Below are 144,179 nucleotides of genomic sequence, written 5' to 3' on the forward strand. Positions count from 1 at the left end.
AAACTGAAGTTGAAAGCAGCAACACACCACCAACACATTGTGCCCAACATGTGCTGCAGTCTGTTGTTACATCCATCCAGCTTCCCACAAGCCCAAAATACAACCCCTTGCAAATGGCTAATGCTTTTTACAGGGATATATACTTATCAGTGGGGCATGGTGCTACCCTAGAATGAATGTTGTAAACACTTTTCACCTTTAAGCTCTGCACAGTTACTGCCTGCAGAGTCAAAACAGAGGGTGTACAGTCAGGCTTCCTGAGTGCCATCTGATTGTCAATGACCGTGTCAAATGAATAACATTGCAACCCATCAGTATGCACATATTTTAACTTAGTGCCACTGACCACAGTCCTTGAGAGTGGTGTATTTTTTCCAGCAGTGTACAGTTTTCTTTCTTGATTCTTGGACCAAGTGTTAGCAATTATTAGATTATGCTCCACGCAAAATTCTACCAGGCAGCTTTCCTTTTATTCCTTTACCCTAGTATACACTATAAGACAAAATAAAATAAAGACGCACCACTAAGGAATCATCCAAATGAGATGGAAATTGCTAGATGTCATATACATGCACAGATAAACAAATGATTACAATTTCTGAAAAATTCAATGATAAGAGAAAGAGCTTCACAAATTAAGGAAGTCAGTAATGATCCAGTCCACCTCTGGCCCCTATGCAAGCAGTTATTCAGCTTGACATGGATTGATAAGCATGTTGGATGTCGTCCTGAGGGATACTGTGTCACATTCTGCCCAACTGATGTGTTAGATTGTCAAAATCCTGAACGGGTTGGAGAGCCGTGCTGATAATACTCCAAATGTTCTCAGTTTGGGAGAGATCTTGGAACCTTAGTGATCAAGGCAAGGTTTGGCAAGCACGAAGACAAGAGGTAGAAACTCTCACCGTGTGCAGGCGGGCATTATCTTGCTGAAATGTAGCCAAGGATGGCTTGACGTGAAGGGCAACAAAATGAGGCATAGAATATTGTTGTAACATTCCGCTATTCTGAAAGGGTGCCTGTGGGTGAAAACCAAAGGGGTCCTGCTATGAAATGAAATGGCACTGCAGATCATCACTCCTAGTTGTCAGGCCATATGGTGGGTGACAGGTTAGGATCCCACTGCTGTCCAGGGCACCCCGAGACACGTCTTCGCTGGTCATCAGAGCTCAATTGAAAACGGGACTCATCACTGAAGACAGTTCTGCTCTTCTCAATGAAATTCCAGTCCATTTCATTTCCTAGCAAGACCCCTTTGGTTGTCTTCCGTGGCACCCTTACAGCATAGAGGTATGTCAATGATATTCTATGCCTCATTTTGTTGCCCTTCAGGGCAAACGATCCTGGGTTTATATTTCAGCACGATAATGCCTGTCCACTGACAGTGAGACTTTCTACTGCATGTCTTCGTGTTTGCCAAACTCTACCTTGGCTAATAAGGTTGCTGGACCTCTCTCTAATGGAGAGCATTTGGAGCATTATGGGCAGGTCCTTCCAACCAGCTCAGGGTTTTGACAATCTGACATGCCAGTTGCACAGAATTTAGCATGATGTCCCTCATGAGGACATCTAACAACTCTATCAATCAATCAAAGCCAAAAAACTGCTTCCCTACGGACCAGAAGTGGACCAATGCATTATTGACTTGCTTAATTTGGGAAGCTCTTTCTCTTGAATAAATCATTCAAATTTTCTGAAAACATTGTCATTTGTTTGTCTGTACATGTGCATCACATCTATCAATTTCTATCCCATTTCACTAATTCCTTAGTGGCGAGTCTTTCTGTTTTTGTATTAGAGTATATGTTCTGTTACTACTTTTCTTTCTCTGTCTTTTCCCGCTATCGAATTCCTGTGACCCACAACTACTAAATTTTCATCTCCCTTATAAATTTGAATAATTTCTTCTATCTTGATACATTCTTACAATCTGTTCATTATCTATGGTTCTAATAGGCTTATAAACTTGTACTTCTCTATTGGATGTTGGTTTCATGTCTGTCTTGGATACTATAATGTCTTCATTGCACTGTTCATGGTAGCTTACTCACATTCCTATTTCCTTATAGTTCCCACCTCAAGAAGCAAATGGGGGACTATCTTACATCTGGAATATTCCACCCAAGATGATGCCATCATCATTAAGTCATACAGTAGACCTACATGCCCTTGGGAAAAATTACGGCTGTAGTTTGACCCTGTAACTACTGAACAGGCTGCTGTCCCTCTACAGGAATCACAGGTTAGTCTCGCCTCTTAAAATGTACACCTCTGTTGTGGTTACACCTATGGTACCACTCTCTGCACCATTGAGGCATACAAGCCACACAAATGTCCATGGTTCATGCATATCCTACATGCATGGATTTGCAAATGATGAGCATTTCGACACAAAGTGAGTAGGAGTAACGCCATCTACATTCTGCACAAGGGAAGATTACACAACAGCTATCTTATTCATAAATCACATTCAAATGTTGACTGTTTGCAAGAAAATTGTGATATGACTCATGCAAGAAAGAGGAATGGCTACTAACATATTGGAATTTGACAGTAGCAGGATTGTGGCTCACTGAAACTTGTTTATCATTGCACAGCTTGCAATGGTTGATGTCCCGTGAATATGGAATCAGTGGGTTCAGGATGGCCATACTGAATGCTATGCACGATCTCTATGGTCCCACATGTCGAGCACCTGAGAGGACAGATGTACTGGTCACTTGGCTCTGCAGGATCATAAAGCCATGTCACATATCTTGCATCAGAAAATGGTTTTTTTTGCACCAAGGTAAGTATCCAAATGCACAGTGCAATAATGCTGGAGCACCACAGACAGACATTGTGGTGACCACTGTTGTTGTTGTCTTGGTACAGTTGAAGAAAGAGGAATGTTGGCACTGCTGTGCACATCAAAATTGCACCACACAGGAGTCACACCATATTGTCTTTTCAGATGTGTTCTGTTTCTGTGTACAGCATTAAAATGTATGTATCTGTGTACATCTCCAAGGAGACTGACTGCCATCATCATAACACCTGGCACAGTGGTATAGAGTGCCGTCAGCTACACAACACTATCAGCTCTGGTCTGCATTGTTAGTAATTTGGACAGCAGCTGTTACATTTCTGGTGTGTTAAAGCTGGTGGGTGTGCCCTAACTTGAGGTCTCTCTGATATTCCCTTTCAATAAGATAATGTGGGACTGTATGTTGTGCATGCTGTCCTGACCTACATTGATAGAGGGAGTTCAACTGCTGATCTAGCCAGCACATTCTCCAGGTCTCTCACTCAGTGAAAAAATAGTCACTGGTTGCTAAGACTGGCATACCTCCACTCACCAGTCACTATGACTAATTAACTCTGGCAAAGAGAGAAAACTGCATCAAATGACATATCCATATATGTCATTCAACCTTAGTTCAACTCTATGCCCAACATGGCTAGACTCGTTGTTCCTCAAGATGGCAGCTCTATGTATTAAAGCTCTTACACTGTTTAACCTCGAACAACTTACACACTTGTAATTCTTCAAGCTTTTCCGGCTATCTGTTGACATCTTGGATATTATCTGTTGACATCTTGGATATTCAGGAATCCAGCCGGATATTTGTCGTTCTCGCACGATATTTCAACAGCATGCCTAGCTGTCTCCTTCAGGTGCTACCTGAGACTGGTCCTTGGGTTGATCGAATCCAGTATTTATGCCTGGAAGGAGCTGGGCGTTCTGTCTTCGGTCCGCACCGAGTCGAGTGTTCCCTCTGTGGTCCGCGCCCACCAGATTTGGCTCCAATGGACCCCTCCAGTCGTGGATGTTCCGACTGCCGTCTGTGCCTGTTTCGGCCATCCCCAATGGTTGTGGACGTCATCTGAGGTGTGTCGGACCCGATCTAAGATGTTGGGTACTCTGTCTCATGACTGTTACTATGATTTCCACTTCTGTTTTGTGCTGGGTGCTCCATAATCGGTCCGCACCATGTCGTGTGTTCTATCTGTGGTCCATGCCTGCCAGACGCAGCTACATTGGCCCTCTCTGGTCGCCGGTGTTCTCTGAGCGCCGCCCGCACCTGGCCTAGCAGTCTTCTGAAGTCGAGTTCACAATCTGGGGTGTGTAAAATCTGGTCTCTAATGTCCGACACCTTGTCCCACGTCTGTTCTCTCAGTTTCCGCTTCTATTTCTTGTAGAATCCCGGAGTGTCCGGCGTTGAGTTTTTACAAGCTCAAGTGCTGGATTCCAGGCAGTGCTGATTTGGTATCCCGAGTCACAGTTGATTAGATTATCTGTGACCTTAATCTCAATGGCTTCTTCAATGACACTGTCCCAAAATCTTGAGGTCTGTGTCACAATCTTGGTGTCATTGTAATCCACTGAGTGATCAAGTTCCAGACAATGCTCTGCTATGGCTGATTTAGTTGCCTGTCTGAGTCTGGTGTGTCTCTGGTGTTCCTTACACCTGATATCCACAGTTCTGGTGGTCTAACCAACGTATGACATCCAACACTGGCATGGTATGCTGTAAATACCTGGCTTGCGTAGCCCCAGGTCATCTTTTACATTTCCCAGCATAGCCCCAATTTTGGTGGGTGAGCAAAATATGTTCTTGATGTCATATTTCTGGAGAATTCTGCTGATTTTGGCAGAGAGAGGCCCAGTGTATGGCAGGTATGCCATTTTCTTTGCCTCTTCTGGTTCTTCTTCTGGATCCTTTGGCTGATTGGCAGGTTGAAATGCCTTCTGGATATCTCTAGAGGAGTACCCATTCCTGCTGAACACTGATCGTAAGTGATCTATTTCTGTGGCCAAACTATCAGGATCTGACAGAGTTTGTGCTCTGTGGACCAGTGTTTTGAGCACTCCATTCTTCTGTGCCAGATGGTGGCAACTGCTGGCTTGTAGGTATAAGTCAGTGTGCATAGGTCTAAAAAAGCACTTGGGTTGATATGTGGCTGAAGAGAGTGCCTCCTCTTCAAAACTTTCCATAAATAGGTTGGCCACCACTGGTGATAGAGGGTTGCCCATTGCCACCCCTTCTGTTTGTTCATAAAATTGACCCCCATATAGGAAGTACATCAAGGTCAGTACATGCCTGAATAAGTCAAGGAAAACCCCCATCGAACTTCTCTCCAATAAGCTCAAGTGACTCCTTCAGTGGTGCCTGTGTGAAGAGAAACACCACATCGAAACTAACCATGATGTCTTTATGTGTGATGTGTTGCTGGCTCAGCCATTGCAGGAAATCCTCTGAGCTCCGGATGTGATGTGCACATTTACCCACATGTGGTGTCAACATCATATTCAGGTATTTCGCAGTAGGGTAGGTTGCTGCGCCAATATTGCTGACAATAGGTCGCAGAGGAACCCCATCCTTGTGAACCTTGGGGAGTCCATACAGTCTAGGTGGTGCTGGCACTTTGGGACACAGCTTCTTGATGACTTGTTCAGGCAGGCCTGTCTCCTTCAACAGAGCCCTGGTCTTTTTGTCCACTTTCTCTGTAGGGTCACTTCCTATTGACCTGTATGCAAGATCCTCCAGAAGTTGTTGCACCTTTCTCTCATATTCTGTTTTCTTTAGGATGACTGTAGAGTTCTCCTTGTCTGCGGGCATCACCACAATGCTGTCATCCTCCCGGAGTCACCTCAGTGCCACCCTTTCATCACCAGAAAACACAACTCTTGGGGATGGCCAAAACGGGCGTGGACGGCAGTCGGAACATCCGCGACTGGAGGGATCCATTGGAACCGAGTCTGGTGGGTGCAGACCACAAAGGGAACACTCGGCGTGGCACGGACCGAAGTTGTAGTAATAATAATAATAATAATAATAATAAGTGACTTTTGGGGGGGGGGGCGGAGGAGTAACTCCTCACTAAAAACCTGGGGCCATCTGGCTCCAGATAGTAGCACCCTGTGAGGGGCCCTGCCTGGGGTTACAGGGGAAATCTGGTCAATGGTCTCCAAGGTGGAAGAGGAGTATCAATTCCCAATGGCAGGGAGAATGGAAGAACCATTCAGAGAAACCATTTCAGTGTCTGCTCAGAGCGAAGAGCAAGCAGTTGACCCAGTATCTGTTCATCTGGTTGGTGTGGCTGCAAACAAAACTCTGGAAGTAACCACTCCAGTTCTATCTACCTAGTGAAAGATGAACTCATTAACCAAGTGCAGACATGAATTGTGAGCAGAATACTACCAATACCCTAGGTGATAACCAATCTTCCAGTGCTCACCTTACCATCACAACTGGACTATCGGATTCTGAGGAGTTTGGCTGACCAAGGAAACATGGAGTCTGAGACCTGGGGCAAACTTTATACTAAAGTGAAAACATATATAGAAACATTGAACATTAATACACTAATCAGATCAGGGAAACTGCATGCATTAAAAAAGATCCTGGATGAACAAAATAGCCTGATACTGGTAATTCAAGAGACCTGTATAACAGATGATAACACTATGGACTGCTCAAGAGCGAAACAGACGGGGAAATGAGCAAAGGAGCTTTGTTCGTGTGAATGGTCTTTGCAATCAACAAGAGGATCCTTTGGTCAGTAACAGATGTAAAACAAATAGACAACTGACTGACGATGAAGAGACTGAAATGTGACAACAAGTCTTACACGATAATTGACGAACTTGCACCAATAAACCAAGATAACATGAGAGACAAAAGAGGAGAGGATAAGTGCAATTAGGCTGAGAAATGAGATTCGGAGGATCAATAGGACAATACCAGAGGGACAGATTTATCAACAAGAATGGAAAGAGAGTAACTGAACTATGTTAACAACACAATATACACATCATGTTGATACATTTCAAAAAGAGCATAGAGGTTACCAGTCAAATCCTTAAGAGAATACCAAATCAACCATGTAGGTACACATAAGAGCTGCAGGTAAATCACAAACATACAAGTCAGAAGAGACTCCGATCATTATCTCACCAGAATCGAAATTAGGCTGACACCAAATAGAAAGACCCTGCTGACAAAGTTTGATATGACAAAATTAACATCAAGGTTCAAAGCTCAAAGGGAGGCAGAGATAGCCACGGCATGAGAAGAATTCAAAGAGAAGACAACCAGTAAAGTGAAAGAGAAAATTCCTCTAGCTAAAAGAAGATACATCCAAGGTTGAATGACAAGCCATAAAGCAATTACGAACACGAAAACAATGTACACCAAATGTAACAGCAACAAAACAGAAATTAATCTGGAAACGTATGTAGCAGCAAGAAAGTAACATAAGGAGAGTCAACAGAGAATATGAAATGGATCAGTTAAAAGGAATAGAAGAGGAGTCCCAAAATTACAACAAATTATAACACATGAGACTTCAAACATTTAAAACCAGAATCATTGGATATCAACCACAAAATCTGTTTCAGACAAAAAGGATGGAGAACTGACACTGGGAAAATATTTCAACTAACTATTGAATTGTGCTGAACCAACAGAGATTCCCAAGGGAAATGATAAATCAAAAGCACCAGATGAATTCAAGATCAAGAGAGAAATTAAGAAATTGGAAAACAGTAGAACAGCAGGAGAAGATGGCATCATAGCAGAACTGTTAAAGAAAGCTGGCCTCAGTACCATCAGTGAAACAACAAGTATCCTCCAAAATACACTCCTGGAAATTGAAATAAGAACACCGTGAATTCATTGTCCCAGGAAGGGGAAACTTTATTGACACATTCCTGGGGTCAGATACATCACATGATCACACTGACAGAACCACAGGCACATAGACACAGGCAACAGAGCATGCACAATGTCGGCACTAGTACAGTGTATATCCACCTTTCGCAGCAATGCAGGCTGCTGTTCTCCCATGGAGACGATCATAGAGATGCTGGATGTAGTCCTGTGGAACGGCTTGCCATGCCATTTCCACCTGGCGCCTCAGCTGGACCAGCGTTCGTGCTGGACGTGCAGACCGCGTGAGACGACGCTTCATCCAGTCCCAAACATGCTCAATGGGGGACAGATCCGGAGATCTTGCTGGCCAGGGTAGTTGACTTACACCTTCTAGAGCACGTTGGGTGGCACGGGATACATGTGGACGTGCATTGTCCTGTTGGAACAGCAAGTTCCCTTGCCGGTCTAGGAATGGTAGAACGATGGGTTCGATGACGGTTTGGATGTACCGTGCACTATTCAGTGTCCCCTCGACGATCACCAGTGGTGTACGGCCAGTGTAGGAGATCGCTCCCCACACCATGATGCCGGGTGTTGGCCGTGTGCCTCGGTCGTATGCAGTCCTGATTGTGGCGCTCACCTGCACGGCGCCAAACACGCATACGACCATCATTGGCACCAAGGCAGAAGCGACTTTCATCGCTGAAGACGACACGTCTCCATTCGTCCCTCCATTCACGCCAGTCGCGACACCACTGGAGGCGGGCTGCACGATGTTGGGGCGTGAGCGGAAGACGGCCTAACGGTGTGCGGGACCGTAGCCCAGCTTCATGGAGACGGTTGCGAATGGTCCGCGCCGATACCCCAGGAGCAACAGTGTCCTTAATTTGCTGGGAAGTGGCGGTGCGGTCCCCTACGGCACTGCGTAGGATCCTACGGTCTTGGCGTGCATCCGTGCATCGCTGCGGTCCGGTCCCAGGTCGATGGGCATGTGCACCTTCCGCCGACCACTGGCAACAACATCGATGTTCTGTGGAGACCTCACGCCCCACGTGTTGAGCAATTCGGCGGTACGTCCACCCGGCCTCCCGCATGCCCACTATACGCCCTCGCTCAAAGTCCGTCAACTGCACATACGGTTCACGTCCACGCTGTCGCGGCATGCTACCAGTGTTAAAGACTGCGATGGAGCTCCGTATGCCACGGCAAACTGGCTGACACTGACGGCGGCGGTGCACAAATGCTGCGCAGCTAGCGCCATTCGACGGCCAACACCGCGGTTCCTGGTGTGTCCGCTGTGCCGTGCGTGTGATCATTGCTTGTACAGCCCTCTCGCAGTGTCCGGAGCAAGTATGGTGGGTCTGACACACCGGTGTCAATGTGTTCTTTTTTCCATTTCCAGGAGTGTATATGCAAAACTGGAGTAATATCAGAAGACTGCACATCTTATACAAACTCTACGTATGAAATGGGATAGGGCCGATGTTAAAAATTACAGAGGGATATCTTTAACTGCCTGTTACATACTAAATTATGTCACAGTAACTGCTAGATAGGACACAGTTCCAATTGGAAAACAAGATAGAAGAATACCACCCAGGTTTCAAACCGGGAACATCCTGTCCTAAACAGATACTTAATTTAAAGACAGTCCTCAGATACCAAGCAATGAGAAGAGGAGAGACCACATGCACCTTTGTAGATTTAAAAAAGGAGTAAGGTTCTATAGATGGACTGTCACTGATCCAGGAACTAAGCGAGGTGCCTGAACAAGAAGACAGTGAACATTATCTGACAGACACTAACATACACCAAATGTAAAATTAAATTCATGGGATAGTTATCAGAGACTTTCGAGATTAGAACATGAGTGAGATAGTATAATGGTATTTTACCAACACAGTAGAGCATCGATTATCCGAAGTAATTGGGGGACATGGGTGTTCGGAAAACTGGTTCGTTCGAATAATCGAACTGTACATGTTTATTTGCCAAAAAGAAGTACTGTACAGTAAATTTGTTCATAAACACAGGCATCTCTTTTAGTATTACAAAGTAACATACAAAGACAACTTCAATAGGAATATATAGTATGTGGCACAGTTTATTAAACAAAAATATATACATATTACATACGCATTTTGCATGAACAATACACACAGTACACAAAATTAACATTTAAAAAAATCCTTTATTTTGGTCTGTCTAAGCAAGCCTACATGCTTATGAGCAGCTAAGTCACGTACGTTTTTCATTACAGATATCTGAAACTGGTCACTTTCATCTTGGGCTTCAAACCATCACAAGGCAGTATCTAAACAACTGAATGCCTCAGAAGCTGTTGGTATACTTTCATCTTCACTTTCTGGAGCACTGATTGACGAGATGCTGGCAGCGTCATCTTTATCAGTGACGTCGTTTACAATCTCGCTGTCCAGCATGATTTGGTGTCCTGGATCTGCATCATCGATATTCATGCATTCATGAATGTCTTCTTCATCACATTTGTGGCAATCTATTTCTTTTAGCATACCGAGAATTTTGGACATATCATTCTGTTCGTCACTTTCAATCATACCTTGCAAATTTTCTTCTGTGCCCAAAATTTTATTCCAGGCTTTCTTAAAATTCTCTTCCTTTACACTATTCCATGCTGCACTGATCATGTAGCATCTTTCAAGTCAATATTCTTATGATTTCTTAAGAGACTTTCTTCTCCATCCTCTTCTCTTTCTAACAATAACTTACACAACAATTCTTTCCTGTAATATCGTTTGAAAGTCTCAATAACACCTTCATCCATGGGCTGTAATAAGGAGGTTACGTTAGGTGGAAGAAATATTACCTTTATGAACTCATCTTTTTCGTTTAAAATATCACATGACGGATGAATTGGTGCATTGTCAAGGAGAAGTAGTGTTTTCTCCCTCTTCCCATTCTTTAGCTGATGAGCTTTTATAGAGGGTACGAAAACGTCCAGAAACCACTTCATAAAAGTCGTACTATCCATCCAGGCACTCTTTTGTGAGGTGTACACAACAGGCAAGGCTGACATATTAACGTGCTTGAAACAACACGGTTTTTTACTTTTACCAATGACGAACATAGGCAGTCGGTGACTTCCAGTAGCATTAGCACAAGCCAAAGCTATAATATGGTCCTTGCTTGTTTTAGGACCAGGTGCTGCTACTTCATGACGTGAAACAAGAGTTGTTCTCGGTAATGCTTTTCCAGTTAAGTCCAGTTTCGCCAGCATTGTAAACGTTTTCAAGAGCATAATCTTCTTCCCTTAATACGTCCCTTAGTTTGACTTTGAAAGAATCAGCTGCTGAAAAATCAGCCGACAGTTTTTCTCCCTGTAGTGTAAGCTCACAAATGCCGTGTCTTGACTTGAAGTGTTTTAGCCAGCCCGTGCTCACTTTAAAGTTCAAAGGCCCTCCAAGTTTTTCGTTGAACTGCATTGCCTTCTCAAACAGAATGGGACCCGAGATAGGTTCTCCTTCCGATCTCTTTTGTGTAAACCACTTGTAAACAGCATCATCTAGATCTGTGTTAGTGGCGAGCTTCATAGTTTTACAGCTTGTTGATCCATCAGTAGAATCAAGCATAGCTATAAAATTTGGTATGCTTGTTTTTTTTTTTTATATCCGTAATTGTCAACTTCCCCACCTGGTACTCATTGGATAAAGTGGTTGCAGATTCACCTTCTAATAACCTTTTAATAATCTCGTACTTGTCCCTCATAGAAAGGACAACACGTTTACGTTTAAGCATTTTGTATCGTCAAGTTCACTTCTTCACGCAGCAGCACACAAGTGGTCATAACACAGACCAGAAGGTGCTGTTTGCACCATGAGAAGCTCTTCTTGGGGGCACGCAATCCTTCAAACTGTGCGGAGTGGCACGCCTCAACTCTAAGCTGGCGCAGCTGTTGCTGTGAACAGCTTTGATACTGCCGCTACTTCTACTGCCAGTGCCAAGCCAACAGAAGTGTGCTGATTGTTGAAACACAGCGACTGGCGGATTGGCCGGTCAGCAGCGCCTTGTGAAGGCCCCATTAGAAGCGATGTCCTGCCAGCAGTGGACCAGTGCGGCGACTAATGTGGGAAACTTTGGTTGGGAGTGAGGGGGATGATGGACGGTAGGGTGGGAGAGTAACAGGTGCGAGTGAGTACACAGTTCGGTTAAGCAGTCGTTCGGTTGACCGACGTTCAGATAATCGACACTCTACTGTATTATTTAATGTACGATCAGACAGAGTTATCAGGAAATGAGAGAAAGAACAGAAGATACGGACTCTTCATAAATAAGTCTGGCTAGGAAGGAAAATGGCTGATAGTTTGCTGATGATCTGGTAATATGCCCTGTACCACAGCAACTGCAGTTAGTAAATAGCAGTCCTGAAAGAGAAGGTTGAAAAAGTCGGACTACAGAGTCCCTTTGAGGAAACACAATAGATGTCAAATCAAAAAAGATGTACCAGAAACATCATGACAAAGCATTGTAAGATCAAGAGAGTTCACAAATTCAAGTATCTTGCAGAGATCATGACACTCAGTTATGCAAGAAAGCACAAAGTACTCAACTGGAAAATGAACCAAGAAATGCAAGACAACAACAACTTGTCAGATGAAAGGAAGAAAATACTTGGTGAGAAGATGGAAAAAGTATAATAATAATAATAACAATAATAATAATAGGAATCGAATAGTATAGCAAATTGTTGTAATCGAAATAAATTTCTGTAGCTTGTATGACAAAAATAAAAGCTTCATTGCTCTATATTTCCTGTGTCCACTTCACAGCTGTAATCAAATTAGTAGTTTGACATAACACATTCGTATTTCAAGAGCTGACACAATGTGGAGCGATCAGCAGTCAGAATTAACTTCTTGGAGAATAATCTAGTAGCAGTTATTAATTACAACATAATGGTATGTTATGATCATGGACTGTTAGTAACATTATTATCATATAACATACCATAATTGATTATTCAGAATACTATAAAATATCACCCTCACCACAAAATGTAAACTGCAATATGAACATAAAGTATTACAGGTGAATACGACTACACAACTTGATACTGTTTAAAATACTCCCTCCTTCTCTGCATGCTCAGCAACAAAGTTTGCTCACTGGGCACAAAAACGCAGTGTGTGTCAATGGACTACATACAAAATTTTAAATTTTGTGAGAGAAGTGTGCTGGACAAATGTGGACAGACAAAAGTATTCAACAGAATTTGCTCAGCCAAACTAATATGTCATGGCACATTAAACAGTATCATCCAAATGCTGGTCTTATTCTGACAGTCTATTGAGATGAGTTATGTGGGTCTTTAATGTATTATTTGTTCTATGGCAATGAATGACACCCCAGGATTCAAAGTCAGATAGTTGAACCATCTTTATTTGCGTCCAGCCATTATATTCATGAACCGTAGCTTACTGTCAACAACCTACTTGCATCCACATCATTAATCCTGCAGAGGAAGGGGCTTTTGTCAGCACACCTGAGTGCACTGTTTGATGGTTGATACACTGATGTTGGGACACTGTAGAATCCATTAGCCATATTTCAACACCTGCCTTGCATACTACAATGTTGAACACATCATGGCAAAATCCATTTTTAAAAGCAGAACAGTCGAAGCACACAACTAGATTTTGTGGGTCAGCGGACATGCTTCTGCTCTGGCTTTCTCAGACTTGGCTGCAAAGCAAACATGCGGCCACCAAAGAGAGAGACTGTGATGAATATGGGCTTTACCATCTAACATTTGTTGAGGAAAATGACAATCATGACTGGCAAACTATTGTACTTTCCGAGGATTCAGTATCGCCCTCAGAAAACAATGGTCTGATAATTGTATCATGAAAATATCATAATCCCATCAACGTGACAACTATATACTGAGACAGTAATCTCTTTCCATTGGGATCAGTCTCCAGTGCACTTGTTCACAACAGGGTAAGGATGATTGACAGAACAGAATGAGATTACTCTTCTCAATTGACCTACTTCTGCACCAGCCCACAACTCCATCTAAACTGAATGGGCAGAAATGAAATGGACAAACTGGCCTAACCCTGCACTAAGAACCTGAGATAGCTTTTGGAACATAACCTGACAGACAGGGAGGAAAGGGGTAGAAAATAATATGTTTGCTGCCCACCTCAAAGACTTCTTTCCTCCTGCAATGCTTAACAGTTGTTGAGATTGAAAGCTTTTGGACAGATGTTATTTGAGTTCACAAATTCCTACTACTTGTAATTCCAACCTACCCATTTCTCTAACCTACCTGCTTAACCCATTAATCGGCCCAACATCTCATCATAACAGGAAACATTGCATCAGAAAAAGAGTAGATTGCGCAAAATGTTTGACAAACTTCCAGGGGTCATGTGAGGTCATCAAGATGTTGCATACCTAACACAACACATTACAAGGCATGGGGGATTTTTTGAAAACAAAGAAAGTTATTCCAAATGAAATTGATAGCAGATGGAAAAGTCGTGCATCAGTATCTCTTGCCAAATGTAACAGCCTTGGAGAATGGGATAGGTCAACCTGCAGTTACACAGCAGATAAATTTGACGTTTGCAACAGGCCCTATTGCTAGTTTGAATACCGTGGAGAAGAATGGATATTTGGAAGATGGAGGGTGACATACCAATACATTTTGGCTACAGATGACATGAACATATCATACACTCCAGTTGAGAACAGAGAAAGGTGTTCAATATGCATCATGCCAGAAAAAGTCAACCATAACAGCAACTACACACACACAGTCAAATGCTGACCTATGGAATGAGGCTTATTATTGTATACATGATGCATTTGTGCACAACACTGAATTCTCTTTAATTTCCCATACATTTTGTTGGCTAAAAATTTGTAGAATCTTTCAGAATTTCCTTATATGAGTACGATACTGACAAGAGGTAGGAATTTGATCTAAGATCTGCACATTACCAAAAAATGGCACTAAGGGTATGATATAGCTCCCATTCTTAAATAAAACTTTTTTGTAAGGGCTTTTCTGAGTTGCTTATGTATCTTTTTGAGAGGTCCTTGTATGTTAGATGTCTTCATGACTGCAACATTGAAAGCTGTGAAGACCACCAACAGTATCATCAACCCTTGCATGGTATCAGCTCTGGAAAAACATATTGTATGCCTGGGGTCATTTTTGACCCCAAAGTTATTCAAGCAACTTTATGGCGATAAAATTTGAAATATGTCCACAAAAGTAATTATAATTTATTGAGAAACATACACACGATGTTGATATTACAACCCCATAGTTTCTTAATATAATTAAGTAACATGTAAATTGTAATTATTCACTAGATTTGTTTGAAATATGAAAACATATTTTGTTTAGTTCCAAAAATTATTTTAACACAAAATATTCATAACCTGCACACTATGTAACAATACTATAATTAATTAATACTATGTGTAGTATCACTTACATGGAATTTTATTAGAAATACACTCCTACTTGCTCTCCGTGTCATATGATCAACAATCATTACACAACACACTTAACCTAGTGTGTTCTTTACAGACAAACTTGTGACACCCATCACATTGTTGATTCACTTTCTTGTCCTTTGACCTTGAGCATGAATCACATCATTTTCTTTTCAGATTTGGAACATCGGCTTCCTGGTTATTGTGTTGTTTTTCCTTTAGAAGATCCTTGAAGGCAAATGGGATACAGGAAGAAACCAATGAAAAAAATCAAAAGATGAGTAGAGCATTCTGAAAGGCTGGAAACATCTACGATAAATCATGCATATCATGTAATGTAAAACTGAGATGTTACAGCACTGCCATCAGGCCAGAAACTTTATGTGCATCAGAAACGGTCATGGATTGGAAAGGCGCACTAGAAACGAATGCGTTGTGTTCTGCACTGGGGCGACAGGATTTGTTGTTCAGTGTGAGGTTTGACTAATTCTTTTCCTAGTTCTGAGAGGAATTCTCTTCTTGCATTTCTACTTCTCATATCATGTAAAAATTTACAATACAGAACATAAGCAAGATACAAGCTACATCTAGTATATAAAAAAATTACAGCAATTGGCCACCTTTTTGTTCCTTGTTTCACTGAATAATGTCTAGCCATCTTATCAACTGTACCCACTCCTCACTTTTTTGAGTTGTAGAACATTATTATTTCAGGTGGCTCATGTCCACTTACATCAAATGTTTGGTGTAGAATAGGTGACAAAACGACTGACTTCTTTTGTGTAGTAACATACGAAGCTAAAACAGTATTCTGTCCATACCCAAAAGTGGTCAATAATGGGTGCCTCTGTTTTGACGGCAACATTTCTTTTGGTATCTCTTTATGGTTGGCCCGAAGATTTCCCACAAATGTCAATTTATTATGAGAAGTTCTTGTCCCAAATCAAAACCTGTAAAAAATTTGTCAGTATTAATGTTCCTACCACTTCCCTTCAGGTGATCAACTAAATCATGTACCACTCGTTTCTCTCGATTTATTTCCCTTCCTTCAGCAGATTTCCCCATATACACTTATGCATTTATGGCATAATTGTTCTCACAAACTACAGCAACCCACACTTTTATCCCATACTTTCCAGGTTTCTAAGGATTTCATTCATTATCATTGAATGGACACTGTCCCCTGAAAGTACACAGATGCAGGGACATAAGCAGGAATGCATGCATCAATGAACATTTCAGAACAGCCCTTATAGGTTCAGCTTTTGAACCAGAAGCAACTTTTGTTTCTTTCCTTGTAAGTTTATCATCAAACCAGAGGCACATCAAAATCTTGAAAAGAACACTGTGGCTGACCAATATTCACTCAAAGGCTTCCTACAAGCCTTGTGCAAGCCAGCTGTTATTAGTAGACCAAAGAATGCCTGCTGCTCCGTAGAATCAAGTTCAATCCAGGGTTCAAGAGTTGGGTGCAGAATTTTATTATATTCTGCACGATTATTGGTATGCATTACTATTACACTCTGCATGTGATTGGTGATAAAAAGTCTGAAACAATCTGCCCTTGTCTGTAATTGTGGTCGAAGGTGACATGGAATATGCGATTTCACGTAATACATGCCTTGAAACCTGCTTACACACATCAGGTGGTACTGTGTTGTGTGTTATCTGCCCACTTCTAGACACAAAAGCAGATGCACTTGTTACCTGAATACCATTATCATCATCTTCACAGTCACTCATACCCACTTCATCTCCGACCTGCATATCTTCCTCTATCATATCTCCACCAGCATCACTATCATCCTCGTTCCCAAAAATTCATTCATTATCACTTTCACTCTTCTGTAAATCTGCCAAAGCCTGCTGTTCAAGACTTTAGCTCCTTGCAAAACATACATCACCATCTATGATGAATAAACTATAACATCACACCTTCCTTCCAGAAAACTCAATTGCAAACTGTGAATGTGTTGTAACAATTTATGTAAATGTACTTTCTATTCATTGTTTACAACAATGTACAAATGAATGTCAGTTTATAGGGTGCATTGTTGCTAAGATTTATTTTCATACCAAAACTTATATATGACACTGCAAAACACATATTGCATACCTGGGGTATTTTCTGACCACACTGCAAAAATTTCAAATTTTTGTACCATAGACTGGGATGTAATCATAAATATTTTACCCAGTTATAAGTCTGTGAACAGCATATCTCGAGAATTAGTAATTTACACCCACATTAAAACTGTTTATTTGCAGTTAAACGAGCCTTGGGGTCTCAAAAGACCCCAGATATCATGTGAGGGTTAACATGATTAGTCCTCATCTTTGATCCAACCATCTGGACTGTAATAGGGGCTTCATGTGAAGGGCGTGGATAAAGTCTTCTTTATATAAGATTGTGTTCGTAGCTTTGTAAGTGACATTAAAAAAAAAGAGAGAGAGAGAGAGAGAGAGGGGGGGGGGGGGGGGGGGGAGAGAGAGAGAGAGAGAGAGAGAGAGAGAGAGAGAGAGAGAGAGAGAGAGAGAGAGAGGATGCAGCATTCAGTACAGAACAAAACTACATTTGAATAATTATTCTGAGTGCCTGAATTTCTGCACAAACATAAAAACCCATATTAAGTCACCTGGTCTGTATTTGATGGAGAATTGCAGTGGTCTGTGTTGTTATTCTGGTCATCTGAGATCCATATGTGGATCAGACATCTTGCTTAATCAGTTCTTGTGATAACCATTTGGTATAATCCTGAAGAATATAATTTTGCCCTCATAGCCTTAGAAGTATGACAAAGAGCTCAAAACCTGCAGTATCTTGCTTCCACGCATAGTGTGCCACTAGCAGGACAGGCATTATTGTATCACAGTCTCCCTGAGTCAACATCCTATTATAACATTTAGTAAGGCCATTTGAGTGGTAGGTAGTCGCCATTTAACCGGAAATTTTGTATTTTAGTTTTCTTCTGAAAGTAATTACAACCGAAAAACTTTTCCATAAAGATAAGCACACCTGATACTCAGTGTTTCAAAATGATTTCTTTCATTAGTAACAAAGGAACTTTTAAAATTCTGGATGTTGCTAGAGACTTTGTAATGACGTAACACACGAGACAATCAGTGTACACCATAAGTCATCAACTTCAACTAACATATTCACTAAAATAAAGGCAGGGCAATCTCTTTATTTCTATAGTAATAATTCTCAAAATATGAGAAGTCACCTTTTCAGCAGTTTATTCAATATGCAGCATATCTACACATATCCCATAAATGATAATGAGAACATGCAGTCCAGTTTTAGTATTTTTTTCAATGACAGTAATGATTCTAAGTCTGTATCAGGGTGTACATCAAAATATACAGTTAACAGGAAGATAAGAGACCAATCATTCAGAGGCATACCTATACATAACTTTATTGTATCAAAAGATATTTGAACTTTACACACAGAGACATTTCAAAAATTCTATGTTATCTTTCTTTCTTCCTTTTCGTGAAAGAAAAGTCCCCTGAGACTTTCCCAATGAGGTTCTTAAATAAGGTACATAAAAATCAGTACAGAGGAACAGACTGTTTTTTCTTCTTTACAAAATTCAAAATATCAATAGAATAATAAAACAATGTACTTGAGTGACCGGTACATAAGCTTCCATTTTCAGTGCAGTGTTCACATAGATGTCTATCAAGTAACAATATAACAACTTGTGCAAATACTATGGATGGGAAACAACGTATTATGAAAATGAGAGGGTGATTTTTTTTTTGCGTGTGTGTGTAAGGAGGTTTTATGCGAGAGAGAGAGAGAGAGAGAGAGAGAGAGAGAGAGAGAGAGAGAGAGAGAGAGAGAGAGGGGGGGGGGGGAGGTGGAAGGGAAGAGGTGGTGGTGGTGGTGGTGGTGGTGGTGGTGAAGGAGGAGGGGGAGGATGAGGAGAGAAAGGAAAATCATGAATTAGTGAATCTGTGACAATTACATTTTAGAGTAGATTTCTAGTAAGTTATTTCTTCTATCTTTGTCTCTCCTCTAAACAAAAATATTATTCAAAAGTTACATTAATTTTAAGTACATATATTGCCTTTTCACACATCGGAACCTACATATAATTTACAAAAGTAAGTACTTTGTGATTACATTAGCTCTGACAAAATGAGACAGTGATATATATCGAAACAAGAGCCTGTGAAATGTTTCATATGAATACAAAGTCCTTTCAAAAGCATTATCAGTCATTCACTGCATCATGCTCAGATTATCAAAAGGCAAACTATTTTCCCTGTGAAGACATGCTGTTACGCATTTTGAAAATTCATTTCAATACATTCATTTTTCATAATTAAATACATATCTCAGGGACCTGTGAACACAGCTGCCTGACTAAAGAAAATTGCCATCAACATATTCTTTGCAAATTTGAAAAAAAAAAAAAAAAAAAAAAGCATTTAAACTCTTGATACATATCCTGTAATATTTCCTATTCACATAGCTTATTTATGAACTTTTTGTCTTGGTTTTTTAAATTTTATCTGTAGTTTCATTTTCCATGAATACATGTTCAACTTATGAATGGGAGCTAATTAATGTACACAGATGATGTGTAGTGGTAGAGTGTGTAACATATCTTTTGTTTGTTGTGCATTTTACACAGTTTACCATTTCATATGCAGGGTGATGAATATAGTGCTGTAATGCTTGTTCATATTGACAATGAAACTTTTTGGAAAAATACCCAAAAAATGTGCTAAAGTTAAATGATGAGGTGTCTAGAATTTGTCAACTGTGGTGTAAACATTGCTAAGTGGGGCTCTCATGCCAGGCTCCACTGTCATATCTAGCCCTTTAACTGTTCCCACATATGCTGTTCTATTCAAGTATGTACACACATTTGAAATAGTTTTGGTCAACCCCTCCAGACAGGCTAGAAGTTAGAATGTAGCTCCACTTACAACAACTGAGGCTGATATTGTATCTATGTAAAATAAATTAAGATCAAGAGGAAATATGTTTCATCTTAGCAGTGTAGGCTTGTCTTCTATCTGCATATTATGGCAGAGCCTAACATAACAGACCCCCCTTGTGTTTATAGTGCAACAGCCAATCACAGCTATCTTGTCTTTCAATTTTAGCACATTTCTGGTATATTTTAGTCAAAGGTTTCAACACCAATGAGAGTTTAATTGTCGTACTTTCAAAAATTTTCAAATGTTGTTAAAAGAAGCACACCATAACATGTTTCAATATCTCTTTTCATAGTACCTCTGTGTACTGTCATCTTCTGAAAACCTCATTTCTGTACCTTGAAAAGGTCACGAAATAAAAGTGTTGTTACATCATCCTACATGGCTCACCCCCCCCCCCCCCCCCCTTTTTTTTAAAGTGTGACATCCATTTGTTTTGATTTAAACTGAGTATATTAGTTCATGATCAAAATAAAATATGATGCTTATCATGCCAGTAATAAGATGAAATTATAGAATACAGTACAGAATTGAAAATTATGTTTGCTTCCTCCAGAAAATAAATGTTCTGGACAGCCAACCAAAAGAACAAGATCACTTTCATTTTTTGAGGTAGATTGATTAGTTTGTATGCTGTTTTAATTAAAATGACTTTCACAAGTTTGTTACATTTCAAATGAATAAAGGGAATATAAGTCAGAAATTTAAATCTACTGTAAGCTTTAAAACAGTCCAAACATTTTGGACTTTTGTAAAACTGGGTACCAAGGGCTACGAGGCTGAAATACAAACTATGACAGGGTACAAAGTATAAGAAAACATGGAAAGAAAATAATTATCATTTAATAAGATGGAAATTAATATTTAAATGTCTTCAGCAAACACTGCCACTATAATTACTGATGGCAAATAGCTGACTGGCAATGATGTACAGTAATGTTCAGTGGGTAATTTATCCTCAGTATTACCCAGAATGAACACTTGTTTATGCTAATGATATGTTTTAAAAAAAACTTTTGTACATCATGGACTGGAATGCACTAAAAGGCTGAATCATTTGAAAATTTCAAATTACAATTATTAACTACTCTGAGTGTTCCATACCTTTGTTGAATTAATGATTTTTCCTTCATTGGGGACCACAGTCAAGTAGAACTTCTTGAAAGAAATTTCTTCCGTCTGAGTGTCAATTTGCATTAATTCATTTCACACAATCATGATTTCGGGTTTATAGCCATTCCCAGGTGCAATTTGAAATATCAAAAACTGTCCAACCTGTCTAAATGATATGCCATCATCAAAGAAACACTTATCTGGTCTTATAAAACAGTCATCACATTAAAGGACATGAGTACCATACATATACTGTGTGTCTTTGATATGTATTCATATCCTTTAATATAATGATCAGTTTAAGACCAGATAAATGTTATTTTGACACTGACATGTCATTTACGAAGGTCAGATATTTTTGTGATTTCAAATTGCACTTGAGAATAGCTACAAAGCCGAAATCATGATTGTATGACATAAATGAATACAAACTTACAGTCAATGGCGGAAATTTCTTTTAAAAAAAATTGTTCAATTGTTAAATATCATTTTCTGTATCTATCATTATATGGAAGTGTTACCAAGACTGTATCTTGCACAGAAATGAACATCTGGACAGATTAAAATAATGTGTCAAACTAAGATCTGTACCTGTATCACTACTTTCTGTCAGCAAGACTCTATAGCTAATCTATACAATCACAAGTCACAGACAATACTAGCATCTCCAGTAGTTCTCTCCTACTTTGCAAATATCCTTATGGAGATATACGCATGATGTTGATACTGCCACATCAGAGCCGACGAAGACCAATGGGAAACAACAACATGGCCACTGCACCTAAACTTATTTGTGCTGTTTTAGGACATATACTTGGTACACATAAGGCAAGGAGAACAAATTTACTCTATAATGGTTGTTGTTCTTCAAATTATTAATAAGAAACAGAGACCTGGAGTCCCGAAAATGAGGGATGCAAATGAAGACAACCATATGCTATTGGGGAGAATGTCTAGTTGATGACAATATAGAAATTAGAGAAAAAAATAATGTTGGCAACTGTGAACACATGAAACAATTCTACTACTCTGAAGAAATGTTTCTGGAGGTAGCAAAATAAAGAAAATGTAGAAAGTTTCAAATGGGCAAAGTAAATAATAAAACTGGCTCAAAAACTGAATTAACACAATGATGACAGGTTTTACCAAGTCATTTGTTTGTGGTGGTGGTGACAAGGGGAGGAGGGGGTGTTAGTAAGAAGTCACACAGCATTTATATGGGTAATGATGTCATGGAAGTTTTGATCTCTGATAACTCTAAGTTAATCGTTATCTACCAACACCCGGTATTAGAAACTGAATGAATGCTCTAGAACTAAGAATTTGCCTTTGGCACAGGAAAGATAGGGACAAATCATGGGAAGAGCAGAAGCTTGAATGACACTGTAATTATTGGAGAACTGGAACTTGGCCAGAGGTTATAGAACCTAGGAGCAGCAATAAGGAACAAACTGTTTATCTGAATGGCAACAACAACCAGACTATGAGAATGTGTGTGTGTGTGTGTGTGTGTGTGTGTGTGTGTGTGTGTAAGCTCACGCGCACCCCACCCCCCCGTCCCCCCACCTCACATACCTCTGTCTACAGGTAGTAACTACTACGTCTAGTGTAGTGAAAGCTACACACTGAGGAGGATAAAATTATATACCACAACAATATTATACATGAACTGGAGTCACAGAGAACCAAGAAATTTGTGAAACAGAGATGGAACTTCATTAGTTGATATGGTATCAGGAGTAATATATTCACACTGTGCAAAATAATTAAGCATTCAACATTTATAACAAATAATACTGCATATCTGTTGCACACATGCCTATGTTTCAATCTGTCAGTTGTGAAGACAAGCAAATGCAGATGAACTGTACAAATACAAATTAAATCAAGAGAACTACAACAAAAGAATCATGTAACACATGTATCCAATAAATAGCAACTACAACATTGGCAATCCATATAACCTAGAATAACAAATATCAGCATCATCATCATATCAAACAGTATAAATGGGAATCGGTCATTCCAGCCACATCTTACCATACATTCATCAACTCAGTTACAGTGATAAATGTTGTGAAAAAGAAGTTACATTATAACAACATACAACTAGCAGCTTTGCCAACTCTTTAACAGAATATGACAACAAAAGCCCAATGAAATTTCATTGGTAGCCATTCACAACAAATGTTGTGCATAGTATGAGGATGGAATTGAGGCTGAACATCTGCTCACTACTAGCACATATTGGTTTATCAACAACAACAGCAAACTCTTTTTTTTAGCTATAGTATAATTATCAAAATATGCTGAACAATAAAGGGATTGCTAAAATCTATCAAAAGTCAGACAAACCTCCAACAAGAATATAAAATAGTTTTTCTTTGAATATTTCACTTACTAATATTGGTGAAGAATGACCGACTTACAAGTTGCCATATTACCAGAAAAAAACCAACAAATCTGGGAAACATTTATTTGCACACTAATTTTTGTTTCTTGGCTTGCTATATCTGACTCAACAGGTTTGCAGGACTGGGGACAACTGTACCAACCATTAGAACTCTCCTGATTCCTAGTAAAAGAAAACAGTATTATAGTAGTCACAGGAACTGTTATTGAATTCTGTACTTTTATTTTTTGAGCATCTTGTATTAAAATGGAGGATAAAGCTACATAAACTCTTCCTCAATGAAGCAACTTTGATTACACCAAACATTTAAGGATTCTCAGTATAAAACAAGATTCCCATTTTTCTTGTGGGCTGCAGTGTACTCAAGTGAGCTGGAGCAAAACCATTGCTAACCCCAGATGAACTATGCAGGTTAGAGCTAATTTCCTTATCTGAAAACAATGAATAAAATGTGCATGGAGTGCAAAAATCTCTGATGAATGGTATTAAAACCTGGAAAAACCTTACATGGCGTAGTAATGATGAAAATATAACAATAATGATATATGCTGCTTACTGGTATGGCTTAATAACTTGCCTTTCATGAGGTTTTAGTGAAAAAGAGAGCCCCATGATCAGATTATAATATCTAACCATGACAAAAAACTGGATGCCGTGATATTTTAGGGACTAGTATTAGGAGAATGGAAAATAAAAGTTAAAGGCATTGTAAAGACAATTATCAATGCCACCACAACAAAACTTGCAAAGATTTTTACTTCATACTTCTGCATGGACAGTCAATATTTATGACGTTAATATTTCAGTTGCATAACCCTCAGATGAACGACCTCCAACATTCATCACTTCCAAAGGTGAAATAGTAACATTGACAGTAGAAAAGTTAGTCTGAAGCAATACATTACAGGAAGATCTGGCTCCAATTAACATATGGCAATAACCATACACAATGAATCTTATAATAATATTTAAATAGCAAATTTAATGGTTAATATGCATAGTGCAAGAGAGAAAACAATGGTGTTTCATACTCACAGTGGAATAACAATCTGTTTTACAGTCAATGTGGCTATTTTGAGATATAAAAGCATAACTAAATTTCCCAACAAAAGACATTATTCTCAACCAATGTGTGTTAAATAAATGGTAGCTATCTTATTCCAGTATGGTGGCACTCAATTACCTCCAGCTACTGTAAAAGACAACAGATAGGGAAGAAACTACTTAGTTTTTCAACCATCAACCATCCACCCACAGCAAACAACTTCCTATTTGGAGTTTATTCTGCCACTGTACTTCTCACTTGCCTCTTGAGTTAACCCTTTGACTGATAAACCCATATATAAATGAGTGGCAATTGTTAGATGTCAGGTGTTGTGTACAGGTTCAGTTTGCAGTTTCATATGCTTCACTTGTTTTAAATCAGTTTCTTATATTGCATTGTCTTGATGAGTAATGTTCTTTGTTATGTCTGTTTCTGTTACTCTAAGCGTCGAAATTGCATTGTTCCACAGTCCCATTCTAATGCTTGTTGCTTTCCCAAAAGAGCATTTTCCAGCGTGGCCTTTCCAATGTGTGGCCATCAAGGCTGCCCATCCCACATACTGGTCTCATCAAAAAACAATGTGCTTGATAGTAATTTCATTATTATGATCCGGTGGGGTGTGGAGGAAAGTCTACGTAATCATTTTTGTAAAACTGTATCAATAAAAATGTGTAAGTTATATTTAGACACACAAGAGTTTAATTTCTTACTCCTGACTTGAGAGAGAGAGAGAGAGAGAGAGAGAGAGAGAGAGAGAGAGATTTGGCTGTGAGAGAAAGTCAACTTTTGAGAGAGAGAGAGAGAGAGAGAGAGAGAGAGAGATATTTGGCTGTGAGAGAAAGTCAATTTCTAGGGCTGCATGCGGGTTTTGCGTCATTTCCCAACACCCCGGTGAAAGGATTAATACTCAACCAATTAACTCTACCACCTTTCTGTTGGTTTTAGATTCTTTTTGGCCACAGAAATTTTTATATATCATCAATTTAGGTCGCTGTTTACATATACATATTCATGTCACTGCTCTCTACTTCTTGCTTATCATCACCTTGCTGATCTAATAGGCTTTGGTTTGATTTCTAGGAGACTTTCCCAGCATAATTAATTGGTGGTATGTTTTTCAGTATCTAGCACAGCTGATTCCATTTTGGATACAATATTTCAACTACTGACAGAGTTATCTTCTTTATATATCATGTACATTACTGAAGATTTTGGTCTGAAAGCAAACAGCAGATATTTGTCCAATTTCCTTACAAATGCAATTAAAAAGTAAAATATGGCAAAATATTAACAATTGTAGCAGAAAAGTGTTCAAAGTATTACTTATCTGACAGCAGCTAAGGAGGGATAATCAGAACACCTAACAATAAAACCTCTGACAGTCTGTTCTGTAGCAGTAGAGGAAATGTTATGCAGAGAACTATGTCTAAAGATCATGACTCAATCCCACACTTGAGATGTCAAGAGACTGAACATTTGCAAAAGGAGTAGTGTCAGTTTATCAAATATAACATTAAAAAATGAAAAATAAAACTGATTGACATACAACTTTTAAAACTCACTAGAATGTCAAGTTTTCTGAACTTTTAAAAATGTTTTCAAGCATGAGATGTAAAAATGCCAAAAAGGATGAAAAGGCACTCCTAATCATCATTGATCATTAGAGTACAATGTTGCAGTCAGAGAGGACAATGGAAGAGTCTCAAATTAACCAAGATACAGATTTTGACACAACTATTCCTTGCCCTAAATCACCTGAAAACTTTTAATTTGTGTTTTCCGTTTTTTCATCCTCCTCTATAAGAAATTACACAATTTGCAGATTAGAGTTTTTAAATGTGTGTTTCTGTGATTATTCCTGCTTCAGCAGCGGGTAAGTAGATGTTCTTCTAATGTCACAAATATTGGTGCACAAATCTACAAATTGCATTCAAAAAGAAACAAGCCAGAGAACCGCAGAAGGGATTATAATGCCATTACCTATGGAAGAAGGTGTGGTCCCTAGGAGAGTGCTGACACACCACACTCACCACTAGAGGAACAGAGGCACACGCCCAAGTGATGACGGAGCAAGCACTTACACACATTCACTGTCCACTGCACTTAGTCTAGCTGAGAACAGTGGAATAGAGACTTCTGAAGAAGAAAGATCAAAGGAGGGTAGTGCATCTTAAGACATCAGAAGGAGTGCAGGGGTGGAAATTCATCAAAGAATGACACAAATGTATGGAGAGCATGGCATGTCCGTCACAATGGTCAAGGCATGGCAAAGCAATTCAAAGAAGAATGAAGGAAGTTGGCCAATGATGTACAATCTGGAATACCACACCACATTACCGATACCACTGTCCAGCAGGTGGATGCCCTCATTATTGAAGACTAGCAAATTATGTTGGCAGCCACTGCCACAGAGCTTCGAACTGCAATAGACATGCAGTGCTATCCATACACTTGTGCCATTGTCCAATGTAATTCCGTTCCCCCACACTCCTTTCGCTGTAAGGAAACACAACACCCCTTTGTTCTTCTTCTGAAGCCTCTCTTTCTCTATTTTCAGCACTATTAAGTTTGGTGCATGGTTGACACAAGAATGTGCTCACTTTGTCATGCGATGTGTGCCCATACCCCTCTTGGAATGGGCTTGGGGTCTCAGCATTCGTACAGGAACCACACTTTCTTCTGTAAGCAATAGCATTGTGATACTTTCAGTGGTTTTCACTTTACAGTCTCTGGCTTGTTTCTTTCTGAATGCACCTTATAATAAAATCACAGAAACAAACATTTTACAAAGTTACTACTGGCGAACATTTGAGGTCACTCGTGTCTCCTATATTATCTACTTTCATCCATCATGAGTCATTAACAATGTAACTCCATTACTTATGCATTTCCTCTACTAAATACCTGTATAAAAATTTTGATCCATGTCTAAGTATGCTCTGCAGGCTGTAATTTCTATATTAATCATAAAATAGATTTCTCGATAAAGCCGATCATATTGGGCTGGAATAGCCACCCAGTTATCATCATTTGACAGATGTTTTTTGTTCATCAGAAAACTGAGAAAACATACTTAAGAGTACATCTTTATGTCTTACACCAACATACTAAAAGTGAAGTACTAACTTTTCAGAGCTATTACAAAATGAATGAAAATAAAATCCACACAACACTGTATATGATTTAATAAAAATATTCACTATACACTATTTATTGTGGTGTTTAGGAGAAGTAACAAATAAAGATGAATTTCAGTAATAAAAATGCGAATGCCAGCAAAAAGCTGCATATAACAAAAACAGCATACAAATACTACTAATGATACACAAACAAAATAAGTTTCCAGTGGAACTTATTGTAAAACAGATGTTCAATCAGTAAGAAAGTTGTCTGTTCTAAACTATTCACCACCTTTTTTTCACGTAGAAATCATAAATTAGCACAGTTCAGAGAGAGAGAGAGAGAGAGAGAGAGAGAGAGAGAGAGAGAGAGAGAGAGAGAGAGATAGTACACAACAATTCTGACTGATCCCAGTCGTCAGTCTGTTATTCAGAGAGATTCTCCATGCCCTCAAACTGTTGTCAAACTACTGACGTACTCCTGGACACAGGATGTAGTAATTTCATGACATTATTTCCAACATGCTTAGTAAATTTCTAATTATTTATCAGGTTTCTTTTTGACAAAACAAATACTTTCAGTGTCAAAGTAGACAACCTGGCAATACAAATAGCAAAAGCCAACCAAATCTCAAAACACAATAAGACATTAATTTTCCATTTGTGCTTATGTACCCCAGATTCTTTTTATTATCTAGTAAGGTAAATGTGCATTGGTGATACTGAAAAGGCATTAGAGTGCATAAGTTGGAGTTCAAAGAAATTGGAGGATACATGACAGGTATGTAATGTACTGTTAGAATTTAACTACATTTAACATTCTGACAATAAAGTTGACATAAATAATAGATAAGGGAAAAAATACATTCAGTCACACGAACAGGTGAATATGCACACACTTCTCGACATTTTCTGTGATACCTTAACAATTGTTTACTTCAACAACATTTCATGTTTATATATAATTATTTGATTAATCAATACTACTTCATCACTGCAATTAAAATATTCTACAGTAAAATACTTTGTTTTATATCAGTACAAAGATCATTCAAATTAAAACCAAAGAAGCATGTCTTCAAACATCGTACTGAGCTTTATTGTACTCACAAAACCTCACATTTCTTTTATACCACTGCCAGAACAGTAGCGTGTAGTTCACTCCTGTTGTTACCTAAAAGCCATGCACCACTTTGCTACACCTCCATTTCTATAAAAGGGATATTTAACCAAAAATATTCCAGAGGAAAAAAAAGGTTATCATGGCTTGCAATTCTGGACAGGAAGGAGTGCCTGGTCCCTGGCACAAATCTGCCCGGCGGATGTGCGTCGAGGTCTGGTGAACCGGCCAGTCTGTGGATGGTTTTTAGGCGGTTTTCCATCCGCCTCAGCGAATGCGGGCTGGTTCCCCTTATTCCACCTCAGTTACACTACGTCGGCGATTGCTGCACAAACTAGTTCTCCACATACGCGTACACCGCCATTACTCTACCACGCAAACATAGGGGTTACACTCGTTTGGTGTGAGACATTCCCTGGGAGGTCCACCGTGGGCTGAACTGCACAATAACCCTGGGTTCGTTGAGGGGCGGTGGAGGGGCGGAGTGGACTGCGGAAGTTGTCGTGGGGTTGTGGACCACTGCGGCTGTGGCAGGAATAGAGCGTCACCGTCATTTCTAGGTCCCCAGTTAACATACAGTACAATACAATGGCTTGCAAGGTGCAAAGGCAGTGATTGCACACCCAAATCTGGCAAATTATTCTGATTGCATATATTTCATTCAAATTCAAAATGACAAACGAGTCTTCCAAGCACTTTTTGAACTTTAACAAGGGTATTAGGTGCATTATACCAACTTTCACATTCAATAAAGGGTAACAGATTTATTGTGAGTGGTTTTGTTTGTTCATATAATATGGGTTTTCATACACAGTATTCATATTCTTGCTGATATTAGGTTTCTTGGAGTACTTCTTTTCAGCTTTTTCTGTGGAAAGAAGATCCCCTGAGGCTAAGGAGGTAGCTGTTTTGCTATTTCTAGCAGTAAATTTGAAGCAATACCGAGTATTTATACGGTACTTGTAATTTTGATTTAAACGTTTCTCATGCTGAGCGTACATGTCTCAATACAAATATTTGTATATATGTAGTTAATTTTTTATTCTTTTAAATTAGAGTAATTATTATTATTATTATTATTATTGTTTGCACAAAACACATGAAAACTGTTACTCAGAAAGAAAAGAAAAAAAAGATGTAAAAAACCACACAGCATTGTTAAAATTTAGATGAAAAATTAATTTTATTATTATTATTATTATTATTGTTTGCACAAAACATATGAAAACTGTTACTCAGAAAGAAAAGAAAAAAAAAGATGTAAAAAACCACACAGCATTGTTAAAATTTAGATGAAAAATTAATACTGCAAAAACAGAAGAGAGGGAGGAGGTGAGCCATAATCCAACATGCATATGAGAAAGAATGAAAATTACACAATTAAAAAAATAGGAATAGTTTGTTGTGAAAAACTGAGTTGCACCATCCACTATACACATGAACTAAAAGATTCAAAGGAACACTGACAAATGATACATGATATTTATAAAAGATATATGACAATTCAAAAGCCATGATTCACAGAAGATGTTGTGTGTCCCATTTTGTAAAAAATCAAAACTTAGAATATTTCACTATACTTTGTGAAAAACAATATGTAACAATATATTTACTATGGTATACTTGTTGACAGCCAGAAAAATTACCATAACTATAAAATGCAGTTACAGTAAGGTTACAAATGGGGGTGAGTTTATTATAATCAGTATCAAAAATCCATTTTTGATGTGGGTGTGAAATCCAGTGGGGGGGGGGGGGAGGGGGGGGGAGGGGTGAGAGGGGGGAACGTATCAACAAAAAGTTCATATCTTGTTAAATACAAAATATCATTATGTGAAGCACTGGAACAATGTCAAGACTGTTATTCAACACTGGATGAGTCGATCTTTGATTTAGCCGAACAAATTGTGGTAATTGATATTAAATCTGCTTTGTACTGAGCCGTTGTTTGTAATCAAGGCATTTCTGATTACTTTGTAATGATAGATCATTGACGTCTTAGTACTTCAGCTCAAACACACAGTTAAGATAATATTTTAACTGGTACCGATATGGCATTAGTGTTTTCATTCAGGCTCACATTCTGTGATCTTCACTCGTAACAATTATGGACTGTTATCTAGAATGGGACCTGTGTGTGACAGACCTCATATCAGTTTGAGGCTGGTGACTACAACGACGATCCTTACTGCACAAACAGTATTGTTTTGACGTGCTTGAAGTAAAAGCATTTCAAACCAGTAAATATCAGGCAACCTTAACAGTTATCTCCACAAACTCTACTGGTAGAAGGTGAAAAATTAGGCACAAATTTGACCAAGTTTTAGTGAGGAAACATGTTTGGGGTATACTTTTATCTACAAGTAAATTACATTTCTGTAGACTTAATTCTATAGTCAAACAAATAAAACACACTACTTGAAAGTGATATGCAATGAACTGCTTTCATAGGCTCACACATGGCTAACACGCAGTCTCACATTTTTAATAATTTAGTTAATATTTCTTTACAAAAATTCTCACACTATGCCATCTTTTAACAATTCCAGAACCACTCTTGAAATAAAGCTCAAAACAAATTTCCTTTGTTTCAAAATAAAAGCTGAAATTTTTGATGATCAAAAATAGTTCTTGCATTTCTTGTAATGATTTGAGATATTTAATCTATCAAATTGTATTGTTCCCAGTTTTAATTTAAATGATCTTTGTATCAACTTCTCACAAATTAGAAGTAATAGCAAATACAGCCACCTATACAGCAGTCATACAGCTCACAATATCAAAATCTGTAAGTTCTGTAGAGCGGAGACTGCATACAGTTCTCTCTCTCTCTCTCTCTCTCTCTCTCTCTCTCTCTCTCAGACACACACTCAATAATACAAAGTGTCTGCAAATTTCAGCTCCGTTTCCTTTTATGGCTGGAAAAAAAAACCATACCAGGAAAACTATGTTAGTATTTTACTTCATACTCAGGTAAAAGATATATTTCACTATAAATGGAAAAAAAATTATCATACTATCCACTAACTTTATCTTTGCCCCCTGATCTGTAATACTTAATTAGCACAAACAATAACTCTGTCAATGTTTGAGATCAAATATGCTGCAGTTCAAAATAAGCTACAGCACCAATTTGTAACACTTTCCTTCATCTTCTATACTGTATTTTGGGTGAAATTGAGCATTAAAGGTGTTCCTGGTTCACCACAGGCAGGAACCTCCTACTACTCTTCGATGAAATTGTGGCTTCAGCTATGATGACATGAAACATATAGATATTTATTGTGTCAGCACATCTGTGTTAACTCACTAGAAGGTTAATATGAATCAGAAGACAAAGCTTCCATTTCATTGTTAGCAAAACTACATACGGGAAGTAGAGCTTGTTCTTTTCTCTCCGAATGCCTTATAATCTGAGTGAAGTTGACTTATCCTACTTTCTGTTACACCCCCAGGGAAATGGAAAAGAAAAAGTTTGTGGATAACAGATACAACTGAAATATTGAAATATACATACCGTGTTTCTCGAGAATAATCCCTCTCTTTGTCATAAGCACGATCCAAGTCTTTATCCTTATCTCGACTGCGATCTTTGTCACGGGAATCCTCTCTGTCCCAGACCCTAGAGCGTTCATGAGCCCTGTCACGAGAACGGTCCGTTTCCCTCAATTTTTCTCTGTCTCTTTCCCTATCCCGTTCTCGATCCCTGTCTTTATCTCTGTGTCGGTCTTTTTCTTTATCCCGTTCTCTTTCTCTTTCCCTCTCTTTTTCTCTCTCCCGTTTCTGACGTTCCTTTTCTCTTCTGAGCTCTGCAGCAAAATCGTCAGGTGAGCTTCGACGAACAGGGCTGCAACAAGTAAAAACAGCAGTCACTGTTTGAACACACAGATGGAAGCATGATTTCAATGTGAGACAAAAACAGCATACAAAGTAAGCCTTTCACGGCTATAGATGAGCTCTTTGCATTCTTTGCTGAGGTGGCCTTTGTTACGGCTGTACTGCTTGTCAAATGCTGGTGTTTCTGCTGAGAGATGGCATTCTGGCTGATATGAAATATTTATCCGATTTTTCAAAAACTATTTGGAAAAAAAAAGAAATGTTTTTGCACATCTTACAACCTGATATCTTCACTCCATAAAGAACTGAATTTCTTTTCATTATCCATCATTGTTACTGCACTGCATCAAATTAAGTAAAACAATGCAGCGAATTTTAAAGAGTTCACAAAGGTAAAAATGCAATGCACAAGCTTTGTGTATTGTTGATTTGAGCTCATAAATTTCAGTAAATGAAATGTAGATAAGATACTGAAATTTTATTTAAAATTGAGAGAACAATAATATCTCTTTTCATGCTTGAGTTACTGGGTTTTATAATTGAAGGACAGTCGCATGTGACACACCCATTCACAGCCTTGCACATCGCGAATCGTGTGGCCATAAAAATTGTCATATCTCATGAATAGTTAAAGATACTGAAACGAGGATTTCTGCAAATGATAGCACATAAGGAGGCATAAATACTCAAAACTTTTTTTATTTGCCAAGATATGGAAATAACTCATCTGCAGCAGCGAGAGGTCGACAGCTTATGATACATTCAATGTTCATAGCACTGTAGGGAAATCCAAGTGGCAGGCATATACATGTCTGAAACACCTGGGGAACGGCATAGAAGGACTAGTATACATGTTCACAACAGTGTAAGGGTTAATGAAAACTGATTATCCCCACCCTCAATAACACTACAGAGGCAGGTGAGAGAATCAACCAATATAATAATCTATTTAACATGCAAATATAGTGTCAAAGAAAAAATTAAGAGAGCATGAAAGTCCTGCAAAATAAGAAGTATAGGCTGACTGAGTTATTTATGGTCATCATAAGCTCTCAATGAGTCAAGTAAATATCAAATGAACAAAATTACTGTCAAGGTAATTAGTATCATAATAAATTACTCTATTTCTAACACTATTATGACTAGTCTCAGCTAGGATGATCACAATATCACCCAACTCAGTTACCTGGCTTTAAATAACAAAATTTATCATTAGAACATCATTTTACCTCTGGTTCCAGCCCATCACACCACTGAATAATGAATTCATGGCATTAACAGAGATAAAAGTTGTGGCTAAACAGTTACACATCAGTTAGATTGTGGTCTGTTGCACTTAACTGTTCATAACTGATTGCCCTATAGAACCAAACAAGTTACAGAATGTGAAACACATCAGTCATGATGCCTTTACAAGAACTATTTGGAAATCTAGTGACACAAAATGGGTAAAAATGGACATCGAGTGAGGCAATCGAACACCATAAAAACACACACAAACCTGCAGGGTAACACAAAATGTGGGCACTGCCAAAATAAGACCTATCTGCACTATGGAACTTCAACACTGTTAGGGTAAAACTGACACCAAGATTTTTGGTTTCTGTACATGGGTTAAACAATTGTTTTCTTGGGACTAGCACGCTTCTATGTTGCAATACATAATTAGTAGCAAAAGGAAAATTTTACATAAATGAGAAAGTGAAAAACAGTATAATCTGTTTTAGTGACATACCATGAAATTGGCAATTTTTAGTAAATGCCACACAATTTAGTGTTTTTCCCACTCCCATACAAAAATGTTATAAAACTGAGGGGGCAGTTTCCTACACTGAACAAATATTGAAATAAATATTCTCAGCAGTCTGTGTTACTGCAAGAAAAAGGTAACATGATGTCACATGTATGTGTTGTGAGAGGCTGACTGAAGCAAAGTGAGCAGCATGATATTGATTTGTGTGTTAATGAAGGTAAAAACTAAATTTCATGATTTTCTTATTTCTACTTGTGTACTACAAAAATATGTTGTTTAATTGATCCACCACATTACAGATCTTCCCAAAACTCATCATTTTTGGTATTATTTGTGACACAAAAATATCAAAAATTCTGAAGTCGCCAGATAAAACATTATTTGTATAACCAGTTAAAAGTAAAGACTGCATCATTATTGCAGGAAAATGAATTTCTTCAACCAGTAACTTTTGAGTAATATGAAGGTATGAATACTTCAGGCAGTGGTGAAGGAGACACTGGAAGACTCTAGGTTGTACGAGAGCTGTTCAAACATTACCCAAGTTTTATTCATAAAATCAATCTTTATTCAGATACAATTGTTCGACACTAGTCATCTTCGAAGTAATCCCCTTCACCTCTCCCAACGCTGCTGCTACTGCTGGAACCATTGTTACAAAGGGTCTTCCGGTATGGTGCACAGCTGCCCTGCCAAATTCTGCATAATGTCTTCTCTGTTCTGAAATCTGGTCCCTTTCAAAGTTTTTTTTCCAGTTTAGGGAAAAGCCATAACTCACTTGGTGCTGGGTCAGAGGGATAGGGAGGCTAATAAACAAGTTACAAAAAACTCCAAATTAATTGAGGATGATAAGTGAGTGCGTTATTGTGGTGACAGTGCCAAATGCCTACTGTCCCGAAGTCCAGACGTTTGCATCTCACTGCTTCACAAAGTTGACACAGAACCTCTTGGTAGTAGTCCTTATTGACATTATTAGCTTCTGGGACGTGCATGTGTTGGAAAACACCACTGGAATCAAAAAAGATTGTTATCATGACTTTCACATTACTGTGATCTTGCCTCAATTTTTTGGGTCTTGGGGATGATGGATGCATCCTCTGTGATGACTGGAATATTGTTTCTCAGTCATACTGATAAAACCAGGACTCATCATCAATGATCACTGTGTTAAGAAAGTTGGGATTACTGTTCACAGTATCCAGCACATCCTGTGTGCTCTGCAAACAAAGTTATTTCGGCTTAGTTGTCAGCAACTTTAGCACAAATTTTGACGAGATATTCCTGAGGTCCCAAGGTTTCATTAAAACAGAATGAATGGTTCCAGTACTAATTTTAACTTCATCTCCAAGTTTTCTGATCATGATTCATCTGCCCTGCATCACCAGCATCCTTATGTGATCAATAACAACAAGCCTTATTTGTGGATGTTGAGGGTCTACCTGAATGTAATTCAATCTTCACTAATGAGTGACCATTCTTGAAGTGGTTGTACCACTGAATCTTTTATATAATTTCAACTTGACAATTGCCAAGCTTAAAATAAAATTTGAGATAATAACATTGTTCCACTTTTTCTGTCGTTTTACTCACAACACAAAAACTGATGACTATCAGTTACATGTGTTCATTTGTCAAAATCAGGCATGCGCACTATGTATGCCTACAAACATAAGTGTGTGCCCGCCCTGATACTATTGTTGGTTTCAGCAATAAAAGATAAAGTCGGATACTATTTGAACAGCCCTGGTATCCTAAAATTAAGCCAACAATGTTTAGGCCAAAGATCGGTGTATTAAACGTGTTCAGAATCCTAGGTTCCTGTTTCAAGTGTGGTAAAACAAAATGTGGGCAATGCCAAAATTAGACATACTTGCTCTATGGAACTTCAACACTGTAAGGGCAAAATTTGCAAATAGATTTTTGGCTTCTGCACGTGGGTTAAACAACTCTTTTTCCTGGCACCAGCAAACTTTCATACTGCAATACATTATTAGTACTGACAGGAAAATTTCACATTAATGATATAGTGAAAAATAACCCACTGTTATCTATCACTTTTTTTTCACATGGGGCCAACAGTCTTCTCACTCGCCACCACATGGCCCAGCACTGGCTCAGTGCAGGGCAACAAGCAGGTGGCCTTGCCATGCACCTCAGGAAACATGGATACTATACAGCTTTGTCACAACGTAATGGCACTAATGAGCTCGACAAACATTGGAATGCACTTAGAATTAGAATTTCCTTCAGTTATCAATTTTCCATATTTTCTATGACTGGTTTAGCAAGAATCACCACAACAACTGAGTATGCTCATGTATAATGAAAATTAAAGTGATAATCTAATATTTAGTGTTACAAAAAGTAATTGATTTAGCTGTGGAACTATGAATTTTATAAGCACATGTGGCACTTCACTCCAGCAGTCTCATCTTGGACTTTACTACTGCAGATATATCAACACCACAACATTTGGCTCGCTGTCATCCGGACTTTGACTACGCTTGGAACTGGACTATTCAGAGATTTTTACTACTCAGCACTCCAGAAACCAGATTCACCCATACACTTTGCTGATCTCTGTCTCAGTGGCAGCACTCGCCCTATCACTTAAGAGTGTAGCAATACACCTTGTTGAGTACTCACCACTCATGGATACAACAGAACCATTATAATACTTGACTGGAATTGTGTAGTAAAAAACAAGGAAGGTCAAATAAAGATGGCTGCATCATGTAAACAAGCTTCAATCCACTTTATATGAACAACTTTTGCACTTTCCACTGTATTTTGATGGCTTACAATTAGAACAACATAATCAAATAATTTGTACCTGAATTTAAAATAGTATTCCCAAACATATTAAATGTAAAGTATAACTACAAATCATCATCACTACTTTCAAAAGTATATTAAGACAAGCAGAAATTGTTAAATACTTACGTTTCCCTGCCATTTTTTGTTCTATGTACATGTGTTCTTTCTCGATGGCGCAAAGGACTCCTCTCACGGCTGTAAGAGCTTCTCCTTTCTCTGCTATTTCTGTGATGTTTTTCTCTACTATTTCGCCTCTCAGAACTGTAAGCTCTTCTCCTATCTCTCTCCCTTTCTTTGCTTCTGGCTCTATCTGGTGATTGCCGCCTCTCTCTTGGTGGAGGTGCATCCGTCCTCCTGAGCCTTGAAAATCGTTCTGCTTCCCCAAAAGATACTTCATCATCAGGGATATGTCTTGCCTCTTTGCTTGACTGCAGTGGTGGTAGTGATTGCTTCAGTGGCCGTGAGGGTGATACTACAGGAGGAAATCTTTCTAACATCTTTTTTTCAAGTTTTTGCTGCAACAAAAATAATGTTATGTGGAATAACACATCAAGTACTGAATGTGGCTAGTAGAAACATTTGAGCCAATTATGGCACAGCCTACTGCTCAATTATGATGGTGTACCAAAAATAGTGTAAACTATTTGCCATTTTACAGGAAATATTGGTATGACTTTTAAACTGAAGAAGCAGAAAAAATATTGGGAAAGACAAGGACATAAATCAGTGGGAAAATATATGAAAATAATTATACAAAGGTGGAGTTGGTTTGTTGACTTTACCAGAAAAAATGTCATTCCTTATGTAAGGAACCGTAGCACGTATTTAATAAAACGCAAATACATTATCCTCTGATCTCTCTGACATATATCATTACAGCAAGTACACAAAAACTTATGTCCTAGCTATCAGAACACTGTCTTACTTGAATGACAGTTGTGTCTTGGAAGAAAACAGCTCTTTTGTAAGAGGAGAGAAACTTCGTGAAGAAGGATATGCAGCTGTTGATAATCTCACAATATAGGATCTGCCTAAACATACTGGAATTATTCTGCAATAAACACTTTTAGTAAAATCAGGTTTGAATGCAATTAGTAGTTTTCAAAGTATGTACTTTAAAAGTCTATACATTGTGTCTGGCATTAATGTCACTTTCCATCACAGCACTGGAAGCATTCAACAGACACAGTGTTCAAGGTCCTTGTAGTAGCAACATGGATTATTTTATGGTTTTCTTTTCGGGTCTGATTTTATGTTGGTTAACCACCTTTTTACTACATGGTGTGGTACCCTTAGGTATTATGTTTTTATTGTGCCTATTTTCGTGTGTGTGTGTGTGTGTGTGTGTGTGTGAAAGATAGAGGGAGGGAGGGTGGAGGACGGGAGGGGGAGGGAGGGTGGGAGGGAGGGGGAGAGGGATGGGGAGGGGGAGAGGGATGGGGAGGGAGAGAGGGAGAGGGGGGAGGGAGAGAGAGAGAGAGGTGGGTGGTAGGTTTGAAGATGTTTCATTATTATTATTATTATTTAGATTTGTGTGTGTGTGTGTGTGTTATGTCTATTTGTGTGCAGGGTAATGGAGGAGGTGGGTGGGTAGGGGGGGTTCTATAGGTTGGTATTATCTAATAATTCTTTGAGGGCAGAGAACAGAGTTCCATTGCAGAGAACTGTGTATTCATTTATTACTTGTTTTTCTTCAACTACAGCTTTTTGTATTTGATAGTTTTCTTCTCAATTATTAGTTTTTGTAGGGGGCTGTTGCTGCATTTGAGAATTTTCAAGTCAGTATTGATGTATGTTGGGCTATGTTTCTTGTCCATAAGACGTTCAGAAAATGTGGAATGACAGCTGTTACTTTTTAATGCTCTTCTGTGTTCTGTGTATCTGGTATTAAGGTTTCTGCTTGTCTGTCCTATGTAAACTGATTTACAGTCCTGACATGTTAGTTGGTAAATACCAGATGTGTTGTTGCGTTTGTCTGTGCTTGTGTTGGTTGCCTTAGTTTTCTCTGTGTTGAGTTGTCTGTCCTATAGGCTATTTTTAGCCCTTGTCTTTTGAGTATTTTGCCTATTCTGTGGGCTTCTTTGTTGTTGTAGGTGATAGTGAACCACTTGTTTGCTGTTGTGGGTGTTTCTTGTTCATGTGTGCTCATGAGTGTGTTATGTGTGTTTGTAAGTTGATGAGAAGGCTTCTGTTTTTTGAGTGTCCTTTTTAATTCTTTGGTTCAGTTTATCTATAGTGTTTGTATCATATCCATCCTCTACAGCTATTTACCTGTCTGTAATTCACTGTTACAGTTGTTTTCAGTGAGTTGAGTGTTGTTCAGTCTGTGCAGTTTATATTGGACACCAACTAGTTTGTGCGCAATTGGATGATTAGAATGTTTTTGAATGGCTGTGCTGGTGGTGGTCACTTTCCTGAATATGGAGAATTGGTGTTGGCTGTTGTATCTCTATATTGTGAGGGCAAGAAAATGTAACATTTTGTCATTTTCAGTTTCTAAGGTGAATTTTATTTTTGGGTAGACTTTGTTTATATCATTGTGGAGTTGTTGGATGTGACTGGGTGTTTAATCTAGAAGGCATATCATGTCATCTACATAATGATACCAATATATTATCCAGTATTGTTACTACCATTTCAAATTTTTTATTTTCAATGTGATTGAGAAAAATGTTGGCTAGGAAACCATTGACTGGTGACCCCACTGGATCCCATCTTCTTGTGGGTAGAACTCATTGTCAAATGAGAAACAGTTTTGCTCTGTGATTCATTTTAGAATGCTAGCTATTTCTTTTATGTGGGGTTTGGGAATTTCTGCTTGTTGTTCTAATTGTTGTATGATGATGATGATGGTTTCTGTGGTGGGGATCTTGGTGTACATGGATGTGATGTCAAATGATTTGAGTATGGTTGTTGTGGGTATGTTGATATCTTAGATTTTTTGTATCAGCCCTTTGATGTTGTGTATGCTTCTGTTGTGTGTATGTAATGTTTCTGTAAGTATGTGTACATTTCTCTGGGTAAGTGATATGTGGGTGCACTTCTGAAATTGGCAACAGAATGTATCAGAATGCCCTCCTTGTGGAGCTTTAGTAAGCTGTTCAGTGTGGGTGCTTGGGGAGTCTTTCTTTCTTTTCCTTTTTTTCTTTGAGCCATTTTGCTTTCTGTTTTGTGAATAGACGTGAGGGTTTTTGTTTTTAGAATTGTTTGTGTGTTTTTCTGGTATCTTTATGTTGGGTTGCTGGTTAGCTTTCTTATGTTGTTGTCTTCCAGAAATTTTAAGGTTCTATCCTTGTATTGATCCTGTTTTATTATTATCAGGTGCTGCTTTTGTTTGATCTCGTAATGAGTGTCACTTTGTTTTTAAGTTTGTTCTTTATTTTTCTGGAGGTTTTTTCTTCTCCAGTTTTTGTTCCTGTCAATATGTTGTTTTTGTTTTCCTTTATTATGTATCTTATTTCTTCTACGACTAATTCTCTTGTCAGACCTGCAGTGAAGTTTGTGTCACTGTTTCTTTCTTCTTGTTTTCTGACATACTCACTTTATCTGATAAGATTCTCCATTGTCTTGTGTGTAATGTGTGTGTTGACATTGTATTTTGTGCCTTTTTTTAGAAAATTTATTTCTTGGTTGGTTAGTTGTATGTCAGTAAGGTTGACCAGACGTTTGTAGAATGTGTGATTTGTTTGTTTTTTATTTTTATGTATAATGACTTCATTTTGTTTTAAAAGTGTGTTTAGTTTTTGTTGTTGTTTATTCCATTTTTTTATTTGTTTTTCTGTATTTTGTTTGACTTTATTCACGATATCATTAAATATTTCAGAGACTGTGGTGTGATTTCCTAGTTCCAGGTGAATTCTGAATAGTTCAACATTGAGTTCCTGCTTCTTTTTAAGTATCTAATTTCTTGCTTCAGTTTCGGCTTTGAAACAATAGTAAGATCCAAACAATACCGGATAATGTATTGGTATCATTATGTAGATGACGTCATATGCCTTCTAGATTAAGCACCCAGTCACATCCAACAATTCCACAGTGATATAAACAAAGTCCACCCAAAAATAAAATTCACCATAGAAACTGAAAATGACAAAATGTTAATTTTCCTTGACCTCACAACATACAGACACAACAATCACCACCAATTCTCCATATTCTGGAAAGAGACCACCACCAGCACAGCCATTCACAAACATTTTTATCATCCAATTGCGCACAAACTAGCCGGTTTCCAATATATGCTGCACAAACTTACCAACACTCCACTCGCTGAAAACAACAATAACAGTGAATTACAGACAATCAGACAAATAGCTGTAGAGAATGGATATGATACGAACACTATGGATAAACTGAACCACAAAATTAAACAGCACACCCAACACACAAAAACAAAAGCCTTCTCATCAACTTACAAACACACACAACACACTCATGAGCACACATGAACAAGAAATACCCACAACAACAAACAAGTGGTTCACTATCACCTACAACAGCAAAGCAGCCCACAGAATATGCAACATACTCAAAAAAACAAGGGCTAAAAATAGCCTACAGGACAGACAACTCAACGCAGAGAAAACTAAGGACAACCAACACAAGCACAGACAAACACAACAACACATCTGCTATTTACCAACTAACATATTTGAGATGAAGAGAGAAATGTTCTATTATATACTTGTCATGATTTGCGGTGACATTGAAAAGAAAAATTACACACACACTGCACAACTTCAAATAAAGTCAGCAAAACAGACATATGTTAATTAACTGTCAATGACTATCATTTAGCATAAGTATGAAAGACAAACAAATTTCAAAATAAGACATTGTGAATACCTAAAGTACTGAAAAGTGGAAACATATACACCAAATCTGCACACCACCTCATACAACAGAATCACCACTGGCATAAAAATGCCAATAAACAGTAATTCATTGACAGCTAATGCGCACCTACTACAACCCAAAAAGGATCCACGACAGAAACTTAAAAGCATCAAACTGGACATACATAACATTTCTCACTCACACACACACACACACACTTACTTGAGGTTATAACCTAGGCCCAAAATTTCCTATATAGATTTTGCCTATGTTGAAAATGACATATGGCACTAGATATAGACATAAGGCTAAAATGGCTAGATAGCCACAGAACATGCGTACTGTAATATAAGGTAACATTGAATAAATTATTACTAAATTTTTAAGTTGTCTGAAACTGAGATTTCCAATAAAGTAGTAACTTCAAACTGATGATTCTGAGATATATCCCTGTTATTGTTTCTCATCCTCGGGACACCAAAAACTACCCCTTTCTTCTACTGAACTAAAAAAATTTCTCACCATCCATGTTTTGCATTTGGGAATGTCAGCCTATCTGACTGAAGGAAACAAGCCAATTTGAATTCCACCGCCTGTACTGCGAAGTTTATACGTTTGAGCACTGAAGTCGGTTGCATTTAGACTGCGCATGTACTGGTGTACTGAATGCATATTCATTATATACGAATTTCTGCTCTCTTTCTTACCCTAACCACTTCCCACTATAGAATATAATTTTTTTTTCTTAAAGCCAATAATTCCATGATTGCTGCCATTCACCAAGTGGCAATCTCCCACAACTGAATAGATAAAACACTTTTGCCTTTAATGCTTCACTTCCATTAGTCAATCATGTTACTTTTTGAAGTTGTTTGCACTACCTTCTGTCACTTTATATCTCCACAACAACACATCTGGCTTATCACGCTTCTATTGGAAAAAACTTTTCCTTTTCATCAATGGGAACTTCCAAGTTTTAAAACTGAGCAGCATTCCCTTCTTAATAGTTCTTTCAGCAACACTGCTCTGATTTCCTGCCATTATTGCAACTAATATTTTCTAAGGTTATTACAAATCGATGAAATACCCATGTCATTAAGTAAATTTTGAAGTGATTAGCTTCAATTACATTCTCCTGAAGAAGAAGATACCACAATTAGCCACTGGAGTGAATTCGAAAAGTTTAATCTCTTCACATCATTAACAGGGTGTATTCACAGACAAGGAAAAAAATTTCCCGGATTTCCCAGTTAAAAATACATTTTTTCCGTGTTATTAAGTGACAGTATATTTTCTCTCGGAACTGTAAAACTTATCAATCCTTTGAATGGTTATGTTTTTATACACGGGCGTAGAATTTCCCGGCACTTTAGATAACAAAACTCATGGAAGAAAACTCCTTTTGGAAAGATTTTTGATGTGCAGCAACATGTACGCTACATATTTTGGTATTACGAAAGTATAAATTAGAATTCCACCAAACATCGCATGTTACTTTCCGAACAATTGTAATTGAGACTGCGATGTGCTTTTGTAAGCCAGTCATAGCTCATGTCATGTGATCCCGCCAGCTGATGACAGCAGATATTCAGACCACAGGACACGTGATGTAGCCAGCTATTAACAACATCACTGTTACGCAGCGCGGATACACAAACAGGAAAAGTTAATGTTTTAAATTAATATACATAGTGTTGCTACAAGAAAAGCAAAGCTTTCACATATAATACTGGTCTCTAGGGTTAATAAGCTGCAAGAGAAGATCAGCTTTCACATATGAGGTTGATATTTTTTGCACGTGTTACACTTTAAGATATATCACACAAATGGGCCACTAAAATTTTTAGCCGAGTACAGTGACTTGTCCTCAAAGTTTTCCACAAATAAATTAGCTACCACAGAGGAGAGAGAGCTTCCCATAGCACTACATCAATTTGCTCTTAATAATGACATGAATGTCTGATCTTCTGGGCTCAAAATACTTCTTAATGGCTCGTCATCGAACGCTCTGTGATTTAAGAAATTACATTCTCGCACATAGTTCGACTTGTGTAAAAGGCAATTTACTATGAAAATAACACTTTTCAAACCACCATTCGCAATATTTTCCCGCGACCTGTTAGAAATAGGTTCATTTCAGTAGTTGTCAGAGAGGGCCAGATAACAGGCGCCACCGCGCTTTGGCAGCTGCTATGACACAGGAAGTCCGTATGTTTGTACATGTAAAACATTAAAAGATCTTACATTACGTCATATATATATATATATATATATATATATATATATATATATATATATATATATATATATATATATATATATATATATATATATATATAAAAAAATAAAAAAAAAAGAGGATACTCCAAGACCATCGGCATTTCGTGAACCATACTAAAATGGCACATTTAAAGTGCATACTTAAAGAGCACATTCGTATGTCCAGATTCCCAATGAAGTAGGCCTCGACCTGATATTGAGCTTTTCAATGTGGGTTTCAGGCTGTAAATTTTCTTGGAGTACCGGTACTGTATTAACTCAATTTTTATTCTTTATTATGGCATAATGCCATACGTGCTACAAGATGAAAACGTGCACTTGAAATGCACCGATCAATTGAAATTAGCCGACAGTGTGGAACTAAACACTTTGTTTCAAACACACTGACTGTCTCAGCATAAAAGATTAATAAAAGCCAAACTTCTTTAGCAAACCGACAAAAATAACTTCATTGTTCTACAAGGCGATTAATGCATGGCTGTCAGAAAAGAGGAAATAAAATAAAATCTGAAACTAATAACATATATTAGCATTCTGTAATTATGTGAATGTATTTTAATTCACTTGACAGCTTCCGGACACAGAAATCCATTTTGTTTTTATTTGAAGTGAGAGAAGTAAACAAAGAGGAAACAGCAAACTGATTAAATGAAACAAGGGTCACGTGGACACTACACACTTCCCCACAACAACTCAGACTGCTCTGTGCATCAGCCCCAGATCTACGATATTTCCGAACCAGGATAATACTAAGATAGTGGCGCCCGCTGCCACCCACCCCCCCTCCCCCAAGCGTCTGAGATATGACATCAAAAATTTTTAAAAATCAAATTTTCAAACGTATACAGGGTGTTACAAAAAGGTACGGCCAAACTTTCAGGAAACATTCCTCACACACAAATAAAGAAAAGATGTTATGTGGACATGTGTCCGGAAATGCTTAATTTCCATGTTAGAGCTCATTTTAGTTTCTTCAGTATGTACTGTACTTCCTCGATTCACCACCAGTTGGCCCAATTGAAGGAAGCTAATGTTGACTTCGGTGCTTGTGTTGACATGCGACTCATTGCTCTACAGTACTACCATCAAGCACATCAGTATGTAGCATCAACAGGTTCGTGTTCATCACGAACATGGTTTTGCAGTCAGTGTAATGTTTACAAATGCGGAGTTGGCAGATGCCCATTTGATGTATGGGTTAGCACGGGGCAATAGCCGTGGCGCCGTACGTTTGTATTGAGACAGATTTCCAGAACGAAGGTGTCCCGACAGGAAGACGTTTGAAGCAATTGATCGGTGTCTTAGGGAGCACGGAACATTCCAGTGTATGACTCGCGACTGGGGAAGACCTAGAACGACGAGGACACCTGCAATGGACGAGGCAATTCTTCGTACAGATGACGATAACCCTAATGTCAGCGTCAGAGAAGCTGCTGCTGTACAAGGTAACGCTGACCACGTCACTGTATGGAGAATGCTACGGGAGAACCAGTTGTTTCCGTACCATGTACAGCGTGTGCAGGCACTATCAGCAGCTGATTGGCCTCCACGGGTACACTTCTGCGAATGGTTCATCCAACAATGTGTCAATCCTCATTTCAGTGCAAATGTTCTCTTTACGGATGAGGCTTCATTCCAACATGATCAAATTGTAAATTTTCACAATCAACATGTGTGGGCTGACGAGAATCCGCACGCAATTGTACAATCACATCATCAACACAGATTTCCTGTGAACGTTTGGGCAGGCATTGTTGGTGATGTCTTGATTGGGTCCCATGTTCTTCCACCTAGGCTCAATGGAGCACGTTATCATGATTTCATACGGGACACTCTACCTGTGTTGCTAGAACATGTGCCTTTACAAGTACAACACAATATGTGGTTCATGCACAATGGAGCTCCTGCACATTTCAGTCGAAGTGTTCGTACGCTTCTCAACAACAGATTCGGTGACCGATGGATTGGTAGAGGCAGACCAATTCCATGGCCTCCACGCTCTCCTGACCTCAACCCTCTTGACTTTCATTTATGGGGGCATTTGAAAGCTCTTGTCTACGCAACCCCGGTACCAAATGTAGAGACTCTTCGTGCTCATATTGTGGACGGCTGTGATACAATACGCCATTCTCCAGGGCTGCATCAGCGCATCAGGGATTCCATGCGACGGAGGGTGGATGCATGTATCCTCGCTAACGGAGGGCATTTTGAACATTTCCTGTAACAAAGTGTTTGAAGTCACACTGGTACGTTCTGTTGCTGTGTGTTTCCATTCCATGATTAATGTGATTTGAAGAGAAGTAATAAAATGAGCTCCTACATGGAAAGTAAGCATTTCTGGACACATGTCCACATAACATATTTTCTTTCTTTGTGTGTGAGGAATGCTTCCTGAAAGTTTGGCGGTACCTTTTTGTAACACCCTGTATTCATTTTGTAGTGCACATCATTCTGAAGAGTCTGATACATAAAACATAGATGTTCGAGGAAATGTAAGACATATTATTTGGTCTTAAGTGTGCCAGAGTGCAGTGCCACCCCTCTTAACACAGAATTCTTTTATCACACGTCACTGTATTTCGCTCTGTGGAATTGAAAAGTGTATATTTTTTACTGGATGCCATCAAACTATATTCAGGACAGTGGAAATTAAAATGTCCTGTGGTGCCTCTCCTGCTCCCAGTCGCTCGGTTTGACATCCTACCCATCTTTAAAAAAGAAAAAACTTCGCCATTAATACTGGATGGGATAATTTGTAATCGGGAGAACAAGAACTCCTCAGAAAATTTGCACTCTTTATTGCCTGTTAGCTAATAACTCCCTGTTTTGGGTGACATTAAATTAAATATAGGATACATAAAACCAGTAAAGACAAGAGACAAGCAATACAGTACACATTTCTTCAATCCTTAGCGCCTAGCATTGTTTTCACTCTAATCTTGCTACAGCTTTACATGGCAAGCTTTCCTTTCTGCGAAAGGATCTATTACCTCATCACAGTTCGTCAAACATTTTGCTACATGAAAAATCGAAATATCGTTATCTAATACTGCGTAAGCTGTTAATACAAATAGTACCCAAGACTGGTGGTTTCTTGATCTGATTACACTATTTTGTCACTGTCTGCTAGATAAAACAAAATAGGCCTTTCTAACACTGCAGAAATTTTAACACGCACCAAATAAACAATACTGTTTTGGCACAAATGGTCATTTTTATAACACGACAGAATATAATTCACGAAGACCACCAAAAATGCCTATTAGGCCTACTACAAGCAAAAAGCTTTCTGTTCGAAAACAGTTTCACATTTCATTCATACGCCCCAGTTTCTCGAGCACAAGATCGAAAAGTAGTAGTCCGAGATTTTTATATAAATTTGGAATCGTCATCCCTAATTTGTGTGATGTCCCCGTTTCTTCGCCTTCCTAGTTCTAATAAACAATCTTGTCATGACTAATTCTGGAACTATTCCTGCGTTTGTCAAACCTTATTCGCCGGTTAACTTCAATAACCCTGCCAGAATCACTGGTTTAGTTGTCCCTGATTATTTTCCAATGTTCATACAAACCATTTTCCACGCTACTTCCAGAATAGAACTTAAGCGGCTGCTAGATGGGGACTGTACAAATGGCCCTTACTAGTGTAGCGATCTGGCCAAACATTTTCTGACAAAATTTCATTTTCTTGGATACACCGAGAAGATAATACATAATCTTCCTTACCTGTTGTTCCTGTTAGTCATTTATTTCCACTCTGGTAGTCTGAATCTATGGATATCCCTAGTAATTATAACAATGCTGATCATTCACAAACCCAACCAACAACATAATCAGACAGCGATTGGCGTTCACTCGTTCGGCTTTACTCCGCTCCTCTTGTAGAGCCCATTCCCCTTTTGCCTGCAGGAAAGTTTATTTCTAGATGCGGCAAGGATTCCCCTGACAGAGACGTCACGTACACCTCTGCTCCAAGATATGAATCATCACACTACTATACACCGAAAGTAGCTGTTTGGAAATCAAGTTTCTTGAGTACAAAACTACAAGAATACTGAATCAGTATTGTGACTGCTCATTCGTCTTTCTTAAATTTTTAATTTTCAGAAAGTTAGACTATTACATTTAAGTATGTCCAGTTGCACATAAATTTCAAATTCCACCTGGTAAGGCGAAATTCTTCATTAAATCTTCAAAAAGAGCATGTATTTATCCACAGAACAAACACTAAAGATTGTGGTACACTCACTTTAATTACGGAAAGAATGACAATTTATTAAAATCTAGTATTAGATATGACAAGAATTTTTGCTAAAAATTGACTAATACCTGAATAGGTACAGGTATTCTAGGAAAAAGGGTTGAAAACCACTCCAGTTTTGTCAGGAATGCTCTGAGCATGTCACCTATAGTCATAACTTGGCCACCACCAGCTTTGACATCCATTTCCTGAAAACATACAACACACAACGTTATTTGGCTTTCCTTGAGAAGACAACATAAGTGAAAGTATCATTTAAAAATGGTTGTTCCACTTTGTAAGTGAGAAACAGGTTATTTCAAAGGTGTAAGTTAGGACCTCAGCTTCTAACAAGGAATACAGTTATCTAGCATATGGAATTTTACAGCTGTTTCATAAGATTAAAGAAGAAAATGAAAGTGAAAATCTGTCCCTCTAAAAACGAAATGCTTGAGTTCAGAACCGCTTTACACAATTGATATGATTCATTCATAGATGAAGCTAGACATGAATATTACCTGCTAGAAGTCTGAGGTGTAGTTTTGGGAGACTTGTATATGCATATATGTTACATAGCTTTCAAGTCAGTTATATTAACATACATTTTATTCATTCATGTTTTTCTTGTTGAAGTACTTGAGAAAATCTGTACCATCAAGCAATGAAATAAACTGAGTGAGAAGAAAGAAATATATGAAACAATGCAAATAAGCTACCAAAGTATACTGTACAAAATTGCTAGTAAGTGACTGGAACTCCAAAAATTATTCAATTGTGTGTCCCTTAACATGTCTTAAAGGTGATCATGATCATGAGTAATTGACTAAATGAATATTTTATTTGCCAGATAGTTATATAGTTTCAACAAATTTAACTGGTGACTGATATGTAACACACAAGTACACCATAATCAACTCAACTGTTTATATTTCTAAAGATTCATCAAGAACAATATACAACTTAGTACTTGCAGTTAAACAAGGTTTGAAGCACAAAAGTTGCACTCCGTAATTCTTAGGATGAAGCTGGACTTCGGTCCTGTTGGAACATGGAATTTGTTATTACATTAAATGCAGATAACATGAAAACATACAAGACAAGAAATGAAGACAGGTAAGACAAAAAACTTAAGAATCACTATTAAACTAATAATTCACCTTGCAACATTTGCTTCATATTAGGAAGATACATTTACTAACCACTTTATCAAAAAAGGGCATTCGAAAACACACAACTGATGAAAAAGATCTGTGCATTAATACTGTAAAAACAACATGTCACAAGAAGAATACATAAAAACACTCCCTAAAGGCAGTTCAATGAAATCTGCTGCTTGTTTAATGCTCTCAAGCATTACAAAAGAAAACATCTTCTACCATATTTACATCTTCCTAAAGACAAGTTTCAAAAAAAAATGTTAATAGACTGGAAGTCACTAAAAAGCACTAAATTAATCATGTAAACTGTCACTACATTTACAAAATATGGAATAAAGAATACAAAACCTATTAAAGGACCCAACAAGCATCTATAAGTTAACATGAAGCAAGTATGCTGCATGTGAGTCGAAGTGTATGGATCACTGCGTTTACATGAGGCTCCCGAAACCGAATTTCATAAACAGATTTCCCAATATCGTTTCTGGTTTATCACAGCACAATACTGATTCTGGAAATGCAGTTCTAACTGCTGGACATCCTCTTCCTGATTTGATTTTTTCCTCCCATGTAAATGCACAACCATTTTGAAATGTGCTGGAGTCAGCAAATTATATCTTGTTTTCAAAATTTTTTGGCTAATTTGGATGGAGTGACTTTTTGTGCAGTGATGGAAACATGTAAACACTGATCTGAGTATGAAGTTGTCTACCTCCAATATTTAACTGAAGGGGAAAACAGCCATTGCGCTGACTAAATCAAAAACTGGAAAAACTGATTTCCAGAGGTCATGCACGCAAAACAGCTGATGAATGTAAAATCAATGCATTAACATGTAAACGCGACAGTGAAAAATGGTTTCTGAAATTCAGTTTTTGTCTTCCAGAAGCTGCCTCTCATGTAAACTTGGTCAACATAAACCTATATCCACAGCCCTAATAAAATATGTTATAGTTTATGAATTCAGAAAAAGGCAACAAACTTTGAAAATAATCATGATGGCGTGTACAAGGTGATTCAATAAACTCATGATCACTAATAGTTTCTGTGGGAATGAGGTAGTGAGGTGCTCTAGTCTATGTTTTGGAACACAATGTGCCTCCACTTCTGTGACCCACCTGTCAGTCAGGCGACAAGAGCAGTAACAGTTTTCTTATTCCTTCCACAGCATGCATATGGATGCAATCATTGGACACATTTTTTATACAACTGATGCATCACAATCTTTATGCAAAGAGAGAAAACATCATTTTTAGCTACACTCTGAGTACATATTATGCTGTGCTACGGTAACGTTTTACTGAATCACCCTGTGTGTAAAAAAAAGAGCAATTCATTAACAGTCTGAGAGATTGCAGTGAAGTACATTAAAATTCCTGGCAAATTCCACTTCTTGTATTCCTACTTAAGTTGTACAGTTAAATCACAAAATGTCACATCAGAGCAGTTCTGTGTGTTTTTATGTCTTCTCTGCAAGGTGTCTATACCTAAACAAAGAAGTAGTAGTAGCAGCAGCAGCAGCAGCAGTAATACTAGTAGTACACAACCAACAGCCTTTTTGACAATAGAAAATCATCTGCAATTTACAAACCTTTCAGAGAACCAAGGATATGGTATGAGGTATCGCATTTGCACTGTACGTGATATGTATGAAAAAAATCCATTGTTGTTTCCTTATCAGACAAGTGTAACAGTGGGTATAGAACATTTAATTCTTTATGACAAGCAATATAATGAGGCTTGGCAGATTTTACTTTTTGAGCAACACATTATGTTATGCTTTTCCAACAACACACAGCATTTGCTGTCTTATTTATTAAATACTCACCAGGTCTAAAAAATGGTGGGAGTTACAACTGTAATATACCAGTTCTCATCTACCAAGTTTGACTGCATCACATCCACCAGAAAATGACCTGTGCTGCATGCATGCTCATGATTTTAACAATGAGTAATTACCAAACTACATACAAAATCTACACAGATTTTTTCATTGATTCCAAAGCTTTCCCAATTAACAACTGAATATCTGAACAAAGCAGGCACTGTCAAGTAATTTCGTGTATCACTAACTGAAGCTAGCAAACAGGTACATGCTGACAGCAAAGTCACAACATTTCCACTGAAGAAGTTTTCACAAGTGTACTGATTTCTTCAGAGCAAAAGACAATAGGAGTTTTGCTGTCCTGTTGGTTTTTAAGAAGCCCTGATTACATTCAGTTGACAGGTGTTTCAGTTGTTTGGAATCCTGTATTAGATTTACCATTCTGACAGAGAGGTCTACTAACTAAACAACATTTTGGCTTTCATCATATCTTCAAACTTTTTGTAAACCTCTGACAAGCTCTCCTATGCAAAGCAGTTCTAATTTACAGTGAATCCATCTTACATCTGAAAGTAGCTTCCAGGCAAAGAATTTTCTTACAGTATCATCTCTGACCTCACAAATTATGAATGTTAATAAAAAAAAATTTAAAAAAAATCACATGACAAACAGGGTAAGAAACAAAATTTTGTTTTCAGACCATCTTAAAATAATAATCATGTCTTCACTAAATGCACTGTACCTTTCTGACCTAGATGTTTCACTGCTTTTATACCATACCTGGGATCTCATTTACTAAAATTGGTCTTAGTCTCGTCTGGTCAGATGTAATAAACCCAGAATGAGTATATCTATATTTAAATCTGGAATTGAATATAAATCCAGTGGAACTACGTATGGTCAATGGAACAGTAACCATATTTAATAGTTCCTTAAACATTACATTTTAATGGGATCATTGATATTTTGTAATTATGGTCCCATCATTTTAGTGGGTCATTTCCACACTCTAGTATTAAATACCCACGACTTCCACTTGAACATATGAAGTGTTATTGGATATCTAAAATCAGGTTTTCACAAGAACATACATACCATAAAAAGATTGGAGTTAATTAGGTAAAAATACTGGCAAGAGAATCTTTCTCGGATACTTGGAAAACAAAACACCAACTGACCAAAAGAAGGGTCTAATGTTGGTACAAAATAAACAATGAAGAATAGCACACCAAAATATTTTATCTGCTACCAATGGTTTTTTTGTGTGGTGAAAGTTTCACACACCCTCTATCTATATGCACTAAGCTCAAAGGAGGATCTACCACAGTATTACATTCAGTTTAGCATAAAATCACTTTTTGTAAATTAAAAAGTAAGTTTTAAAATGAACTTTTTAACTACTATGCCTGGTATTTGTTTCATTAAATTTCTAAACGCCTGTAATATCCTTATGCACTGTGTTCGTGGGCTGTGCATCTGCAGTACTGAAGTTAAGTAATGCTCCTTAATTGACCCTTGGAAACTATGCCTAGTCTTTTCCTTCCGTGACTGCACAAATGATACAGTAATATTAAGGTTTGTGAATAAAAACTCCCAAAACTACATCACAGATATAAATACAATCAGAACTTTACTTACCCCATATATTGAGACTTTTTTACAGTATGTATAAAGAAATAGCTAACTCTGAAGGAAAAAGTACTATCAATCACTATGATTGCAACAAAATGTAAAAGAATACTTTTACACTCAGGAAAGTAAATTTACATTGCTTAAAATATGCTCTTAAAATTAACTGTGTTTTGCCTGGTGAAGCCATTACAATCAGGTGTCACTACAAATCTTAAATGCCACAAAACAATGATAACTACAATTTCAGAGTAATATCTGAAATGTTTGTATTAATGTCAGTCACTTGGAGAACATACCTCTGGATCTTCCAAATAAGGGTCATACCAGTCCCACAAATCTTGTGGAGGCTGAGTATACCTAAAAATTGCCATATAAATATGAGTCAGTCATGAAAATAAAAATCTGTTTTAAGTAAATTATTTACTTTGTATCCTTAAAAATACTTTTTGCTTCCTCAAAGGTGGGAACAGGTGGGGACAGTTGAGGAAATAATATTTTTTTCCATTAGTCTAACTGAAGACACACAACTGTGGGTTAAATCAACATGCAAGCTTCTGTATAATGATAAAATTGAGTTCTCTCTGCCATACATCAACTTCTTTTCCTTCATTTAATTCTTAACTGTTTAGAGTTTTGATTATCATTTACATATCTAATTTCTTGACTTTTAGTTTCTGTTTAATATACTGTTCTGAGGCTCCAAGATCTGTGAACTACTTTCTGTTCATGGAGCTTCTTATCCTAATTTTGGCAAAGACACTCCTAAACATAAAACGGAACAAACGCAAATGGGTATCAATAGGGAACGACTGCGAGAACAGAAACTAGGAGATCCACTTGATTAAAATATCAAAAATAATATGATCAACATATCCGAAAATTTAACCAGAAAAATAAAATACAACAAAAAGCAGTGGTTTTGGGTAATTTCTATTAAGTGAGGAAAGTAGCTTTTGTTAGTTTTAAACTATATTATATGTTAAATGTACAATTGCACTAAAGTTGTCAATGGCTAGCTAAAGATCTACAGCTGAGGGTGACAACAGTAAAGGGTGTGTGGGTATGAGATTGATATCACCTGCATACCAATTTCATTGCAACTGCATAGTTCCATTTCAGATAAATATGCTCAGGAAGTATTCAAAAGTTGTGTATATTGCAATGTGCAAAACTGTAATTTTTATCTGGAGAATAAACTTTTTTCCTCTAGATGTAACTTCTCCATGAACACACATTCAAATACCATGACTGTGATGTGTGAAATGTTTGAGAGTTAGCCGTTAAAAAATATCTACTGTATCTATGCTAAAGCCTGTATGAGAAAACTTATCTCAACAGCATCTCCATGATAGCAACAATCAACAGTATTAGCTGCTTCCATCACAGCAGCATGATGTACTGTCTATCTACTTGTGTGTGTGTGTGTGTGTGTGTGTGTGTGTGTGTGTGTGTGTGTGCGCGAGTGTATACCTGTCCTTTTTTCCCCCCTAAGGTAAGTGTTTCCGCTCCCGGGATTGGAATGACTCCTTACCCTCTCCCTTAAAACCCACATCCTTTCATCTTCCCCTCTCCTTCCCTCTTTCCTGACGAAGCAACCAGAGGTTGCGAAAGCTCGGATTTTGTGTGTATGTTTGTGTGTCTATCGACCTGCCAGCGCTTTTGTTTGGTAAGTCTCATCATCTTTGTTTATAGATGTCTATCTACTTCGTTTTATGAAACACTGTTTTGAAAAGAATGTGAGTGATGAGTTGACCCTCATCTTGTGCAATGTAGTACCCTGGCACAGGAGTAACCGAGAAATCATCACAACAAATCCAAAGAAAATTAACCCAAACATGTCTCTTTCCAAGATAAAACTTCTTTGCACTTAAACTTCACATAAAAAACGACAAGAGAATACAATGTTCCTATCAGTATTGAAGTGAAATGCACTTGGGTACATTGACCACAAGCAGACGTAAGTTACACTACTTGGAGTATGGCAATGTAATGATTTTGCTAAAATATTATCCCATTTTGAGTATTACATTTGCTCTTACAGTTACCTACAGCTTACGTTCTGCCAAGATTTTCCAAACAGCTTTCATACACACTTCTTTTTGTATATTCACTCTGTATGCTATATTTGTGTTCCCATTGAGTCCATCAGTTCAGAGCTTTGCGTGTCCATCTTACATACTATTCAATCACACACAAAATAAACATTTAATACCTTTATATCACGCAACATTTTCATTTTCTTTGTCAGGGAGTGAAGGGGACAGGGTCAAATTTTTTTATGTTGTGTAAAAAAATGAAAATGTACATTAAGTATTGGTACAAGCTTGGTTAGAATCACAATTCTGGAGAAATTAGAAGTACAGGCAAGTGGACTTCAGGAAGGAAAAGGATGAAGGAGGGAGAATTGAGCGATATTAACTCTCCACTATTTAACACATTTTGTAGTAAGGCCCAATGGCTATGTGCGGCTGTTAATTACTCTTCAATTTAACATTAGCTACGATAAGAATGTGAAAGCTACATATCAAGTTGCTAAGGAGCAATATTTTGCATAAAAAAAAACGTACTGTGCCGACACATTAGTTTGTGATTATATAAATTGCTTGTTAATTAAGTAATTCCACAAAATAAAACTATTTGGCCACATTTCCTAAAGAAAATGAAACTTACCTTATGTACATAAACCCCAGGCCTCGAATATAAGGTGAATCTGGATGGGTTAAGAGACCATTCACTTGTTTCCTTGTTAACTTTAGCGTAAACAGCTTATATAGCAAACAATAAGCTGTTGAGACAATACCACCTGCCCCAACTCCACGAACCTATTAAAACACAGACTTAACGTCATTTTACTATTTAATAAATAATTTACTGAAACAATGGTGATTTATAGTAGTCTTGAGATACACTTTGTTTACAATGAGAAGAACGAAGGCCTTCTAATTGTAAGTAGATAGAAGTTGAGAAACTATGACCCTTTCATGTTTTGCATCCAACTACTACCAAACTCAGGTATCTAACACAGAACATTGTGTACGTAGCCTTTGTGAAGTGACTGTTATGTTGTGTATTAAAGCAATACATTCCTTGATGAGTGATGAAGCAGTTCTGGCCCATCACGGGCAATGTCAGATACTCCTTCAAACTCCTTGAAGAAGAGCAAGGATAGTACATTATGGAGTGGAACAAGAAAACTATTTAATAATGTCGCTGAATATTGTGATCAGGAGAGCAAAAATACAGAGCTGCGACACCCTCTCTCTCAGCTAACAAAATGAACAGTGACATACACAGTGGCAAGCTTCAGTTCTATGAAAAGAATTAATAGATTTTGTAAAGATAATTCTGGGAACTCACCAGACACTTCCAGGAAAAAAGAGGTAAATTTCAGTTCAAATTTTTTAGTTCAACAGCGCTTTTAAATTTCTTCCCCTGGTCTGAATTACTTTAAAGTGGTCATTTTGTCTGTGTGTGTAAAATTATTTTTTTCATTTAGTAGATGTTTAAAGACGCAATATGAAAGTCGACTTTTTAGAAACCTCCATATAACGTAGTGGTTAAAATACTTGGCTGGTATGCGGAAGGTAGCTGGCACGAGTCCTGCCACATGTCAATTTCTTTTTGCCTTGTAATAGAAATGACTATCTTCATTATTTTTATTCAATTAATTATTGTTGCATAGTGTGATGCCTGGTACTGTAACCTAAACTACAGTGGTTTAAAAAAGTCAATCTTTCCCCTGGGGACACCTCATCATTATTCGCAACTATAGATTCTGCATAGAATACAGTCCTCCTCTCTGACAGTTTTTAAAAAAAAAATTCTCTTTCACCGAGACCGTAGTTTACCAGGGCAAAATCCAGTTGGATAACTTTGACAGTGGTGTCTTGAGACAAACAATTGAAAATTTCTACTTGGTGCAGAGGATTACTCACAGTCTGCAGAAACTTCGAGCAATACTCGAGGAAAAGATCGGCTGCAGAATATTTGTTGGCCTTGGGATTCACATGGAAAGATGTCTTTACTGCAAGAGCATAGAGACATTATTAACTGACACTCATGTTCCATTGTAGAAAATAATCAAATATATTAGGACAGCAGCCACAGAAACATTCTATCTCTGGATGAAACTTGGATGGACAGCAGTATGACAGTTGGTAAATGTTGGCAGAATGCTGATGATGTCAGTGTTATGGGATAAGGAACATCCTTTAAAAATATTTATTATTGAAAGTGTTGGATCGAGGAGGTACAACTAAAATTCTGGGCTAAATCCATGAAAGGTGGTTAGCAAATATGGTTGTCCCAAGCCTTCCTCCTAAGTCAGTCATTGTGATGGACAATACTCCATACCATAACAGACAAGTGGACAAAATGCTCACACAGTCTGATACTAAAGTGAGGATGTTGGAATGGCTGCAGAAGATGTGTGTTGTCTGTAATGAGAGCATGAGTAAGCAGGCTCTCTTTCCTATAGTTCAACAATGCAGACCTACTGAAAAGAAAAAGGTAGTAATTGATGAAATTGCAAAAGTAAAAGGCCTCACTGCTGTCTGCCTAACACACAAAAATTGTGATATGAGTGTGATAAAACTGGCATGGGAAAAAGTAAAATGGTTGTTTGGGGAGTGTAAAATTTCAGGTGCCATGCCCAAAGTCAAATTGTCAAAGACTGGAAGTGAGTCTCTTCTGTCAGTAAGTGCTCATAAGTGGGAAGGGTACTGCAAGAAGGTTCAACAACTGGAAGAAGATTATGGGAGGTGCAATGGTGTCATTGCACTTGCAATAGACGAAAGCATTATTAATACTGCACTAACAAAGATACTGAACCATGCACAGATCAGGAATTTTATGAGACTGATTCTAAATGATTTAAGTGCACATCGAATTCAGCATTACATATGTGAATAAATGTACAAAATTTTACTCGTTCTCTTCTAATTGGCACAGTATAATTTTTACTACTGGTTCTTTTCAATTTTGAATTGCCTATGAGAACAGAGGCTTTTGAAATGAGGTAATATAGAAGAATGCTGAAGATTTGAAGGCCAGATCATGTAACTAATGAGGAGGTACTGAACAGAACTGGGAAGACAAGAAATTTGTGACACAACTTGACTTAAAAGATGGGATCAGTTTTATGACACATTATGAGACATCAAGGGATCACCAGTTTAGTGTGGGAGGGTAGAGTGAGTGAGTGTGTGAGTGAGTGTGAGTGTGAGTGGGTGGGTGGGCCATGCGCGGGCGGGTGGGTGGGCGGGCGGGCGTGAGGGTTGGGGGTGGGAGAGGTAAAACTCATAGAATAGATTATGCAGTTTCAGAAGAACAAAGATTGTAATAGTTATTTGGAGAGGGGAAAAAAAAGAAAGAAAGAAAGAAAGAAAAGACGGGGGAGAGAAGTTTTGGAGAGACCTTTGATTTGCAGCAACGTATACGCTGCATATTTTCGTATTACGAAAGTATAAATTTGAATTGCACCAAACACAACGCGTTAGTTTCTGGAGCGTTGAAACCAAGGTTGCGATGTCCTTTTGTAAGCCAGTCATATCTCAAGCCACGAGATCTCGCCAGCCGATGACAGCAGCTATTCAGAGCATAGGACACGTGTTATAGTCAGCCAATAGCAAGATCACTGGTTACATAACACGAACACACAAGAGGAAAAGTTCACGGTTTACATTAATGTACACAGTATCATATATCTACAAGAAAAGCTAAGCTTTCGCATATAATATTGGTCTCTCAGCTAACACGCTACAACAGAAGCTAAGCTTTCACATGTAATATTGATCTTTTTTTGTGTGTGTTATACTTTAAGATACATCACACAAATGTGTCAGTAAATTTAAAATTATGACATAAATGTCTCGGCTCAAAATTCTTATAAGTGGTTGGTCCTCAAACTGTTCAGTTGCAAACGCTCTGTGATTTAGAACTCCATCCTACTTTCTCACACATAACATAATTCATCTTGCGTAAAAAGACATTTACTTTGAAAGTAATGCTTTTCTAACCACCTTTCGCAATACTATCCAGAGACTGTTAGAAATAGGTTCGATTTACCAGTTGCCAGAGAGCGCCAGAAAACAGGGATTATTGTGCGTGTGCAACTGCAGTGGTGTAGGAAGCCTGCATGTTCGTGTGTATAAGGCACTAAGAGAGCTTACATTACACCATAAAAGAAGCAGGGCATCGAAGGATACTCCAAAGAGCACCAGAATTTTGTAAACCATACTAAAATGCATAATTCGGCTTGAAGTGCAAATTGTCTTTTTACAGATTCACAATGAAGTAGGTCCCATCTGATATTAAGCTTTTCAGTGTGGTTTTTGGGATGTAAATTTTCTTGGAGTACCAATACTCTACGATCTCATTTTTGGTTCTTTATTATGGCATAATGCCATACATGGCAGAAGATGATAACGTGCACTTGGACTTGCACTTGAAATTCAGCAAACAGTTGGAACTAGCCAATACTGTAGAACGAAGCACTTCATTTCAAATAAAATGATTGCCTCAGCGGAAAGATTAATAAAGCCAAATTTCTTTAGCAAACTTGCAAAAATAAATTCATTGTTCTGCAAGGCGATTAATGTCTGACTGCTACTAACTTGGAAATAAAATAATATCAGAAAACTGAAACTAATAATATATTTTTGCCCTCCATAATTATGTGAATGTATTTTAATTCACTTGATAGTTCCTGGCCACAGAAATCCATTTTGTTTTCATTTGACGTGGGAGCTGCACACGAAGAGAAGCAGCGAAATCACTTAACGTAAACACAGGTCACATGGAGACTAACCCCCTCCCCACTACAACTCAGACAACTCTGTACATGCGCGAATCTGGCAGCTAGGGTGTGTGAGAAAAATTTTTCTCGTTTGCATCTGGATGCTTGCTGCTACTGCCGATACAGCTAACAGCCAAACTTCAAGTAGCGGGAAGCGGGAGAAGGTACTGCTTATACGCGAGTCAACTGCGCATGCGCAACAGCCCACTGGCAACTGGTCAAACGAACTTAATGTGAACAGTTGTGACAACATGCTCATTGCAAGCAGTTTATTGTTATGAAGAAATACATAGTCTTCGCCCTACGGCCTTTGACAAATTTTTTCTATTTGCAAATGCTTGTGCGTGCACGGTGTTTTGTTGTTGTAAATTGCGCATTTCCTTTGCCACTAAAGTTTTATTTTATTTTTTCCTCTCGTTTATATTTTATTGCTGCAGTATCATTCTCCAGTAGCAGGATACAGTAACATTCTTTGCTAGAGAATCAATTCTTAAAAGTCAAAATTACAAAAATTTAACTGAAAGCTAAAACAATGAAAAATTCCCGGGATTCCGAAAAATTCCCGGGTTTTTCCCGTTTTCTCCCGGATGAGAAAGTTCCCGGGTTTTTCCCTGATTTCCTCGTTGTCCCGGGTCGTATACACCCTGTAAGTAATAAATCATCAGATCATATGAGGTATTAAAGCTTATTTTTGTCTCTGTTCGTAATTCTAGGAATTCTGATTGTAATGCCCAGTATATACACAACGTTCTTACAATTTTTCTTATCTTCACTACAGAGAGGAACGATTACATTTTTATTAATGTTTTTTCTGACACTGTTCTATGAACTCTTATGAATAAATTTGTTTACATGTCCACTCTACAATCATATTTTATTTATTTATTTTTATGCGGTCTAGTCACATTAATGTGACAACTGTCTGTATTCGACATTAAAGTGCAACAACCACTCACGGACGGTAGGAGGCAGCATTAGCAGTGGATGGTACATAAAGAGCATCAGGGGGATGCAGAAGAAAGTGGAATCATCGTAAAGCAGAAATGGAGCAATTTATCTGATGCCCAAATGAACATGATCACTGGCTTTCGGGGCAAAGGCGGAAGCATTTTCGAAATGGCCAAGTTTGTAAACTGTTTGCATGCCATTGTGGTTAAAGTACATGGCGCAATCCAAAACCAACACTGAGGCAACTGTGGTGCACCAGGAGTCATAGATGACAGGGGTGAACAAAAATTGCAGAGATGTGTACCAGCAAACAGATGTTCAACTGTTGAGCAACTAGCCACCCAGATGAACCATGGTGATACCAACAGTGTCTCCTCAATGACTGTAAGTGAATGTTGCTGTGTACAGGCCTCCACAGCAGGTGCCCGGCTCATGCACCCTAACTCACTGCTGTTCATCAGTGACAAAGGCACATCAATACCACAATTGGGACTAGTAGTAAAAGGTGGCCTTTTCAGATGAATAATGTTGTATGCTCCATCGGACAGATGGTTGTTGGTGTGTATAGTGTGAAACGTCGAAGTTTTCATTCTTGTTTACATGCTCATCGAAGACTCAATTTCTCTACTAATTGGTAAATAATGTAAAGTAAAGTAAACAAAACATGAACATCACACAATGTTCCATACTTGGAGCAATTGAAGATATACTCACTCCGCCACACATTCCAGTCTGGCCAGCTGTTTTCCTGCTACCTTTCTCCCATGGCTCTAGATGGGTAACCTTGTAATAAATTTCATCAATGACCTCATGATATGTTTTGAGTTCATATAGATTGACTGAAATCAAACAATGAAATTAAAATAAATCCAAATTTTAACCAATGTAAAAGCTTAACAAGTAAAATAAACATAAAAATATAATAAACAGCATGAAAACCATCACTGTTTAGTTTGGTTAGTTGTTTGTTTACTCTTGCAAAATGCCTTGGACAATTATATTAGTAATACCAGCTTAATACAAAAAGAAAACACTATTGAAATTCCAGAATGGATTTTCACCCTGAAGTGGAGTGTGAAGAGATTTGAAATTTGCTGGCAGATTAAAACCAGTGTCAGACCAGGACTCAACAGTGAGACCTTTGCCTTTCACAGTCGAGTGCTCTACCGACTGAGCTATCCAAGCATGGCACACATCCTGCACACACAACGTTACTTCTGCTTGTACCTCGTCTTCTACTTTCCAAATTTCTTATGGGATGAAGTTGCAAATCAGCAAAAACTCTGCTGCTGGCAGAAAATTCATTCTGGAAACAATCTCCCAAGCTGTGGCTAAACCCCATCTTTGCAGTATCCATTCTTCAAAGAATGACAGTCCCACAAGGTATGTAGAACAACTTCTGTGTAGTTTGGAAGGTAGGAGACAAGGTACTAGCAGAAGTAAAGCTGTGTGGCCATGTTGTGAGCTGTGCTTTGATAGCTCGGCTGGAACAGCAGTTGCCTGTGGAAGGCTAAGTTCCCAGATTTGAGTCCAGATCTGCACACAGTTTTAATCTGCTGGGAAATCTCAGTATTTAAATTCAATCAATTCACAAATGTGGGCAAATAATTACTTACTGGTAACGTTTCACAAGTATTTATACATTATATAGCATACTCTTTTGGATCATGCTTGGTAATCTCATTACCACAACATTAGCATAGGTAAACCACACAGATATGTCGATGTATTGGATTACTGGTCTTTTACAATGACGTTCCTACAAATGAGGATAATTAAAGAGCACAACAACAGCCTTTGAAGTATTTTGAAGACAATAGGAAAAGCAAGGTGGGGTACATCCCTTCACCAACATACATCTGTCACTTTATTACCTCACAGACACACTTTGTGATTGTGGGGGCTCTTTGCCAATCAGGTGACACAATGACAGTTTGGTTATATAAATGTGGAACACACTGGTAGTCATTTGGCTACATATTATTCTGCACTTCAAGCTAGCCATTTACTATATCAAGCTACTACTACTATCATTTGGATAAAAGTGCACTTATGGAGTCAGCAGCTGTTGCGCAGCGTAGGTTGGCAACAACTCACATGATGAACGATGGAAACTGAATACAACAAATTGAGAGTTGATTATTGGCAAATCTGAATGGTTGTTCACAATTTTCTATGGTTCATATGAAAAGTCATCTGGTATTTTGTTCTATTATGTTAAAATCTAACCACACTGTCACAGAGTTTTGGGGAAAAAAAATCGAAATAAGACATACAAGTAGGTTAATACAATGAAGAACTTGGGTTAAACTACAGATCAGTTATGGCAATCATATTTCTGTGTTGAGATCCATTCGATTCACAAACTTTCAGCCAAACTGTCACATTAAAACCTAACCCAGGTCTCAGGCTATGCTAAAGGCCTCACAGTCAGTACATTTAGTTTCTTTCCACTCACATTCATTGATTTTGCCAACTGTCAATCAAATTGTAACATTTCCAACCTAACATAAGCCTAAGGCTCTGCTATAGGTCAGCGTGCCATTGCATTTAGTTTTTTTCCCTTTGTTTTCTCCCCCCCACTCAGAAAATAAATATGAAGATCAGCAAGCAACTTTAAAATTTCTAACTACCAGACCAATAAAACTGATTCTGACACTACCCACATTGAATTCAAATGTAATGAATCTGTGTCTTCTGTTAAAAGAAACCATTGGATTCAGTGATTAACAATGGCTAATTTATACTATGACCGGACTGGCTAATGACCAATGTCAATGAATTTCCAACATCAGCAAGCAACACAAGAGCTGCCAACACTGTACGTGCATTTTAGCCCAGCACTTGTATATTTGTAGTGTCAACATTGTGCAATCTGTTAAGCTCACTAGTGAAGACTGAGGAGGAGGAGGAGGATGAGGAGGAGGAGGAGAGGATGGGGGGGGGGGGGGGATGTTTTCCCAAAATGGATGAACATTAATTAATAAGGTTATGATCCTGAATCTCTGTTCACTTGTCAACATTTATAACATATATAACTATAATTAATACACTGACAATGTTCTCAGTGCCAACACAGTAATAAAAAAGGTTGTGACAGATGAATGCAGCAGCCTGTAGCCCTTTCAAGTATTATTTCAGTTAGCAAAAAGGTGAAATTGGAACCAGTTAAGATAGACCCCCAGAGAGCTTGTCCTGATATTCCTTGAAAGTATAGTCTGGATGTGTTATTGCTTGGTCAGCAGGACACTGAAACTTGGTAGGGATATCTTTGATATAAAAATTTGATATCTCAATGTCGAGAAAATTTCCCATGATAAAAGTGAAGTGCTCTCACAAAACACGTTGCAGCAGAAAGCGAACATCGTTGGACTGTTCTATAAGCTAGGGGGAGACAGAAGGATCTACTCATATATGTGTATGAAGCTGGTGAAAAGTGAGACACAATTCATTTCTTGCAGTAATAGATCATTCTCTTTTGCATATTAGCATTATTGACAAATTAATTATCAACATTACAGAAGGAAAAAATAAAAGCCTACAATGTGTGGCTTATAGTACCAGTTGCATGGTTCTTTAAAATGGTATTTGCTGGCAGGAGGAAAAGGTTCAAGATCAGATCTCTCAGTAAATTCAGTGACAGTTTTCAAGCTTTTGGTCATATCTCCAATATTTGACACAGTAAAAGTATACGCTGAAAAGGGATCGTGATATCCAATACTATAAATTAAAACATTCATGTATGGCAAGGAACCAAGTGTGGCTGCTTCTATAAGAGTCACTGAAAACACAAATGTGGACATGGCAATGTATCACACATCATCACTGTAGGCATCCCACTGTAACAGCACAGACACCGGCAAGCCGGGACAGCAGCCCAGCAGCAAAACCAGGCCAGTGTCCACTGGCCAATGCCCTACCAGCTCAGTAGCATTAGCAGAGACACTGCTTCTGCAGATGACACTTCTGCATGTCAACCACATAACCACCGGCCCACCAGTTATGCCATACCAGGCCATCGACCTCACTCCACGCGTCTTGATGCAACTTTGACACTGTGGCTTTCCGAAACTGTCAGTATGTGGAAATGGGATTTAAATCACCAGGATAAGCCTGCTGCCATGTTGTCACAGCTGACCCATCCAATGACACACGGCCTGTGTCAGTTGTTGCTGGATCTTTGACACTGCCTCTGCAATGTCATGAACCGATTAATGCTGCTCAAGTGTCTGACCTGAGCACGCAGATGTCACCTCGCTGCCGTGCCGCCACCTGGCAGTCGTCAGCACCATCTGCCATTGTGCTGTGGTAGCTGGATCGTCGCTACAGCTCATGGGGAACATCTGTGTCAGTACATCTGTACTGATATGCGAGGATCACCTCTCATCGTCTGCAGTCTGTCTGTTTCGAATATTTTGAACCACGTCTGTCTGTGTCTGACAATAAAGTGTTCTATCAATGGATCAGCTGCCTTCTTTGCCCACTCTGTCGCCAACTACCAGCAGAGTACCACTCGCCCACTCCCATCCTAAAGAATACTCCTTACAATGTTGGTGTTTGAATATCTGCCGGAGCTGGAAATCGTCACCCAATGGAACTTCAAAGAGCATGAGGTGCAGCAGCAGTGGCGTTCAGCATAAGTTTTCAAGTAAGTACTGGCCTCTCTTGTTGTGTTTGTCCTTTCCTACCTTTTTGCATACACTATATGCTTGAGGTGGTAGTACTGAGCAAAATGTATGTCAGTGAGAAAGCAATAACCCAAGAGACTATTCAGCATCTACTAAATAAGGTAGCTAATGTCAGAGCTAACAATGACACTTTGAGAAGGAAACTGGATTGTCTGAAGGGTGAAAGAAGTGAAGGGTCATCTTCAGGAGTATCTTTACCTATCCTCAACGCTGGTACAGGTTCATTGGTGGCTCCATTTTATGGTAAATCTGGGAAAGACATTTTTGTCTTCATGGACAGTTTGCATACAACTGCGAAATTAAGGAATTGCAGTTATGGACATTTGTTAAGTATAGCTTGCTTGAGACTATTAGGAGGTGTCAGAATGTATGTGATGTGCAATGAGAAATGGACTTTCAGGAAGGGTTGCTGGATCAGTACAGGAAAAACACCTTGCGGCATTATCGCAAATGACTTAATGATGTAACACAGAAGCAAGGAGACTCAATAGAGGGTTTAGTGGACTGCATCATAAAAATCAATGTAAATGTGTATGGATTAATGGACGCCCGTACAAAGTCCCAATTTTTGAACAGTCCACCCCCTTTTTTTTTCCACAGTCTACCCTAGACACTGTCACGAATGATGATGATGAAATGAGGAGGAAAACACCCAGTTCACGGGCAGAGAAAATCCTCAACCCATATGAAACAAAATAGAGACTCCTCAAGCTGCCTCTTGGAATCAGCATGGTTCTAACACAATGCATGATAACCAAGGCGCACTGGAGAATGGTACCAGTGATGTGTGTTTCTTTGAAAGCAAGAGGGAGTAAGGAGGTGTATTTCTGGCAAGTGACAGTAGTGTCCATTATAGTTCCACTCAATGATCGCGTTACTGGTGGCCAGTTTAGGCATCAAGGGCCAGGGGGACCAGTCACTCTGCAAGATCGGTACTGTCTGTCAGCAGGGGGGATGGAACCACATCCACAAACAGCAGCTCAGAATCTGACTGTGTGGGGGGATACAGCACCTTTTTATTTTGCTCAAGGGGTTATTCACATTGAGCATGGGGACAGATAAGGAATGGACAGCCCGAGGATCCACAGGCCATGGCTCCTTCAGCCACTGTTTGATGCTGGCCCCCGGTCCGGGATGGCCGGCGAGAGAGATCCTGAGAGGGAGCCCTGTTACCGGTAGACATCGAAGAAGGAAAACACTTTCTGGCTGGAAATGGGAAATGGTTCCTGAAGAAAGTCCCATGAGAGATTAGGATGGACATCTGGTTTGGGGAGGGTAGAGGTGGAGGGGGGAGGATGCAATGGTTGTGATTTTGGCATAACTGACTGTCATACACACAGGATTGAGGCGTTCATATTTCTTCCATGCCTCAATATATGACAGGTAGTCAATAAATTTGTATTCCTGGGTCGTGTGCTCTTTCCTGAAAATTGGCAAATGTCGAGGGTGATGTTTCATGCAGTTTATATACAAAGGTGGATGTTCACAACTACCTTCATGGAGTGACTGCCCATAGTTGCCGCATTTTGGGTTTGCCATACAGCGGGATGACGTATGTTCAATATGTAAACATCTGAAGCACCTCATAGGTTGTGGGACATACAGTTTCGCATCGTACCTGTACGCCATGACTAGCTTTCTCTGTGACGACATTCACTTCAAAAGGCCATGATAAAAGTGCCTGTATCTGTACAATATCCTTGGGACCTTTTTGACATGATCGATATAATGCACGCCTCACCACCGGAGATTAGTCCAGAGCTCCTGATCTATTTGCTGTTTGGAGTGTAAGTCCTCTGTGGACGATGATTCCTTGGACCATGTTTAGTTTGTGTGGGGCAGTGCCTGAAGAGCTGAAGTCTTGGCACCAGAGGAAGTTTTAATTAATAATGAACTATTTCTCATTTTTCCCAAAGACTCAATTTCCCGAAATTTGTCTTCAATCTTTTCAATAAGAGTTTTGTTGCAGTAAAGTATACCCATCAGTATGAGTACATTACAGGTATGGGGTGCAGTGCTTCGCACTACAATGCCTGGATTGTCTCTCTCCTCACAGCACAGCCAAGGAAGGTAGTGTCATGGGGCTGAGTCCTTGTGACCACTAGTAGAAGAAACTTTAATTCACTTTGAACAGGGGCTCTCTCCATGGGTGCCACCTAGCCACAGAAAAGGTTATCTGGCCAGTAAAATGTTGCTTGGAGTCCCCCTTTCCAGCCATGACAGGCAGGAACTCCATTGCTTGTTTGGGGAATTTCTAGCTCAGGATACAACAGTGTGATCCCTGTATGGTCAGGGACAACCACCATGCTTGAACTTGATAACCCAACCCCAACAGAATGAATACAATGCTGGGTTTTTGGAATAGTAATTTTGCAAGAAACGAAGGGCGCGAAGAGAGAAAGGCACAAAACGTGGATTATACACCACTCTCTGTGACCTTCACTGCACTTCTGTAAAAATTTGAAAATGCGCAGCATGTCAAACCTAACAAGGGGACCATATGGTTAAAAATGAAAATTGGTAGCATGCTGGAAGGGAGGAAAACGAGTGTCCAAAATCACAAACCATATCCATGCAAAATCGGCACAAAGAAGACCATCCAATGGAAAGGCAGAGAGGAAAAAAGAATGGTAGGAGGATAGACTTTCAGCACAGAAAGAGACATAGGGCTGGAAGGGCTGAGGCCCTGTAGTGGCTAAGCATGTACTCATAAAAGAGGTGCGAGACCCCTGAGAGGGAGGAAGGGATAACAAATGTTTCATACGGCAATTTAGTCAATAAAGAAGAATCTGAGGACACTTTTTGAATGTGAGGGGGGCAAGTAGGCTGACAGGGAATTTCCTCTTCTCATAGGGTGTGGACAGAGCCTAACCCAGCACCAATTTACAGAGAGCAGAAGGTAGCTGTATCAGTTCCGGTTGCCAAATGCAAAACCAAGGAAAACATGAGAGCCAGAAAATTCCTGGTTATGGTGCTCCTGAGCCTGTGGGGCAAATCCAGAATGGCAGAAGGTATCAAGGTATGACCTTTGAGTGGTGGGGTAATTTTTATGCAGCACCCAGACATAGTGACCTCTGAGCACCATTGGACATTAAGCCTGGATTTTGATGTATGAACAGTAGAAACTAAGTTCAGCACCTTGAGGACACTTTTGAGAAATTACAAACCATGATGCAAGGCAGGGCAAGACTAAATACTACTCAAAGTGAATATCATCTATTGCAATTAGCTTTTGAACATTTACAGGAGCAGCTGCGCCAAACCTCACAATTGTTTTGTAATTTTAGTAAACAAGGGTCTGGGTAAATGCAGGTGGCAGAATCCTAAAGACAGTATTCGGCACTGCCGACACAGAAGATGCTGAGGACATAAATGTAGGGTTGCAACAGGTACAGGTAGATGTGGAAGGAAATCAGGAGATGCTTGAAATATGCAGCACGCAATTGGCCAGCCTAGACCAAGACATGGAGAACAATACCCAGCACCATAGCTGCCATCCTCATGACACACATCCGAGAGTAAGCAGACAGAGTAAGTCATAAATTAGGAGTTTTCAAGGACCACTTGAAAACTGTCAAAACACAGCTGACCATCATGAGGTTTTTTTCACTCTTGCTGAAAGTAGTACTTTCACTAGTATCAAAGTTTCAGAACTGCTGGAAGCACCCCTCCATGCGATCCATGGGCATCTGACCCTAGTACTTTTGCAACCAAGACAGCCTCTGGCAGGGCTATGCAGAATTCGAGTAAAGTTACCAATCCCATTAGAATCATTAGCAGCAGTGGAGGAGGAATCATTACCATTTTATTACCTTCTGACCAACATAACCAGAACACAAGTAGGAACCAGGTTGAGAATATAGATACAGATTCCACTGACCTGTGAAGATCGTCAATTTGAGCCCTTCGCATCAATGCCCGCTCAATATCTCGGAAATTTGTGCCTTTACGGGTATATGAAATATTATTTGTATCATCGACAAGAAGTCTCATGCTCTACTTACCACTGCAGAACTATTACACTGCTGAGGTACGCAAGTCACCATTTGCCCAACAAAGCAAACACACACTCAATCTGAATCATGTGAATACACTTTGTTCTGCTCTGAGAAGCCTGAGACCAAATGCCCCAGGAAGGCAATTACAAGTGAAACCAAATTTTCCCAGAAGATAGCGTCCACGTGCTATACTCAGTACTGAAACTGATAGTAGTCACTGCCATCTCTTACGAGCAAGAATATTTTGGCTGCACCCAGCGCATAGAGCTACAATGTAAAGGATTGCTAATGAATGGTACTCGATGCGACATTTAAGGTCCCACTTTCAGATTGTCTGCCACCAATACTGGAACCGCAATTCTAAACACCAGTGCCTTATCAGTGCCCTAGCTCTCTTGCCTAGCTGTACACTTCCTCCACTGCCACACCACTCTGCTTGAGTGTGACAAGGGGGGGGGGGGGGGGGGGGGGAACTGCAAATGTGCCATATTTAAATGGGAATGCAGACACACTATATACGACTTGGTTTCCCATTTCATATTTCTCAACAGCAAGTATCACAAACAAAACATACGTTTGTTGTTATTTAATTATTTTTGGTGCACTGGAGGCGTAATATAATTTTTATGTGTTACAGAACATCAGCATATGTACAGAGACAGAATTTAACAGATCTTCTCAAGTCAGGCTGCCACCTAATTGTGGCCTATTTATTTTCACAACAGAAAAAAAAAACCTTTCACGCACAAATACTGATTGAAAAATCGATATCACATTTACTATTAGAGAGACATGGAAACTCTTCCCGAGGAAGACAATGTACACCTCCAGGACAGGTTTAATGTAAAAGAATTTGTCTTCTAGTTTGAACTAACATTGTGGATTGTTCACTTCCATGTGCATATCCACATGTTCAGGGGCACTTGCAACTGAAATGACAAATGGTTTTGAAAACAGATTGGCAGTAAAAACTTTAGAAAGGTATACATTTAATTCTTTCAGGGGAAAAATGATTTCTTCAAACCTCGTGATTTCTTTAATGCCAATGAGACAAAGGAATGGACAATGTTTTTTGTCACAATTTGTCCCTTACATAATGCAATTTTCTTTTTAAACATATCATCAAATTAGAAATAAGTTGTTTCTTATATTGCTCTCTCTTACCATGGGCAGTGTGCAGTTAAGACCACTTAAAATGCAAGGTCTTCAATCCATTCTTGTTTTAATTTTCATTCATGCACTCATTTTTCCTTTATAAATTCAACAACAGTGGGTTTTAAATCGAAAAATCATTCTGGGCTTGCCACTTGACTTAACCAATGTACTTTGCAGTAACCAATAGAGTCTCCATACTCTTCTTTCAATTAGACTGAAAGGTCTTCACAATAAAGGATGACAGCCAAAAACAGTTGCAGGATATAATTTTTTTATTAAAATTCTTGACCAAGGTTTCGGTACATATAAATATACCTTCATCAGAAGTAGTTCATAGGCGAAGTAACGGTGGTAAACTGTTCGCTTTGATCCTGTGCCCATTACACATGTTGTACAAATGGAGATGATATTTTAATTATTGACGACGCCTTTTGGCATAATTGTTTTATTATTCTCCAGTGCATGATGTAATTTTAGAAGTTTTACTTCTGATGAAGGTATATTTATATGTACCGAAATCTTGGTCAAGAATTTTAATAAAAAAATTATATCCTGCAACTGTTTTTGGCTGTCATCCTTTATTGTGAAGAATTTTAACAGTTGCTGCTGCAGCCATGTTTAAAATCTTGAGACTGAAAGGTGTTGCAACTGACACGGGATAATATATGTGACTTCAGAAAATTTACCATTCGTACCACCAATTTTGTCACATGCTCCATGCCTGCAAATTTAGCACAGAGTGCTTCTTGACATACAGAACAATGAATCCCATCTGCCAATTGTTGAACATTTTTTCTCAGTAATCGTCAGCTAAATCTTTAAACTCTTTCTGCATGATGTAGTAATGCTGTTCCACAGCAAACTGTGATACCCGTTTATAACGTGACTGTGTATTGCGTAATAGATATTGAGAATTATTCTCCTTTTCCTCTGTCATTCCCATTCATATTTAAAGGCCTGTGATGATAGATTGCTAGACTGCCTCATTTCGTGGAAAAAGCCACTGGACCTGTGAACTACTTTTACACCACAAACAAATAGCGAAGGGTAAACATCACTGACTCCCCCAAGTCTGCCAAACTGAAGAAAGTCGTGCCAATTGAAAAATCCTACACCACAATGCTAAACGAAATTTCGTGCTTTACCGAGTACTTCCAAAAAGTACCAAGTAAAGCCAAACCTCGTCCCTCACATCGTGCTCACATGTAGTTTGGCATGCTGTGGCCAACATTGCTTTAACACATGTAACAGTTTCCCTTTCCTATCCATTTACTATATATGTCTTTAATACTTGTGCCCACAATGGGTCTTGTTGCCCACAACATCCTGGCTCACACAAAGTTAGTAATCATATGTATAACAATAATGGAAATTTCTGGATGGACACAACATAAGGGAAGGGCAGCCAATCACCTACAGCAGATCACGCGTGGAGAACAGAAACACATAACAGAAAACAGCATTCACACTAGCTTTCAAGCACTAGCTCCTTTTCTAGCAACAGTAAACCTATTCACAGACACACTACTACACAGACAGCTAAATGCGCATTCTCATTGCCACGGCAAGTAATCATTTGGGATTTTAACACTTTTGGAGATGGATTGGCTTACTTTCATGTTGCTGTTTCTTAAATAGAGCATTATTTAAAAGATTTTAATCATGTTCTAGAGCTCCTGCATTTTCTCTTAACTTCAATGTAAATAAGAAGCTACTACTCAAGACTGCCTAGTCACTTTTCACAAATTGGAGGAAAAAAAAAAAAAAAGGTGAACAAGTATTGTATGCATTCAATTCCTGCTATTATGGTCTACATTTCAATATGGTTGAAGACTTGTATTCAACACTGTATGTGTGTATTTGACTTATACAATTTATATTTTATAACAAGCAAACAGAGAAATAATGTGTGCATGACTGGGTCAGCTTGAAATAAATGAACTTTAGCAGGCACCCCTGACAAAGTAGAGTACCCCGATTTTCTGCTGAAGGCATACACATCTCCTCTGCATGCCACTTACATTGAGGCTTTAGTTTTTTCTTTTTTTTTTAATTGAGGGTTACACCTTTATTACAATGTGGTGAATGAAGCCTCCATTATCCATTGATACAAAATATTCCACTGTCATTCTAACAGTGTCTGACATTTTTGCAGATAATTGGTGGTACCCAACTAGAGCTTGGATGTCTGTTTCCACAATCTCGTAACTAACAATGGTTGATTGGGATAGAATGTTTTTCTTTCAGTTTTACACTACACTGTTAATTTGCACACAATGTGTGCACACTACCCTCCTCCAACAATGAAGACTTGAAAGGTTGGTTGGTTTGGGGAAGGAGACCAGACAACGTGGTCATCGGTCTCATCGGATTAGGGAAGGAAGTCGGCAGTGCCCTTTCAGAGGAACCATCCCAGCACTTGCCTGGAGTGATTTAGGGAAATCACGGAAAACCTAAATCAGGATGGGCGGACGCGGGATTGAACCGTCGTCCTCCCGAATGCGAGTCCAGTGTCTAACCACTGCGCCACCTCAATCGGTGACTTGAAAGGGATAAAATTAATACAGTGCTGTAATACTATATCCCGCCCCCTGATCCCCAAATTTCTACCGGTTTAAACATTATATTATGGACCATCCATCTGAAGTGCTGAAAAACCTACCTACCTACCCCTCTCTCTCTCTCTCTCTCTCTCTCTCTCTCTCTCTCTCTCTCTCTCTCTCTCTCTCTCTTTAAAAGTACGTATATTTGCTTCATTTTCTTACAAAAACTCATATTAACATTTCTCAATGCAGCAGTGTTTTTTCATTACAGGTAAATTCATCTACAGGTAAATTCATCATCAGATGAGTGATTCCCTCGTTTAAAAAAACACCCTATAAAATGTCATTTCCATGTACACTGGCCATCAAGTTAGTATTACAGAATTATTCTAAGACATTACAATAGCTACCCTTGAAGTAATGAGATGACTGGATGTTTGTCAAAATCAATGGGTTAAGATTCATGGTCCGCTCATTCCCCCACAATGGTAAAATGTTATTTTTCTTTTCTAGTTTCTGCGCATGTGTCTTTTTCTCTTCTTCTTGGCCAGGGCTCCGATCAAGCCAGTTGGTGTCTGAAAAGAAAATTTCCATGTCTTAGTTCCAAAACTCAACACTGTACCAATGAAATATTACCAGTCCAAAATATTAGAGCCATTTGCAAAATATTCATTTCATGTGGGAGGAAATATGTTTGTTTCAGGTGTTTAATAGTGTTAAATTGTTCCAATAGATATGTTGGATGATGTGTGAAATCAACCAACATATTATCTTCAGTTCTACATAAAAGTCTTTCTATTCCCCGAATGTACACTCTCTTACACTTTAGCTACACAATAAGAAAAACACACAAAACTTGTAAGACTGTTGAAGGAGTTCACAACCACTCGAAGATACTTTTAAAAAGCTTTATTTTATTGCTGCAACCACTTTTGGGCCATTATGCCTCTATTCAGATAGCAACACTTGTTTCAGAAAAGTGTCAGAGTCATCGTATGCATGTCATATCTACTTGCAATTTGTCAATGAACTAGAGTGTTGTCAACCTATAAATAATTTAGGCTCCTCTTAGAATTTATTAGTAGTTCAACTTTTTATGGCTGCTGACAAGCTACTGATATGTGTTCCTGAATAATGGATGCCTTTCTGGACCAAAGGAAGTGACTTCAAATCTTTGTGAAGATTATTCTTATTCCTAGTATTGATTCCATGTATTGAGCTGTTGGTTTGAAAAACAGATATTTTTAATGGCAAATTTCATTAACAAATAAATATATTGGAAAGCAATAATTCCCCAATCAGGCCTCAGCAGAACATATTTGAGTTCACACCACAAACAATTCTTATTATTCGTTTTTGGATGTGGAAAATTTAAGCTTGGCTTGATGAGATACTCCATAAAAAAAATAATCCCATATGACTCTATTGAATGAAAGTAAGCACGGTACGCGAGCTTTTTTTATTTTTATACCACTAAGTCTGACAACATTTGAATTGCAAAAACAGAGATTTGTTTAGGTGCCTTGGCAGTTCTGTGGTATGCTCCTCCCTGTAGAATTTATCATCAAGTTGTAATCCCAAGAATTTGACACTGTCAACTTTTTCTATTGGTTTTTCATAATATTTTAGGCAAATACTGGCAGGAAACCTCTTCCAAGTTCTAAAATGCATGTTGTGTGTTCAAAGTTTAGTGACAAAGAACTGGTTAGGAACCATTTATTAACGTTCATGAAAATTTTGTTAACCAATATTGTATTTGATTTGCTATTTACTGCAATGTATGTTTCATCTGCAGACAAAACAAACTTGACATTATGTAATGTTGCAGATGAAAGCTCACTGATATACACAAGTAAAAGTACGGGGCCCTAAGATGGAACCTTGTTGGACACCACAAGTAATTAGTTCCCAGTTGGAGGATGCCTGATAGCTTAATACACATCTATTTTGTAATGACATCCTTTGTTTCCCATCAGAGGTGTAAGGTTTGAATCATCTTGCAGCATGTCCTATTATACTGTACTATTCTAATTTACTCAAGAGGAGATTGTGATTTGCATACCAGATACATTTCACAGATCACAAAATATACCAGTGGCCTGTAATTTACTGTCTAATAACAAATTAAGTACATTCTATGAGACTTCCTGGTAGATTAAAACTGTGTGCTGGAGCGAGACTCAAACTCGGGGCCTTTGCCTTTTGTGGGCAAGTGTTCTAACAACTGAGCTACCCAAGCCTGACTCACGATCCATCCTCACACATTTAAATCCATCAGTACCTCATCTCTTACCTTCCAAACTTCACAGAAGCTTTGCTGCAGGAGGCCAGGTCATGAGCCAGGCTTGGGTAGCTCAGTTGGCAGAGCACCTGCCCATGAAACACAAGGGTCCTGAGTTGAGTCTCGGTCTGTCTGGCACACTGTTTTAATCTGCCAGGAGTTTTCATATCAGCACACACTACACTACAGAATGAAAATTTCATTCTGGAAGTACATTCTAGCTGTATATGGAGATGGCCTTCTCAATATCAGAACCCTTTAGAAATTCCAACGTCATTCTGACAACATATCATTTGTTGTCAGACATTTAAGAAGCCGACTGTGTATTACTTTTTCTAACATTATTGAGAACTCTGGCAAAAGGGAAGTTTGACAGTACTTATTTACCATATTTATTCAAGCATAAAATGACCCTGATTATAAAATGACCCCCTTCTTCTTCTTTTCCAAGAGGCTTCTTGAGAAAAATTTATTTTTAACGTATTCTGACTAATCAAAATTACAAACTGTTTTATTGACAAAGTATCTGCCTAAAAAGTTAACATTAAACCTATTCTAAATTTATGTCATTTATTAGTTCTCTACATTTTAATAAAACATGGAAAAATAAAATGAACAAAAGGAAATGATTTATATTAATTTGCAGACCATTTTCTTTTCTACATTTTTTGCTTTCTAACTGTATCACCTGTGGTATCACTATTTTTAATCATCTTCACCCCAACGACACAGCTGTGAAATTTATATATTTACTGTGACAAATATTCAGCTATTCTGAATATGTTGTGATTTCTAAGGTTGTGGTTACGGTGGGATCTGAGAATACAGCTGTTTCTATCTGAATACATATTGGATTTTGCTTTTAAACTAATGTGAGAATGTTACAATGGCATTTGCTTCCAAACATATGAACTGCCGTCACTGTCATTGGGTGCATAGAACTAGTAGCATACATACCATCTTTCGTTCCCATCGTACATCACATCGAGTGTCAGCAACATTGTAGCACAAAACATGTAAGTACACTACTGGCCCCCAATCTAGACATTTACCGTCTCCTCCAGAAATGCATATTATTGTTGAGTATCTGTCCAATTTTAAAGTCAGTTGAATTTTGACAAGTGGATTCAGGCAAACTGCTGTTTAAATGTGGCAGATCTTCCTAAAAAAAGTCAAAGTATGAGGTATACATTCCCATGGCTGGTAATAAGACATAATTTGCTGCCTGCTCAATACTCCCCCTCACTGCACGTATCTAGTTCTGAGCCAAGCTGATACCATTGTTTCCCCTCCAACCCTTCTGTAGTGCTGTGCTTGACAAACTGTGAAACACAAACTGCTGGCATCTGTTGGTACCATCTCCAGGGCAGATCTTGTCGCTGTAATTTATTCTCACAATAATTACAGTCTCTTAAATATGAATGCGTTTGTTTGTTTGTTGAAGGACAACGTTTCCATTTTTGAATGTTAGCTTCACTTAAAAAGCAGCATTAATGTTTGTACACGGTATCCATACATGTACGAGAACAGCAACAGACTGTTGTAGTGGCTAATTCATAGTTTCTCGCGTATCCTTTGCACTAGCGCTGCTCAAGTTAAATCACATGTGATCATCTGATCAACGTCAATATTGTATTGAGCACTTCGGCTTATTGGAAAATCTAGAACCTGTTCAAATGCAAGTGTCGCCTGCCCATCACCCTTCCGAATTCTTCAAAACAAATCTGCATCTGCTTCATCTGTAAGTGAAAGATGACCCATATGCTATTAAACAATGTAAAACTGTCAACATCAGCAGCAACAGTTTAATCTCAAATATAAGACGACCCTGTACTTTTCGAATGATGAATTTGAGGAAAAACCTCATCTTATAATCAGGTAAATATGGTGTCTCATTTCTTAAACAAAGGCTTAACTTCAAAATATTTCAACCATTCCGGAAATATTGTTCTCAAGATCTCAAACACACATCAGAAAGGAAAATAAGAAAAGTGAAAAAAAGTGGCTATGTTTGCCATAAGAATAATTGCCAACTCTGGGCAGAACATAGGCCTCCAAAGGGAACATCACCATGTCGAAGGCATTTTCATTTTCAGTGGTGGGAAAGGAGGTTTTTTCTGCTCTGAAGATGCTGGAAGCACTGTTGGTGGTAGCACAGCTACTGGCAAGGTCACCCTATGGAGAAATCATACAAAGCATGTCCCACAAGATAGGGAAGGGGGAACTCTAGACTATAGGCAATCCCACAAGAGGAACTAATTCCAAAATGAGAACCTAGTCCTCAAAGGTTGGTGGTCCAGCACAGGGTTGATACCCCTTTCTCATTTAGTTCATCATCATGAATAATTGATCAAGGATTGCCCACCAGCATTAAAACATTCATTTTAAGCAACAGTAGATGATTCCATATGTTTACTGTTCTGAAGGCCTGTCCTTCCTTCTACAGACAGATTAAACTGCATATATACCAGGTCATTATCAGGACAGTCATAAGCTATGGATGTGGAACATGGACATTAACGAATGTTAATGCACAGTACTCAGAATATTTGAACACAAGGTGCATGAAATCTACAGGGCAGTTCAGAATAATAATGGTTCATGGAGAGTTAGAGCAAAAGCTGAGTTGGAACATCTTATGCAAGGAGCAGAAATTTTAATGTAAATAAAAAGTTGAACAGACTGGCTTAGACATGTTCTTAGGGTGGATAATGTAAATATCACAATATATGTTAATGAATGGAGGTCAAACAGCAAAGGACAGAGAGGCAGGCCATGAAAGAGGTGAATATACTATGTGGAAGAGGATACAAAAGTCTTAGATTTAAATGTTGGAGAAGTACCTCTCATTGGGGAGGGCAGAAGCAGGAAACTTTCTGAAGGGGGTACTACCTACACAGCGCTAAAGTGCTGAGAGGGGGAGGCAGAGGACGAGGAGGAGGAAAAAGAAGTTAACACATTTTCATTCAATAATGTCCTGTGCAATAATCTTCTGGGTTACCTCTTCACTTAAACAGTATTCATTGCACAAAAGACAATAATTAGAATTATGCGTGGAGTTCACACACATACATCATGCAGGCATCTGCTGGGATTGGGAATATTAAAGCACAACCTAGCAATATATTTATTCAATGATGAAATTTGTTGTCAAAAACAACAAAAGAGACATAATGAATTTCCTTCTAATTGGACTAACTATGGCACAAAAGTGAGTGTTTTACACTGCCGTAAAACTCTTTGACAACCTGCCTACAGAAATACCATGTCAGATGGACAGCATAAGTGTATGAAAATGAAGAAAGGCTGGCTGGCTCTCTTGTTGATTGGCTGGTTTGTTTCATGTTCCATGCATAATTTGCACAATAAATCGTAATGATGTACAGGGTTATTACAAATGATTGAAGCGATTTCACAGCTCTACAATAACTTTATTATTTGAGATATTTTCACAATGCTTTGCACACACATAGAAAAACTCAAAAAGTTTTTTTAGGCATTCACAAATGTTCGATATGTGCCCCTTTAGTGACTCTGCAGACATCAAGCCGATAATCAAGTTCCTCCCACACTCGGCGCAGCACGTCCCCATCAATGAGTTCGAAAGCATCGTTGATGCGAGCTCGCAGTTCTGGCACGTTTCTTGGTAGAGGAGGTTTAAACATTGAATCTTTCACATAACCCCACAGAAAGAAATCGCATGGGGTTAAGTCGAGAGAGCCTGGAGGCCATGACATGAATTGCTGATCATGATCTCCACCACGACCGATCCATCGGTTTTCCAATCTCCTGTTTAAGAAATGCCGAACATCATGATGGAAGTGCGGTAAGGCTTCTGCTTTAGCCTTTTCCGTAAGATTTTCCAAACCGTCGGCTGTGGTTCGTTTAGCTCCCTGCTTGCTTTATTCGTCGACTTCCGCGGGCTATGCGTGAAACTTGCCCGCACGCGTTCAACCGTTTCTTCGCTCACTGCAGGCCGACCCGTTGATTTCTCCTTACAGAGGCATCCAGAAGCTTTAAACTGTGCATACCATCGCCTAACGGAGTTAGCAATTGGTGGATTTTTGTTGAACTTCGTCCTGAAGTGTTGCACTGTTATGACTGACTGATGTGAGTGCATTTCAAGCACGACATACGCTTTCTCGGCTCCTGTCGCCATTTTGTCTCACTGCGCTCTCGAGCGCTCTGACGGCAGAAACCTGAAGTGCGGCTTCAGCCGAACAAAACTTTATGAGTTTTTCTACGTATCTGTAGTGTGTCGTGACCATATGTCAATGAATGGAGCTACAGTGAATTTATGAAATCGCTTGAATCATTTGTAATAGCCCTGTAGAACAAGTCACTTTATACCAGGTGTACCAAAAGATAATGTCAATCCTTGATGAGAGGATAAAGGACCTTATTTGCACTGAAAGTTACTAAAGTGAAGTCTGTGTCTGAACATCCACAAAGTTTACTAATGAGGAATACTAAGATAGGCAATTTGTTTATGGTTTCTGTAATGGCAATGCATCCATGGCATCCAAGTAGATGGGTGTTTCAAGCTCTCCACCAATGCATGGGGGATACAGGAATGCTACAACAATCTACACATCACATTGGTCAACCAGGACATGCTCCATATCGTAAAGAAGAAATTCTCGATATTGTAGAAGCACTTCCATTATCAGTACAAGGTGTCCTAGGTGTCACGTTGGACTTCCACACTCATCGAGTTGGCGGGTACTTCATCATCAAGCTCTTTATCTATACCATATGAACACTGTGCAAGAATTAAAGCCACAACCATGGACATCATCTTGCATACTGTCAGTGGTCATTATAGATGATTAATGACTGACTAGATTTCGAGAACAATGTCTTGTGGACTGATGAGTCAGCATTCAAAAAATATGGTGTTATGAACTGACGCAACTTATACATCTATTCTGACAACAATACTCAAGTAGCTTGTTCCATCTCATTTCAAACAAGATTTTGTGATAATGAACAGGAAGCTATCCTTGGTGGCACACTGACTATCCCATTCATATACAATTGGAGGGGGAGGGGGTCTGATTGCTTGCTTTTTTAAGAAGTTAAGCTAAGAGCAATACTGGATAATATGCCTGTACAGACAAGACAACACATATGGTTATCAACCAGAAGGTGCTCCAGCACATTTCTGACTAGGAGTACGACAATGGCTGTACAACAATTTTCCAGCTATGCGGATTGGAAGAGGTGGTCCTGTTCCTTGGCCAGCATAGCACCACTATCTGACGCCACTGGACTTCTTTCTCTGGGGATTCCTCAAAGAGCAAGTGCACAGAGAAGAGCTCATGCAACAATTCATACAGTGGCAGGAGCAACACATTAGCAGGGATTTGGTAACTTGCAGCGAGAGGTCAGGTGCTGTGCTGAACCTTGTATTTGAGAGAGAGGGGGACATTTCGAGCATGTGCACCAATAGGGCCATGTCAAACCAAGGAAAATGGCACATATTAATGTAATTATTACAGGAATTAACAGAACAAAATTAAACCATCAATTGTATGATAAATGCGTTAATTGACATTGGCATGGAATGAACAAGAAAGTAGCCATTCCGGAGTTACATATAACAGAAAAAGGGTGACAAATATGGAAAAATTGAATAACATTTTTTGCTGCAAACAAGGTCTTATTTCATCTCACCAAGGACGGACATTACCTTTTGATATCGCCTGTATTAATATCATAAATTATTTTGTAAATACGGCTACATGCTGAACATTTACAACTGTTTTTTTCTTTAAGGATAGAGATGTGAATTAGTAATTCCTACCCATCGTCTTTTACACATTACAATAATAGAAACTTTACTACAGAATAGGAGTTGTCAAGGAGAAACTTTTTCAGTTTCTTTTCAAATTTCACTTTGCTGTCTCTCAGACAGTTCACACCACTGAGTAAGTGATCAAAAAGTTTGTTTGCAACATGGTTCAAAAATGGCTCTGAGCACTATGGGACTTAACTTCTGAGGTCATCAGTCCCCTACAACTTAGAACTACTTAAACCTAACTAACCTAAGGACATCACACACATCCATGCCTGAGGCAGGATTCGAACCTGCAACCATAGCGGTCGTGCGGTTCCAGACTGTAGCGCCTAGAACCACTCGGCCACCCCGGCCGGCTTTTGCAACATGGAGCACACCTTTTTGTACTGCTGATGATCTTAATGCGGAGTAATGAACATTTTTTTCTGGTATTGTAATTATGTGCATCATTGTTCCTTCTGAATAACAGTTAATTATTTACAACAAACTTCATTAAAATTGTGAAGCAGTAGTCAAAATGTCCATCTCATTAAACAGATATCCATAAGTAAGTCCATCATCAGTAAGCAACACATATTATTATTAAAGAACATTTTTGAGCAATTAAAACTTTCTTCCATAAAGATGAGTTTCCACAGGACATTCCATATGACATCATGGAATGAAAGTATACAAAATATGTCGACTTACTGATTTGTCTGTCTCTCCCCAAGATCTGCAATCATTGTAAGTGCAAATGTGGCTGAACTAAGTAGTTTTAGCAGTTCCAAAATGCACTTTCCCCAGTCTGAATTCTCATCAATACAGACACCTAAGAATTTCCAATTTTTTTACCCTATTTGTTATTTCCCCACCATGTGTTACACTTATCATTACTGTAGTAGCTCTAGGTGTGCAGAATTGAATATGTTCTGTCTTTTTACGACTGAGGGTGAGATGATTCGCAGAAATTATTTGCACTGGCGGTAAGGGTAAAGCACATCGTGCATGGTAGAATGGCACTATCCAAAACTCGTGCTGAGGCAACTGTGGTGCACCACAGGCCATAAATGACAGGAGTGAACGACAGCTGCGGACATGTGTATGGGCAAATAGACGTGCGACTGTTGAGCAACTGATCACCCAGATGAACCAAGGGGTTAACAACAGTATCTTCTCAACGACCATTCAGTGAATGTTGCTGTGCATGTGCTTCTGCAACAGGTGCCTGATTCATGCAACCATGCTGACTGCTGTTCATCAGTGGCAAACACTGGAATTGGCACACCAATACTGCAACTGGGCATTCACTGTGGCGAGAGGTGGCCTTTCCAGATGAGTCACATTTTATGCTCCATTGGACAGATGGCCATTAGCGGGTATGGCACGAAACCTATGAAAGAAAACATCCTGCAACAATTGTTGGAACGGTCCACGCCAGAGGAGATAGCATTATACTTTGGGAAATGTTTTTGTGGCATTTCATGAGTGATCTTGTCATTCTGGAAGGCACAATGGATCAACAGAAGTATGCATCTGTCCTTGGGGCCATGCCCACCGTTAGATGCAGTTCATTCTTCCTCGACATGATGGCATCTGCCAGGAGGAAAATGCAACATGTCACGATGTCTTACTCTAAAGTTTATTATTTGAATAGTGCAGGATGAGTTTTCCGTACTCCCCTGCCCATTAAACTCCCCAGATTTAAACATATTCAAGAATCTGTGGCACCACCTTGATCGGGCTGTTTGTGCCCCGGATCCTCAATCAAGAAACCCAGCGCAGCTGGGCACAGTACTAGAGTAGCATGGCTCCACATCCCTGTGGGTACCTCTCAAACCTGATTAACTCTCTCCCTGCACATCTCACATTGATCCATGCAGCAAAAAGTGGTTATTCAGGTCTCTGATGGATGGTCACATTAATGTGAATGGACAGTGCAATTCTGCTTGTTGCATACCAGATAGAAGATCATTTACACATATGAGGAACAACAGTGGACTTACGATTGAGACTTTGAGGACCTCATACGTCATTTCTCCACAGTCAGAATAATGTCCCTTTATTACTTTGGTTCAGTTACTAATTACAACTTCCTACATTTTTTTGGTTATAAATGACATTATCCTTTCCTTGGCTATCCCATCAATCCTCATTTTACTTAGGAGAACACTGGAGAGGAATTCCGCCTAATTCAAAACACCATTTTGTAGTTCTGTTTTTTCCTAGATATGTTTCAGCCCTTTTTTGCTAGCTTCTGTGGGTTGGTTTGTTTATTTTCTTTCATCAAGCATGCAAATAAGAAAAACTGCAACATACACAACATGATTATTAGGAGAATATTGTGATTCACATAGTCAAATGTCTTAGATATGTCACAGAAAAAGCTAACCGATGCTATTTTATTATTTAATGCTTGTAAATAAGGCCTCGAATTGGCGCTGTATGCCTTGTGCAAATGCAGTCACTGTGATGCCACTCCCCTTGTCCACAGTGAACCAAAATGCGACCATCATTTTCAAAAAAAAACAGAACCTGGATTCATCCGAAAACACTATCTGATGCCATTCCTGTCCCCACAGTCATCATTCCATACACCATTGCCTTACAGCATGTTTCATGCACATTTGCCAATGGTAGGTGAAGATGTTTTTAAGTGTAGGTGCATTAGTAGGACTAAACAGTAATGTGGTAATTAAAGTTAACACTACTCATGTATACACATCCTGTAAACAGACTTACTCCACATAATTTTGATAAAATAATCATTCAAATGGTCTATGGAACATGTAACTGGCCAGCTAACCAACCAACCAAGTCACAGTTGTCACATTGGATTTACTCAAGTTGCTTATGTCTACCATTTTGACAAAATTGTAGGTCACAGCTGATTCCTGGTATCAAACACTTTAGTATTTTCTTTGGTGGGATCTTATGGCATTCATGAGATAAACACAAGAAAGTGTGTCCACAATTCAGCTGAATAACCCTTTTATATTATTTTTTGCTTCGCAGAGAACTGATCCCAGGACACTCCAAAACATCTGAAGTAAAGGCCTGTCAATAACTAAAGAGTTTAAAGGAAATGACACACAAAAAGGTGATGTAATTTATCTATTGTTATGTAAGTAAACATGTGGATGTCTGTATTTTTTTTAAAGAAATGTTGAAGAATAACTGGACACAAAAACAGTAGCATTAACAGCCATAAAACATAATAATTTTTAATGTGACCCACATGAAAACTGGATTTCAGAAGGACACATAACTCACATGCTTCAAATTTCATAGCAGACTTTTGCAGCATATACATCTTTATATTAAATTATGTTTCTTAAAAAATTTTTGCAGTATATTTGTGGTATCATCATTCTAATTACGCAGTTAATTCATGTGTTTGCCATGTTAAACTTGAAAATTCTCACCCTCTGAATTACAAGCAGCTGTTCAACTGCACTACCATTAAATATGTCAGAGGGGGGAGGGACATCTCGCTTCCCAAGTGAACCATTATGTATCACCTGTGTCTCATTGGAATCAACGGGACTGTTAAGTCTTTTTGTACCATATTTAGCTATTCCAGATTATATGTAATGTAATGGAAATGTGCTTATAATTGTGTATATATTAATTAGTTGTCCTAGAGTGACAAAGGACAACTACTGATTGACATCAGTCACAGAAACCATGCAGCAGCAGTCCACAGCATTCCATATCTGTGTATGGTTTGATACGAAAAGGTAACACTCCAGGTATTGTAATATAACATAGTGTACCAATGCTACAATATGAAGACATGGTAGAAGTCAACAAAGGCACTGTAAGGAGCTGAAGTCAAAATACATCTAAAACAAGAAAATATCAGCTGGTTCGTATTTTCTGCAACCTATCCAAGGCATTTGACTGTGTGAATCACAATATTCTCCTACATAAATTGGAGTTTCATAGGACTGATGGGATAGCCAACTAACGGATAATGACATATCTAACCAAAATACTGTGGAAAGTTTTACTTAAAAGGGGAGGTCCATGGTGTTGGGATCAAGGATTTACTTCAAACTTTGTACACCTTTAGTAGGTTGTTAAAACAACATAATGAGCAAGCAGTATGGTGCACTACTCTGGCAATTCTGAGAAAATCGGAAGAGAAGTATTATGCGTTTTTTATGATACAGATGTATCTGTGCGAAGGTACAACTGTAAGAAGTTACTGTGATCAAGTGGTTAGCATTCGCGCCTTGCAAGAAAGTCATGGGTGCGGCAATGGTTCGAATCCAACTAACACTTACTTTTTAATCAATTTCTTTTTTCATCACTGGTAACATAATTTAATTTATATGACATTCTGGAGGTAATGTAATGGAAAAACTACCATGTGCATTTTCATACAGTTGTAATGAATATCTTATGTTATTTGACTATTTACTACTTGTAATTAAATTTTCAAGGACAAGGGACAGGCTTGGAAACCCCAAGTCAAACCTCGATAAATAATGATGCAATCAGCAACATGTAAATCACAAAGCGTCAGACCACAAGAGTAATGTACAATTACTCATCAGATGTGCTCTCAACATCAGATACTGCAGGTTGGTATTTGTCATACAGACATGGAAAACATAAACTGAAACTTGATGCAAATATTTCATGTAAATATGTGTTTCTTTCCATTACATTACCTCTCAAATGTCATATAAATTAAGTAATATGACCAGTGATGAAAAAAAATAATGATTAAAAAATAAGTATTAGCAGAATTCGAAGTGTTGTCATGCCCACAGCCTTCTTATGAAGCATGAACACTAACCATCTGACCATAATGACTTCTTGCGATCAACAACTTCAAACAGTTACATCTATGTCATAATAAACGCATAAAACTTCTCTTTCCATTTTCTCAAACTTGCCAGAGTAGTGCACCTTACTACTTGCACATTATGTTGTTATAATGACCTATTACCAGTGTACAAAGATTGAAGTGAATCTGTGATCTCAACATTGCGGCCTCCTTTTGTTAGTAATTCAACCATAAAACTTCTCTTTCCATTTTCTCAAACTTGCCAGAGTAGTGCACCTTACTACTTGCACATTATGTTGTTATAATGACCTATTACAGGTGTACAGATATTGAAGTGAATCTGTGATCTCAACATTGCGGCCTCCTTTTGTTAGTAATTCAACCACTGTAGTAAGGGTACATTATTCTGATAGGGCAGAAATAAAGTATAGGGTTCCCCAAGGCTCCAAATAAGTCCCGCATAAAATGCACATTTGGACATCAGCTGCTTTTTTATTCGAAACCAAATATCAACTGGTTTCAGTCACAGATCATCTTCGTGGGTTAGGGTTACAACAGTTTAGGTCACAACATAAAATCTGTAATTACTTAAATAATGGCCACGTCTCATATTTAAAACATACCATGAATTCCAGTATAACACACAGGACTTTTAGAGGTAAATACACTAATAACATGCGTAACCATGAACAGAAGTACTGCTCTGTTTATTACGTTATTAGTATGTTTGCGTTTCAAAGACCTGTGTGTTGTACTGGAATTAATGACATGCTCTACATGTGAGATGTGGCCATTATTTAAGCAATGATACACGTGATGTTGTGGCTTAAACTGTTTTAACCCTAATCTGTGAAGATGATCTGTGATTGAAACTGGTAGATATTTGGCTTTTAAATAAAAAAAACCAGCTGAGTGTCTCACATGCATTTTATACATTACTTGATGGTTGTTAGTAGTCACCTTCCAAAAATGTCCAATACAAGCCCGCTGTCGTTCCTCATCCTCCGTTTAGATTAGATTAGGTTTCGTTCCATAGACCCAAAAAAAATGAGATGATTCTTGTGGGTGTGGAACATGTCAAAGTACAACATAAAAATATAAAACATTTGAATATAATAGTTACAACCCTGATCATGTGTCACGAGATAGTCAAAATAGGTTAAAACGATGCAGTAAATTGGAACAGCTAATATTTACAGAATTAACACACTATCAGAATGAAACACTGTTTTACACTATTAATAAATTTATCATACACAGAATACCCAATCTTGACTGTTGTGACCAAGTGTTGTCAAAACTGAAATCTAACAGATATTTTTACTTAAGCTGGCTTAACAGTCTCTGTTAAGATATTAATCTACAGAGTAGGAGGAGTTGCCTATCAAAGTCTTTCAAACTCTGTTTAAACTGTGCTTTATCTGAAACCAAGTTTTTAATGGTTGCTGGCAATTTATGGAAAATGTGTGTTCCTGAATATTGGACCCCCTTTTGGACTATGTAAGTGATTTTACATCTTTATGTAGATTGTTCTTCTTCCTAGTATCGATACTATGTATTGAGCTATTGGTTGGAAATAGAGATGTATTACTTGCAACAAATTTCATTAAGGAATAAATATACTGAGAAGTAGTGGTTAGAATATGAAGTTCATAAAACAGGTTTCTACAAGATGTTCTTGAATTTACACTAAAAATGATTCTTATCACACGCTTTTTCACCGTAAAAACTTTTGCTTGGTTTGATGAGTTGCCCCAGAATATGATCCTATATGACATAACAGAATGAAAGTAAGCAAAGTACTCAAGTTTTTTATATTTATATCTCCTACATCTGACATAATTCTCATGGCAAATACAGACTTGTTTAGGTGCTTAAGCAATTCTGTGGTATGCCCTTTCCAACTGAATTTATTACGGAGTTGTAATCCCAGAAATTTAACACTGTCAACCTCTTCGATCTGCATGTCTTCATATGTTATACTCATGATGGAAGGATATCTCTTAGACGTTCTGAACTGCATATAGTGGGTCTTCTCAAAGTTTAATGACAGTGAATTAGCTTCAAACTGCTTATTAATGTCAGTGAAAATTTGATTAGCAGCTATTTCTAAATCTGTACTTGACTTGCTACTTGTTGCAATGCTTATATCATCTGCAAACAAAACAAACTTAGCATCTGACAATTTAACAGATGAGAGGTTATTAATGTGCACAACAAAAAGCAATGGATCCACGATGGAACCTTGAGGAACACGTAATTAATTCCCAGTCAGATGAAGACTAACTGCTTACTGCACAGGTATTTCGCAATGACACCCTTTGTTTCCTGTTAGATAGATAAGACACAAACCATTTCACAGCATTGCTGGTGACACCATAATACTCTAATTTACTTAAGAGAATGCTATGGTTCATGCAGTCAAAGGCTTTTGACAGGTCACAGAAAATGCCAGTAGCCTCTAATTTATTATCTAATGAATTAAGTAAATTCTCACTGTAAGTGTAAATAGCTTTCTCTATATCAGAACCCTTCAGAAATCATAACTTGGACAATATATTATTTGCAATCAGATGCTTAAGGAGACACTTGAACACAACCTTTTCAAATATTTTTAAGAAAGCCGGCAAAAGTGAAATTGGTCGATAGTTTGATGGTATCTCTTTATCCGCCTTCTTGTAAAGAGGCTCAACTTCAGCATATTTTAGCCAGTCTGGAAATGTTCTGCTAAGAGATTGATTACACAAATAACTTAAGAAAGAACTAAACTCGCATGAGCACTCCTTGATTAACTTTGTTGATATGTTATCATACCCACTGGAATACTTAGATTTTAAGGATTTTATGATGGATGCTCCTACTTTGGGAGATGCATGTGTCATTTCCATTTTACTGAAGTTATTTTTAAAGACCAGTCTCAGATACTCCATTGCACTGTTCACCAAACCAGGTAACCCCAAGCTGTCAGTAACAGAAATGAAGTACTTGTTTAACAGGCTTGCAATACTACATGTACTTCTTACCAAAGTCAACAAGCAGAATTAGTACTTTCTGCAGGTGACACTAGTATTGTGATCAAACCAAGTACACACACAACAACAACAACAACAACAAAAGGAATGGTAAACAATGTTCTTAAAAGTGTTATTGGCTGGTATTCTGGGAATGGTATTCCCCTCAATTTTAAACAGACACAGCATATTCAGATCTGCACATCTACGATACAAATACTACACTAACGATAAGTGTAACACATGGTGAGGAAATAAGAAACGGCGGAAAATTTGAAATTCTTAGGCATTCATATTGATGAGAATTTAATGTGGAAAAAGTTAATTTTCAAACTCCTAAAACCACTTAGTTAAGCCACATTTTCACTTAAAATCATTCCAAACCTTGGGGAAAGACAAATCAATAAGTTGACCTATCTTGTAAAGTTTCATCCCATAATGTCATAGGGAATAACATTCTGTGGTAACTCATCTTTAAGAAAGAAAGTTTTCATTGCTTAAAAATGTTCTTTAATAATAATATGTTGTGCTTACTGACTATCATCTTATAGACATCTGTTTAACAAATTGGTCATTTTGACGACTGCTTCACAATTTATTTCCTCATAAAGTGTTTTGTAAATAATCTATTGCTGTCCAGAAAGAACAATGATAGATGTAATTACAATACTAGAAGAAAAAATAATGTTTATTACTCCACATTAAGGTTGTCCATAGAACATAATGAGGTGTGCAATGTTGCAACCAAAATTTTTGATCACTTACACAGTGATATAAAATGTCTTACAGACAGCACAGTAAAAGCAGAAAATAAACTGATAAAGTCTCTCCCTGACAACTCCTCCTATTCTGCAGAAGAATTTATACTGCTGCAATGTGTACAGGGTAGTTGGTAGCAATTACTAACTCACATCTGTATGCCCCTCTGTCTCCTTTTTCTAATTAAAAAATGAAGAAACAACCACTTGTAAATGATGAGCATTTAGACATATTTACAAAATTATTTGTGATGTCAATATAACATTACTTATGCTACATCATTATGATTTATCATGAAAATGATACATGAAATAAGAAACCTACTAACTAGGTAAATTCTTATTTTGCAAGCAGCCCTATAGTACATTGCTGAGGGTATCTGGCACTAGTATTATGTATGATCCACCCACATGTCAGATCAGGATGCTACACTCTGGCACACTTTGTCTAAGATTTCCAAACAAGAATGTTTCTTCTACACACCGCATGTATACTGTACTAAAACTTGTGTTCAATGAGGAACGGGAGTGAGAACTTTGGCAAAGGGTCGAAAGTACCATAAACCTTATCTTACTGCCAGTGGGTCTCATTTCCTAGACCTCTATACATCCACAGCAGTGACTGTACAGATGCAGAGTAGCTGAAAGTGAAATGAAGTGATATGATGCATTTAACCTTCTTAGCATATACATAATGAAATTTCACTTCCATAACCGCTATAAACATGAAGTCTATCTGCATAAGTCAGCAGGCTTTACCAACATGAACAAGTATACATGCTGAATTCTTCCATGTGTGAAATGTTTGATAACATCCTTTATGTTTACAGCCTGCAGACAAAATTCTGCTATAAACCATATGTTTATAGTTCATTCCATGAACCTGTTACTAGTCTTTCATTTGACTCCTGTCACTTCCATATCACAAATACTGTACCCCAATTAAAATTATTCTGTGACAGACATCTCGTAGTGGTGGGGAGCAATGTTGCTCTCATGCAGCCAGACATGCCTCACAAGGTGCTGCATGTAACCTACAAAACAAGCAATATAGCGAGCATGTGGTACTCAAGAAAGAATTACGATTGGATGATAGTTTGGTGGCTGTCCCCTACCAATTGACTCTGTGAAACATCAATCACAATGTATATGTATATTTCTAATCTGAAATACATTTAGGAATCTATCATCCCCCTTCTCTTTATGTATATCTAAATACTAAGCATAATGCATGATAATAATGTTCTTCTCTATTTCATTTCCCATGTGTGCATCGTCCAATCATATTATTAGATCCAAGAGGCACACTGTGCATAAAGCGGATGAAATAAGGTGTGTCTCAACATTTGATTCTGCATCCAATAATTATGACGTTTATTGCTCACTAAAGTATAAATTTATCCCAGTTGGAGGGTGGAAAGTAACTGTATACTGAGTGTGAGAGTCCAGGGTTTTTGAAGCACTGAAAATTTTAAATCTTCACAGCAAATGGTCAAGGGAGAAAATTATTGTGCCACAAATTCATGTTATTAAACACAAAGAGCACACACAAAGATTAGTGTGAGTTGACTGGTGAACAATATTTCATAGAAAATTGTTTAACCTAGTGCTTCAACAGCAATTACCTCTGAATTGTGTCAATGCCCATTAGGGTTCATCAACAAGTTGCACAATAACCTCAACAACAGAAAGTCAGGGGAATTTGTTTACCTGATGATTCCTTGTTTGTATGAACAGTGCGTTAACGGTGGCTGCATAATGCCACACTGATGGTTAGATATGTACAATACAGCCTGATGATGCACAGCAACAACATACAGAGAAGACTTCTAGGTACTCTCTTGGTCCCTTGACATCAACAGCAAGTAAACTTAACTGATTATGGTAACTCTCCATCCCTGGATGTGCCTTGCACTTCTACTGTCTTCCCTAGTGGTATGACATATCGCATAGTGGTAATGCTGCACTACAAAATTATCGAAGCATGGTTGGTATAACATTAGTGGAAGTTCAATGTGCTTCAATGGCATCCAAATTCCAAGGGTCTTACCATTATGAAGTTCCTCTGGCATCACTTCACAACAAACGTAACTTCTTAAATATTTTAACAAATTTTTAAGTGTCTTGTAGTTTATCTGGTGTCAAGGCACTACAAATTGAGCTACCGAGTTCCAATTCTTGTTTATGTTCCTGATTACCTCTCAATGTCTCCACTACAGGGTGAGAGGTTATCTTCACTCATTCCATTAGTTTAGTTATAACAACTATCAGACATCATTATGGCAAGTTTCATTAATGTGGCAGTGTCTATTTTGGAACATGGTTTAATTATGAAATACACAACTCAGCTTGTTATGCTACTGAATGGGGTTTGTTTACTACTACTTTTCAGAAGTGTTACAGGTGGAAAATACAATAGCTGGGTGTATGATGGAGGGAAAATAAGGTTTAATCTACAGTTTAATTTTCTACACATTCTGTGGATCATATTTGTGACAACCCAGCATGATGTGCAAAGTGTCAACAGCTTTACAAAGAAGATTCATTTTCTCTGTGATAACATGGTTACACGCTGGACATTTACATAACGGGATCTTTTTTAAAATCATCTGCAACAAAATTCTATCAACATAAACCAACATGTTATCAAGTACCATGCTGATCCAGAATAGTGTGTCTGGTGAATAAGGAAGAGTTAAGATAGCAACCACTGCTTAATGAGTATTTATTAGTGGTATGTACCGAAATTGGCAAGAAATGGGTGCTTGATTGCATCTAGAAGTGGTAAGAGTTAAATGGCTTGGAAGCTTAAGACTGTAGCTTCAACTAGCAATAAAAAAATTAAAATAATGTTTGCTGAACAATTTTGGAGCCAAGTTGGAGAAATGCGCACTGTGATTCAGTTGGTTCAATGTTTCACATTTTTATTGCTCATGAAAACCACACATTGCATGTTGTACCACCATACAGCGAGACCTTCAGAGGTGGTGGTCCAGATTGCTGTACACACCAGTACCTCTAATACCCAGTAGCACGTCCTCTTGCATTGATACATGCACGTATTCGTCGTGGCATATTATCCACAAGTTCATCAATGCACTGTTGGTTCAGATTGTCCCACTCCTCACACGGCGATTCGGTGTAGATCCCTCAGAGTCATTCGTGGGTAATGTCGTCCATAAACAGCCCTTTTCAATTTACCCCAGGCATGTTGGATAGGGATCACGTCTGGAGAACATGCTGGCCACTCTAGTTGAGTGATGTCATCGTCCTGAAGGGAGTCATTTACAACATGCGCATGATGGGGGCGCAAACTGTCGAATGAATCGCCAATATGCTGCCAATATGGTTGCACTATTGGTCGGAAGATCGCATTCATGCATCATACAGCTGTTACGGTGCCTACCAAGCCACCAGCAACCTACGCCGGCCCCACATAATGCCACCCCAAAACAGCTGGGAACCTCCACCTTGCTGCACTCGCTGGACAGTGTGTCTAAGGCGTTCAGCCTGACCGGGTGGCCTCCAAACACGTCTCCGATGACTGTCTGGTTGAAGGCATATGCGACACTCATCGGTGAAGAGAACGTAATGCCAATCCTGAGCGGTCCATTTGGCGTGTTGTTGCGCCCACCTGTACCGTGCTGCATGATGTCTTGGTTGGAAAGACGGATCTCGCCATGGATGTTGAGAGTCAAGTTGCGCATCATGCAGCCTATTGCGCACAGTTTGAGATGTAGCACAACGTCCTGTGCTTGCACGAAAAGCATTATTCAACATGGTGGCATTGCTGTGAGGGTTCCTCCGAGCCATAATCAGTAGATAGCGGTCATCAACTGCAGAAGCCCTTGGGTGGCCTGAGCAAGGTGCCTGTCTTTCTTTATCTCCTCCATGTCCGAACAACATTGCTTTGATTCACTCCGAGATGCCTGGACACTTCTGCTGTTGAGAGCCCTTCCTGGCACAAAGTAATAATGCGGACACGATCGAACCGCGGAATTGGCTGTCGAGGCATGGTTGAACTACAGACAACACGGGCTGTGTACCTCCTTCCTTGTGGAATGACTGGAACTGATTGGCTGTCAGACCCCCTCCATCTAAGGGGCGCTGCTCATGCACAGTTTTTTACATCTTTGGGTGGGTTTAGCGACATCTCTGAACAGTCAAAGGGACTGCGTGTGTGATACAATATCCACAGTCAATGTCTATCTTCAGGAGTTCTGGGAACCAGGGTGATGCAAAACTTTTTTTGACGTGTGTATATTCAAATACACGTTTATATATTTGAGCTATTTATTTTCACTGTATTTTGATAACATTTCCTACATCATAATCAAATGATCCTTGGATTAATATGTACCTCCAAAAATTTGGAAGCTTCCACCCTAGGCACATTGTACTATATTAATTGTTTGTATTAATCAATTTGTTGCACATAACTGTACTCCCATCAAACACTCTTCCCCTGCTCCCATTCTCTCAAAAGCATGGGGGAATCCATTTGAAGAGAACCACTCGATACTCCCTTGAAAATTTTACTAACAAGTTCTTCTGTTGCTGTTTCTCTACCAAAATTTATTATAATACTTATTGAGGCAAATGAGATACCCCACAACTGTACCATGTGGAACTACACTCATGATTTCCCCCCACCCGTCAAAGCATTACGTTTTTTCCAAAGTTTTTGTCATTTATCATCAAAACCAGTTGCTTGTAATGCCACAAGATCTGTAAAATGTACGCATATCTACATTAGTACTTTAATCTTCACAGTAAAATGATTTGGACTGATCACAACACCAGTTGATATTTTCTCATCTGTGGTTGGCAACATCTGGTAAATAAATGCGCAAATGCACTTTCAGTCTAGCAATTCTTCTGGAATTACTTCTACTTAAGTGTGAAACTATTCTCAAGTAAATTACTCCCATGAGTGTTTTTGATAAACAATGTCAGTAAAGAAACTGGATAATAATTATTTAGATCTTCTTTGTCACATTTCTTACAAACATGTCCAGCAATGGCATTTCTAATGCATATGGTGTAATCTTTTTGATTGGTGACAAAAGAAAAGTTTGAGTCTACAGTAATCTCAGGAAAGTATTGGGGAGGAATGCAACAAGAGAACAGAATATTACTCAGTAAAAGATGTACCATGCTGTGAAAATTTGATTTTGAGGAAGGACTAAATATTGCATTAGAAAATTTTCAGTCCCACATGAATTGACAGATGAATACAAAGTAGGACTGTGAAGTATTCATAATATATAGCTTTGATATGAATATATAAATGTAATTAGGATTAGACGAAGCCACATCACTGCAAATGGTCTATCTTATTGCAATAATTTCAGTAAGAATAAATTTGTGGTAAACGAATTTCACAAAATGCTTCAACCGTATGCAACGTGTATCTTTGGAATGGAAACCAGTAATAGATTTACTGTTATAAAAAAATAACCATTTTTACCTTCAAAGTAGTCCAACATCCTCATGTGAAATTAAGCTTCTCCAAGTACCAGTGAAACTGTCTTATAACAACATCAGAGACAGTGCTTCATAGTCAACAGAGCCAACACAAATTAAAGAGCAACAGGCTGGTCAACACAACATTCGAGAAAAGTCCACAACAAACATTGCATAGCAATAGCAACAGCATAATGTAAACAAATGGCCACATAAAGGAGATTGAAGTAGATAAATTTTAACCATAAACAACAAATGAAATGCACAGGCTAAACAAAACTAAATTAAAGTGGGGCCATGAAAATGGGCACCAGTAAATACTATCAGTGCAACATGGGGAAATGTAGTGATAATGGCATATATAAAAACATAGCACACATGAACTAGAATTACCATTTCATTGTACCTCCAAAATATGAGAGCAATTATGTCAAAACTGGTGGAAAAGAAAGACTCTACATTATCATGTAATCTGGGCTGTGACATAAGCAACTAAAAAAATTCTGTTCATTGAAAGTGCTGAACAGACAAATGATTTCACTCAAAATTTACATGTAAGCCACCACTAAACAGGTACACACACTTTCCAACATGTTTTGTTTATCAGATAAATTGTTTTTAGGTGGGGGTGAGGGATGGGTGGAACAGCATCAAAAATTCTGGTTTAGTCATGAATCCCACCGAATTTATGCATATTTCTATAAAACAAAAGACATGGATATTCACTGGGCGGATTAGAACCAGGACCAGCACACCTACCCATTCCCAAAGTAAGCGCTTTAAGGTGTGAACAACAACAGATGGCCCAAAGCTCATGGATAGACAAGTTTGATGAAGAATAGTTAATGAATAATCAGAAAGTAGGTCAAAAGGTGACCAACACAAACGCTACCCTGCCAGGAATAAAGGGCAAGCTGCAAACTCATATAGTGGTTCCACCATATACTTGCCAAGGCACTGCTGGCCAACACTGACAACAAAAATAGCAATAGTGTATCAAGCACGAACACCCCAGAGACTGAATTGGCAAGCTCCCCGGGTCTATGGAGGCGTCGTATCCCACCCGTTGGCTTTGACCCATGACGTAAGGGTGTTGTGTTGTGTGACGTCATGACGGTGCGGAGTTTAGTTTCAGTGTGTTGTGTTTGTAGATGTCTTGTTGCGGTTGGTGTAGTGCTCTGGTGCTGTGTGTTCATATGGATGTCGGTGCTTGAAGTGTGCATTTATCGGTCGTGACTGTTATAGGAAAATGGAAATTAGTTTCAGTGAGTTACGGATTAAGTTTCCGTTGCAGTGTCGTTTGATGTTAGTGGTTTGATGTTTGTCGTGCAGTAAGTCATTTAATTCAATTTGCGGTTTGTTGTGTTACGTATGGATATGACTTCTAAGTTTAATAGTGCGTGGGCTGAAATGGGGGACAATATGTTGTCCGTCATTAAGTTTCTGCAACTTTTCGGGCTTGTTACGGAGATAGTGAAATGTGGTGTATGCAAGCAGAATATGCGAGTTGGGGGTTAGTGCGTAGTGCTGGAACTTTTTTTATGGTAATTAGTCACTTTTTTGGATCTATTGTACGCGTGTTATGCTGTTAGGTGGGGTTTTTATCTGTTGTTGGGTCGGTGTTATTTACTGCATGTGTTGGTGGTTGATGTTTTGGTATTGGCACTTGTGGTTGATTTATGTATCTTAGGGGAAGTACTCGATTTTAATTTTTCTGGTGTCGTCAGTTGTATTTGAGCTGTAGAGGTCATGGGAAGTAACTGATTCCAATTTGTCGTAACTATGTGTGTTTTGGTACCGTGAGCTGTTGTTGACCTATATACATCAAGGGAAGTATTCGATTCCAATGTATCGTGGCTGTGTGTGTTTTGGTATCGTGAGTTGCTTTTGACATAAATAGGTAAGGGGAAGTGTCCGATTCCAATGTGTCATCGTAGCTGTGTGTGTTTTGGTATCATGAGCTGCTGTTGACCTATATAGGACAGGGGAAGCATCAGATTCCAATTTTTTTTTTTTTTTTTTTTTTTTTTTAGATGTTGGTTTTGTGGTATCAATAGTTGCGGTGTGATTACAATTTTTGGAGTAGTTGGTTTTCATTCTGTGGCATTGACAACTGCGGTTGAGCTATGTAGGTGAAGGAAAATGACTGATTCCTGTCGACACTGTAAGTGTAGCAGAATTAGGGGATTTAGTAGTGTTTTTATGTCGTCATTTTTTGTGGTTTGGGATTTTGGTGTGTTTATATTTAGTTTGTCCCCATCCCAAAAAAAAAACCAATTTCCCATGCTGGTCCCGTTAGTTTGATTATATTTTGGAGAGAGATGTGTTTGTTGGTTTTGTATGTATTTTTGTGTTTGTTGTCATTTACGTAATGACGTCATAGGCGCCATATTGGAGACGTTGACAAGGGTCGTTTCCACCATATTGGTGACATCATGGGTCAAAGCAGACGGGTGGAATTGGACACTTCTGTAATCCCAGCTCCACCTGTCATCTCAAGGTGTCAAGTCTTGTCACACTGTCAAATCACTGTATCATGGTCAGTTCTACACAACAGATCTGATCATCTGCTCTGATAAAGATGGCAATGAACAGAGTGAAAGTGTTTTTAAATGCAAACAACAACAGAACCAACACCATAGGGCAATTCCTCCATCTCATGGCCTGGCAAATATATTTAAAAAATTAAGAACTAGGACCAGTGGCTCACACCTCTCACAAAAAAAGGAAACATATGCAATGGACTGGACACCATAATTATGAAGCAGTCCAAAGGTAGACATCATAGCTGGGATAGGGCTGATGTAAAATCAAGAAAACTGGGTAAAGTTCTTGGAACAGAGGGCCCATGCAGCCAAAGCAATCTTAGCAATTATATGTATTGTCACAAACAACAATATATATAACTTAAAACTAAGTCCATAAACTTTTCACAGAAAGTTCAAAATAAAAACTCAGAAAGTGTAGTTAAAGTAACTGTATTCCCTTTAGAGAATCATACACTAAATGGTTTGTAATTACAAGGAAAACTACAATCTTCTGGCTGAATACTTAAGAACATACTTACACAAGATCCATCAGAGGAGGATTTGGACAATGGGTCCACTACTGCCCACCATGGAAGAAGTTAGTCAAATCACAAAACAAGGCAACAACTAAGCTATGGAAGCACTGTGATGGGACAACATGGTGATAAAGTTCATTAAAATTATTCAGAAATTTGAAAACCAGAACATTTACCACCTGACTGTACCTAAGCCATAATCCATCCCCATCACAGGTAGCATTTAATATGATGAACAATAATGAGCATCCCTATTCCCTCATTACCGAATAAGATCCAAAGGCCTTGCTAATGAGGAGAAAAACCAACTGAATTTTTTTTTGAATATCAGAGGTGCTTCATGAATAGATTAGCTGAGTCTTAAAACAATACTACTTTACTCTGGAAACATAAGCAGCTGTTGAGTTTAGAATGGCTTACAATTATGTGGAGCAACAAACTCTTTGTCAAAACATTCAGCAATTAGGAGTAGACAACACACCACTCAAAATCATTATATACACTCCAAAGTAAAAGTTAACACACACAACTGTGATGGTTTTGAGACTCAAACACGGCTCAGACAAGTTGATGGGCTTTCATCATTTCAACTGCATTTATGAAAATGTGGTGACAAACAGGAAATGTGAACGAGTCAGAGGAATGTATCTGAATCGTAAGAAATGGGATTTATGGGCAACATAACGCTAACTGTACACTATCTCTGTGAATAGAAAGAACCTAATTCAGCTATGCCAGTTAATAAATTGGAACTATGAACTGACACAAAATACCAAACAGTACATGTATCTTCTGAAATGTAGCTGAACACCATATAACAGACATCCACCCTAGAGCCTTGTATGCCATGGAAAGCATCACTGAACAGAACTGAGGAACACTGGTGACATTACAATTCATAGGTGGGTAAGTTTGTCCACTTTCCAGTAAAACAAAGACCTCTGTACAACCTAGCTGACAGAAACTGTAAAGGATATAAAGGAGATGGGGAGGAGAGGTCAACATATTTTTAGTAACAGGGAGATTTCATGCATGCATACTTTTTAGAAACTACCAATGAAGAAAGCAACAGCACCAGAAGAACTGTGAAAATACTGGGCAAAAATCAAAGATCAGTGCTTGAATAGACTTTGTACCCAGTTAAGATACCACGGGGGGAAAACAAAAGAAAGGGAGGGGGGGAAAAAAAATCTGCAGACTATAGCGAGATACAAATGTTTATGCTATATACACTATAGCAGTGGCTTTAAGAGCATTAAGCACACTTCACATTAACACAAAGTAAGAAGGGAAAAACTTGAGTATACCATTATTGCAAGGAAAAGGTGGAAGAGCAAAAATAGCAGCAGCATGAGCATTGACAAAAACAACTCTAGTATCATGGAAATATGCTCAAGAAATATGGACAGTAGAAAACCCATGTACGTACAATGGATCAGGATTTCTTGTACTGATGGGTCCAAATAAAAACTAACATCATTCATGTAAGCAATTCCCCTTTAAAAACTTTATCAAGTATTGACACCATAAAAGTAGAAGGGGAAATGAGTAACCACAAATAATAGCCGGGTTGCCCAATAATTGTATTACAAAAGATAAAGTTTTTATGAAGAACATTAATTTAATATATTCCTCAAATCTGAGGATAAAGCAGAGGGTGGGAAGTGCACATATATCTAAACAGTTGTAAGGAGGAAACTATTCCAAGGTAAAGGGACAATTCCTTAGCTGTAAATTGTGCAGTAGCTGCAACAGAGAGAACATTCCGTGGGAAATGTATCAGTGTCAGTTGTGATAACTGAGCATCAGCTTTTCAACCAGTCATTTACTATAAAATTCATCAAGTTGACAGATGAAAGCTGCCTGTAATAACTGCCAAAACTTGAGTAGTTCCATGTGTAGCACAACATACTTATGCATCCCAAATAACTTTTACTCAGTCGTCATATAGCTACACATGAATCTCCATACACAGTGTTTGCACATGACAGTAACATGCTAGAATTTGGTAGAAGTTTTTTTTATATTATTAATAATTACAGCAAAAAGTCAATAAATAGAGCACATAATGCCTTACAACAACTTATGACAAGTAAAATAGGAAACTTATTAATTGTACCATTGTGAAAAAATTGTTGACTTATGGATGAAATAACAGCCACAATAATCGGCTCACTACTTAAATGTTTTATACTTTTTTGGCAGACAAAACAAGATAATGAAAATATTACTGGAAAATGAAGACTGACAGGGCATGACCTTTGTTGAAAATATAGATCTAGATACTTCTGCTCAAATATTTTCAACATGTGGCAGAGTTGTTGCAAACTTTCCTGCATTAACAACAAAAGACAGTTCATAGATAGAACTGCAGACTTGTATACCATATCAAGCTTTACAAGACAATGGCGAAGATATTTAGTGCGGGTCAATAAACATGTTTTTTTTTTTCTTTGGAAAATATTAAGCAAAAATATAATAGAACCACACCAAATTTTAACGATGATATATTGTTTTAAATGTAACGGTTATGTTGGAGAGCGGGAGCGTAAGACATAAACGCAATTCTCTTTTATAGTTCCTAAGCATAAATTTATGGGTAGTATCACAACTGTTCATAACTACAGGCCACCAGGCAGTGAAAGCTTCTTGTAACGACTATATTATAACGCAATAAGTATGTCGCACTCCAACTCGGCAATCGTCTATCGGTCACTCGCGCTTCACATCAACCGCCGCCAGGCAGTGAAAGCTTCTTGTAACGACTAAATTATAACGCAATAAGTATGTCGCTCTCCAACTCGGCAATCGTCTATCGGTCACTCGTGCTTCACATCAACCGCCCCCGCCCCCCCCCCCCCCCCATGGCAAGCAATACGTCACCAATTGCCCGCCGCCCTACAGCCAGCCTATTCGTATGTCGCACGCAAACCCGCCAGTCATCTATCGGCCACTTCGTGCTTCACATCAACCGCCCCCGCCCCCCCCTCACACACACTCTCTCTCTCTCTCTCTCTCTCTCTCTCTCTCTCTAGCCAAATACGCGCAAGCAAACAGCGTATTTCTCACGTAAACGGTAACCAAGGCAACTACGCCTTCAGCTGAGATGATATCCATTTCATGATGAAATGCGTACTCTCCTGTCACCATGTAATAACCTATGGTAACGAAACTTTTTATGTATGGCGTGATAATACTAATGTGAGCAATTATGTTTCACTCGAAAATGACAGGGAATAGAAATTCGGATATCCAGTAACACAAGAAATGTTGGTCGGCTGAATGTCCAATTGTGATGCGCTTCGTAGCTTCATAATTTAAAAGCGGCTAACAAGTGGTGTTAATTCTTCGTAAAGCTGGAGAGGCAGTGTTTATATATTAAAATAATACTTAGCGAATACTTGGCAATGAGCATTTTCTTTCACTATAACACAACACTGGGGCATTTGGGTAACGTTACAAAATTTCTTACACATCAATAGACACCTGCACACATCATAATGCTAGCATCTTCAATATACATATAGGTGTAAAGTATCGCATACAGGATGAGTAAAACACATACCATCGTATTTTTCCATTACCATTTACATGCGATTTGTCTCACACTCCACTCTAATTTGTCACATAGAACCATTAAATATTTATATTTATCTATTTTTTTAGGGTACTACCCTATTTTGAGTTTCTCTAACGAATTTAAAACATACACATCCATCAATCAAGGACCACTACAAAACTGCGTCAAGGTATCCAAAGAATACAAAACGAAAGAATACTCGTTAAATTCTATTCTCTTGGGAACTTCACGAACACCAAGTCCACAAAAGGGCAGCTCATGAGACAGAACCCAAACACTCGGAAAAATGAACTAAGGCCACCGACACACATGGTGACAACAATGTTTACTGTTACCCAGAATCTCAGACGAAGCGACAGACAAAACGACTGATTGTCATGTTGCCCCATTATTAGAGAGATATCGCAAGCATTGTTTATGAAAGTTACGGTTAAGTATATTATTGAGCAAGAAAACAATTAGCATGTTGTGAATGTCTGTATTTATACATGACTACATTATACATTAGGAATTACTTCGGCGCTAGTACAGGCACGTATAAACGTCAGTGAATGACAAAGTGACGCAACGAATCCTGTCGCATTCATACGGAGCAGGCAACCTACTAATATTCTAATAATCATTTCTGTCTATCCTTTAACTGTTTCATGAAATGATGTTGGACGGGTCAAATACGTTCCTGTGCATGACAAGCACGTAACGTCCGCATATGAACTACTTCACTACGTGAATTTGTCTTACTTTTAACACACACTTACACAGGAAGATATAATGCCTCAGTTCAACATTACCTTCCGCAGAAAACGTCCCTACTCTTTCCTTGCTACGTTATCTCCAGCAAATTGCTCTGCATATGAATGTTCGTGAAACAGATTACCTATGGAAACAATGACAGAAACATTCTCACGTAAATGCACACAAATTGCTCTGTGTTACATTTACTTTTGGGTCCAAAATCAAATGTCTAACAGCTATGTCATTTATGCAACACAAACAAATTACTAACGGAGCTATATATAAGAAAAACGATGCAGGGTATTTTAAATTTTCGTTTGACTCACAGTGTATTATCTACTATAGAACATTTTGTGAAGTATGAGGTCATCAAAGGTGTTGCCATTAATTGGTAATTAAGGTACCATAAATCATGGCAGTTTATCCGAAACATTACGATATAACATGAATCCAAATATTCCTGGTAGTTGAGGGCTTGCCATTTACAGAGAAGTAATAGAAGAAGACACAAAGTTTGTAGAATTTAACGTCCTGCCAACTACATCGCCGTTACAAATGGAACATAAGTTTGGATAGTGCGATGATGAGGAAGGAAATTGGCAGTGTCTGTTTCGAAGGCACACACCTTGATCAATTTAAGCAAACCGCATAAAACCTATGTCACAACAGCTGTTTAGGAGTTTAATCTGCACTCCTTTATAATACGAGCCTATGTGCTAACCAGCAAGCCACATCACTTAATAACAATAGGAGAATATCATCGCTCTACTGGTATTTATATAACATAGCTGAAACTTCTCTCGCACTTTGTGGTCAGCGAGCCTGGAATAACAATTTCTCTGCTATGCATCAAGGCACTGCTGAACAAAAGGGCCAAAAATGGTATAGGTCCAAGCTAACTGTAAGAGCACATCTCTCGTTGATAACTGAGACAGCGTGGGTTGACGATGCAATCGATTGCGAAATTTTGGACTGGTCGTTTCGTTACTTCATAGCTGTTGGAGAAAGAAAAACAACATTCTAACGACTATCTCAATAAGTACTAGCAGAACTCTTATTTAACAACAACATAGTACAAAAATTAATTGCCTACTACCTGCTGACCATCTGCTGACATCTCAATATTAGAAAATAACTATGTTTTAAGGAAATTGAGCAAAAATCAGCATTATGGTAATTAAATGAGCTAAGATGTCTGCTGGTAGTATTTAACAGTTATTCAAGTGGTGTATCTAAACATGATAAACGCAAAGAAATGTACTGTGTATGTAAAAATATAGGTGTAGAAGACTGCAAGTATTGTGCTATTTGTGACTTAAGAGCAAAAGAGAAGACAAAATGCGGAAAAGCTTTGAGGAATTAAATTCGAGTATAGACATGGCCGATGTTTGAATGATGAAATCGAGTGATGTGCTCATTAAAAACCGAAATGAAGAAATCATTGAAAAAATTTCGCATTTGGAATGTATCACAGCTATGCTCTATGATAAAACATGCGATCTGCAGAAAGAGCTTTATCCTGAAAATAGAATTGCCAGTACTGTAACAAAATAGAAAAAAATCGTATTGCTATGTAAATAGTTCAACAAAAACCCAAGAGAGCACCAAGTGTAGTCCAGGAATGTATAAGTTCTGAAAATAAATATATGAAAAACAGGCAAAAAGTTCATCTTTCAAAAAACGTACTAGACAGAAACGGTGGCGGTGTTGAAAATGACAATAGAAGAAGCACATCTACAACCAATACATTTTACAGCAAATTCTGAATACAGATTACTGCTTGTGTAAGAAAGATGCTAACAAGGGTATAATGTTTTTAAATTGCAGAAGCATATATCACTTCAACATCCGAAGCGAAAAGTGTGGTTTTGCACAAAATCTGATGAGCTGGGCCAAAACAGAAGTAAAAGGTCCACAAAGACATAATTATTACAGTGCTTTTAGAAGAGGTACGTACATTAAAATATAAATATTACCAATACAAGCACCCAAACAGTAACTGCACCAGTGAATCGTATAGCAGCCTATAAGATAAAAAATTGGAAAGTCTATTAGTTTCATCCTTTAACAGAACCTAAGTGCACAATGATAAAAATCTGTTATCAGGTTGCCCTCCATGGGGTGGGTGCACGCAACGACTGTGGTTATATTGGGTTAGATAGAGCAGCAATCAGTCGTGGAATTAAGTTGCTTTAATATGACATTTATAGTCATAACGCAGATCAGATTTCGACCTGTGTCAGGTCATTATCAATGCAGTGCGGAATTGTAGCAGTTGTTCATGCTCAAGTGAATGCTTACACAGTTCAACCATTACCATGGTCAATGCAGTGCGGAATTGTAGCAGTTGTTGCTCAAGTGAATGATTACACAGTTCAACCATTACAATGGTCAATGCAGTGCGGAATTGTAGCAGTTGCTCGTGCTCAAGTAAATGCTTACACAGTTCAACCATGGTAATGGACAGTATTGGCAGCAACAATATCATCATCACAATCACTTGCAACAGCAAAAGAATCATCATTGGATCCAAATGAGGAATGTCGCAGTCAAAATCCAGCAGCCGATATGTCACCATCCATATTATGGACATATGAAGAATCATCTGAGGCTACACCAGAGACTTCAGTGGCTACAACAACATCAGTATCAACAACAATTGGAGCACTGACAAAACTAGCAGCATGTGCACCATCTCCAGTAAAAACAACAACAATGCCTGAAGCACAAACAACAGTGACAGAAGCAGTACTAACAGCAGCTGTTACAGCAACAGCAGTACCATTAGAAGGAGGCAAGAGAGCTAAGGTTGAAGAAACAGTGTCTAGTGTTGTGGGTTAGTGGAAACCTATGCCTCCTCTCTGTCTAAATGATTTTTAGTCGAAGGCAGCTGTAGGAAGAAGGCCATAAGATAAGTAATGGTAGTGTGAAATATTTTATAGCTTCTCAACAAAATATATAGTTTAAAAGGAATAACAGTTTTCATCTAAAAATTTGCTATCTGAACATTCAAAGAGTAAACGATAAACAATTTACTGCAAATACTGTTGGATTCGAGAATAACTTTTGATATTCTTTGCTTGTGTGAAAATTGGGCTACTCAGAGCAAACTTACAGTTGTTAAATTTGATAAGAATAACACAGCTAACAGCTATCGCAGAAAATCCCATGTAAAAGGTGGTGTGGATTCTTTGTTGACTGGTCACTCAGTTCCTCTGTTATTAAATTGGATCTAAGATTTTGGTATGAAGAACAGAACTTTCAAGCTGCTGGTGCAGACATTGGCAGTTTTAAATTAGTAATAATATCATGTTACACATCACCTAAGGGAATTATCAGCATATTGTTTTAGAAAAACTGATGATATTGTTAGATGAATTTGCAGAGACTAAATCGATGCATTATGACACTCCAATAGGTGGAGATCTGAATGTCGATTTTGAAATAACAGCACATAAACATAGTGTCACAGAACTGAAAAATCTGCTAAGACAGTGCAATTATCAAAGTATTCCTAGATAAAACTAAACTTCTTTTATCAGTATATGTATCTAATTGTGCACCTAACTATTGTGCTATATGCTACTATGCATATGTAACTGAAGTACTGCTATTTAATAGTTTTAGTAAAATCGACCATGGTGTTTTGCTAGTTTTTATTTTATCTGAATGTACATATATAATTTTACAATCTAATTAAGCAGAATAATGTTTTTGTTGTGAAGAATGACAAGATTTTGTACATGATGTAAATATAAAATATTTTATACAGTTTTGTACTTTGACAAGTCTGATGTCATGAATGTGATAATACGGGGGCCAAATAAATAAAATACACTCTATCAATAATAGGCTCACAAGAGATCAAGCCTACTTCGACATTATTTTCTTCGATTTTAAAACTACTGAAGAATGATGTGATGTGAAAGTGTTTGCATTTTCTGATCATAATTTTGTATCTTTAAATTACAGAAGTACGTTCCCTGTTGATGAAAGTAATATGACTACTGTTTGTCAATGATATCTTGACGATTTCGCTACTGCTGCCAGAAGCGGAGGAAAGCAGCACTGCTTGAAAGATATTCATTTCTCTCAGAGCAGTGCCAACATCAAGTTTCTTCTAGGCCCGAAGTGCTACTAAAGTAGAGTGACCATATTTTCTTCAGACAAAAGTGGGACTTTCATACTTTTCTTGGCCAAAAAATGGGACAATTTTTATTTCTCATTAAATATCACTTGTGATGCTAACATTTCTTCTTCCTCTGCAAATATAGCCTTCACTGATTTGTGTGTGTGTGTGTGTGTGTGTGTGTGTGTGTGTGTGTGTGTGTACAAAACCAAACAAAGAATGGAAAGTACATTTAAAGTTTTCAGAAATTTACTTATTAAGAAATGTAACATTTATAACACAGAATGTAGAAAGACATACAGTAACAATCACCACAAAAAAGTTCTTAGTGAACACAAGGAATTTATGGTTTTGTGGATTCCACACTGCAATCATATTTCTTCGAAGATGAAATTTCATTCAGCAAATCAGGTTTGCCTAATAGGTATGAATAGAAGTCAGTGCAACTGTATTTGCTGAAGTTTAAACAGGTCAGTAAAATACACTTAACGCTCCTCGCTGTAAATCTATTCCTCTCATCTGTCCACTGTGACGATAGTAAGCTGAAAACTCTTTCAACATTTGCGTTGTGGGCAGGGAGTGAAAAGAAGTACTGCACTAAATTAAGTGATTCTCTGAACTGTTCATTACACTGGCAAGATCTGAAAAACCTACAACATTTTTCATGTGCCATCAACTGATTCCATTGTTCACTGTCTGTTTCCACTTGTTGTTTTAGAAATGACTGTATATGAACTATTTCATCAAATAAGAGGCTGTCATTTACTAGAATGCCCTTTTCATTTAGCCACATTAAAGTATTTTCAACCACTGACCATTCTGGTGGTTCTCTGAGCATCATCCATGAGAATACAGAAAACTCAGCCATTTCCTGTAACCATGAGGATAAATAGTCTACTGAAGAATCATAAAACGTTGATACTGCTATGTCAAATTTCTTAACAAACTGGCCATCACAATCATTAAGCAGTTTTTTACACTTAGTGGTACAAAATGTCCATGTGTACTTGAATTTAGACTTGTCAAAGCTTTATTTAAGACTGCTAATACTTCACATATGGAATTATTCTGTTTCTCAATGCTCAGAATGGATTGTAGGAAAACACCTATTTGTGAATATACAAAAAGTAAATAACATTCATTTATAGGATCACTGAAAAAACTCTTTAAGGGGAGCCGGAGGTGGTCAAATCCAAAAAATTACGATTTCTTTTTTTGCTACCGAAAATTAATTGGAACATTCCTCTTTAATGTAAACTTTGAATTATTGTTCTACTCGCCCTGGAAGTGGAGTTATTACCATTTTCCCCCACGCCTGCAGAGGAAATGGGCGGGCGCTGAATGCTTCTAACACCCTCTCGTGACTTCCTGGCGAACTGCTTGGGATTTTCTCGGCCTATTACGAATACAGCGCCTTATGTTACGCATACAGCGAGTGTGCAAGGGTTGGCTACATTGTTTTCTGTGACAAATGAAGCGCTAAGAGCGCGGAACATCGCCTCTTTGCTGTTTACCGTTTCGAATTAGTTCAGTGTTGCGCCTGTTGTTGGTAGTATTATACTTCTTGTGTAAAGCGTTGTTCTGGTTACGATGCCACGTTTTACTAACCGTGTATATAAGAAGAGGAAGAACGTAGGTAAAAGAAAATTAACACTAATACCAAGTTGCGATACTACAATTACTGAAACAATGCGTTCTTCTGCAAAGCAACACATGGCCGGCCATAGCCCTGTGACATCTTCTAGGAAGAAGCTGAATGGTGGAAGTGACAGATTTCGTGAATATGTTAGTGACAGTGATGATATTTTTCATGACTTAGCACAGCCAGAATTGTTACACAAATGTCTACACGGAAAGATGCAGAATCCTAATGACAGCGTAAACAATTTGATTTGGAAAGTGATTCCTAAAAGGGTGTTTGTAAGCATAAAAACACTGCACTTTGGCATTTATGATGCAATAGCAACCTACAACCAAGGGAACAGTGTGAAGTGTGAAGTTCTGAAGGCATTAGGATTTACAGCTGGGGTGAACACTGTACGAGCACTAAGAAATATTGACAGAGAAAGGATAACAGCAGCAGAAAGAAGAGAAAGGCATATGAAGTATGATGGAACAACAGGCCAGAAAAGAAGACAGAAGAGGAAGCTTTTGGAGGATGAAGAAGAAGACACTGATAATCCATCCTATAGTGCAGGAATGTATTGAGAAACTTTGGTAGCAATTTCCCGTAAATCAGAATTTTTCGCATATAAGGAACATTTTCTCAAAATCCACTCAAGCTAGAGAGATGAAATTTTTATACAGCACTCCTAGTGGTCAAACTTACATTGTAACACAGCCATTTGGCAATACGTTCAGTAGTTTCATTTCAGTTTAATTATAAAGCAATTATTTGTAAAAAAAATTTGGGTCATTAATAAAAAAAAATAATTGGAAGGAAACTAGAAAAGATACTTCAAAAGCCCTGTGTCATAACTGCAATAGAAAACCACTCTATATGTAAAAAAATTCAAATTTTTCTATTTGGTAGTTTATTCATAAATGTTCCTCAAACTTAGTGATTTTAACATGGGCAGCATAGGCACCTCCAGCTCCCCTCAAGATTGCAGGGCACTTTGAGTTAGACTGTGACAAAAAGTAAGATTTCAAAGGTTCATACATTTTCAAGATCCTTTCTATGGCTGGCAACAATGAAAGCCACCTTGTTTTGGAAAAGGAAAGTAAATTTTTGTAACTGACACCAACAAATTCATAGAATTCAGTGAGTTCTGCAACACGAATAGAAAAAAATATGAAAATGGTCGTACAACTTCATGACAATGCAGTCAATGTGAACAGGTAAAACATCACAAGCACTTTGAAGTGTGTTATGAACAACATGTGCTGGACAACCTATGCCAACAATGTTAGAGTTTTTTAATTTTTCTTTCAGATGTGTGAAAACATCATTACCCTCTTTCTTCATTAACCCCCAAAATTAAAGTTAGTATTGTCTGCACCAAATACAACACACTTTGAGATGATACTGAATGACTGTATAACATGAGAAAGATAATTGGAAATTGTTTCGGACTTTTCGTTCTGCAATTCATCAAGATCAAGCAATTTGGTCTGCAGTCTACCCTCACTTACAGAAAAATACTGAACTATCACAGGAAAAATTTTCTGATGCCCATGGTTGCTAGCATCAGTAGATATTGAAAAGTATTTGGCACTGTATACAGCAGCTATTACCTGTTTCTGGGAATGCAGAGCTATAACATTGTTGATAATTGCTTCACACTTTGATCTTCCACACGAAACATTTTCTGCAATCTTAGAATCAGGAAAATATTTTTGGAGGAGGAGGATATTAGTGTTTAACGTCCCGTCGACAACGAGGTCATTAGAGACGGAGCGCAAGCTCGGGTGAGGGAAGGATGGGGAAGGAAATCGGCCGTGCCCTTTCAAAGGAACCATCCCGGCATTTGCCTGAAGCGATTTAGGGAAATCACGGAAAACCTAAATCAGGATGGCCGGAGACGGGATTGAACCGTCGTCCTCCCGAATGCGAGTCCAGTGTGCTAACCACTGCGCCACCTCGCTCGGTAATATTTTTGTTTAGTTGAACACTGCAGTCATTAGAACGATAGCTTTGGTGGTGTTTAACAACATGGAATGACATGGTTCCTTCTGCTGCAGCTACGATTTTCTGTTCCTGTGTATTTGAAGTTACAAAATATCTCGGCATTTTTTGTGAGGTTCTCTGATTCCATATGATGCTTGAGATCTGCACCACTACCATGAGACACGGATACAGCACAGTTACATTTTGCTGAACAGTCATTGCTGTAGCAGTGCCGCAAGGAAATTTCCTCTGAAGCTCTTCCAAAAACTTTGATTTTCGTTTCAGCATCGCGACAATGTGCTAGCACTTCACGAAACTAATACTGATTGCTGACAACAATGGCAAGCAAAAGCAAAGAAAATAAGAGTACGCAACAATTATAGTGCTTTAACTGTACATTATCAGGGGGTACCAACATACGGAATGTCAGTTTCAATTGATAGTTTATAAAATCGACACTCAGAAAATATTTTAACTACTTTGTAAATGTCTGAAAATAATCCTAGAAAATTGGGACAAATTGCTTGTTTTAAAAAAAAAGTCGGGACAAATCTTTGACCTCGAAAAACGGGACAACCCCGATTAATGGTCAACCTATACTGAAGGCTTGTGTTCACTAGCGAGTAACTTCTATATGCCCTTGCATTGTTTCCAATGTTTAAATTGGAACTAAACCTTACTCAAGAGTACTTCTTGAAGTCACTATGCCAAGTTTACTTGAGGAACCTGCACCAAGTACTAGCTGAAGAAGTGCAGTTATTCTTAAAAACCAGAGCAATCGCAAATGTCGTTGCATATTGTTAATGATTAAAAATCGTGACGAAACACAAAAATAAAAAATAGGAAAAATGTTAGAGGAGCACATATGGATGTTACCAAGAAACACTATTCAGTTAATTGAAATCTGAGGAATTTTCTTAGATTAAAAAGCTTTGAGGATGTTGTATGCAAATTTCAAACACCTCTTGTCTACTGTATAAACAAATATTCCATAACACGAAACCAAAACATGGCACACAATCTCACCAAGAAACTGCGTTTTAATATGCTTCCATTTTTGGAAGCATTATTTACTACTTTTATCACAAATGTAATGCATTTATGTTTACAGTAACATTAAAAAATCAGCTAAAATTTAAATACTTCTGTACTGCCATTTTATTTTTTCTTCTGGTGAAACAAAGTATTGGTAAACGCATATCCCAGTTCCTTGACTAGTGATGTCAATTATATATATTTATGGGTCCCAATGGTACATTTGTTTTGGCCCATTTGTCTTTGCGTCAGTCTCCTTTTTGACACTGATATTTTCACTCCTGTACTGAACACACGGAACTTTGGTAAAATTGAGAAAACCTTCTGCGAAATGACAAATTCGATAAGTTCTTGCAGTAAGATACAAGAAATTAGAACGAATTTTCACGCTGCAGCGAAGTGTGGCTGATCTGAAGCACTTCCTGAAAAATTAAAATTGTATGCAGGACTGGGACTCGAATCTGGGAAACTGGTCTGGCACACTGTTTTAATTTGTCAGGAAGTTTCAGACAAGAAACTGTTTCCATTACCTTGCTGACTTCTAGAAGCTGGCGAAGGTAATCGAACTTGACTGGTGGGGAGAGGTGGGAGGGGGGGTTGCAGATGTGGTGGTTCCTAATATTCCACCCAATTCTGTGATTGTATGGATAATGCCCTATTCTTAGATTAGATTAGATTAGTACTTGTTCCATAGATCATGAATATGACACTTCGTAATGATGTGGAATGTGTCAGGTTAATAAAAGTTCTCTATACAAGATATTACAGTATACAAAATATTACATGACACTTAATATTTTTTTGTGGGGGTTGGGGAAATTACCCACTCACTATATCCAAAAATTCATCTAATGAGTAGAAGGAGTTACCATTCAGAAATTCTTTTAATTTCCTTTTAAATGCTATATGGCTATCTGCAGACTTTTGATGCTATTAGGTAAGTGACCAAAGACTTTTGTGCCAGCATAATTTACCCCCTTCTGAGCCAAAGTTAGATTTAACCTTGAGTAGTGGAGATCATCCTTTCTCCTAGTGTTGTAGCCATGCACACTGATATTACTTTTGAATTCGTTCAGATTGTTAATAACAAATTTCATAAGTGAATATATATATTGTGAGGCTACAGTGAAGAATTCTAGCTCTTTAAATAAGTTTCTGCAGGATGATCTTGGATGAGCTCCAGCAATTATTCTGACTACACGCTTTTGTGCAGTGAACACTCTTTTACTCAATGATGAGTTACCCCAGAATATGATGCCATACGAAAGCAGACAATGAAAATAGGCATGGTAAGCTAATTTACTGAGATGTATATCGCCAAAATTTGCAATGACCCTAATAGCACAAGTAGCTGAACTCAAACGTTTCAGAAGATCCTCAGTGTGTTTTTTCCAGTTCAACCCCTCATCAACCTAGAAATTTTGAATATACTACCTTAGCTACCGATTTCTGATCGAAGTCTAAATTTATTAATGGTGTCATTCCATTTACTGTGTGGAACTGTATATACTGTGTTTTGTCAAAGTTTAATGAGAGCCCATTTGCAGAGAACCATTTAATGATTTTCTGAAAAACATTGTTTACAATTTCACCAGTTAATTCTTGCCTGTTGGGTGTGATAGCTATACTTGTATCATCGGCAAAAAGTGCCAGCTTTGCATCTTCGTGAATATATATTCAGAACGGCTGAGGACCCAAGACCGAACTTTGCGGCACCCCATTCTTGATTGTTCCCCAGTTTGAAAAATCGCCATTTTCTGCATATTACGTGAACTGCTTATTTCAACTTTCTGCACTCTTCCAGTTAGGTATGATTTAAACCATTTGAGCACTGTCCCATTCATACCACAGTACTTGAGCTTATCAGGAAGTATTCCATTATTTACACAATCAAAAGCCTTTGATAGATCACAAAAAATCACAACAGGTGACTTCCAGTTACTCAGAACATTTAATATTTCATTAGTGAAAGTATATATAGCATTTTCCGTTGAAAACCCCTTGTGGAAACCAAACTGCCATTTTGTTAAAACTTTATTTTTACAATGGTGTGAAGCTTCTCTACAATACATTACTTTTTCAAGAATTTTGGATAACGCAATCAGAAGAGAGATTGGGCGGTAGTTATTGACATCAGACGTATCCCCTTTTTTGTGCAGTGCTTTAACAATGGCATACTTCAGTCTATCCAGGAAAATACCCTGCTTAAGAGAGCTATTACATATGTGTCTATGAATCCCACTTATTTCTTGGGAACAAGCTTTTATTATCCTCCTGGAAATGGCCTCTTTCATTAACTGCCTTGCTTCTTCAAATGAACATTTAGATGCTATTTTCTCTAGAATACTTAAAAATGATTATTCAAAAGATTTTCGACTACCGGCTTGTTGTTTATCATGTTTCTATTCGCTCTGATGGTGATGCCGTCATCCTGTACTCTTGGTTGCCCTGTCTCCCTTGTAATAATTTTCCAAATTGTTTTGACTTTGTTATCAGAGGTATTAATCTCAGACATGATGCACATGCTTCTGGACTTTTTAATAACCTTTCTTAATGTAGCACAGTAGTTTTTATAATATTTGGTTGTTTCTGGGTCATTACTCTTTCTTGTTGTTAGATACAGTTCCGTTTTGTGGTTACAAGACAGTTTTATTCCTTTAGTAAGCCAAGTTTTTGCATGGTTTCTTATAATTAGATTTAACTACTTTCTTGAGAAAACTGTTTTCAAATTCTCTTACAAGTGTATCATGAAATAAGTTATATTTTAAATTAGCATAAGGTTCCTTCTACACCTCATCCCAGTCTATCTGCTAAAGATTTTCCCTGAAATTTGTAATAGTTGAGTCATTAATTGAACGCACAACTTTGGAGGGTAGTTTTGAATTACTGAATGGAGCTATGTCATATACTGTAAATAGCTGGGCAGCATGATTAGAAAGGCCATTCTCAACAGGACAAGAATTTATGTTTTTAAACGTATCTTGGTCTATAAAAGTGTTATCTATCAATGTGCTACTGTCCTTTACTACCAGAGTAGGAAAATTAATGAGGGATGTCAAATAGAAAGAACCAAGCAAGACTTCCAGGTCATTCTTCCTATTACACTCATTCAGTGAATCAACAGTGAAGCCCCCACAAATAATAATTTGCCTTTCTCTGTCTGACAGATAGCACAACAAGGCATCCAAGTTTTCCAGGAATAAATGAAAGTTTCCTGAAGGGGACCTATATACTGTTACAATTATAAAAGAGCCCCCCTTCAGTTTAAGGTGACAGGCACATGGTTCTATTTGTTGCTCTAGACAAATCTTCTTTGCATCCAAGCTTTTCGCACAGTGATAACTTTTGACATAAATGACAACTCCTCCTCTCACCTTATTCTCTCTACTCATATGTGCAGCTAGTTTATAACCACTGACATTTACCTTTTCCATATCAGACACAATCTGATGCTCAGACAGGCATAGTATACCTATTACATTTTGAGATTCAATGTCATCTAAACAAACCAGGAGCTCATCTACTTTATTCTTCAATCCTGGAATATTTTGGTGAAAAATGGTAACATTATTTTTTACTTTACTTTTGTGAGAATCTACTTTTCCCTTTAATCCACCAATATTTTGGTTAAATATGTAACATTATTATGTACTTTACTGTTGTGAGAATCTGGTGAGTATTGGACCTCTTTAGCACCTGCCTGCCTGAACTTCTCATTGGACACTGATATTAGTCTAAAAAAGAGGTACATCCATGAGTACTGGTGTCCCCCCTTATGGATTTCGCTAACAACCCCACCAGTTTACCTTTCCCTTTCCTACTGAGGTGTAGGCCATTCCTTGTGAAATCCCCCCTATCAATAGTCTCGACAGGAACTAATCCAATATCTGACAGAGTGGAAGCCCAACGCAACTGATCCAACTCCATATTTACCCTCCCGACAGAGTGGTTCAACTGGGGCTCTCATCATGCCGCGCGAAAGCAGGCACCAACCCAACATTGGTATGGGTCGTTGCAGAGGCTATTTTCACCAGGCCACACTCAATACTGTAGCCCTGATCCATATCAATACTGTTTCCCACTCCACCCACTATCATCACTAGTCCTGCTTTGTGAAACCCTTGCACAAGGTATGTATATCCTCTACCACCTGGCTAAGACATGCACTTGGCTCGAAAATGTTTGTGACCTGGTACCTGTCACCTAATTTTTCCTGCAAAATCTGGCCCACACCTCTTCCATGGCTGCTACCTAGCAACAGAACTTTCCTCTTACTTTCTACTTTTTTTTGAAACAGTTGGTTTCCTTGTGAGATTCTGTAGCATCTTAACTACATCTACTTCTACTGGGGCCTCTTCCTTACTTAACTGTGGTAGCAAGACAAATCTATTGGTTGTGCAATTGGGAAACTGTCAGACACTGTCCTGTTTCTGTGCGCCCTGTTCCCAACCACCACTTCCCACCGCTGTTTACCCTCCTCCCCCTTTAACCTCTTCAGTTCCTCCCTCGCTCTGTCCAAATCAGCCTGAAGGGCTCTAATTTTCGCCTCCTGTTCAGCTATAATCCTATCTCTTGGGCAAAACCTGCAAAAGAATGGAAGAGTCTCGTTTGCTTCCCCAGTTCCCACGCCGCTACAATTTCCCCAATGAAACCACCTGTCACAACAGCTGCACAAAACCCCTGAACTAACTTTCCTACTGCAGCTCACACACTTACTATCCATGGTAGTTTGGAAATTAGTTACAAGATTTACTAAGTGATAACGATAATATATTAAATACAGATGCAAAAGGACACTAAATATGTTTTGGAAACTAATATGTAAGTAAACTATTACCAAACGCACTTAACTTTGTGGTATAATGCTAAAAATGCACGATCAAAAATTAGGCCTAAACAGCCAAATGTAACCAAAACCAACTACTTGCGATAATTGGCAGAATACGCAAATAAAAGGAAAACCTTTAATGGTAAGATTAAAGAGCACACTAATGAACGTATTTAATTAGTTAATCTATACCAAATGCACTTAAGATTGCGGTATAACGCTAAGTATGCACACTCGGAAAGAAAGGCAAAGCCACGAAATATAAACAAAACGAACTTTTAGCGATTACTGAAACAATACGCAAATAAAAGAAAAACCTTTAATGGTGAGCTTGAAAAGCACCCTAATGAACGTATTTAATCAGTTAAACCACAGCAAATGCACTTACAATTCCGGTATAACGCTAAAAATGCACACTTCAAAAATGAGGCCTAAGCAGCAGTAAGAAAACATACGAAGTTTTTGCGATTGCTAGAACACTACGCAAATAAAAGAAAAACTTTAAATGGTGAGCTTGAAGAGTAAACTAAAGAACGTATTTAATTAGTTAAAAGTGTTCAACTACAATTAATTACAACCTAAATTACTTATCTTTCACGAGAGCTCTGTCTCTACAGTATGTAGTTGGACAGAATGCCTAAGAAATTTGATTTCAAAATTACGATGTTAAAGTGATTGCAAGATAGGGAAATAAATTCCAATGAATCATTGAGGAAGGTTGAAATGTTATCTAAAATATGGGAAGAAACTAAACATGAAAGTGTATGTCTTGAAAAAAATCACTGAGAGCGGAGGCCACAAGGAGTCTGTTTACCGCGCTACAACTACGATCTACATCCGCTAGAACTGACATGGGGCAAAATAGAACAATTTCAGGGGGAACAATGTCACTGATGACATCTCAAAGTAAAGATTGCAGGAAACGTTGCTTTCCTTTCAGTAATTGCACAGGACTGGCAAGGATGCTGCAGGAAAGTGCAGCAACTGGAACAAGAGTACTGGATGCAAGAGGGAATAATGAATGAAGTTATCATCAACACCACGCCCTCAAACGATGATGATGATGATCTTGAATCAAACGTAAATGACAGTGATCTTAAGTGAACATCATTTTGACTTTTCTTTCCGACATGATTAATGACAAACTGTAAACATTTCTGCTGAGCTGTGTTTAATAAAAGCAATATACAAACAGACTCAAAAATCAATTTTTGACTTTCGATTCATAGTATTGTAAGTTGAACATTCATCTACTTTCATTTTTCATTATTTTGGATAATTAAATAATACGTAAGTTGTAAGGTAAAACGCTTGGGCATGAATGCCAGCACTGCAGGAAGCAACCGACATTGCCTTCCCCTCACCTCCCTGTCCCTTCGGCAGCCGAAATGGGGGCACGGGCGATAGTGTCAGCCACTGCGCCAATCGTCAACTTATCGTGAACAAACAATAGGTCTGTCCCAAAAATTGTCATCACCAGACCTATCACTGATGAACAGATTATCAGGCTTTATAAAAGTCTTGCTGACAAAGTTTGGTTTGGACAATGTTATTGTAACACACAATACACTTTAAGTAACGATTTGTCCGCAAAAGCTAATATTTGATAGGTTTGTAAAGCATTTTTGATATAATTTGATGACAACATCCCCATAAAGAAATGCAAAGTAACTGACAAATGCTTCAAGACCAAGGTCCAAAAGAAACTAAATCCATGGTATGCTATACAGCTGACACATTTGAAAAACCATGTTATGTTGTTGTGCAACTTATTTAATACTCTGAAGTCTGACCATGCCACATTAGCCTATTTTCCATATAGGAATGAGCATAAAAAAGTTATTGTGGAAGCCAAAAAAAGCACACAGTTGCAGCTGTATTGAGAATTCCACCCATAAATACAAATCTGAATAGAAACTAATAAATAGTGTCACCAAAATGCAAGAAACAAAAAATTACTATGTGTCCCCAAAAACTGAATGAAAAATTGAACTGAATTACAACGCAAATCCTGTTTTGAGTCCTGGTCTGGCACAAATGTTGATTGTCATCATTCCATTATACAGCTGGTAGTTGTCCATATTCACAACTGCGAATACATTTCATAAGAGCTGTAGACGCTGAAGTGTCTGTTCCTTTGGTTGGTTGATTTGGGGGAGGAGACCAAACAGTGAGATCATCAGTCCCTTCGGATTAGGGAAGGATGGGGAAAGAAGTTGTAAATGGAAAGAAGGAGCAACCCCAGCACTTGCCTGAAGTGATTCAGGAAAATCATGGAAAACTTAAACCAGGATGTACAGACACTGGTTTAAACCATTGTCCTCCCAAATGCGAGTCCAGCATGCTAACCACTGTGCCACCTCCCTCGATGTTCCTTCAAATATGCATTTATGGCTGAAGGAACTTTGTGTTGTAATTCATAACAACACAGGCACTGCAGTATCATATCTGTCTGTTGACACCAGGCAAGCTACTCTTAAGTAAAATGTCTCCTCTGTATGGTAATACACATAATGTGTGTATGAGTATAGGTTGTAACACATGGTTGACAACATATGGAAGTTTGAGTCTGCCCGTGGGTCATGCTTGGACAGCCAAATGGTAGGGTGACCACTCAGGATAAGCGGTAAATCCGGTTTGAGATTTCGTTCAGCACAATTTTTCATTCCTGTAATACAGCTAATGGTTGTGCATATTCGCAACTGTGAATAGATTTCTTGTTTTTCATAATGGTTGTAGTTGCTGCAATGTCTGTTAGATGCATGCATGTGCAAAGGAACTTTTTGATGAATTTATGTGAACTCTTTCATGGATTAATTAATGCATATTGCTTCAAAACGTTCCACATGCATACAAGCCCTTTACAAATTTCAAGCCACAGCACCTTGCACCTGTTGAAAATATTAGGTTATGGAAATTACTAAGTTCAAAATATTGAATCGTAAGCTGTCAGTAAACAAGCTCAGTATATGTTTGCTCGCCATAAATGGAACAGGTTAGAATAGAATATTTATACACATTTAAACATGTTTAAATTGTTATATGGCTCCTTGCCCAATTGCTGTGTCTCTGCCAGAGGTGATATACAGCGTTAGACTTCAGAGTTCAGAGGGCACCACACTCCAAGAAGCCTCAGCCTGGTATCATACACAGTAAGGTCAATTGCATCCCAGATCGCGCGAATTCCAGGAAATAAATTATGCTTCCGCTACCAGACACGCAGACAGTCCATTTATTCGCCAATGACTCCGTCTGAAGCCACAGAGGGCACTTAAACATGGAACAATACCATGCATCCAGAAAATATACCACAGATGTAAATTCAAACGCCATGTGCATTAATTAAGCGGCTGCACGCCGACACTCGACCACTTATCACTCACAAGAGAACATTCCCAAGTGTCAATAAACATCTTGATGAAGCTTGGTGGGTGTCTACAGGGGACCAAATATCGCAATAAATATTTTTTGTTTGTGTACAGTTTCACTTTTAAGTGATGAAACACGCCACAAACGATAATTTAGCATATTAGGTTTGGAGGGAATATCTTCGAAACAATGATACATAAAAAAATGTTTCTCATACAAAAGTTTATATTAAATTAACGTTCTTGAAAACGGTTGAGTAGAATTTTGTAATAATTTGAAATTATACAAAATATCCCATCACCACTGCTTAATGTTCAAAACTGAAAACTTTTATTACAACATAAATTATAGAAGCTCTCGAGCTATCTACATCGATAAGTAATAAAGCTGATTTATGAAATACCATTTTTGGAAATTAAGCCATACACAGTGAGCAGTAGGAGTGTTTTCTACATACCTAGTTTAAATATCTACATATTCATTATTAGTCTAGTTATTTATTTTGCTTCCATTTGTTTTATGTTTTAAACTGTTATTATAATTTTACTATTTTTAGTCTACCATTTCATGTATGTGTATTTTGCTAATGATACAAAATCATTTCAGTAATGATAATCTGAAAGCAAATGCTTAAAACATAGCATATTCCTATACCATGCACATAAAATGGACGAAATTTCTTTAGACAATGTACATGACAGAGTATACAATATAAAACTAAGTTCAACAGGATTCTGAATGACTGTGGATGATACTCTAAATATCCTGATTAACATCAGGCATATTTCAGTACATTGGTAATCAGTGGGGAAAATAATTGATTATGTACTAATGACTGAAGCTTAACTATACTGTTTCTCAAGTGGAGATTGATATGAAAATCATTAAACAGTACCATATCTGAAAATCTTCTCACAAGATTCTTCTAACATTGAAAGGTGTACATATACGATGTCTGAACCTCTGCCGTCGAGTCTTTTGGGATCACCAGCTGAACAAGTTTCCTGCCCTTAGGTATGATCGTCAAAACGATTTTCATAGTTTCATATTTTTCAATCCAAAATGTCCTTGTGACAGCAACGACATCAGTTCAACAAACGTCTGACCACATCCAAAGATATTTGAAAGATGTTTTATTTCCCAGTGAGGGTGGAACGTCTATATTGTTGTTAGATTCTTAGGACTGCCAGTAAAAGGGACCATATACGTCATCGAGTCCCTGAGGACAAGCAACTTGTTTATCTGGTGAACCCAAAGGACTCAATGGCACAGGTACAGACATGGTATGTATACAGCTTTCGATGTTGGAGGAATCTTGTGAGAAGCTTTTTCGGACCTAGGCCTGTTGAATCATTTTGATGTCAATCTGCACTTGAGAAGCATTGTGGTTAAGCTGCTGTCACTAGTGCACAACCAGTTCTTTTCTCCAATGCCTGCCACTGAACTGAAATGTGTCTGATGCAAATTTGGATATTTGAAAGGATACCTACCACAATTTGAAATCCTATTAAATTTTGTTTTATATTGTGTTCTCCATCGTGTATATTATATGAAGAAATTTCGTTCATATTATGTGCATGACGTAAGAAAACGTCATGTTAAACCATTTATTTACAGCAACAAAATTTGTGTGTATGAAATGGCAAATTAAAAAAAAAAACAAAAAAATTAATGTAGAACATAAAATAACAGTTTAAAATATAAAAAATGCTAGTAAAATAAATAACTAGATTGATAGTGAAGGCTTTTCAAACAAGGTATGTTGAAAAGACTCCTATTACACAATGTGTCCAGCTTATTTTCCAAATATGTTATTTCAGAAGCCAGCTTTGTTACACATGGATGTAGGTGGCTTGAAAGCGTCTTTAATTTATGTTGTAACAAAAGTTTTCATTTATTAAAATTAATTAATGGTGGTTGGGTATTTTGCAAAATTTCAGATTATTACAAAATTCGATTATTCATTTTTCAAAAGCATTTATTAGGTCTACATTTCGACTTTTATATGAGAAACATTTTTTACATATCATCACTTTGAAGATCTTCCCTCCAAATTCAATATGCCAAATTACCTTTTGCATTGCATTTTACCCCATAGAAAATTGTGCATAAACAAAAAAATTCGTGTTGCATTATTTTGCCCCTCTACACATCCACATTCCCTTGTTAGTTCCAGTTTTCTCCACTTGCCCAGAGATTGGAGAGTTCTCAACTGCAGTTATCAGATGCTAATTAGCCACAGTTATATGATAGTTAATGCCAAGTGTCGAATATTAATTGAAGTGATAGTCAAAGTGTTTACCTGCTAAAGGACTGAACTTATGAAATTTCTAAACTGTAGTCCAAACAGAACTTTAATTAAATTAGTTCATAATCATCTATCGTGTTAGGTTAGATTAGGTTCAGAATTTAGATAGATTCCATACCTTCTCACAAACAAAAAGTTCATTATATTTTGATATACCATTACATTTTTAAAAATAAATGATTGTTCTTGTTTTTCATGTGTTGCTCTAGTCATTCTGTTTTAAACATATTTCCCTGTGATTTAACTGTTGTAAGTGTACTAGTGGACCATTTTCCTATACTCCACGGAATTCTGTATCTGAGGGTTCACTTCATGTCACCTTTATGCTGGTCACCTATGGCACTGGTGAATATAACATTAAGCTATAATTATGTTACAAGAAGGCATTAGCCTAAGTTATTAGTTTAGTAACACGCATTGTTATATGAGTTTTGTTTACAGTTCCAGCATAGAACAACACACTGACTCAACATACAACATTAATAGCTTTACTACATATTAGAATTTATAAATTTATGTTATTACTCTGGAACCAAAATTCCATTTAATCTATTGTACAATATTAAAGCCTTCACTATAAAATGCCCTACCTTTTATCAATTTTGTTGTTATTTATTTGCATTCATTCAGAGTGAGCATTTTTAGGCAATTTGTTAAAACATGAGAGACCAATATTTCATAACTGTTGTGGATCTTTGCTAGTCTGGCACATGGCTTGTCAGTTATATGACCATTTCTTGTGTTATGGTGGGGTATTGATGTCTAATGTCAAAGCTATCCAGCTTTCCCTTAGTGTATACTAGGAAACTATAAATATATATGCTAAGGACAGTCATCAATTACTCATTTCCTTGAAGCAGTGTCAGCCTGACTCCCATGGTGTTAGCCCCACAATGTATCTGATTGTCTTTTTATGTAATTTTAATACAGTCTTTGATCCAGGTGAGTTCTCCTATGGCAGTATTCGGCATGTCATATAGGAATTGAAGGGAGCAAAGTGCATATGCAGTGAAATACTTTCAGTAACATAGCTTCTCGCCTTGCACAGTAGGTAAATTATACATGAGAGTCTGGTGCATAATGTATCTGTTTGTATAATCCAAGTGCGAATATGGAAGCTGAGAAATTTCTCTGACTTAGTTTCCTACTTTGTGGCATTTAAATTAAATACATTTTTCTGCTTTGTTGCTATTTAAGAGTAACTCATTAATATAAAATGTGGGGGTACACCTATCTATTGCTCCTGCAACATTTGGTTGTAACTCATCCAGGCTGGTAGTCAGCACAATACTGTGCTGTCTTCTGCATACAGTACTGCTTCGTAAGGCAGTATGGATGGCAGATCATTTACATAAATAGTACACAGAATGGATCCGAGAATTGAGCCCTGAGACACACCTTTGCCAATAGGTAAAGAATCTGATTGTTTGAAGGCTTGTTACTTACACAATAACAGTTTCCTATTTCTTAAGTATGACTGCAGTATGAGGAAGGCATATGCCCCTATTTCATAGTACCATAGCTTAATTATCAGGACTTAAGATACTATATTGATGGCTTTCCTTGGATCCAGCAGAGTCAAGCAGGGTATTGACTTATTCTGAAAACAGTCATATCCTTCTGTTATAATGTTTCAATTGCTTCCACAGTGGCAGAGATTGCAGATATAATGACATACTGTGCAGGACAGATTAAATTATTTTATTCACAATATAAGTTCATGTGCTGTTGTGTACAGTACTCTGCTATTTTACAAATTATTGGGATAAGTAAAACGGGTTGATAATTATCTGATGATGCTGCATTACCTTTCTCATAGACAGGCTTGCTTACAGATACTTTTAGACAATCTAGGTAGACACCCTAACTTAATATTTTCTTTATGATTTTTGTTAAAGGCGTTATTATCAGTTTTACTGTCTGTTTAATAAAAAGTTAGAAAAGCCATAGCGATCTTCATCTCAGGAATTAATGAGTTTAGCTATAGCTTAACTGATTCTATCTAAAACTGTCAGTTTCTCTATTGTGTTAATAGTGGTAGTAGTGCATCTGCCTTGATCCGATCATTATTGAATGTTGTGTTTACATGGAGCTCCCAAAACCAGTTTTCATAAACTGATTTCCTAGTATATAAAGACTCCACTGTTTATTATGGAAATGCAGTTCTATCTTTAGATTTCCGCTTGGGTTGTCAGGTATCATCTTATTTTCAAAAAATTTTGGCTAATCTGGATGGCGTGACTTTTTGTCCAGTGACGGAGATATGCTAACTCAATTCATTAAAAAAAAAGTACCCCTAAACATTATAAGAAGTACTGCAAGCTAAACTTCAATCTAAGTCAGGTAGTTAGTACAGAATAAGTCAATAATCTGCTTGACTCTGCTGGATCCAAGGAAAGCCATCAATATAGTATCCTAAGTCCTGATAATTAAGCTATGGTACTGCTAACTGAGAATGACTTTGTTTACCTCTGATATTTAATTAGAAAGAAACTGCCATTCTGCTAATTCAGAAACCAGAAAAAATGGTTTCCAGAGGCCATTTGTGTAAAATTGCAGATGATCGAAAAACTGGAATTTTACAGATCTAACAATACTCTTTCAGACTTTAACATGCAAATGCAACATCGAGAAAGGGTTTCTAAAATCCAGTTTTCATCTTCCAGAAGTTGTGTCTCATGAAAAGTAACAATATTGGTGTGTAAGATAAAACAGCAAATGTGTGTGTCTAATGTATCAAGAGGAATTGAAATATCGCAATCTTTCTTTTGGCAATTTATTTTTGTTTTGTTGACTTCCCATACTGATTTACATTTATTTAAAGAGTTAAGAACATATATATCATTTTGACTTATATTATGCTGCCTTGATTGCAGATCTGTAGTGCTTTTACATGACCATATATTTAGCCTTGTCTAATATAATGTATCACAATACAGGAACATCAAGAGTCTCATATTATTTACTTGCAGTCTGTGTCAGTGTCCGAACTACCTGTCTTAGATTGAAGTTTCGCTTGCAATACTTCTTATAATGTTTAGGGGTACTTTTTCCGATGAATTCCGTTAGCATATCTTTTTATCTTTTTTGGTTCACTCATTGGCTTCCACGTTATGTGTAAGTGATTCATTCCAGCTTATTACGCATAATGTAGGTCTAAGTTTATTTAAATTTTGTTCATTGAAGGATCTGGTCAAGTAAATAGCTTACAGCTGTGCTTTTAACATACAGTTCTACTTTTAAACCTAATGACGATGTAAATGTCAAAAAATAGTAATTCTGCAATTTTCATTCTTGAGAAGATTTATTGTCTTCTTGTCAAGCCTTTCTACAAATAAATCTCCATTGTGATTGGGGCTGTGATCTACAGAGACAGCATAGATATGCTGTTTCCAGTTTTAGAAACAGTACAGCTACAGTTTCAGAACTAGGTCCTATAAAAAATTCACTTACATCTATAACTTCATGATTCTATATAAGTGGTTTATGAATGTAGACAGACACACTGCCATGGTTCATATCTTTTCTCCAGTAATCTGTCCATAATTCATAGACATTTGGTATACTTAGTTCTAATTCTCCACACAATAACCTGTGTTCATGCAGCATTAGCACACCACAGTTTAACTTTTCCATGTAGTTTTGGATTTAAAGACATTTGTCTTTTAAGGACTGTACATAAATATGTACGAATATTAAACTGTTTTTATTGAAAGCTGATATTAATGAATTTATTTCAAAGATGTGAGGATCGCATATTGTATATGTCTGTTCAAATTGTAGTGGCATGAGCACATTGCATATTTACGCTGCTTGCCATAACCAGCAGGCATACCATTTTGCCATTCCACATCAGTACAGCTGCACGACCATTTGGCCAGTGACAGATGGTATTACTGTAACCCAGGACACTTCAGCAGCGTTGCACAAATAGTGCAAGTCACATCAGGGGCATCCACTCGACAACAATCTGACACTGGCACAAGTAAATACCACCTTCCTATGCAGGCTGGGGCATCGAATTGGGGAATCATTGAGTCTATGTCTGCTGTAGTGTGGACTTCCACCATGGGGCCACCATCACTCAACTGCCATCCTGACAGGACTGCCTGCCCAGGGTTCACCTACAGCACTATGGGCTGAGCACCAAACTGAGGCCCTGCTAGGCCCCAGTCCAATAGGTGTCCTCCATGCACTGACACATTCCATCTTCCCACCTTGCCTGTGGGCTAGCCAGGTCTTAGGCTCCTCACTAGCAGCTGAACCAGCACAACATGGCCATTCAGGAATGCTAGTTTCACAAGATCTCCCTGTTGTCGAGCTGAGCTGGGCATAGTGACTGCTGGCTGCGTCTCATTCACATATTATGGACCATGACCATTACTCTCTGCCCTCCTGACATGGGCACCAGTCTTCTGTAATAAACTGTGTGTTGTGAGCAGACAGATTGAGTGGAAAGGTTTAGTGGAATTAAAGTTTTTTATTTCTTTATTTTTCTCTGGATATCTGATACAGTAAACTGAGTTTTACTGTTGAACTGTAGCTGGGCCTGGGATGGTGCTCCGACAGAAGGACACATAAAAAAGTATCTTCTGCCAACCAACCAGAGGATTGGCAGCAGTCACATGGAGGACGCAGTGTGTGCTGTCAAGAGAGCACCAGTACCACAGGGTTGCTGTCATTTATGCAAACTCTCCTCCTGACTAGGCGTGTTCTCCTGCTCCTCTTTCCAGGCAATATGCCCCTCAGACTGGCTGTGTCAACCTCCTACCGCACTGCAGTTTTAAACTCCAGTCAGTGAACCAAACTCTCCTGGTGTTATCTTTTCAGAAAAATTTTCTACACTCCTGGATGCCCAGAATCCTTCTAAATCTTAATCTCGGTCCATTTGTGTACAACGTGTGTCAGCCACAGGATTAGAGCTCACCGTTCGGTCTGTGTTTTTGGCACACTCCCCTGCAGGCAGTTGCCGGACCTTAATTCCATGGGAGAGAGCTGGCTTTACACTGTTAGCCTATAGCTCGACTAAATTGGGCTGGGTTATGTAATAAATCGAATTCCTTTGGCGTCAGATGGGCCTAGAACACAACACATCGAATGATCGAATGGGAACGCATGCGGAGGATACTACCACTGTGTTCAGTCATGAATGACACTTTTGCTGTGTAGGTGCACTCTACAGGTCGCCTTGCTGCCTCATCGCCTTCGCGCTGACTGCACACCGACGGAGGTGCCTTCTACGCTGCCGCATGTCTGTCCTAGCCTTGCCGGCACACTGCTGTAGGTCCATGCTGATGCCGACGTCGCCGCCTCACCGTCGCCGACGAGCAACGTCATGCTGCCGACCTTATCGACGCCGCGGTCTTCGATCTGCTTCAACCGACGCGGGAAAAGTTGAAGTAAGTCTCGCTGTCATGTGTGCCTAGAGAACCTGTAATGTGTGCCTACTCTTTGCTGCCATCTTTCGGCGAGCTGCCGCCATAGGAATCTGTCAAGGTTAGGTTTTAATGTTCATTTACATTTTGAGACATTTTCTCTTTTTTTTTTAAGTCTTCTGGCCTCTAGAATTTGTGGCTCTAGAATTTGTAATCATGTCTGACAAATGTTCTCGTAGGTTGCCAGAGCGACAGAAAGCAGCTGCTCCTGGAAATGCTGAGGTAGATAACGCCATTGTACTTCAAGAGCAGGTTTTTTCAGTATTGCTACAAAAATTGCAGTTGCAGGAACAGGTTGCTGATCTAACACATCAACATGAAAGTGAAACTAGGCGAACAGCGAGCCAAATCACTGTAAGCACCTGTAGAATCTCTGCAGCGGAAACAGTAACTTATGTACAAGATGTTGCTAGCACCCTTCCTACAGTTTGTTTTATTCATTTCTTTTTGGGTAAACATGTCGAGAACGTTACCACCTGTTTGCAGAACGTCCGAGACATACGACGCACTTGCTCCTTAGATTAGCTGAACATAAGAAAATTAAGATTTTCAGGTGATGTGTGCACCTATGTAATGTCAGTGGACGTTTTTCGTAGTGTGACAACATTGGATGTCTTGGAAAACGTGTTAGCATAGCTCTACTCTCACAAAAGAGGCGTTAATTATTATAGAAATCGTTTGCCCACGTTGCATCAGAAAAGTCGTGAAGATTTTGAAGCTTTCGCAGATAGGATATGAACTGTATCTTGTTGCATGTATGTGTTAGGGAAATATGCCACATGAAATGTAGACCTAACTGAAGAAGCTGAGGCAAGAGCTATTGACATATTCACTCGCAGAATCAGCCCACAGATTGGGAATCAAGTTGAAATGGCTTTTCGTACTTCATTACACAAACCCATGAGATTGGTTCTGTTACACAATGAAGTGGGTCAATTTGTTTCAACTACTGTGCGAAACAACGAGCAATGCTGTGTTTTTGTAAATGACTCCTGATGCCGATGTGTGGAAAATTGAAGCACAGGGCTGAACACTGCCATGCTCTGTGTTGTACAAAATGTCGTATGATAAGACACACAAGTGATGGCTGCTTCTAAAATCAGAGGTGAAGTTATCCTCAGCGGAACACCCTGCAGAATCATAGGCTACTGGAAAGGTCACAGTGGGGAACCGAGTGTGCCGCAGGCATTGTCACCCACCTTTCCCCCTGGGAGAACAATAAATCCTGTAAGGAAAGGAGCAGTTGGTGAGGTGACAAATGTACTTTTAGAATGCAAGCTCAGGGGAAAGTCTCTCAGAACGTTAAATGATACAGGAGCTCAGATTACCATATTATTTGTATCTCGTGGTGTTAAGCGTGCGCTTAAGCCACCTCTCTATAATATGAGACGATTACGAGGGGAAATAATTGTGCCTACAGGGACTCCTTTTGTTAGTCTCCAGTTTGGTGGAAAGAAATATGGGTTTGATATGGAAGTAGTGCGACAACACGGACGGGATTTCGATGTCATCTTAGGGAACAACTTCCTACACCGTTTGCAGGTGGTAATAGCGTATACAGAAAGCACATGCCTGAGTCACGAGGAACCTGTGGTGAGGTCTCATTCGGAAGCTCTGACAGAAATGCGTACATGGGGGTTAAAAACTAATGTCCGCACTACAATCAACAGAGACATAGGAAAAGTACTTTGGGTTGCTGCCAAAACCCGGATACTGCCAAGATTGGACATTCTGTTTGATCTGCTCAGCCAGAACGACGTTCTCAACAGGTCGCAAATTTATGTCAAGAGGAGTATAAGTAAGCCATAAGTAGTAGGGAAGAAGTTCCGTGTACTAGTATGTGTTGATAACTTTGGCCAAAGAAATATTGAGATTTCACATGAGAGTACACTTTCTAATGGTAGGGAAGTAATGAAAGCAGAAATTTGGTGTGAACAACGGTTTAACTGTAGCAAAAAGAAGCAGATGCCAGTACAAAAGATTCACAGCTTGGACCCAAGAAATCAGTGCCGGCCGGGGTGGCCGAGCGGTTCTAGGCGCTACAGTCTGGAACCTCACGACCGATACAGTCACAGGTTCGAATACTGCCTGGGGCATGGATGTGTGTGACGTGGTTAGGTTGGTTAGGTTTAAGTAGATGTAAGTTCTAGGGGACTGATGACCTCAGCAGTTAAGTCCCATAGTGCTCATAGCCATTTGAACCATTTGAAGAAATCAGTTGCACGAGAAGTTAGCGCAATTGACTGAGTCAGAATAGAATCTTTTGTACCCAGTTTACCAGCAACTGCCCTCGTACACCACAAAATTCCCGCGGGAGACACTAGGCCAGTTGCTCGGAAACAATATAAGCTACCATTTCACCTACGACCCGTTGTTGAGGATACTATTCAGCAACGACTGGCTGCAGGGATAATTTAACTTTCTGTAATTCCATGGTCGTTGCCAATCGTTGTGTACCAAAGAGGCTAATGAGTGGGGGGAAAAGACCTATCGTTTGTGCGTCGATATGAAAGAGGTAAATAAGGTCACAGCGCCTGATACTCTCTACCCCATATCGACGAAACACTGGGCAGGTTAGGGATTGTTAGCTATTTTATAACCCTTGACATGCTCTCTGGTTACTATCAAATACCGATAGGACCACGAGATCGACCAAAGACCGCTTTTGTGGTTCCTTCTGGATCGTTTGCCTTACACGACGCATTTCGGACCCTGTGACACCCTTTATTCTTTCCATGGACACTTCAGATTATACAGTCCTTAGGAGTGTAATGGTGAAGAAAGACGCATACGTTGTGCTGCAAGACAGATGAACTCAGCAGAGATAAACTACAGTACGACAGGAAGGAAGTTATAAGCCCTCATTTTTGAGTGAACTATTTCAAATGCATGGGCTAAAATTCACTGCAGTCTCTGACCATGCTACCCTTGTGTGGGTGTTGAGCTTAAAAGACCCCACTAGCCGCTTAACTCGGTGCGCATTGAAGCTATTGGAATATATCTATGATGTACGTAATTCGCCAGGCCTTTTACACCAAGATGATGACGACCTAGGTTGAAACATTAGATCTGTTCATACAGACGATAATTCAATACAAGAGCTAAAAGAAGCACTAAAAGAGAAGTAGAATGTCGCCGGTATGATTCCCTCTCAGATTTTGCTACAGATGATGATGTCTTATATCGTAAGACTCCACTGGGTAACAGAGTAATAGTACCTAAAGAGTTGCAACAGCACATCATGGCGAAATGACAGGCCAGTTTGTTGGCATGCCACAATGGGCGACATGCCACAAACGCAAGGATAGCTTCCCGCTTCTGGTGGAGAGGTAGGCAGACAGATGTTCGGAAACATATATAGAATTGTCTGGCTTATACTCAATGGGTATTCACACTGAGGACCAAGAGTCCCTTACAAACCTTCAAAGAAGCAACTAGAGCATTTAAAAATGCCGGTTGGGATATCGTTGGCCCCTTTCCACAAAGTTCACAGAATGCAACCTATGCACCTTAGCTCACTTCTCTAGATACCTAATTCCAGTAGCACTTGCAGACTTGACGGCAGAAAATGTTGCGTGTGTCTTTGTCAATCATTTATTTTTGCTATACAAAAGTCCTGACGCTATCTTGACTGATCAAGCAACTAATTTTATGTCTGCCTTGTTAGTACAAATTTGCAAATTTTTGTGAATTAAAAGATGGGGCACCACGCATTTTCTTGCAATACCTAACAATCGTCTCGAACGCGTCCATAAGGCAATCGTTCGAAAGCTGTCCTACTAAGTCAACAACATTCAGATTGGGACCAGTACGTTGATTGCGTAGCCTCAGCGCGCAACAGTCGTATAAACGAATCAACAGGTGTATGCCCTATGAAGCAGTTAATGGAAGACCTATGAACTCCCCATTCGAACTTGATAAGCTACCGTTCGGTGTTGATGTGGCTGGCCCGGCGCCTTAAGGCTATCTGGAAATACCATATTACAGTACCTGTGTTATTCAGAGACGCAGGCACTGCAACATCGCATTTCTCTGCCGATACCGGGCAAGCGACTTTCAAGACAACGTCTGACCTGTACGGGAATATGCAGACTGTATGTACGAGTACAGACCGTAGAAGCATGGTTGGCGAAGCATGGAAGTTTGGGTCTAGCCGTGAGAGAGTGCAAAGATAGCCAAATGGTAAGGCGACCGCTTGCGATAAGCGGGAAATCCGCGTTCGAGTCCTACGCGGCACAAATTTTCATTGTCTTCATTCCATTCTCTACAGCTGATGGGTGTCCTTATTCGCAATTGCGATTACATTTAATGTGTCTGGAAATATGTTATACAAAATAATTCAGAAGCAATTTACAACATAGCAACAAAGGGACTACACTTCCCCAGTACAAACGTGGAGAACTTATGTTACTTCTAAATCCTGTGGTCAAGAAAAGAAAAACTAAGAAATTCACACATCAGTATGTGGATCCATATCCTGTTACACAGCTAACTTGTCCTGTGAATGTAGAGTTCCAATTGTCTGATGGTAATGGGGTAGTATGTTTTGATCAGTTAAAGCGGTATAGTGACCCAGCTGTGCCACCCTGTACGGCACCACTAAGTCCTCCTTCAAATGTTTCACACTGTTGTAAGAAAGATGAGGAAGGAAAAAGACAAGTTACTGCCAGTATGCCCTATGTATGCTTTAAGAAACAAGCATCCTTACGCCCTGAGATCATGGGACTAATTTTGTCTTTTCAGATTTGCGCAAATACAAAGAAATGATTTATTTGTATCATGAGTAACGATAGTGTTTCAAGATTAATGTTTTACTCTTGTGATTCAGTAGTCACTTTGAATATGGCATTTTGTATGTGCAGAGGAGGTATTTTAGATTGGTGGGGCCAGTTCCATTTAAAGTCAGTTGGTGTTTCATTTTGTGGCTTTGGTGATAGGAAGCCACTTGCACTCTCCTAGAGTGTGTAAGTGTGCCGTACTGTATTGTAAGTCATAGTGTAAGTGTCAGTTACCAAAGCAGTGGTATCTGGTAGTATAAATGTTTGAAATGTGGAGCAGAGGTACAGTAATTGTTTAAGCAATGAACAGTCAAGCAGTAGGAGTTTTGTCAATCGGATTATACTGATATGTTGATATTGTTTAGTTGAGGGAAAGATGAGAGGTACTACCAGGCCACACCAACAAGAACTTGAAGTGAACCAATAAAAACATAATAACGTTAAAATGAGGGACACATTGAAGTTACGCACTAAGTGTTCCAGCTACACTCATTAAAAATTTGCATACTATGTAAGGTAGGTTTTCAAAAACTCATTTACTCCGCTGCAGATCAAGTATAAAGAGAAATTAACTACTGTGAGATACAGACTATAACTTTGGGGTAGGAGAATACTTGCTGTGCAGTTTATTGAGCCGTATTAAGAAAGAATAGTTGCTAGGAAATGTAATAATGTGCCTCCTTAGTGCCTACCGTAGGTGTCTAAGAGGTCACGTATTTTTGTTAAAATGTCATACAGGTATTGCTACAAACATAAAATTATGAGTTTGTTATTTTCTAAAGGTTTTTACCCAAGTTTGCCTACAAGAATTACAAGAGAGAAACAAACAGGGAACCTATTGCTTTCTTCTGTGTAATACACTAGTGAAATACTTGTTAAACATGTTATCGCTATAAATTTTTAGAAAACTAAAATTTTATTCCTTTTAAATGCCCATATGGTGTGTCAGAAGTCACTCTATAACTCAACAATATTGGTTGTCCTGGGAGGGTTAATTACATAGTAAAATGTAGGCTGAACGTTTCAGCAGTCTGGTACTGTATGGAAGAGTTTTACTGTTAATGTTGTCTGTTTTATTCACTTCAAGATTAGATAGGCACATTCACTAGTGTTAATCAGAGAGCAATAACAAAGTTATTTGAAGGCAGTCAGTCAGTGAAACCAAGTCATGTAGAAAGACTGCAATTGTTTACACTGGTTAGGAAATAGGCCGAGCGGTTCTAAGCGCCACAGTCTGGAACTGCGCGACCGCTAAGGTCGCAGGTTCGAATCCTGCCTCGGGCATGGATGTGTGTGATGTCCTTACGTTAGTTAGGTTTAAGTAATTCTAAGTTCTAGGGGACTGATGACCTCAGAAGTTAAGTCCCATAGTGCTCAGAGCCATTTGAACCATTTTTGTTAGGAAACAAATTAGAAATGTTTGTTGGAAGTCTTACCATGCCTGGATTTGCAAGGGGGGAAGGGGGGGGGGCAAACCGGGGTCTCTGGCCTGAGTGGCAATTTCAGAGGGTGCCAAATTCATATTCTTGGAGAAAAAAACCTTGTTTCACAAAGCACCTAGCATCCAGTACACGATGATCTATCTATTATCCATATGATGTTGGTTATTGAACATTTTTGAACACATTCCAAGTTGATTTCTGAACGAATCATAAGTTGATTTTATAGTGCGTGTATAGTGTTCATAATGTCGATTCAGGCTACCAGAGTGAAAATAAACGACTAACAGAAATTACAGGTAAGAAAGATTACATATCATCTTCTCGGTGTATCCAAGAAAATGAAGTTTTGATAGTGAAGTTTTGCCAGGTCGCTACACTAGAAAGGACCATTAGTACAGTCCCCAGTTAGCAGCCGCTTAATTCTATTCTCGGAATAGCGCGGAAAACGTGTTGTACGAGCTAACGCGTAATAACGCGTAACTGGAGAATAAACGCGGGATAACTAAACCGGTGATTCTCGCAGTGTTAGTGAAGTTAACTGGGGCATAAGTTTTGACAATGGCAGGAATACTTACAGAATTAGTGATGACAAGATTGTCTGTTAGAACTAGGAAGAAGAAGAAACTGGGAAATCACGCAAATTATATAGAAGAATAAGATGATTCCAAATACGTATCAATATTTTATGTTGTTACAACTTTTCGATCTGATATTTGAGAAACTGAAGCATATGAATGAAATGCGAAACTATTTCCTAACATGAAACTTTTTGCTTGTTGTAGCCCTAATAGGCATTTGGTATTGGTACATCGTGAATTAGGCCTATATCCTGTTGTGGTGTTTATGTAAATGAGGTAGATAAAAGTGACCATTTGTGCCAAAACAGTCTCACTTATTTGGCGTGTGTTGCAATTGCTGCAAAATTAGAAAGGTCTATTTCGTTTTATATAGCAGACAACGACACAATAGACGTAATCAGATCGAGAAGTCACATCAGTCTTGGGTAGTAAAACGTTTGACGAACTTTGATGAGGTCATAGATACTTTCGCTGAAGGGAAAGCACACCGTGTAAAGCTGTACCAAGATTAGAGAGAAAAAATGTTGGGACCTAAGGATTGAAGAAATGTGTACTGTCTTGTTTTTTCTTGTCTTTACCGGTTCTACGTTTCCTACATTTAACTTCGTGTCACACAAAAGAGAAAGTTATTAGTTAATAGAAAGAAAGAGCGTATTTTTTTTTTCTTTAGAGGGGGTTGAGGATGTCACACCAGCCGAGTGGGAGCAGGATAGGACATTTTAATTTCCACTGTCCTGAAGATAGGTTTGATGGTTTCCATTACAAAATGTACACGTTTGAATGCCGTAGAGCAAAATACGGTGACGTGCGATAGAAACATGCTGTTTGAAGAGGCGTGGCACTGCACTTTGGCACACTTAAGACAAAATAACATGTCTTACATATCCTCGAACGTAGGCGTTTTTTATATGAAGCTCTTCAGAGAGATGTGCGCTACAAAATGAACCTATTTTTGAAAAATCGATTTAAATTTAAAATTTTTGACATCTCAGACCCTCAAGGTGGTGGATAGGGGAGGCAGGAGGGGGTGGGGGGGGGGGAGGGAGAGCACCACTATCTAGTTTTTGCCCCAGGTTCGGGAATATCGTAGATACGGGGCTGCGTCTTACAAGTTACGAATAATTCATGCTATAACCATCCAGTAGTGATTAGACTCTTACATATTTAAAGAAATCGGTTTACGGGTGATTCGTGTTGTTATGAGTCAATAATCAGTCAAGATAAGTTTTGTTTTCATTAGTGAAAATAAAACAGTGCTCAATGTAAATAAAATCGGTGGGACACATTACACAATAGAACACCTGTGGTATGCCCTGTTGAACAACTGATATTGTTCTGTCATAAAATATGAGCGAAATTACCGCACAATTTGAGAGCCTTAATACACTGCAACCGTGACATCTCATGGGTTACGTGAGACCTGTATGACAGCTCAGATCACGTGGATCTCACCCAGATGGTCACCGCCATTGCTTTTAAGGCGTGACCGCCAGTCGCAGCTCCACCAACCACAACACGGTCAGATAGTGAGCGCCTTTATCTGGTCCCGCCATGCGTCCGATGCGCAGAACAGAGAGACTGGTATGAAACTTTTATGTAACAGTATTAGTTTAATTTGTGTTCAGTTTCTTTAATACGGATCCATTTGGGGGACTAATACTTTTCGATCTCGTTAATATCTGCCACAAGGACTACAAAAGAGAGAGGCATGTTTTACTGATAGGAATTTTCGAACGAAACTCTTACATGCTTTTCATATATGTGCCATTGTCCACATAATATTTGATACCAGTACCTGCTGATAACTGAATCACGTCCATCTTCGGATTGTCCAGGCTGACGGTGGATCAAACTCTATGCTGCTTCCCAGAAATCTACTTAAATGCCTACAACCATATTTGCTTTACAATTATGGACACTTACTGATTCTTTGATGAAAATTTCGTAATGATATGACTGAATCCTGTTTGTCCCCCTGTCATTAAAATTTTCAACGCTATTATAAACCACTGCGAGGAGCTCAAATGCAGTTTCATTCCATTAATTTGTTTCGTTACAGATAACTTTACTCTGGTTAAGCCTGCGGTTACATGGAATATTCCCCTATATTCTCATGGAAACTCCATTAACTTTGTCGACCCATGTCAGAACACTAAGCTGTCGACAGTCCTGTAGGTTCGAAATGCTTTATCTATCAACCATTTCAGGAGTTTATCAGAGGTCCATATATTAGCGAAACCGGCTGCTACCGTAAGAGACTTCATGTGCTCGCCTGTTATGCGTGAGGAAAAGCTAATTTCAGGTCCTGGGGTGGAACTGTCGACGCCACGCGAATTCCGTAGATAAAATTTATGGTTATATTTGAATCCTGTCCCTATTTACACTTTGTGCGGAGTTTGGTACCGTATTTACAATTAAATATCATCTTGTAAATTTTCAGTTAATGTAGTTGCTTTAAAAAGAAACCTGCCATGTCAAAATAACATGTGTTGATTGTCCACCATTCTCGTGTTAAATACACGGGACTTCGATTGGAATATTTGTAAATTGTAAATTTATGGTAAGATCTTATGGGACCAAACTGCTTAGGTCATCGGTCCCTAAGCTTACACAATATTTAAGTTAACGTAAACTAACTTACGCTAAGGACAACACACACACCCATGCCCGAGGGAGGACTCGAACCTCCGACGGGGGCAGCCGCGCGGACCGTGACAAGACGCCTTTGACCGCGCGGCTACCTCGCGCGACGTGGAATATTTCCGACAGGCGATCAATAAACACTTAAGCGATCGAAATCAGATATCAGCTCTGAGAGTCTCGTACTCCCGAACGGACATCTATATACATTTTTCAGAAGTTTTCGCTACATAATTATCGGCTGCTACACTACAACTGAATCCATGAGCATCAAAGGCGAGTTGGTCGTAGAAGACGTTGCTGTACACGAGTTCACCCACCTAACACAACGAAAAATAGGGCATGACAGGTATATCAGAAGAATATAGGCTAAGCAGGAACTTACGAAACTACTCAGTTTCTGATTGAGACAATACGTGAACAACTCAGAGATGGGATAAACTACGCATTAATTCAACAGCATCGATGATTTTATCGTTTATTAAGAGGAGACACTTAATCACTAAAGAAGTGTGAGCAATTAAAAAAAAACAGATTCTTAGTAGCGATATGTATGAGGCAACGTTGAATTTCACACCCTTTTACGTGAAGTACAGGCACCACCTACCTCGCCCATGAGTAAACGCTCACGGTACCTTCACTCCAATAGGAAAAACACGAAGTACCAACGAACGCCGATTTGGAACTAGTAACAGTGAGCTAACCACTCCCACTGTTACTGAGATTACAGGCAATGCATGTTACTCTTATATATCTCACTTGTACTTGCGTGAGACTGCTGAGCTCTGTGTTGCTGTTTTTTTGTTTTGATGTATTGTATTCTAGTATTTTGATTCTGAGGGTCTGACGGCCCTGTGTCTTCCCATAACTATTAGTTATAGTATAATTTTATATCATGTAGTGAACTGAATATCACTACCAGTGAAATATTTTTACTTAGATTGGGTGTTACTAAACGTAAGTCAGTATACTTGGTGATATTAGATAGGGTGTATCATTTCTTATTTGTCCATTTGAAATAAGTGGGGAACTTATCCTTAAAACACTTTAAGGAATTTACATCACTTCTGATTGTCGTTTTGCTTCTCTTGCTGTGGGTAATTTACTGACCGCTATTTTACCTCTTTCAGAAAAATTACGTATTGTTGCGCTACAGTGGCATATGGAAAAAGGAAATGAAGTCCCATCCTGCTTGACAGAGCGTAGGGGAACGATGCGGGAGACCAGCACCGCCGTACTAGGCAAGGTCCTAACGGAGGGGTTTGCCGTTGCCTTCCTCCGACTGTAATGGGGATGGATGATGATAATGAAGACGACACAACAACATCCAGTCATCTCGGGGCAGGTGAAAATTCCTGACCCCGCCGGGAATCGAACCCGGGACCCCGTGCTCGGGACGCGATAACGCTACTACGAGACCACGAGCGGCAGACAAAGTGGCATATATTATCTCATTATTGAAGTTTGGTAACGAAGAACACGTACTCCCTGACACGTGATGTCACACTGTTTCCGCATCAATAGTTACAACCATACGGCAGCCATTCAGATGAATAAGTGCGATATGTGACAGATTACTCCCATGAAATCTGGCAATAGTTACCCACTTTTATAAAAGTTAATGTACGAATGGCTATGATTTTTACATTTTTTACCAAGGAAAATCACCAAATAGCCGTTCGTTTTGAGAAGTTTTTTTTTGTTTCATTTTGAAAACCAGTGTCGGCATTTCAATTTGCACTTCACGTATAGACAATCAGATGTATCAACTGGAGCCATCAGCATTTGGATACTGTGAATTCGTTATTCGAGATTTCCTTCGAAAACTTGACGAGTGCTTATGGGGCCTGAAGACAGCATACTGAGATGCCGAAACTGGTTGTCGAAATAAAATAACTTCTCAAAACGTACGGCTGTTTGGCTATTTTCCTTGGTAAATATTTGACCAGCCGCTGTTCTGCATCCACAGTGGATCAACAGATATGATTTTTACTTGTTTTATCATTTTTATTCTTGACATACTTCTTCAGAGTTACGGACTAGTTATCTATACTTATGCGGACAACAACTGCACAGTCACTTCGATTTATAACATGAAGGATATCTCATGCTTAACATTTTCGAATTTAAACCTGATTTTATTTGTCACATATTGCATTTCACTACATATTCTCGACAGAAAGACATTCCGCTGTTCCGTTAGCACTCAAATTTGCCATTATTGTTCAGAATCATCCTTTCTTGTTTTTGTGGTTGCCACCTTTTCAGATTATGTCGTTGTGTTCCACCAACTGTGTATAGCCTGATTTGATCAGTATTGACACAGTCTGAGTGGGTCCCTGACTAGTCGCATGACTAAATTTCTTTTTCGGAGTAACCTGTGACTAGCTTCCCTTAACCATTTGCACACTATCCCAGTTCTGAACAATTGGTGCCTTTTCCTTTTTGTTATTATTATTATTTCCCTATCATGGACAATTTTTTCCAGTTAATCACATAGTTAGCTATCCGGTGTAGATGCACAATATACCAGGTTTCTGGAACTGCTGCGTGCTTGGACAGCTGATCATGATTGCTTTCTTAGCTTACCTCATACATTTATTGCACCCTTCTCTATATTCGGGTCTGAATCTGTTGGTAATGCATTTAAACAACATCCTCATTACGTAGCCCATTCATTACAAATTTATACCACCTTTTTCGTAATTGAGCAACAAATTTGTAAACTTAAACAAAGTTCGGAACTACTAGTCTCTGCCAGTATCCTGTAAATTCTGCTAATCGATCGTTTTGGCCGCAGGCCAATCGAATATCAGTATCCTGTTACATCTGCCTCCTTGTAAGTGCTAACTATTGCGACTTAATCCATCTTCTCATACTGACTTAGTTCGCCACTACTAGATTACGAACGCTGTTCGACTTGCACGTATCCAGCCGTTACTCGGAGTTCGTTTCGTATCACAGCAGCACCTTGCGGTGCACAGCTGCTTTCTACGTTCAGTCACTAAGTCACAGGTAGCTACCAACTTTCTATCTACTGCCATGTATCTTATGAGGAACATACTGCTGCACCACGAATAAGTACAGGAGTGGATTTGGGGAATTCTTGTAAATCACGCCGCGCGGGATTAGCCGAGCGGTCTCAGGCGCTGCAGTCATGGTCTGTGCGGCTGGTCCCGGTGGAGGTTCGAGTCCTCCCTCGGGCATGGGTGTGTGTGTTTGTCCTTAGGATAATTTAGGTTAAGTAGTGTGTAAGCTTAGGGACTGATGACCTTAGCAGTTAAGTCCCATACGATTTCACTCACATTTGAACTTTTTTTTGTAAATCTCGCGCAGCTATGGCTGGAAGGCAGTAGTTAAGGGATCGATTGGTTCATCGGATGGCAGGCGTGGGCGTTGTTGACATTTTGCAAACAATTCTGAGAGGCAGGTTTACGACACTGCTGGCAGGCTAGAAGGCACAGCCCGGCGGGCTCTGTATACAGATGTGAAGAAATCAGGGCAGTACAGGGCACCGACCTGCTGTGAAGAACCCATACGTTGTAGTTATAACAGCGCTTGGTGACGTGTGTGTAGCGGCCGAAGTGGGCTGACGAAAGCTGAATTTGTAATTATCAAAGAGCACTCCACTTGTCCCCTCCAGAGGACATTCGTGTCGCCATTTTGTCCGCGTCTAGAACCAGAGAGGATGACGATTGTTTAAGTTGCAGGCCAGCCACGACGACCTTCTGGTGATGGATATCGGCCACCAACCAGCCCACTGAAACTACCTCCAACCTCCGCTGCACGGAGGCGTCATTGCTCTGGCGTGGCGCGTCGCACCTTGGAGCTACATCGGCGCGAGGAGCGAGAGGCTGTTAGCCTCTGCTCTCTGGGTGGCATCGTCTGGCGGGCTGCAAGCTGTCGTCCGCAAGGGCGAGGTTGGGGCTCCAACTCGCTGCCCCCCGCGCCGAATTCAGCGCAAGGACGGCTGTGTGCCTTCGATGTAATAAAGTCAGTGACACAGTTGCCTGTGTTTCTTCGGCGTCAGTCATCCCTTTATCCCAAACCACACCTCTCGGTCGTTCTGACATATTACGAGTACAACCCCTGAACTTGGGGGGTTGCAACAATACCTTTAGGCCAGTTTATCAACTATCGAACATGGGACGATGGTAGGATTTGCCTACTGCGAGACGTTGTGTTGATGTATTCCATGTAGTCGACTCATGATAGCTAATGACACCACTGGCACACTGCAAATTGATGATATCCATACTTGTAGGGACTTCCCATGCTGTGTTTGGCACTACCCAAGAAGAATTACGAAGTATTATGGGTGCGGTGCTACCCCATCGCTCTAAGTGAGCTTTGTTTAATCCAGGCTGCGCCATGTTGAAAAGGCAACGGCCTTGCCGCAGTGCTGCAACGGTTCCCATGAGATCACCGAAGTTAAGGGCTGTTGGGCGTGGCCGGCACTTGGATGGGTGACCATCCAGCGGCCACGCGCTGTTGCCATTTTTCGGGGTGCACTCAGCCTCGCGACGCCAATTGAGGAGCTACTCGACCGAATAGTAGTGGCTTCGGTCAAGAATACCATCATAACGACCGGGAGAGCTGTGTGCTGACCCCACGCCCCTCCTATCCGCATCCTCCTCTGAGGATGACACGGCGATCGGATGATACCGATAGGCCACTCGTGGCCTGATGACGGAGTGCTGCGCCATGCTGAAAACATTATTTAGTACCCCTGATCAGGCTGATTATGATCGCTGGAGTGAATACATTAGCATGTGCGCCCCAGACACACTGAAGATAACCTTCTGGGTGCTGCTATGCAGATTCGCAATGCAGACACTGAAAAACCTAGGAATTCAGTTCAATGTGGATCAATCACTGTGTACTGGAAATCGTGGAACCTAACTGCCACTTTAGAAGTAATCATGGCATTAAAAATTTTGCTGTATAACTCGCATGAACTCAGCTGCATTTCAGCATACTGCATACTGTCATTCAGTTAGGTCTGCAATAGAGACACACTCCCAAATTATTACCTGCTGAAACAGTCTTGCAGATGTTAACAAATATTTCTTTTCATTTATCAGTAACTAAGCAAATTATTTATCCGATATCGGCATTGACTCTGCCACATTATTACACAGCTGCAAAGATACAACTGTGATTGTCTCTACATACATTAAACGTGCAAACATCATTACCTGTCACTTGTGGAAACTGTGAATTAGAATGTTACCGTCCTCACTCTTTCGCAGGTATTTGGGCAGCTGCCCAGAAACACATTATCTGTCAAACAAAGGATATTCTAGCTGTAGGTGGGGGACAGTGAAAGCTCACTGTTTTTGAAGGGAACAGGGACGTTTCCTTGTTCTCGCACTGTTGTTGTGGTTCACGAACCCCGGTTTGTCCCTGTTGGGAACAGCTTGCTATACTCCATACCACAGTCTGTTATAGTAGCATTACTTTGTTATAACCATACGTTTGTGTCTCGTACCTACTGGGTCACTTTGACTGATAGTAGTCTTCTGTTTAACAGTTCTTCCTCTGACATAGTCACATCCACCAACAGACTATTTGCTCATTTTACATATGCACACAACACTAGCTTCAAATCTTTTCTACTGTACCTACATGAACCCACCCCTTGTGTTGCCTGCCCTGACAGCCTCCTGGGATCGACTGATGATTTATTGGTCCAAGAACGACGTCAGATCACCAATCTTGACCTGACCATGGTACTGCATACGTTGATGAGTGGAATGCTAAAGATTACCTAACAGAGCCTTTATTCCTAGTATTACATCTGTTACTTTAATTCTGTTTATTGCATTTCTTGTTATATGAGTTCTATAATTCTGAGGTTACTGCAAATGCTAGCCATCGTATGGTGTGCTGTGGAAGGTACCCTGTACCACTACTAGTCATTCACTTTCCTGTTCCACTCGCAAATGGAGCGAAGGAAAAAGACTGCCTATATGACTCCTTATGAACGTTAATTTCTAGTATCGTATCTTTGTGGTCCTTACGCGAAATGTATGTTTGTGGCGGTAGAACCCTTCTGCAGTCTGTTTCAAATGACGATTCTTTATAGTGGTTATCGAAAAGAACATCGTCTTCCCTCCGGGGATTTCCATTTGAGATACCTGGCGAGTGTAATCCGGCAGCTGGAAAAAATTACTCACCGTTCAAAGTGACTCTCATGATCAGTTTACTTAATTCGCCTACCAATTTGATATCAGTGACGTGACGCCGGGAGGGTGGAAGCGAGGGCTAGAGTGGCACGGGTATGATTCCGGAGTTGGACCGGTAATCAGGCGTTTTTTTATTGCAGATCTTTTAACGAAATTTCGATGTCCCACCTACACAGGGAGAGATGACTATTGTAATAAAATCAGCTATATTACCGAATTTAGACTGTGACACAAAGTATAAACCTGATATTTAAAACTTATCTGTGCTGCTACCTTTAGAGACTTCGTATGTGATGAAGCATTTGGTTACTTTAATAGCATCCTGTTACAGAGGTAAAGCATGCTCTTAGCACTCCATCATGAGCCAAAATGAATTTAATATTCTAGTCCTGTCATGCAGGATGTAACAAATATTAAGCTGATTAGAACAGATTTTTTTTTTACCTGATGAGAGGATACTTCAAGGAAATATAGCCTATGCCATACTGTTACCGGACGTTCGAAACAAGTAACGATCTTTCGCTATGTGTAAACGCACTTATGCCTGGATTTCTTCTGCCTTCGAAAATAACTCGTATAAAAGTGAGAAATCTACATTTCGTGTGAGAGATTCGAGGTGTATGGTCAACAATATCCCTGTCTTGGATTTGGTAATGTGGATTTTTTAAACTGGGGCGTCTATGTCGGGGTGAAGTTGGTTAAGACTACCAAAGTCTAAGATAACAGTCGCAACACTCACTGCTGTAAAAGTTGTTACCGTTTGACAGATGGAGTGGCACTAGCGATCCAAGCGGCGAGTAAGATGAATGTCAGACGCGTCGTAAGCATAATGTTTCTTTTGCATCCATTTCCTACGTAATTTACGAAATATTTGAGTTATTTTCTTGCCTCCAAGGGTTTTTGTAGTATCAGAAGGCATATATGTTTCTAAAAATGGTTCTATAATAAGCGCAAGTATGGACTAAAAGC

The 144,179-nt window shown here is 38.7% G+C and overlaps 1 protein-coding gene across 3 annotated transcripts; it reads right to left on the minus strand.

Annotated features, from left to right (window-relative positions):
• Positions 1–15,073: 15,073 nt before the first annotated feature.
• On the minus strand, positions 15,074–102,422 carry LOC124722736 (pre-mRNA-splicing factor 38B-like). 3 transcript variants are annotated; one of them, XM_047247878.1, is made up of 9 exons: positions 102,121–102,422; positions 73,809–73,973; positions 61,729–61,853; positions 55,941–56,092; positions 49,628–49,694; positions 48,746–48,865; positions 37,428–37,816; positions 32,412–32,741; positions 15,074–15,353 (listed from the first exon to the last, which is right to left on the minus strand). In XM_047247878.1, the coding sequence occupies exons 1-9, from the start codon at positions 102,140–102,142 to the stop codon at positions 15,344–15,346; spliced, it is 1,380 nt and encodes a 459-aa protein (XP_047103834.1). In that variant the 5' UTR covers positions 102,143–102,422; the 3' UTR covers positions 15,074–15,343. The 3 variants fall into 3 exon arrangements, with proteins under 3 accessions (XP_047103834.1, XP_047103832.1, XP_047103833.1); XM_047247876.1 differs by lacking the exon at positions 49,628–49,694 and adding an exon at positions 53,567–53,627 and having other exon boundaries at positions 15,074–15,341; positions 102,121–102,421; XM_047247877.1 differs by lacking the exon at positions 15,074–15,353 and adding an exon at positions 30,670–31,812 and having other exon boundaries at positions 102,121–102,421.
• Positions 102,423–144,179: the final 41,757 nt, after the last annotated feature.

Source organism: Schistocerca piceifrons, chromosome X (genome assembly GCF_021461385.2).
Source record: "Schistocerca piceifrons isolate TAMUIC-IGC-003096 chromosome X, iqSchPice1.1, whole genome shotgun sequence".
Lineage (NCBI taxonomy): Eukaryota > Metazoa > Arthropoda > Insecta > Orthoptera > Acrididae > Schistocerca > Schistocerca piceifrons.

Excerpts from the sequence above, each read along its gene's own strand:
- LOC124722736 (XM_047247876.1), bottom strand. The coding sequence starts at position 102,142 with ATGGTAATGGAAAAATACGATG. Across the intron at positions 73,974-102,120 it reads GGTAATGGAAAAATACGATG|ACACCAACTGGCTTGATCGG; the intron begins GTATGTGTTTTA and ends TTTTCTTTTCAG. Across the intron at positions 61,854-73,808 it reads GTCATCTCATTACTTCAAGG|TCAATCTATATGAACTCAAA; the intron begins GTAGCTATTGTA and ends GTTTGATTTCAG.